Source organism: Molothrus aeneus, chromosome 17 (genome assembly GCF_037042795.1).
Source record: "Molothrus aeneus isolate 106 chromosome 17, BPBGC_Maene_1.0, whole genome shotgun sequence".
Taxonomy (NCBI): domain Eukaryota; kingdom Metazoa; phylum Chordata; class Aves; order Passeriformes; family Icteridae; genus Molothrus; species Molothrus aeneus.
In genome coordinates, this window is record NC_089662.1 from 2,599,842 (window position 1) to 2,721,737 (window position 121,896).

The following is a 121,896-nucleotide window of genomic DNA, read 5'->3' on the forward strand; positions in this document are numbered from 1 at the left end:
GGCACAATTCTTCCCAAGAATATTTCTGGGTTTCACATTCTCTGAACCTCAGAGAAAGAAAGCACAATTCTTATCATTTGCTGTGCCTGTGTTTGTGCCAAAGTAGAATGCAACATGGAGATTGTTCACCCACAGTGATGGGGTTTTGTTTCCTTGGCCTGTCAGGGCCAGGTGTGTGTGGGGACTGTTGGGTGACAGCCACGAGATTCAGTGCAGTGTGTGCAGGGTTGAGTGCTTGGCAGGTTCAGTTCTAAATGTATAGAATAATATAGTATAATAAAGTAATTAATTAGCCTTCTGCTATCCATGGAGTCAGGTGCATCATTCATTCCTCCTTCATCAGGGCCCTCACAGCATTGCAATAAGTGACCATTCCCAACAGAGACTTTCTGAATTTGTCATCTTTGTCAGAGCAGTGACAGAGTGGTGTCACCCAGTATTGTTCATTTTGTGTGCTGGGGGTGCTGTGCCTGTTAAATAAACAGGTTCTTTCCACTTCTCTCCAAGGAATCCTTCCCAAACCGGCTGTGGGCAGGGGCTGTGTGGGTTTGCTTTCTGGAGGGGCCCCTTTGGAGGCTTTCTCCCAAATTTGCCCTAAACTGGGACAGGACATCAGTGGGTGAGAGGTGTGGGAGAGCTGGCAGAGGAGGTGTCAGCCTGGGAGTGCCCTGGAGGGACAGGGATGGCATGAGATCACTCTGGAGCAGCAAGGCAAAAAGAGCTGGTCTCCTTGCAGTAATTGCAGCCAGGAAAGGCATGGAATAGTATTGGAATAAATTACACAGACTCCATTTTCTTCATGGTGGAAAAAACCCTTCTTTATTCACATAACTGGATTTTATCCAGTTTTACAGACCTTGTGTGTGACTCCAACTGGTCAGGAGCTTTCTTGCCAATTACTTTACTGGCCAGTACCAAGTTGTTATCCTGTATTGATTGGTCACTCAAACTCTCAGTGTGTACATGCAGGAAAAGTTGTTTGTGAGAGACAGTTTTCATTTTTCTATCTAACAGTGTAAAAACAGTTTCTACAGGTGCTGGTTGTTTTTCACCCAGGAATAGATTGTTCTGTTAATGAACTGCTCACACCAGCATTGCTTTCACATGGGAACTTGCAAAGGGCTACCTTGACAAGGCCAGGGACTGATTTTAGGAGAGCAGGCTTGATTTTCTGAAGCCTTTCTTTATAATTTTTCTACCTCACTGCAACAGAATAGTTTTCTTTTTTTTTCCAAAATGCTGAACTTCCCCATCCCTCAGCAGCATCTCCCCAGAGCCCCCTTGGCTCAAGAGCTGCTCATTTTAAACCATCCTTTCCTCCCTGTTAAGGGGAAAGTGCCAGGGCTCCCAAAGGAAAACTGAGCAGCAATACAACCTTTCAACAGGGCTGTTTTCTGTGTGAGGAAACCAAGCCAGCCACAGAGAAATTGTTCCCTGAGGATCAGGAATATCCTGAGTCCTTCTCTCCATGTTTCCAAGAATCAACCCCTGCTGCTGATCAGGCACAGCCTCCATCCATTCCCTGCTTTCTCATTCAAGAGCCAGCTTAAAAAAATTTATAACTCAGCTGTTGGGGCTAGAACAAAGGAGGAAGTGACAGGAATGTGTCACACTTGGGAATTCTGCTGGAAGATGCCACTTGCAGAGTCTTTTCTCCCAGTCCTTGCCTGGCCTGGCCCTCCCTGAGGACTCATCTAAAGGCAAGAACAAACATTCCACTCAACAATCCCAGGGGAGGAGAGGTTTCCACCACCTTCTCCTGCAACTTCCCCATTCTCTTTAGATGGAGGAAAAAGAATAAAAGGGGAAAAAAATGGATTTTAGAAAATCATAAGATGATGTAGCATTTTTGCTTAGGAGACAATTTTAGATTTGGGTTCTTTTGCACATCTGCTGCCTTTGTTTAATTGCAAATAACAAACTGGGGTTTCCTTTAGGAAGCCTGGAGGTGACACAAGTCCCAGCTGTGCCAAACATCCGTAAAATTTGGGTTTTACCGGAAGTTCCAGTGCCCAAACTGATGGGCAGTGAGACACACCCAGAGTCCTGTTAAGTCCTCACCCCTGCATGAGCCTTTTCATCACCCAGGAGTCCAGGATTTCACTTTAAATCATTCTCATGGTTTGGGATCAGCTGAGAGGCTGATGAACAGCCCAAAGCCAAACCTGCCCACGTTCTCCTTGCCCCAGCCCTGCTGCATCATGCTCAGAGCAATGATTTACTGAGGTGCAGCTGGCACAGGGCCCCAGCCGTGCTCTGAGCCCCAGCAGGGCCCAGGAAAACAAATCCTGGCAGAAAATTTATTTCCTTGCAGGCAGAAGAAGCTGGCCCAGAAGGTTCCAAGCAGGAGCTGCTCTGCAAGTCAGGAGCCACAGAGATATCCAGCCTGAGGGAATTAATGCAGGAGGGGGGCAGCTGTTCAGAGGAGGTTTGGAGAAGGTAAAACTAAGATAAAACAGAGATTTGCTGCTTCTTTCTACCAAACCTCCAGTGGCTGGTGTGTTTGCAAAGCCCTTGCTTTGGTTGAGTGGCACATGAGGATTTTCCCTCTCTCAAGAGGAGCACAGGGGAAAGAGCTGCCTGTGTGGAAAATCTTGACATTTCCTGCAAAGCAGTGGATTGCCTGGGTGTCATAATGAAAATGAAAGTTTAAAAAAAAATTTTAAAAAATTTATATTCTAATAATAACAACAATATTTTAGATCTTATTAATAGATAATAATAATAATAATAATAATAATAATAATAATAATAATAATAATAATAATAATAATAATAATAATAATAATAATGGCTCCCTGCTTCTGCAGCAATGGAAGCACAGGTGCCCAAAACCTGGCTGGCCACAAGCTTCCCTAGTGAACTTGGAGAACTGCTGAGGACTCTGAAAAGCGCCTCCACTCCAGACCCCTGCAGCCAAAAACATCTTTGAGAAAGCAAGACAATAAAATTCCCTCTGAAAAGATCAAAGGGCAAAACGTCACTTAAAAATGCTCAAAGTATTTTAGGGCATTTTTCTTTTAAATCTTTTTTCTCACTCAAAACCATTCACTGAGCCTCACCCTGGGCTGTTTCACAACTCAGAAACATGGTTTTAGGGCAAACACCCTGTGCATGGCAATGCTTCACCCAGCTCTTGTTTTATAGCCAACCAAGCATCAAATTTACAGATGCAGGAGACACAAATGTGCCAGGAGCTCTGAGCAAGAGCCCTGGGCTCTGCAGTCACTGCTGTGACTGGAATTAGTGCAGGTTTGCCAGAACAGGTTGGCAGATGCCAGCCCCCCCAATGGCAGCTCTGTGTCTGTCCATGCACAATCCCATTTCTGAATCTCCAGCCCCCAGTCTCACAGCTCTGGGAGGTTTTGTTATCACATCTTGTCTTGACACTGAAGATCTCCAGGAGATAAGGGCTCAGATGCTGCTGATATTGGACACCAGCACCATCTGCTCCCCGTCCTTATTCACTCTACATTAAAGACTAGAGAGCTCTCATGAAGGCAGAAGAAAGAAAAAATCATGGATATGTCATCTGGGATTCCTGCTGTTTGCTGGTAATTAAGTTTGTCACAATCTTGACAGAGCTGGGAACAATTGGGAGAATCAGAAAGAAAAGGCAGAGGGAGGGAAAATATAAAAGAGTCACTCTGGAGCTTTTTCCTTCTGATTCTGATGCCAAAGAAAATGATTAAAGGAAATAATGATATCTCATGGTGTTTGCTCTCCAGTTCCACTAGAGGTAGGAATTCAGCCTAACAATTTGTCAATTTTTTCTCAAGCTCAGGTAATGTCATTCCAATATTTACTGGGCTGCATACTGTTCCTGGGGTTTCTATCAACTCAAATCTAGGCCTTCCCTCTTTGTCACACCCTCTCTGTTGTTTTGTCCTAGTTTTAGCTCATCTTTTACTTTGGGAGAGCAAATAAAGCTGAGGCCAGCACAGCAGCAGTGTCCCAGTGCTGGGCTGAAGGGCACCTCGGCAGAAGGACCTGCCCATCCTCATCTTCCTGCAGGAAAAAGGGATCACTGGAGTTCATTCTCACCTCTTGCTGTGCTCACTGCAGATCAATGGGGTTGGGAAAAGCTCTTAGATGATCAGACAGTGTGCAAGGATGCAGGAGAAGCAGGAGGTGTTGGCAGAGCTTCTTTTGGATGGTGAACCCAAACCAAGGGGCTTTGCCCTGCAGCGTCCACAGAGTGCAAGAAGGGCACTGCTGCTGGGACTTCTCCTCTGGAGAGAAGGTTCCAGGCTGGAAAGACACATTTCCAGTAGAGGGTATAGGATTGTGGAGGTGTCTTGGTTTGGAAAGCCAGGTGTCTGCTAAGGAAGGCAGGAGCCTCTCCTGAAATGGAGAATGCAAACACCCCCCCACACACACCAAAATTGCTATAAATTTGAAATTAAGGGGCCCCCAGGCAAAAAATATGGGAGCAGGAAAAACAGTTCTTTATTAGGAAGAAAATAAAAGGATAAAATAAACAATGCAGTAAACTAGAACAACACTGCCAGAGTCAGAACCCAGCCTGACACCCTGTGGGTCAGGCTGTTGGCAGCAGTCCCATTGGAATTGTGGCTCAGCCCTCCTGCAGTGCCAGGGCTGGTTCTGCTGGAGCAGGGATCCTGGAGAAAGGTGCAGTCTCTTCCTCTGAAGATCCAGGGCAAGAGGCAGCTGCTGTTCCTCTGGGCAATCCAGTGCAGAAGCTGTGCTGGTGTTCCAGAAGCTCCAGATTCTATCCAGGTAGGAATGCTTGGCTCCTCCCTCTGGGCTCACATCTGCCAGTGGGATGCTGTAGTTCTTATCAGCCATGCAGGGACATTCCATAGCTGTTATCAGTAGGTGTCCCCCTGAGGGAGGAGTGGGTGTGGAAGAGATAAGGAAACTGCCCACTGACCAGAAGAGAACTGCCACACAGATGGTAATAGAACACAATTTGCTTGGCAATCCAGGACAGGAGGGGTCATTGCAAACAATCCCCCCAGACAGTTCTGGAGTTGGCCCCACCCCTGCTCTGTCACAGCCCAGCTCTGGGGCTGCTGCTGGCACCTCCCTGTCCATGGGACCACTGGTGGGCCTGGAAAGGCTGAGTTCATATTTGGATGAGATCTTAGATGTCTTTTCCAACCTAAAAATTTCTGTGATTCCTGCTTATTTTCCTTTAGTTTCCTGGACTGAATAATAATAATTTGCCCCTTAGTTAAAAATACAGACCCTGCCAAAATAACTGCAGGAAGTGGAAGTATTCTCTGGAGGAGAAATTCAGTTCATCTCACCTGTGTCCTCAGAGCAAAACTTTAGAGGCATTTCCTCTAAATTTAGAGGCATTTCCTGTGCATTCCCAACTTCATGAGCAGAGTTGAGGCAGGGTTTGAAAAATGTGGACAGCACAGGGCTGCTGCTGTGATGTGCATCTGGTGCTGCCCCACCTCCTCCCAAACTGCTACAGCTGCAGAGGGTTCTCAGAGTGGACTTTGCAGAGGGCCATGAAAACAGATTTATTTTGGAATATTTTCACTTGCCATTACAATTAATCACCAGAAGCCAAGGAAAAGAAGTGCACTTTATGAAAACATCAAGCAGGGAATGTGCCTGCAGGAACCTGACAAATGGGACAGCCACACAGAGAGATGGTTTAGAATAATCCATTTTCATGCCAGCTCCAGTAAAGAGAACAGGGAAAGACTGAGCAGCATCCTCCACTCTGACAACCTCCAGAGCATAATTGTGGCCCTCATCTGAAACCTTGCAGTGGCTCCTCAGAGCATTTTTGAAAGACAAGGCACTGCATTTTTCAAACTCTTGTCTCAAGTAGGAAACTCAAAAGAGTTCCCTCTGCTATGAAAAAATAAGTGTTCCTCTATAAAAGAAGTAAATCCACATTTTTCAAGCCCAGCCTCAGCTCTGGCCATGAAGTTGGGAATACACAGATAATGCCATCTAAAGTTTTGCTCTGAGGCACTGGTGAGATGGACTCAGTTTCTCCCCCTTTTCCTTGGGAATGCTTCCACTTCCTTCCACCACCTGTCAGGAAGCAACAGGCTCCTCTGGGATGTGTCTTTGTTGGGTCACCATCATGAGGATGTAAGAGAAGTGGGGAGTGGCCATTTCTAACTCAGCCTGGGTGAAGAGTCCCAACCTCCAAGTTCCCTGAAAGGATGATGAAGAGAAAAAGGAGGAAGAGAAGATCCTCTTCTACTGTCTTGGTTTGAACAGACAGGTATCTGCTAAGAAAGGCAGGAGCTTCCCCTGAAATCGAAAATGCAAACCCCCTCCCTCTGAATGATTGTAATTTTGAAATTAAGGGGCTCTCAGGAAAAGATATGGGGATAGGAATAACAGTTCTTTATTAGGGAAGAAAATAAAAAAAAAATCAACAATGCAGTAACACAAACCAACCCTGCCAGAGTGAGAGCAGGCCCTGTCCCCTGTGTGTCAGGGGGTGGCACAGCCCCATCCCATGGGGGCTCAGCCCTCCTGCAGTGCCAGCTGTGGCTCTGCTGGAGCAGGGATCCTGCACAAGGGGGGAGTTTTCCTCTGCAGCTCCAGGGCTGCTGGAGATGGGCCTGGGCTCCCTCTGGCCATGCAGGGCAGCAGAAGCTGCTCCTCTGGCAATGCACTGGGCAAAGGCTGCTGGGCTGTGCCAGGCTCACATTGGATCCAGGGAGGAATGCTTGGCTCCTCCCCTGGGCGCAGCATCTCCCCATGGGATGCTGGAATTGGATCAGCCCTGCAGGGACACTCAGTGGCCATGGACAGCAGAGATCTCCTGCAGGGAGGATTGGCTGTGGCAGAGATCAAGAAAAAACTGCCCCATCAACAGCAGAGAACTGCCCCAGCTCTGGCAGATCCAATACAGACAGACCTTAAAGCCCAGGACATCCAGAGATCCCCACCCTTGGCCCTGTGCAGTGTCAGGCACTCACAGCAGAGCAGATGGTTCAGTCCAACAGGAATTCCTTCAGACTTTCACTGCACACACAAAAAATGTCTTTTGTGTCTATCCAAACCAATCTCTTTTTTGCATCCTGGAGGCTGAGCTGTAAAGGCAAAACAAACAAATGCCCAAAGTGCAGCCCTGCCGTGGGAAATCAGCTCCTCAATGCCCTGAGGGCAGGTGTTTGGGGAAGGCTGGGGGGGTTCTGGAGTTTGCCTCCCTGTGGGACAGAGGGATGGAGCTCCCATGTCCAGGCAGTTCAGGGAGGATGATCCAGAGCCTCAGGACTCTTGTCCAGTCTCTGTGGGAGGCAGGGGAAGATCAGGCAGGTTTCCTCCAAGATCTCATTCCAGCCTTCCAGGAAGCAGAGAGTTTTACTTTCTCCTACTCCGCTTCCCCAAACCTGTGTGTTTCTTCATCTGTTCCACCCCTGAGTGCACTCACAGCCAGGCCCAAATAATCAGAGGTGTTTTGTGGCTGGTAATTCAAAAGCTATGAAAGCTCACAGACATATTCCATGGGATTGGGGTTGGTTGGAAATACAGAGCGAGTTTTGGAGGGTCTTTGCTGTCTTTGCTCTTCATCTGCCTCTGGTGACCAACCTGGACAGGTCTTCACACAGCAACACCCCCATGTGCCACAACAAGCCCCAGCCAGAGCTCCTGCTGGGGGAAGGAGAAGCTCCATAACCATGAAGTGGAGCACTCCTTTCATTCCTTCCATTGACCAGGAACTCCACAGGTCACTGTGAGGAAGTTCATTGCCAGATTTCACCAGGAGTAGTTCATAACCAGGAAAAGGCACCCCTGGGACCCCCAAAATGACTTGTGCCTCCTAATTAGTTCATTATCCAAGGCATGATGCCTTCTGAACCTGCTCCTAGCAGGAGGCTCCCATGGGAAATGCATTTTAAGTGGATGCACCAAAATCCTCTCCAGTATTCCTCAACAAGGAATCCCTCAGCTGGAACCTGCAGAGGGAGAGAGCTCGTTGCTCCAATAGCTGAAATTTAATTTGACCTTAATAATTAAGCTTCCAAATAACAGCTTTCACATGCCAGCTGAACCATTAAATTCCAGGAGTGGAAACAAGCCTTTTTGCACTGAGTGGAGTTTACTCATGTGGAAATTTCCTGGTGCTCTGCTGGACTTGTTATTGATGTGAATTTTGTGGCACTGATTAAAAATGTTTCTCTTCCCTTTCAAACTACAATAGAATGTGTGAGTTGTTTGGTTGGGTTGGGTATTTTCAATCCACTTGGCACAAAGAAATTCCTCATTGTTTGAGCTGTGCCTCAGTGACGATGCACAGAACCTTTTCCAGAGGTGCAGTTGGAACTGGAGTCACTTCACAGCAGCCTCAGCTGGAGTCTGTAAAATTCAACAGTGGTGCCTCCAGAACCCCTCTGAGAGTCTTCTCCAGGGCCTTGTCCTGAGCCTCCTCCTCCAGGATGCTCCAGCCAAGGAATGCAGTGGGACCACCATGGCTCCAGCACTCCCTGATAGACTCAACCACAGGAAATTAAACCAGAGGGTCTGAAATACCAGATTTGTTCTTGTTCCTTGCTCTACTCAAATGGCAGTGGTTGCCCAACACAGCCAAACACCCATCCCTGAGGTTGGCTCAGTTTGGCAGCTCTGGAAAAAACCATTTTGCCATCACATGTATAAGGCCAGCAGAGAGGCTTCCCTCAAGCAGCTCCTCCTGGATTCCAAGCACAGACCTCTTTTTAAATCTAAGTCATCTCAAAGGCACAAGCAAGACCTCTCTAGCTGCTCACACACCCAAATCTGGGTATCTTTACTCATCACAAAAGTGCACTAATGAAATTGTAATGTACACCTTAATTAATGTACATATTTTCTCAGTAAATTTTGCACAGCTCTAAGTGGCCAAATAAATAATGAATGTCGTGGAATAATTTATGGGAGCTCTGTTTCTTACTCTACATGTTTTAATTACCAGTATGGACGCATCTCAATGAATTATTGAAACTAAAAGAATAAATAATATTAAAATTAAACAGTACACGGGAAGCAAAGTTCAAATAGATATTTAATTCTAGTAATGCACTGCAGTGTAATCCTTGCCCAATAATTGGCAGGAGGAGAGGAAATGTTCCTCCTGGCCAGCTTGAGGTCCATTTCTTCTGGGTTTTTTTGTGCCTTTCAGTGTTGAAATTCATCAGCTAAAGCTACAGAGATGCTTTTCATCATTGGACCTTCAGAAGGAACTATGTTAATTACATTAATTATGTCATTTTTTCTTTGTGAGGGAGATGAGGCCCTGGCACAGGTTTCCTGTGGCTGTCCCGTCCCTGGAAGTGTCCAAGGCCAGGCTGGATGGGGCTTGGAGCACCTTGGGGTAGGGGAAGGTGTCCAGGCTCCTTTGTGAAGCCCCAACACCAACTTAGAGCATGATCAGCAGCTTTTCACACTCACACAATCCTTCAGCAGAGAATTCACACCACTCAGGGGTTAATTAGTGACGCTTTAAAATTCCCCTGTGGAGCTACAAATTGCCACTGTGGAGCTACAAATTGCCACTTATACACAGCCAGCCAAAGGCCAGGGATGTTCTGAGCCTCTAAATGCAGTTGTTGCACAATGTGAGCTGGTTTTGCAGCTGGGACCAGAGGCTGGGAACAAATGGGGAAATGGCCAGTAATTAATGATGCTGGTCATTAGCACATTTGATTGCTTGCTGCTTATGCACTGCAGAGTAATCTTGTGCAATTTACTATAAACTGTGGGTTCCTCAAAGGTGCTGCTGTGGCCTGTGGAAGAACTGCCCTGGGTGCTTTGCCCAGGGGATGTTTGCAAAATTTCAGCAGAAGCTGTGCCTGAAGGCCTCCCTCAGGTAAAAGTCAACAGTGGTGCCTCCAGAACCCCTCTGAGATGTTTGACACACACTGAGATGTTCCCTGAGTGGATGGGTGCAGCCAGTGCCTCAGCCCAGCAGGAATCCTCCAGCCAAAACTGCTGCTGGCACGGCCTTCATCCCCTCCCTCAGTGCACCTTGTGGGAACTCTTCATTCCAACCCATTCCTTTCCCTCCCCTAGCAACCCCATGGACTGGTTTGGTGTAGCATTCACATTCTCTGGAAAAATCCCTTCACCCAGGATTTTCTCCTGGGAAGCTGAGAAGCCTCAGAGAAAAGGAAAACAATTCTGATCTCATTTGCTTCTCCTGTGTTGTGCTCACATGGGGAATGTGTTTGGAGATTGTTCACCCACAGGTGATTGTTCCATTGCATTCTGCTGGGAGTTGTTTTCACTCTTTGGCCAATCAGGGCCAAGCTGTGTCAGGACTCTGGAGAGAGTCACCAGTTTTTCATTATTATCTTTTTAGCATTCAGTAAGTATCCTTTCTGTGATCTTTAGTATAGTATAGTATTCTTTAATATAATATAGTATCATAAAATAATAAATGAGCCTTCTGAGAACATGGAGTCAGATTCATCATTCCTGCCTTCATCAGGACATTCCCTGCAAATACAATTGGGGGGTTCACCCCAGCCCCTCTTGACTGCTCAGTCACTCCCCCAGCAGCAGGATCAGGGAGAGAACTGGGAGGGGGAAAGCTGGAAAACTCATGGGGTGATATAAAGACAGTTTGATAGGGGAAGCAAAAGCCATGCACACAAGGAAAGCAAAAAAGGAATTAATTCACTGCTTCTCATGGTTGAGCATGTGTTCAGCACCTCCAGAAGAGCAGGGTCCCATCTCACAGTGACTTGAAAAGACAAAAACCATCACTCCAAATGTCCTTCACTTACACTTTCATTTCCCCACTTGATATACTGAGCCCTAAGGTCTGGAACATCCCTGGGGTCACTTGTGGTCACCTGTCCTGTCTGTGTCACCTCCAGCCCCTCCCCAGCATGGCCATAGGGGGGGCAGGAAAGGCCTTGTGCAAGCCCTGCTCAGCAATAACAAAAATTCTGAATATATACAGAATTTATATATATATTTATATATATATAATTCTGTAAATATTTGTATTATCAACCCTGTTTTCAGCAAAATCCAAACCCAGCCCCAAACCACCCTCTGGGAAGGGAATTAACTCCAGCCCAGCCCAAAGCAGCACTCCGTGATACCCTGAATGACAGGTTAACCCCCAAGATCCACCCTAGGTGGGATGCTCATGGTGACATTGCCTTCCCCATGGCCCAGCCAGGAAATGTCCCACTGGACAGTGCAGCCAAGGCTCATTTCCCTGTGAGGAGCTCCAGTGCCACATCCCACAGCTCCCCTGCTCCACCAGGAGCTCCAGTGCCACCTCCCACAGCTCCTCTGATCCATGAGGAGCTCCAGTGCCCCATTCCACACCTTCTCCTGCTCCAAGCCAAGCAGCCAGGCTGAGCTTGGGCTGCCCCAGGTGCCCAGCTAGCACAGCTCAGCTCTGCAGAGCAGCTTTTCCTCTCAGGAGCTGATGAATGATTGAATCATTTTTTAAATTATTAGCACGTGTGGAAAACAGATCAATGAGCAGATCCTGGCTTGGAAATGCCAAGTCCAGGTCCCTGCTCTGCACTTGGGGCTGTATGCATGGGCATCAGGAGCTGCTTGCCCAGGAGGAGCTGGGGCACCAAGCCCAGTCTCCAGTGAGGGACAGAATTCCCTGCTGGGAAGGGTGAAAGTTTGACAAGAGTCTCACAGATATGTGTGCTTGGCAGAAAGATTTTTGAATGTAAAGTCTGATGAAGGAATAGGAATGAAAGCAAGTTTTGATATAGAAGAAAATAATTGCTGAGCCAGTCTCACTGGATAACCAAGGAGGCAAAGGGTGTGTTAGTTAGAAGGGGTTTTTATGGCTTAGAGCAAAGGATAAACCCACCCCAAACAAGAAGATGTTTTCACCAAGCACAAAGAGAGCACAGGCAAACAAGGCAGCAAAGTTGGAGGTAGAAAAAAGGTCTCAGAATTTTCCACTGCAAGAAAACTGAAAAACAACTTCTAGCTTAAACTGTAATGCACTGACTTTTAGTGATTGGAGAACAGTAACATGAATATGGTAATTACAGTAGTTATGATAGGCTATAGATAATAGTTAAGGTATAGATTGGTTCTACTGTGTTAAGATGCTCAGCAAAGAAAAGTCTATAATGCACTGTAACCAAAACCAAAGGGTCTCCAGGCCTGCCTGCAGCTGGAGCTGACAGCTGTGGGCACAGCTCTGTGACCCACAACCCTGGGCTGCTGGAACACCTTGGATGGAATAAACTGCATTTTGGAGAGCCCCCTGGAGTCCCACATCTCTCATTCAGGCTCTTACAATTCCCTCTGCCTGCTCACAGAGCACAGGATAGGAGGCCCAACAGACAAACACCAGGGGATGAGACACTGGAAGTGACATTCTTAAATGGTGTCACTTCCAATTAGTCTTTGTGCCTGCAGAATGAGAAGAACTATTTTTAAGTTATGTTGGAGATTTGTTTTCAAGCTTTTTCAAGGTATATCAAGCATTTTCCTTTCAGAGATGTCACAGCTTGTGCTTTTGATCCTTTTTATGACTTGCCTTTGCTTTTTTGCCTTCTTTTTTCCTCCTGTCATATCCCAAACATTCACCAATTTTCCCCACAAAGACAGTATCTATCCACTTGTGATTTTTTTATAAAAGGGTTTTCTGTGGAAATTCTCAGTAAACAATTAATTCTTTGGCCAGTTCTACAAATGAAAAATACTTGATCGAAGAGCAGAAATACATGGACATCTCCAACAGAGACACACAAAATATCCTTAAGACAAATACGTTTTCAAACAAAGATAAAATAAAATTGCAGTTTGCAAATACACTGAGGGTAAAATTCACCCACAGAATGGGTTGGACTGGGAGTGACCTTAAAGCTCATTTTATTCCAACCCCCTGCCATGGCAGGGACACCTTCCACTGTCCCAGGGTGCTCCCAGCCCTGTCCAGCCTGGCCTTGGGCACTGCCAGGGATCCAGGGGCAGCCCCAGCTGCTCTGGGCACCCTGTGCCAGGGCCTGCCCACCCTCCCAGGGAACAACTTCTTGTCTATTTCTAACCTAAATTTCCCCTCTTTTAGTTTGATCCCATTCCCCCTTGTCCTGTCACTGCAGTTCCTGAGGAAGTCACTCTCCTGCTTCCCTGCAGCCCCTTCACTCACTGGGAAGGTGCTGAGAAATCTCCTCACAACCTTCTCTTCTCTTCTCTCCCAGCCTGTCCCCATAGGGAAAGTGCTCCAGTCTCTTTGCCAACATCTCCACCTGGTTCCTCACAGGACACAACCCATGGCATTGCTCAAGCTCAGCTCATGGACAAGATCCCAGCAGCCCTGACCAGGACAATCCAGACACTGCAATTTAGACCCAAAATGCTCAGGATGGTGAGGCTGAACATGAGCCAGCCCAGCCCTCATCTCAGTCAATATCCATCATTTCATCCTGGGATGGAGTCTCCACTGCTGACATGTGTCACATTCATATTTTCTGAAAAATCCCTTCACCCAGGGTTTTTCTCCTGGAAAGCTGAGAAGCCTCAGAGAAAAGGAAAACAATTCTGATCTCATTTGCTTCTCCTGTGTTGTGCTCACATGTGCAATGTGTTTGGAGATTGTTCACCCACAGGTGATTGTTCCATTGCATTCTGCTGGGAGTTGTTTTCACTCTTTGGCCAATCAAGGCCAAGCTGTGTCAGGACTCTGGAGAGAGTCACCAGTTTTCATTATTATCTTTTTAGCCTTCTGTAAGTATCCTTTCTGTATTCTTTAGAATAGTTTAGTATATTATTCTTTAATATAATATAGTATAATAAAGTAATAAATGAGCCTTCTGAGAACATGGAATCAGATTCATCATTCCTGCCTTTGTTGGGGCATCCCTGCAAACACAATAGCTGACGTCCCCTTTTTCACGTGTCCACCTGCAAGACTGAGTGAATCTTCCCTCCTTTGAGGTTTCCTTTGCTTTCCCAGAGGGGAAGATGGAAAACCAAAGCCCTGGAGAACAGAAAGGTGGGAAATCATCCCCTTTTCATCACCTGGAAGCAACACAAAATTCTGCTGCTCAACAACATCTGGGGCTCTTTGCTAAAAAAGAGAAGCAGAACTCAGGGACTGTTCAGCTCCAGACCAAAAATAAAGTCCAAGAAGCAAGCAGAGTCCTTGCCAGGTTGTCCCCTGCCCCTGGCCAGCCAGGTGACTGTCTCTGAATACTGAACTAGAGCATCTCACAGGAACTTGGCCTCAGAAATGATAAATCAAGCAGGTATTTTCAAGTTCCACCTTATCACAGTCTCTCCTCCAGCACTTCCATGGGAAGGAATAATTATTTTGTGCTCACTGCATGTATAATGAATTTGCAGGCATACTTGTTTGATCTATAGCCTTGAAAATAAAAATCCCATTAGTCTAACAAGCTCACCAATTATTTCTTGGGATCACTGAGCCTATTCCAGCAGAGAAAGTTGCATAAAATTGAAAGCGAACAGGGAACAGTGCAATATGTTGTTTTACAGGGTAAAACATTCTAAAATAGTGTTTCACATCATGTTTGGGGGCAAAGGAAAGAGAATTGGAAAGAACAGCGAGCTTTGGTCTGCCTTAGCTGGGTGGATATACCTGGGCAGGGAAGAAACACATTTAAATTTGCCTGAATTTAGATATTAACTACTCATGTGTCTCTGTCCAAGCTAGCTTTATGTTAAAAAAGAAAACAAAGGCTTTTTCAGGACACACATTCTCATTCTGAAATCTGGGTGGTGAATGGCACTCCAGAAAAGTTTGTTTCTCTCTCTCAGCTCCAAAGAAAGCCTGAATAACTCACTCAGACACTCTGCCTGCACTGGAGATGCACAAAGTTGGGTGGTGCAGATTCCCCCTCCCCACCCAATCTCCCTCAGTCCCCAGGGGCTTCTGGGGGTACCCAGAGCCACCCAGCCCAGCTCTCTCCAGACACCAACCTCCAAATTAGTCCTGCTGCCCTCTGGGGTGACCACCCCTCTCTACTGCCTTGGCCAAAATAAAAAATAATTCCAATTGCTCTCAGGAGCTCCTGAGCTTCAGTTGGATGCTGGTGGCAAGCTGAACCCAGCACACAAAGGGGTTCATTCACTGCAGGCAGCAAGGGGCCAAATCCAAGGCAAAGATTGCCAAGGAAATCTGCAGCTTGGAACAAGCTGGGGGTGGGCATGGACAGGACACAGCTTCTGTGGCAAAGCATCAGTAAAAAATGTGTGTAGGAGCAAGATTTGGATCTAATCCTGATTTAAACCCCCAACAAGTGATTTATTGCTGGGGGTGTAAATCATGATTACATCCAAATCTTGCTCCTACACACATTTGGTAACTCCTGGATCTACACATTGAGGAAGGCACCAGGAAAGAGGCTGGATGTGGTTGTTCCTCTGTTGAGGTGGCTCTAGGGCTTTCATCAGTGCTTTCCCTGCCACTCTGAGTGTTGGAAGGAGGAGAACATCCCAGAATTCAAAGCACAGCTTCAGTCTTGTTTGCCCTTCAGGGATGTTGGGAGATGTTTTTTCTGTGGCTCTGGAGGGGCAGAGGAGTCTTGCAGCAGCAGCAACAGCAGGCAGTGATTAGAGAAACACCTAAAATAGACACATGTAACTCTGGCATTCCTGACTTCCAGCACTCCCCTCTGCACCCAGAAAGGTGGAAATGACTGCTCAAATAGCCATGAAAATTACAAATTAGACGGGCCATGAAAACAGAACTGTACTGTCCTGATGGATGGGTCAGCAGCAAAAATGGACCTTCATGGACAGAAAGTGACTTAATCTATCAGGATAATTGCAGTCCTGAAGAGTGTGGAAATTGAGCATGAAGAGTTTTGAGGGTTCCATGGCACCAAATCAAGACCAGGGTTGTCACCAGATGCCAGCCCAGCCCTGAGAAGAGCCAGGGCCAGAGGCTGCAGGATCTTGTCTGGGCTCACCCAAACTGCTGCCTTCTGCTGTTACCCCCAGCACATCCCCTCTTCCTGTGCCTTGGAGTATCCACCCGCGTTCCTGCCTGTCCTGGATTGCCAAGCAAATTGTGTTCTCTTTGCCATCTGTGTGGCAGTTCTCTTCTGGTCAGTGGGCAGTTTTCCTTATCTCTTCCACACCCGCTCCTCCCTCAGGGGGACACCTGCTGATAACAGCCATTGAATGTCCCTGCATGGCTGATAAGAACTACAGCATCCCATTGGCAGATGGGAGCCCAGAGGGAGGAGCCAAGCATTCCTACCTGGATAGAATCTGGAGCTTCTGGAACACCAGCACAGCTTCTGCACTGGATTGCCCAGAGGAACAGCAGCTGCCTCTTGCCCTGGATCTTCAGAGGCAGAGACTGCACCTTTCTCCAGGATCCCTGCTCCAGCAGAACCAGCCCTGGCACTGCAGGGGGGCTGAGCCACAATTCCAATGGGACTGCTGCCAGCAGCCTGACCCACAGGGTGTCAGGCTGGGTTCTGACTCTGGCAGTGTTGGTTTAGTTCACTGCATTGTTTATTTTATCCTTTTATTTTCTTCCCTAGTAAAGAACTGTTATTCCTGCTCCATATCTTTGCCTGAGAGCCCCTTAATTTAAAATTTATAGCAATTCAGAAGTGGGGGGGGTTTACATTTTCCATTTCAGGAGAGGTTCCTGCCTTCCTTAGCAGACACCTGGCTTTCCAAACCAAGACACTGTCCCTCACCCTGTGCCTCCCTACAGCTCACAGCTGCTTGTGGCATCCCATGAAGCATCTCCAATGGACTTCTGCAGCTGCTCTTCTGTTCTTTGCAGCCTCAGGGGATCCAGGGGCAGCCAGAGCTTCTATGGGCACCCTGTGTCAGGGCCTCACCTCCCTCACAGGCAGGAATTCCCAATTCCCAATATCCCATCCATCCCTGCCCTCTGGCAGTGGAAGCCATTCCCTGTGTCCTGTCCCTCCATCCCTTGTCCCCAGTCCCTTTCCAGCTCTCCTGGAGCCCCTTTAGGCCCTGGAAGGGGCTCTGAGCTCTCCCTGAAGCCTTCTCTTAATTTCTGCTGGCCCAAGCAGTTACTCAGCTCACAGAAACTCCCAGAGCTCCTGCTTAGTCTCCAAGAAATGCAGCCTTTCATCTTTCTTTCCTCTTCAAATGGCTGTTTATCTTTGGCTCTCTATTAGGCTGTCTTCCATCATCCAGCTTTATCCCTGCCTGTGAGTCCAGTTGGGAATCTCCACATTTCCTCTTCCCACCCAAGACCAGAAAACCCCACCAGAACCAGAGAGCCCAGCCCAGGCCCCCTGAGCTCTGCAGCAGACTTGGTTTAACTGCCAAGGTGAGGCTGCTGAATTCTGACTCAGTTCCAGATATATTATCCCAAATTCAAAAGGTTTCTTTAATAAAACATGAAGATCCAGAATGCCATCTGTGTAATATCATTGGGCTAATTAAGTTGATATTAAATACAATTTGTTTTACCCAACTCTTACATTTTTAATTTTAAGTGAGTTACAGAATATTCTGGGTGAAACAAGTGTTACCAAAGCTGTTACTGGAATCTCCAGCAGCTGAGCTGGAAACACCTGGGCTGCACAAGAGGGGGGGTCTCAGCAGAAAACTCCTGGAGCTCCTGTTAGCAAAAGAAAAAGGATGAAACATCCCTGGTAAAAGTGACCCTGCCCCATGGGGCTCTGTGTGGGAAGAGCCCTTTGCAGCCAAAAGAAAATGATGTTTTTCCAGGAGCAGCCCCGGGGTCTGCCTGAGGCAAAGCTGCCTCTCAGCATCCCCATGAGCCTGTCCAGCCTCTGCTACTTTCTTGGGTGCAACAAAAAAGGTCCAAAAATCTTATCATGCACTCCAGAGACAGAGCAAGCAGCCCCTGGGCAGGTCACCCCAGCAGCTCTGCCCTGTGCCTTGTGAGGCTCCACGAGAAACACCAGCATGGGCTGCCCAGCCACCCTCGGCTCCATGGGGAAAGGTGCCACCCCTCCCCATGCCCCCAGATCCATCCTGACCAGGGGGAATTCCCGGCCAGGAAGGCACCAAGGGATGGGTGGGAGCTGCAGTGCTGCCCTGAGGTGTCCCCAGCCTCTGCACGACTGTCTGAGGTTGGAAATGGGGCTGTGTGTTCTGTCCCCATGTGTCAGAGCTGGGGCAGTTCTCTGCTGTTCTTGGGGCAGTTTTTTCTTGATCTCTGCCACAGCCAATCCTCCCTGCAGGAGATCTCTGCTGTCCATGGCCACTGAGTGTCCCTGCAGGGCTGATCCAATTCCAGCATCCCATGGGGAGATGCTGCGCCCAGGGCAGGAGCCAAGCATTCCTCCCTGGATCCAATGTGAGCCTGGCACAGCACAGCAGCCTTTGCCCAGTGCATTCCCACAGGAGCAGCTTCTGCTGCCCTGCATGGCCAGAGGGAGCCCAGGCCCATCTCCAGCAGCCCTGGAGCTGCAGAGGAAAACTCCCCCCTTGTGCAGGATCCCTGCTCCAGCAGAGCCACAGCTGGCACTGCAGGAGGGCTGAGCCCCCATGGGATGGGGCTGTGCCACCCCCTGACACACAGGGGACAGGGCCTGCTCTCACTCTGGCTGTGGGGGGTTTTTTTGTACTGTTGCATTTTTATTTTTAATTTTCCTATTAAAGAATTGTTATTCCTGCTCCCATATCTTTGCCTCAGAGCCCCTTAATTTCAAAATTATAATAATTCAGAAGGAGGGGGTTTACATTTTCCATTTCAGGGGAGGCTCCTGCCTTCCTTAGCAGACACCTGTCTGTTCAAACCAAGACAACCCAGCTGGACACAAGCCCAGGTGGGCAAGGAGAACAATCCCAGGTTGTACCCAAAACAGAGTGGCCAGTGTGACTAGGACAGTGATTGTCCCTGTGCTGGCACTGCTGGGGCACCTTGAGAGCTGTGCCCAGTTCTGGATCCCTCATGAGAAAGGCATTGAGGGGCTGGAGTGTCCAGAGATGGGAGCAGAGCTGGGGAAGGGTCTGGAGCTGCAGGAGGGGCTGAGGGAGCTGGGAAGGGGCTCAGCCTGGAGCAAAGGAGGCTCAGGGGGGACCTTGTGGCTCTGCAGAGCTCCTGATAGGAGGGGACAGCCAGGTGAGAGTTGGGCTCTGCTCCAGGGACAGGGACAGGAGGAGAGGGAACAGCCTCAGGCTGGGCCAGGGCAGGCTCAGGTTGGGCATCAGGAGGAATTTCTTCATGCAAAGGCTGGTTTAGCACTGGGAAGGGCTAGAAAAGGCCTCCAAGACCATCAAGTCCAATCCTTCCCCAGCACCATGAAGCTGGCAGAGAATAAAAGTGGGTCCAAAAGCAGGAATTTAATACAGAACAAAAATGCAACAATGGTTGTCTCCAGTGGGATGTCTGGGATTCCAGGATGGGCTTTCAGGTTTGATATCTGGGAGGATTTCTTCCTGGCAAGGGTGGTCAGGCACTGGCAGGGGCTCCCCAGGGAGATTTGGAGTCCCCGTCCCTGGAGATGTCCAAGGAAGGCCTGGATGTGGCACTCAGTGCTGGAGACAAGGTGGATCAGGCCCAGGTTGGACCCAGTGACCTTGGAGTTCTTTTCCAACCCAAATGATCCTGGGATCCTGTGAGGGGGTGCTCACATCAGATACCCCAAACAAACCCAGTGCTGGCTTCATCTGTGCTTTCCCTCCCTCCAACACACCTCTGCTCCCTGTGGCCTCTGGGAAGAGCAGGGAAGTGGCTAAATCAGCAAATCCCAGCTGTTAAATGGAGCTGGGGCACCAGAGAGGCAGCACAAAGAGAATCCCAAGTGCAGCCACTCCCAGCCAGGCCTGCCATGACTGCAGCTGGTGAGATGGGCACTGCTGGACACACAGCAGCCAGTGGGACACTCCTCACCCCTCCATCCTACACACAACTCCAAGTTCTTGGTGTCAAAGTGCTTCATTTGCCATGGATGGAGGGGGGAAAAAGCAGGAGAAAAGAAAAAAGTAAAAGTCAACCTGAGGAAGTCCAAGCAAGAGTGGAGCTCCCTGACTGAGGCTCAGGACACCCTTGTCCCCCATGATTCCTCCCAAAACCTGCTGAGCTTTGAAAAGGACACTGAAATAGACCTAATTTTGTTCAAAATTCTCTCACATCTTCTCCAGCACCAAGTTTTAATGGATCAGCCATCAGGATGCCCACCAGGCTGAGTGAGAGCTCCTGCATTCCCTGGCACCCTGAATTCCAAGGCCAAAGCCAAAGAAAACAAGCAGAGCAAACCCTGCTCTTTCCCCTTCCCACTCTCACCAGCTGGGCAAGGCAAACCATTCCTGCTGAAATCCAATTCTGAATTGGAAAGGGCTCAAAGATTGATGTGTCCCCTGGCTGAGAAAGCTGGCAAAAGGGGAAAATATTATTAAAAATAAAATACATCAATCATTCCACAAATTATACTCCAATACATCCTTCAGGCAGGAAGGTCCCCTGCTTGGTGCTATATTCTCTTTCTTTGGGATTCTCTTTTTTTAGGGAACACATGGATTGCAGCAGCTGAGTGGATCATTTAAGTGGATCCTGCACATAACAGACACAAAAACTGTGTGGGGCATGGTGTTGGAACCCAGGAGATTTCTCTGATTGCCCTGGAGGACTCGAGACCCTGGCAGGGGGCTCAGAGACCTTGGCACAGAGTCAAAGACACCCATGCCTTCGATTTTAACCCATGGAAACAATTCCCAACTTTGTGTGAAGATGTACAAGCCACAAGAGTTTGAATAGAATGATAGTGAATTTGTCACAGGGTGAAAATGTAGAATTTGGGGGTTTTAGAATGGGGGTTCAAGAAGCAAGATGGAGGAATCTGGGCATGTCCTGTCCTTCTTCTTCTTCTTCTTCTTGTCCTCCATCTTCTGCTGTGATGGTGGCACTTTTGGATTGGTTTAGAGTAGAGACAAACTGTCTAACATAGGTGATGGGTATTGGAAAATTATTGTAAATAAAGCACACGTAGTTCTTAGTATAAAAAGCCAACACCACCCCAAGGGCAGGGACTGTGCCACAACCCAACCTGCTGGACAGATCTCAGCAGGTCAGAGAAAGAATGTGATAGATAAGAGAGAATAAACAACCTTGAAAAGCAGAGCTGAGGAATCTTGACTTCTTCTTCAGTCACGGGGCTGGGAAAAAAAGACTCTTTAATACCTCAGGAGCCATTTCAGCAATACAAACCCGAGAGCATGGCTGTGTGGTGTTCTGGGAAGGGTGGGAGCCATAGGATCATCCCAGAGCATCTCTGTGCTCCTCTCTGCAGCACAACACACTGAGAAGAGCAGCATGGGCTGGGAAGCGCTGGGAGGAACCCCTGAGCCATCTCCCTCTCCTCCCTCCCTGCAGAGGATGGGCTTCCCTTCATCCCCTCAGTCCCAGGGCTTTTCCCCCATTGGCATTCCTGCTCCTGAGCTGCATCCCAGTGCTTGTGTTTGTTTTTGATGTTGGGAATGAAAAATCAAAGCTTTCCTGGTGTTTCAGGGCTGGCTGCAAACCCCTCACAGGGATCAGCCAGGTCTGTCACAGCACCCTCGAGTTAAGGATACAAACAAGAGCTGTTATCATCTTGCTTTTCACAGCCAGGTAACTTTTCCAGCTCTTCATTCTTTATTTAAGGGGGAAACTTCTTGTATTTTGTGTCTGCCTGAACTGTTTGAGAAGGAAAATGGTTCAAAGAACATATTGTCTTTTGTGGGGTATTTTTTTGGGAATTGAAAGATGCTTTCCCCAGTGGTTTAAAAAGAAAATAGCCATAGATGCATGTCACAGTCATATTTTCTGGAAAAATCCCTTTGCCCAGGATTTTTCTCCTGGAAAGCTGAGAAGCCTCAGAGAAAAGGAAAACAATTCTGATCTCATTTGCTTCTCCTGTGTTGTGCTCACATGGGGAATGTGTTTGGAGATTGTTTACCCACAGGTGATTGTTCCATTGCATTCTGCTGGGAGTTGTTTTCACTCTTTGGCCAATCAGGGCCAGGCTGTGTCAGGACTCTGGAAAGAGTCACCAGTTTTCATTATTATGTTTTAGCCTTCTGTCTGTATCTTTTCTGTATTCTTTAGTATAGTTTAGTATAGCATTCTTTAATATAATATAGTATTATAAAATAATAAATTAGCCTTCTAAGAACATGGAGTCAGATTCATCATTCCTTCCTTCATCTGGGAACCCTGCAAGTACAATAGATGCATTTTTCAGAACTGGAATAACACACACACACAAAAAACCCAAACCAAACCAAACCAAACCAAAAACAAACAAACAAACAAAAAAAAAACCCAAAACAAAACCAACCAAACAAAAAAAACCCACAAAAGCTTGAAATTGGTTACATTTCAAGCAAAACACTTGAAAATCAGATTAATAAATCAGGTTACTTCAGGAGCAGGAGCAGGTGATCTCTGTCCCTTCAGTCAGCTTCTGTGTGATGGTTTTCTTTGTTTCTTTGTGTAGAGGAGCCAAACTAATTCCTTTCCCCTCCATTCCTCCTTTGGCACCGGTGGAAAATCTTCGCCCAGCCCTGCTGCTGGAGTGTTCTGCAGGAGGCTGCTGGGGCTTTGTCAGGGGCACAAGCAGCCTGAGGAAGGTGAAAATTGGGAGCCTGGGAAAGGAAGGAAGGTCTGCAGCCTCAGGCTGTGTGCTGTGTAAAATACTGCAAAAACTGCCATAAAAACTGGTCATTCCCCTCCTCCCCACCATTAAACACAGCAGATTTCTTTCAGGAATGAGGGCTCTGCCCTCAGCTCAGCCCCTGGGGACTCTCATCACCCATGGAGCCACTGGGAGCATGCAGAAGCCACTGGGACTCCATGGGATGAGGTTTGTGTGGATACAGACCCCAATATCAATCAGAGCTCCCTTCTTGGGCTCCATAAAGCAGATTTAGCTCCTAACCCATCTCTAAAATGTCTGCTCCTCATAGCCAGATGAATAATGAACAAATATAAATCACAAGGAATTTATCTGATGATGGCAAGGAGAGAAAGGGATGAATAATTTATTTGATGGATATTATTCATCCATCCATGGAGCCAGCCAAGTAATGAAAACATTTATTCACAAATCACTCTGTTGACAATTGAAAACTTTGTACAAGAAGTAATTCATATGTATGATTTGACTCCCTAAAACCCAAAATAGAGAGCTGACCTTGCAGAGGAGCAAGAAGTGCCAGAGCTGGGCTTATCTTAAAGCCACCTCATGCTTTCCATCTCTGGGACTATGGAAAACAGATTTCCAGCTCTGAACTATGGAAAACCTGACTTTCACCCACAGTCACCACCAAAAATCATTAAAACATGGCATGTGACTCCCATGAAGGCAGAGATGCTCTTCCCACCAACCCAGCCCCATTCCAGTGCTCTCTCCATAAATAAACCACTAGAAAGGCCTAAAAATAACATTTTTTTTCTTCCAGAGGACATTCAGCTGCTTTCCAAGCCTTGTGCAGTTTATTCCATTATCAGAACTCCTTCCTCTATCCCATCTTGGAGCTTCCAGACTGTTTAAATGACCCAAATGTGTCCATGTTCCCTCTAAATAACACCAACAGCAGTCAAGCAAAGTTAGAGCTGCCACAGATGAAAACATGCTATTTATGGCCCCCTGAATCCCAGTCACTATGTTATGGCCCCAGCTCCTCTGAAAAGGATCACAAATCTACACAAAGTCCCCAAGTGCAGCTCTGTGCCTTTGGGTCCTCCAAACTATTTAAAATCACATGAAGATGGACTGCTCCCTATTGACCATCCAACCAGAGAGGCACAGAAACACACATTATTCCAACATGACTATGGAATAAATTGCCATCTGCTTCCAAGAAGGAGAAGAGGAAGCATTCCTACAGTTCTGGAACTGGTGAGCCAGAAAACTTGTCATGGTTCAATTAATCTCACAAAAGGAATCAAAATCACTGCTGCCTCTCTGAAATAGATGCAAATCTCCATTCCCCTCTGGTGAGGGAAGCAGGGCTGGCACTCCTGTCTGAGCAGGTTGCTGATGAGATTTTCGTGCTTGTGGGAAAGCTCAGTGGCACAGCCCTGGGCATATGGCATTTGTAAGGTACTGTCTCCTCCCAGGGAGATCCTTAGTGCAGGAGATGTGGGAAGGAGAAGGAACAGAGAAGTTCAGGCAGGCTGAGCACGTGGCTGCGGGCTCTTGGCAACAAATACCCTGGAGAGGACCTAAGTTTGGGGGGAGAAAGGTGGGAGGGGTTAGAGGAGCCTGGGATGACTCAGGACACAGGGCTGGGCTTCACATCCAATTCCCAGCATAAGCTCAACAAAGGCAGATGTGTTCCCAGGTAAGAAACTGCTCTTGGAACCTCAGACTGGATTGGAAGGGACCTTAAAGGTCAACCCCTGCCATGGGCAGGGACACCTTCCACTGTCCCAGGCTGCTCCAAGCCCCATCCAGCCTGGCCTTGGACACTGCCAGGGATCCAGGGGCAGCCACAGCTGCTCTGTGCCAGGGCCTCCCCACCCAGAGTAAAACATTTCTTCCCAATATCCAATCTAAGCTTGTCCTCCTTCAGTTTAAAACCATTCCCCTTGTCTGTCACTGTCTGCCCCTATGAAAAGCCCCTCTTCCTGTTTTTTATAACCCACTTCAGGCATGGGAAGGGGCTCTGAGGACTCCCCAGAACCTTCTCTCCTCCAGGCTGAACCTCCCCAGCTCTCCAGGTCTGCCTCGACAGATCAGAGGTGCTCCAGCCCTGCCCATCCCCATCTCCACCTGCAGCAGGACAGGATCTGAGCAGCAGGACCTCAGCCAAACTCCAGCTTTTGGACAGGATTAAAGAACCCCTCTGGCTCTTCCTTCCCAGCACCCAAAGGGAGATCATCCAGAGGGACCATCCCCAGCCCTGCCCAGAGCCAGTCCAGGGGTGACCAGCCCTCACCCCATGGAGCTGCTCCCTCTCCCCCATCCTCAGGAAGGCCATAGTTCCCATGGTTCCATGAAAGTTTCCAGAGGCAAACAAAACCAGCCACAAAATTAGCAAAGTTTCACCTAAAAAATAACCCAGAGCTGGGCTTGGAGCCTTCCCTGGAAGCAGAGCTTTAGCTGAGACACAATTCCCTGCTCCCCACAGGAATAGCTGATCTCTTAGAGAGCAAAACCTGCTTTGTACTGTCCTACTCTCCTACTGAGGGGCCATAGTGAATACCAGACACTCCTTAAACCTGAGAGAAGCCCCATTCCAACAGCAGCCTCTGCACAGCCCCACACCTTCCCTTAATATACAATGCTTCCATTTCTTGAGCCCCTCAGTAGCACTGTACTCAGAAGAGCTACAAAAATATTCACAGTCAATGTTTTGGAGTGTTAACAGAGGCTTTAATACCATTTATAAGTTGACTTTTTAGTAAAACCACTCCTGCCTGGAGAGCAGGATCTCATTGAGAGCCCAAGAACTTCAGAAAGATTGCAAAGTTCCACCCCAACCATTCACCTGCTGCACTTCCATTCATTTCCCCCTAATTACCAAACCCAGCACTTCCATTAGCTCCAATCAAACCTCCATAGGTGTCTACTAAGCCAGATTGAAGGGAAATTTGCACCACAAGAACCTGCCAGCAAGTTTTATTTAAAGAAGCAGAGAAACCTCCAGCCTCAAGTAAATTCCTCCAGATTCAGCCAGCAGCAGGTGAGCTGAGGGCAAGATCTACCAGCCCTTCTCTGTCCTGATTCCCAGGAGGATGGGATGCTCTGCCTTTGGGCTGACCAAAGGGATGGAAGAGGGAAGGAGAAGCATCCAGAGGGGGCAACGGGGCTGGAGAGGGGCTGGGAACACAAACCCTGTGAGTGAGGAAGCCCTGAGGGAGCTGGGGGTGCTCAGCCTGGAGAAAAGGAGACTCAGGGCTGCCCTCATCACTCTCACAGCTCCTGAAAGGTGCCTGTGCTCAGCTGGCCCTGGGCTCTTTCTCCAGCAGCACTGACACAACCAGAGCACACAGCCTCGAGCTGCACCAAGGGAAATACAGGCTGGAGATTGGGAAAAAGTTTTTCATGGAAAGAGCGAGAAAGTTCTGGAATGGCTGCCCAGGGAGGTGGTGGAGTCCCCATCCCTGGGTGTGTTTAACAAAGCCTGGATGTGGCACTGGGTCCTGTGCCACATTCACATTCTCTGAAATAATCCCTTCACCCAGGATTCGTCTCCTGGGAAGCTGAGAAGCCTCAGAGAAAAGGAAAACAATTCTGATCTCATTTGCTTCTCCTGTGTTGTGCTCACATGTGGAATGTGTTTGGAGATTGTTCACCCACAGGTGATTGTTCCATTGCATTCTGCTGGGAGTTGTTTTCACTCTTTGGCCAATCAGGGCCAAGCTGTGTCAGGACTCTGGAGAGAGTCACCAGTTTTCATTATTATCTTTTTAGCATTCAGTAAGTATCCTTGCTGTATTCTTTAGTATAGTACAGTATTCTTTAATATAATATAGTATCATAAAATAATAAATGAGCCTTTTGATAAGATGGAGTCAGATGCATCATCTCTCCCCTCGCCAGGGTTGCCTGCATTTACAATAGGGTGCCATGATTTAGTTGAGGGGTGGGGCTGGGTTGGACTCAGTGATCTTGAAGGTCTCTTCCAACCCAGTGGTTCTGTGAATTCTGTGAATTGTTGAGACTTTTTTTGGTTTTGCAGGCAGCCAAACCAGCCTGGAGGCACCAAACAACATCAGCTAAAGGCATCCTGGGGGCTTTGCAGGGATGGGCAGGGTGGTCACTGATGGCCTGGTGCAGGTCACCTCCAGCAGCTCCCTGTGCCCAGGCATCTTGCAGAGCTGGGCAGGAGCAGGAGCAGGGTACCAAGGAGAGCCAGCTGTCCTGGAGCTCCATCTAGTGCAAGGCACCCTGGGTTTATTCCTGTCTCCACATTTGGGGAAGCTCTGGCTCCTGGAGTCAGGATTTCCAGAGACTTGTGCTTCAGAGTCCTCCCATCAGGACATGAGTCCTTTTTCAGCTGTTGCTGCTGCAGGTGACACCATAAAAGCACAGTTCAGGTGCATTTACAGCCAGGAGGTAGCAAACAGAGATTCTCTGTTTTTTTCAAGCCTCTGGCTAGTTTTTGACTTGGAAGTACTTGGGGGTGCAAAAGGTGTTGCTCACAAGCACTGCAACCTCTGAAAGATCAGAGCAGCACCGGGGCTGGGTGGCTGAAACACAGCTCTGGTTTTTGAAGGATTCACACTTTTCATGTCTTACACCTGCTCCATTGTCTCTGAAAGCCTCCACCACAGCAGAAGTGCTCAGAGCTCCAGAAAAAGGTGATTTCCCCTGAAATTCTTGCTGGAAGCTGTCAGCAAACAGGGAACTGCACCATGAGCATGAGCTCCTGGTTTTGTTTTAAACACCAGGATCAAAAGTGGGGGGGGAAAAAAAATAAAGAAACCTTTTTGGAAAAAGGGCAATGTTAATTTTCAAAAGAATAAAGGAAAAAGTGGGATGAGACCCTTCTCACTGCTTTTTCCCCAGATGCACTCAGCTGGACACAGAGACCAAGGATCTCTCTCCCCAGTGCTCTGTGCAAATCCTTTTCCTAAAGCCCCTCTCCATCCATGCCCACCACAACAGCCCCAAATCGCAGAGTTTTCCCCTCCTCCTGCACAGTTGCTCCTCAGGGAAGCCAAGACTTTGTGCACATCATTATATTTTTAGCCACCCCCGATATTCACAGAGTTTCAACTCCTGAGAGGGAGGGGAGATTTAAACAAAGGGAGATGTGTAAATACCTGAATAAAGACATGAATGATTAACAGAAATAACTGTTAATAACTGTTAATTGTTTCCATGCCACTTGCCAAGAGGCATTAAAGAGGCTACAAGGGATTTCCAGCCATTAGCTATTATTTCCACACCTCCAGGTGGGGAGGCAGTGGTGTTAATGAAGGTCACAGAGTGATTTATACAAAATGCTACAACACTTTTGCTCACTTTTTTATTAAATATCTCTGCAGTGCTATTCCCTGGGAACTCCTGCTTTACACACCTCACAACTGCTCAGCTTTCCATGGAATCATGGGATCATTAAGGTTGGAAAAGACCTCAAAGATCAAGTCTGATTTTTAACCAAATACCACCATTCCCACTAAAGTGTTTTGCCAAGTGCCACAAATACTTGGTTTTTGAACACTTCCAGGGAAGGTGACAACAAAATCTGTGGCCAAAATGTGGGGTTTTGCAGCAAACAGTGGGATATCCCCCAATGCACAACTTCTGCTGGAGAAGTATCAGGGAAACTCCATGCTGTCAGGCTTGGGAGTTTGAAAACTCTCAAAAACAAGAAAGAAATCAAAGCACAAATGTGTTCATTCCTTGGAATATAAAATACCTCTGTTTCCCCATGCTGGCTCCAGGGCTGGGGAGTGCCCTGCAGGGGTGGGCTCCAGCCAGACACAGCCCCCCATCCCAGGGGGATGCTCCATTTTCTGTGAGCCCATCAGCTGCTGGTTTCATTTGGCCTTGAGCTCCATATGTCTCACAAAACCCTCTTAAAACAACTTCCAGAAATGCTTTTATTCTGAGGATGTTCTGTCTTGAATGCATCTGATGCATCCCCCCTCTAAATGACCCTTTTACAGCACAGCCTGAGCAGCCAAAGGGAAGCAGAGTTGTTTTCTCCCTGCTATCACAATCAAGTTGTTTGGTATAAAATGTGGCTGAGAAGTGAATCCATAATGTTCCTGGCCATGTAAGGAAACTGCTATTACCAGGAGGAAAATGCAGGTAGTATAACTCTGTGGGTTTTCCTCCACTGGAACTGTAATTAATGTGGATGCTGTGCACTAAGTGCAGGGAGAAATACAGACTTCACAGCAGTGAAAATGCATCTCATTAACACAGAAACTACTGTATCGTCCAAATGCATTATGTTCAGCAAGGAAAAGCTGTGTAATTGAATTCCCACCAAAGCACACTTCATCTGCATCAAACAGCACCGTGCTCATCCTGCAGCTCCTTCGGGCTGCTGCTGGAAATGAGGATTAATTAGGATACCTGCTCCTTACTCAGGGAGCAGGCACACACGCTGTGGTCAGGCTTGGGGCTGCAGTGACAGGCTCTGCTCAAACCCCAGGCAGGCAGAGCAGGGTCACTCCAAAGATTTGGATCTTCTTGCACTCAGGATGCACCAAAAAATCAACATTCTTTTGTCTGTGCAGAAAATTATGGTAAAAACCCCAACAATTCACAGGAAGGCACCTCTGCTGCATAAATACTTCAGTAATAATTTATAAGTGATTTATGGGATTGGTTTTGAATTATTCTAGGCTGGATTGGCTCGAGTGGCAGGGATGTGTATAAATCATTCTGTGCACAGCACCTCCCAATCCCAACATGCAGCTAATGAATCCTCTGGAGCTGAACACGCTCCTCCTTCAGGAAGAACCTACTGATCTGCAGCATTTTAATGAGTAAATTATTGTTAATTTAAATAAATACATTAATAACTCCCAAATACAGCAGAGGGGAGAGTTTGGGAAGGGGTAGGAGGCATCCAGACAGAAACAGCAGAGAGGGTTTGGAGATTTGGAGTAGGAAATTTGTGCTTTTCTCTCTCTTTCAGTGAGATCCAAGCAGGACTAATCCATCTCTTTGCTACAGAACCTCCCATCCATGTGCCCTGGCACTGGGGTGTGTAAGGGCAGCAGGAGCTTGTTAAATGAATTTTAGCTCATCATCATCATGATGTATTCTCCCTTTTCCTCCCCTGTCCCATGTTCACCAGAGCCCCAGCATGCAGCTCTCCAGCATCTCACCAGCACAACTTCCAGGCTGAGAAAGCCCTGCAAAGCCAAACCCCAGAGTTCTTCTGGGCAGAGGCATCTTGGGGCAAAGCAGCACACAGGGAGGAGGTCACCCCATGTCGTGTTGGGGTCCTGCTGTGATTTTCCTCCACGTTCACCCCAGACCTTGACTCCCACAGTCCCCCACAGTGAGAGGGGCTCAGCCCCCTCAGCATCCCCTTTGGGTGTCATTTTCGGCTGGAGGGGAGGCAGTGGGAGCAATCCATCACCCTCAACCTTTGGAAAACCAGCTGGGATATCATCCTAAGCTGCCACTTGGGTGAATTTTACTCACTGGAGGTGCCAGGTGTGAAAAACGCCAATCACTTGTTTTAAAATTTTAAAGGTTTAATAGTAATAAAATGGTTATAAAGTAGTAATACAAATTAGAGCAATAAGGATTTGGACAATCAGAGTTAGGACAATAAAGGACAATAAAAGCAAAGAATTACGAACATTTGGATGCTTTCCTGTTGAAAGCATGGCTCACTAACAAAGGATTAACCCTTAAAAGCAACAGCCTGTGGCATATTCATATATCTCATACATGATTCAAAAACTCTTTTCAAACAAAGGGTGTTCTCTGGTTATTGTCAATTTCTCCCGTTAATCCTGTTGGTGCCTCAAAGGTGAGAAGGAGGTGGAAAAAAGTTTGTCTTTTCCAATAAGGGGGCAAGAATTCTCTTTTGGACTCCTAGTGTCTTCTTGTTGTTATATCTGTGTGAAGAATTTCTTGATTATCTCATCTCTTTCTTGAGCTAGTTAAAAAGTATCTTACATAGCATAGTTTCTATTTTAACATTATGTTATAACCTAAAACTATATTTAACACACTACTTAAGAGAATTAATACAGCATAACTTTCTAACATAATACGTATAATATTCATTTTAGTATTTGCAAAAAGCCAAATATAGTACATATAATACACATTTTTCACAACACCAGGGATGCTGAGCTCTGGCTCATTCTGGCTCCCTAAATATGTGGGACATGATGCCATCACTGCCAGGACTTCACTGTGCTCACCAGTGCCTCGGCTCCCATGCAGCCTGGCACACCCCATTACTTCCCATGCTTCAAATCCCATTATTCAGCTCTAATGAGGAAATAATTTTAATTAAGGAAATTAAAAATGTATTTGTGTTGGAATTTTAAGTAGGTGCTAATTTGAAGGCATGAAAAAGAGCCCTGGGGCCTGTTTGTGTCAGGAGCAGCAGGGGATGGGAATGGAGAGGGGAAGGGCCCTCTGCATCCCCTGGGGACAGCAGAGGGTCCCTGGGGAGCAGGGACAGGGCACAAAGGCAGCTGTGAGAAACAACTGCTCACTTTGAAAATTTAAAGAGGTTTATTAAACCTTAACAAAACTGCAACAAAGGACTACATAAGGAAAAAGCTGCAGCGCTGGGAACTGCCCCTCATGCATACCACCATGGCTGGTTCATCTTCAAGATGGATGCTCAGTCTTTTATACCCCTGGGGGTTGCATCAGCCAGCCCTGGCCCCTCCCAAGGTCTGCCAGCCAGCTCTTCCTTGCCATTTATCATTGGAGACTGCTTTCTTGTAACTGGATTGGAGATCAGGTGTTGCCATGCCACCCCCCTTAAGCACCAAGCTTGTCCATTCCCAACTGCCCCATGCAAGGGGCACATGTGCAGCCTTCTTTGTACCTGTCCTAGACAACCCCGCTGTGTGATGGTAACAATACAGGGGGGGAAAAGGGAACTATGGGGAGAGCAGAGGACATCTAAACTACAATAACATAACTATACATCATTAAAGCTTTTCTTAATATTCACACTATAGTTATCCCTGAATTGCCAGAGCCAATCATCTCATTATCCATCTGTAGCACAGCAAAAAGCAGAGCCAGCTAAGGAGGGCTCCTGCTGACTCCATTCCTGAGGGAGGCTGGAGCTGGAGCCAGTCAGGCTCAGCACAAAAGTAGTAGGCCTCGAGTTGCACCAGGGCAGCTTTAGGTTAGATGTTAGGGAAAATTCCATCATGGAAAGGGCTGTCAAACATTGGAACAGCTGCCCAGAGCAGTGGTGGAGGCTCCATCCCTGCAGGAATTTCAAACCCCTGTGCATGTGGCACTTGGGAACGTGGTTTAGTGGTGGGCCTGGCAGTGCTGGGAGAACAGCTGGTAGTCAATGATCAGAAAGGGCTTTTCCAACCTTAATGACTCTACAGATCTATGAAAAGAAGAAAAAAAAAAAAAGGTGTTGGAAAGTCCTTCAGAGAAGCTCTGAAGCCATGAGGCCAACAAGGAGGGATGAGAATATTCCCAAGGTGTCCCAGATCCCCATGGGCTGCAGAGGCCTCTCGTGTCCTCACCTGGAGGTGCCAGGTCCTGCTTCCATTCCCTCCTCCACTTGTTGCTGGTCTCCAAACTCCATCAGCACTGTCCCAGGCTTTCCACAGGTGCCACCAACCCACTGGGAGCTCAGCTGAGTGACAGTGCCACGGGGAGGTGGCTTTTGGCCAGAAGGAAGGAGATGCTTCTCATTTTGTGTCCTTGCAGCAGAGACAGCCCAGAGAAGGCTGCAATGCAAGGCTCAGCTTAATGCAGCTGGGAAAGAGTCCTATCAAAACCAGAAACTAATTAAAGTAATACCCAGCGTTATTAATGCTGCAGCTCTGCCATCACCCTTGTATTTATAATAATAGTGTTCCCACAGTAATAGCATTAATCATAATGGATTTACTAAGAAATTAAGGGGGAAGGGATATTATCTCCCTCGGGAGCAGCACTTGACAGCAGCCCTGCTTAGTGTGTGGATGTGGATTGCTTTAATTCCCAGTGTCTCACTCATTAATCTGCTTTTCCAAGGGCCCCTCACAAACATCCCTCTGGGAGTGCAAGCACAGGAGGAAGGCGGAAGGACAAGCAGAGCCAGGAGAGGGGGGCTCAGGCAGAGCAGCCCCAGGGAATCCTGGCAGAGGGTCAGCACAGCCACCAGGGTGTCCTCATGGGGTGAAAGGGCAAGCTCCTCTCCTGCCTTGGTGGGCAGTGTCCATGTCTCAGCATCATCTTTGTCCCCAGCCAATCTGCTATTCTCAGCTCCATGCTTAAAAGACTCTTCTGGCTTTACCTGGGGAGCAAGGAATATTCAGCACCTCTTCCCAACATTTATAATGAGCACTCGAAGGTTTTATTGAAACTTGTTTTCCCATAAGCCTTTCTCCTCATCAGGCTTCTTGCTGGGCACACAACAGCAGCTTGTCTGGGCCAGGGAATGCAGTGAGACATCCTCAAGGCTCAGGCCCACCACCCTCACCAGAACCCACCCATGATCAGCACATTGAGCCTCCACCAGCAGCTCCTGTCTGATAAAAATGAAAGCTTGATGTATCTCCTAAATGTCAGATGATCTGAATAAAACTAAATCCTGGAGTCCAAAGTGATCCAATGATTTTTACCAGGAGTTCAGCTTTCCTTGATTAGTTTCTGGCTGTATGTAAAGACAGACATTTTATCACAACTTGCATTAAATCCCTCTGATGCCTTTGCCTGGGAGAGTGGAAATGGCCTGGAAGTTGTTCACCTGCCAGCAGGAAAACAAGCTGGAGGAAAAATGCTCCCAAACCTGGGAAAGCCCTGGAGCCCTCGGGGCTGGTGTCCCCAACACAGGCATCTGGCTGTCCCCAGCATGGCCTCCAAGGAACCACAGCAGTTCCACAGCTGAGTACCTGGCTTTATTGTGCCTGTCCTTTGCATCACACAAAGGGCCTGAGGACATTGGGGTTCATTTTATCACCCCAAGTTTTTGATACACAAATAAACACATTTCCCCCTTTTATTTGCCCATTTAATTTTTTTTTCATTCTTTTTTCTACTTAAGGAGAGGGCTGGACCGAGATTCATGAGTGCCCAGGGACACCCCCATGCCCTCCCCCAGCCAGGGAGGCCACAGTGAGGCCTCCCCAGGGCCTTCTCTCCTCCTGGCTCAGCAACCCCAACTCTCTCAGCCTTTCCTCAGAGCAGAGGGGCTCCAGCCTCTGCAGCATCTCTGGGGCCTCCTCTGCACTCCCTCCAACAGCTCCAGGTGCTTCCCATGCTCAGGACCCAGAGCTGGGGCAGGGCTGAGCCCCGGAGGGGCTGCAGCTTCATGGGCACCAGAGGGGAATTTTGTGTTATCCGTAGAGAGGAACGAAATGTGCTTGGATGCTGAGGGATAAAATGAAAGGGATGAATGTGCTGGGCAGTTCCTTGTGGAGGCTGAAGGGATCTGGCAGGGGCAGATCCTGGGGCTCCCCTTGTCACAGCCCCCAGCCCAAAGTGGCTGCAAGGATCAGCAGGGCCGGGCCATGGGTCCATGCCTGGCTCAGCTCAGAGCTCCCTGTGCCATGGGTCCATGCCTGGCTCAGCTCAGAGCTCCCTGTGCCATGGGCCCATGCCCAGCTCAGAGCTCCCTGTGCCATGGGCCCATGCCCAGCTCAGAGCTCCCTGTGCTGTGGGTCCATGCCCAGCTCAGAGCTCCCTGTGCCATGGGCCCATGCCCAGCTCAGAGCTCCCTGTGCTGTGGGTCCATGCCCAGCTCAGAGCTCCCTGTGCCATGGGTCCATGCCCGGCTCAGAGCTCCCTGTGCTGTGGGTCCATGCCCGGCTCAGAGCTCCCTGTGCCATGGGTCCATGCCCAGTTCAGAGCTCCCTGTGCCATGGGTCCATGCCCGGCTCAGAGCTCCTTGTGCTGTGGGTCCATGCCCAGTTCAGAGCTCCCTGTGCCATGGGTCCATGCCCAGCCCAGCTCAGAGCTCCCTGTGCCATGGGTCCATGCCCAGCCCAGCTCAGAGCTCCCTGTGCTGTGGGTCCATGCCCGGCTCAGAGCTCCCTGTGCCATGGGTCCATGCCCAGCTCAGAGCTCCCTGTGCCATGGGTCCATGCCCAGCTCAGAGCTCCCTGTGCCATGGGCCCATGCCCAGCTCAGAGCTCCCTGTGCCGTGGGTCCATGCCCAGCTCAGAGGTCCCTGTGCCATGGGTCCATGCCCAGTTCAGAGCTCCCTGTGCCATGGGTCCATGCCTGGCTCAGCTCAGAGCTCCCTGTGCTGTGGGTCCATGCCCAGCTCAGAGCTCTCTGTGCTGTGGGTTCACAGCTCAGAGCTCCCTGTGCTCCCACAAGCACAGGCCCCAAAGCAAACCCTGCCCATGGGGACACAGCAGCCATGCCATGCTGGCTCCCTGGGGTGCCCACACAGCCCAGATTGTCCCCAGGGCTTCCTGGAGCCTGAGCCCAAGCCAGAGACCCCGGGACTGAGACTCCCTTCTGGCTTCAGCCCCTCGGGGGGAGCAGGGAGTGCCCACAGCCCAGCACAGCCTCGGTGGCACTGGGGACATCGAGGGAGGAGCCATGGCTGAGGCTCTGCAGGACCACGCAGGCTCAGCCCCGCTCTCTCATGGGCTCCCATGGCCCACAGCCCACTGGGGTTTGACCAGCAACTGCAGGGACAGAGGGACCTCTGTCAGTGGGACCAGTGGGACCCCCTGTGCACAGGGACCCCCAGCCCCAGGTGTCTGTGCCAGCACCCCCAGGGACCTCCAGCCCCAGGAACCCAGAGAAAACAGAAACCACAACTCTGCAAACGCTGCTTGTGCCCAAAGCAAATGCAAAGAGAGCTGTGGCAAACAAGGACAATGTATTTACAGAAGAGCAGCAACAACAACAAACTACAGAATGTATTTACATTATAAGAATCTTTATAACAACAACAATCTATGAAGTGTATTTACAGTAAAAGGATCTATGTAGCAAAGAAACGTATTTACAGAAGAACCTAACTACAGCTTATAGAACATATATACAGAAGGGACTGTGTCCAGCATCTCTGTCAGTTCTGGAAGAGAAGGAAGCAGCACAGGACCATTCCAGCCCAGCCCTGAGGGCTGTTCCCTGTGCCCCCAGGCTGGCACACGCTGGCACAGTGGGACTCTGCTGCCAGCACTGAGCCCAGCTGTGCTGGGAGCCGGGCCCCAGGCTCTGGGACGGGGCTGGTGTGGCCCAGAGCAAGCACAGGGCAGGCTGGGGTGGTGTTTGTGCCACCACAATCCAGAGCCCCCTGGGCACCGTGTCACTGTGCCACCCAGCCCAGCCCCAGCCTGGCAGCAGGGGACCCACCCTGCCTGTGGGCAGGGCATGGCCAGCACCTGCCTGTGCTGCTGTGGGGCTCCATCTTCATCCCAGCATCATGGGCTCCTCCTCATCTTCCTCATCAACCTCTATGTCCTCCATTTCTTCCTCCATATCAAGCTCCAGCTCCTCAACAACTCTTCAACATCCACCTCCATCAGGGGCAGGGCATGGCCAGCACCTGCCTGTGCTGCTGTGGGGCTCCGTCTTCATCCCAGCATCATGGGCTTCTCCTCATCTTCCTCATCAACCTCCATGTCCTCCATCTCTTCCTCCATATCAACCTCCATCATCTCCTCCAGCTCCTCTACCTCATCAACCTCCATCTCCTCTGCAGTGTCTTCTACATCTACTTCCATACTCTCTTCACTATCCATATCCACTTGCATGTCCTCTTGGGTGTCTCTCCCAGGCTATATCAGGAAGGTGCCTCAGAGGGAGTCTCTGTTCCACACCAGGGACACTTTGCTCCAGCCTGCCCAGGCAGTCAGGGGGCACCCCCTTCCCTGGAATGGCACTGTATCTTCACTGGGTCAGGAGTGCACATTTTTCATCAGCAATGTGCAGGAAATGAGCTTTGGAAGAGGCAGAGATTGAGACTTTTTTGGGATGGGAAGTGGTTCCATTTTGGAAAAGGGAAGCCGAGCAAACTTGCTGCCAGACCGTGGTGTCCCCTGTGCGCAGCTCGTGGGGAGTGTCCAGGCTCTGCAGCAGGCAGGGAGTGGTGCTGGGAGCACAGCAGCAGGCCAGGCAAAGAGGGAGGTCAGCCCAATCTCTTGGCTTTTCACTTTGTTGCCTACTCAAGGGTAGAGTCAAAAGACTTGATGTTTTCTGGGGTGGTAAGAGGCCCTGTCTTGGTGTGGACAGAGCAGCCTTTCCCAGGGACTTGTCTCTGAGCTGTGTCACACCATTCCAGTGTCCCTTTGCTGGTGTCCTGCCTGTCCTCCATACCCACCCTGGACTGCTCCCCACTCTCCCAAAGCTTCTCAGCAGCTCCTGGCTGGAAATGCCAGCAGCTGTCAAAGCCTCTACTCTGCAGGGCTGATTCCCTGGGGACTTCGTCGCTTAGACGAGACCACGAGGAGCAGAGCAGAGTCAATGAGGGTCCTGCTTACTCTCTCTCTCACGGTGGGGCACAGGGTATTTGTAAAGTCTTACTAAGGAAGCTGCAAACCCTGAGGAAGCTGCGGGCCGAGTGCGCGGCGGGGTGGGAGCGGAGCAGCGGGAGCAGCAGGGTTTGGTGCGGGACCGGCCCGGCTGTGGATCCGCAGGACAGCGGGCAGGACGGGCCGGGCCAGGGGCCGGGGAGCGGAGCAGCCAAGGCAGGAGAGCGCCGGGTGCGGGGCCCGGGCTCTGCTCCCTGCAGCGAGGGCTGAGGGGGCTGCAGCGAGGGCAGCGGCAGCGGAGCGGGCGGGCAGGGCCGGCAGGGCTGCCCCGGAGCCTCCAGCGGGGCCGGCCGAGCCCTCGGGGATCCCCCAGAGCCTCCAGCGGGGCCGGCCGAGCCCTCGGGGATCCCCCGGAGCCTCCAGCGGGGCCGGCCGAGCCCTCGGGGATCCCCCGGAGCCTCCAGCGGGGCCGGCCGAGCCCCCAGGCCTGCCCCCGGAGCCTCCAGCGGGGTCGGGCCGAGCAGAGCCCCCTGGACTGCCCCAGAGCCTCCAGCGGGGCCGGCCGAAACCCCCGTGATGCCCCCGGTGCTGCCGGCCCCCTGCTCCGGGCAGGGGCTGCCGGGGAGCTCCTGCCTGCCCCGGGGTGCTCGGGGAGCGCCTGGGGGAAGCTGCCCGGGAAGGGGCCGAGTTCGGGCACTGCTGGGCCCGGGCTCGTTGCGGAGCGGCCTCGGCTGCTGTGGCAGCCCGCAGCCCTGCCCTACCCATCGCAGCCACCGGGGCTCGGTGCCAGCACCCAGCGCTCCCACAGCGACCCTGCAGCCCCCGCGGGCACCGGCACCGCGGGGCACGGAGCCCCCGGCCCTGCCCAGCACGGCCAGCGCTGGGCCCCCCACAGAAGTCCTAGGGCCACTCCACAGTGAGAGACAGAGATCGCAGAATGATCGAACCCTTGAATGGTTTGGCTTGGATGAGACCCTAAAGATAATCCCATTCCATGCTGAGCAAGCTAGGTTGCTCGGGGCCCCATCCAGCTTTCATCATGTTGAATTCTCCCAGGGATGGGGCACCCACAGTTTGTGCCAATGTCTCACCAGCCACACTGGAAAAAATCATCTTCCTCCCGTCAGTTTTCAGCCATTCCCCCTTCTCCTCTCTCCACAGGCACTGCTGAACACTCTGTCCCCATCTTTCCTTTGGGCCTTTGCTCAGCTGCTGTGAGGCCTCCCAGGCTCCCTGACCTTGCTTTTGCTGGTGCTCCTTTCTCAGAAGCCACCTTCCTGTGAGAGTCTTTATGGCTTTTCTCTCCCTGCTGTCCCAGGCTAAAATCACCCTTTCATCTGCACAGCAGCTCCTCTCCATGCTTCCATAACCATGTACTAACACAGCCCATCTCCACCAGGCTGCTGGGGGGTTAAAAACAGAACTGCCTCCATAAATAAATGCCAAAGCAAGCCCTTAGTATGGTTCTGTCGTGGTGTTTTGGACATTGCTAGAAGAGAACATCACCTGTGGGTGAAGCTGGGATGGTTTGTGGGGTGTGGGAGCAGTGGGTGTCACAGAGGGGGACACCCCAACGCATGGGAGCAGGTCACAGGTGCATTGAAGGGAGCTTTTAAAGGAATTTAAGGTGAAGGCTTAAGTGAGACCTTAAATTGAGAATGACCATCTGGAGATGAAGCCCCAGCTGCAGGGTCAGTGAATGTGTGCCCATGCTGGGAAGCCATGCTGGTTGTGGATCAGGGGTGGGAGCAGTGGGACCTTCACCCTGCCTAAGCCAAAACCTTTGGCTGCAGTTCAAGGCAACAGATTTGAGGCAGTTCATGCCCACAGTGTCACCAAACCCCAGAGCCCCAGCAGGGACAGCCCCAGCCCCTCACTGGCCACAGAAGGGGTGGGAACCCTGTCAGCACTTGTCCAGGAGAAGCTGCAGCGCTCCCTCAGTCTCTATCCCAACGCTCCCATGGCTCTCCCTGAGCTGGAATTGCTGTTTGGTGGATTGATAAAACAAAAGCACCCCGAATTTTCCAAGCAATAAGGTGAGTCCTGCTGAGGAGCTGAGTTAGGACCTCCTGACCTTGCTGAGGGATGGTTTGGCAGGGAAGAATAACATCAGGTGAGGGGTGAAGAGGTGGGTGAGGGAAGATTTGTCACATTCTCTGATAGCAAATGTGTCCTGGAGGGTTTTGCAGCTGGACCAGGACACTGGAGTGAGTCCCTGGGCACAGGGGGTGCCCCCACAGCCGCCCAGCACTGACAGCCCTGTTCTGGGCACACATATGGGAAGAGCATCCCTGGTCCCCAAAAGCCCTCTCAGCAAACCACATGCACACACAGCCCCTCTGCCCTTGTCTTTATTTTCCAGTTTAACTCTGCTCGTGTCCCTTGGCTCCTGGCCAGGGGATGTGGAGGGCAACAAGCTCCCTGCAAACAAAAGGAAGTTCTCCAGGACTGTGCTTGTGGGATTAGATCAGATTTGTCAATATTTGCTCGGGACTGAGGTGGAACTGAACTGAACGAGGCTGAAGAATTATGTCAGGTATTGGATTGGGAAGTGCTGTGACAGCCCATGGAGGTGCCTACTGAGGCATCACCAGCTGTTCAACTAAAAATGCTCTTTTTTTTTTCCTTTTTCTCCCTCTTCTTTATATTTGAACTTTAATTTTGTATTTTAACTTACATGCCAGGCAGAGCTGCTCCCTGTTGCATGCACTAAATAAGGGTGTTTTGCATTTTATCTCTGTGTCATTGCTGGTCAGGTGGAGCTGATACCAAACCATCCCTGGCATGAGAGGACAAGAGCCAGGAGAGGCCATGCCTGACTCCAGAGGCTCTGGCACTGGGAATCACAGAATCCCTTAGGTTGGAAAAGAGCCCCAAGATCATCGAGTCCAGCCATGAACTCGGCCTTGCCAAACCCAGCACTAAGCAGAAAGGCCCAGCCTCGATCTGTGTGAGCTCCCCACACTCAGCATCATCCCCAGCCTGCTTTGGGACACCCCATCCCACTGCCGGTGTCACCTCCAGGGACAGGGCTACGCTGTCCCCTCCTGCCGGGGCTGAGGCACCTGGGGACCCCCGCGTCTGTCACCTTCTCCTCCCGCACTGGAGCTGGTTCAGCGCCCTGAGCTGCGCAGGGAGGGAAACCCGTCCCGGCATTGCCCTCTGCTGGCAAATCTCTCTCGGATGAGCTTTTCCTCCGCTGTGCTCTCCAAAATATGCTGGGGAGCAGCTGCGCTGGCTCTGGATGTGCATCTGGGCACCCGCAGCGTCCCCAAATCCCGGCTGGTGGCACCAGCGGCCTCAGCCGGAGGGATTGGGCAAGGAGGACCTTCCCTGGGGCTTGGAGCAGGGTCAGGAAAGCAGCTCAGTGACCAGAAACAGGGACTGGAGCCCTTCAGGGCTGGACCTTCCCCCGGGGAAAAGGGAGCCCGAAATTAAAGTGGGGGGAAATGTTTTTATTAAAGGTGGCAGCCAGTGACCCCGTCACAGCAGGGAAATATTTAATGTAAAGACGTTTCATGGTGCTCAGGAGAGAGACACATAGAGTGGTTTGTGGGGAGATGGTTTTCCAGAGAAGTGGGGTGCTGGGTGATGGACACTGTTATTTTGGGTGTGGGTGACCTTGTCAGGGTGGCCTCAGCAGGGTCACCTGTACCCCATCACCTTTGTCCCCCCGGGTGAAGGTCGGGGGATGGCAGAGCCCCCCGGGCCAGGCCCTGCATTCAGGACAAGTGGCTGGTGCCCAGGAGCTGGGGTTAGTGACCCCCGAATGTCAGGGGGAGAGCCAGGAAGGGTCAGGAGCCCCTGCTGTGCCACGTCTGTCTGTCTGTCTGTCTGTCTGTCCAGCTTTGCCTCCAAGTGTTCGAGTGGGAAATTGCAGGGACCGGCTCCGGCGTTGCTCGGAGGGGGTTTGTGTGTCACTGCAGCGGCTGGGGAGGGGATGCTGGGCAGGAATCCTTCCTGTGAGGGTGCTGAGGCCCTGGCACAGGTGCCCAGAGCAGCTGGGGCTGCCCCTGCATCCCTGGCAGTGCCCAAGGCCAGGCTGGACAGGGCTGGGAGCAGCCTGGGACAGTGGGAGGTGTCCCTGCCATGGCAGGGGGGGGGATGAGATGGGATTTAAGGTCCCTTCCCAAAGAAATCCGAGGATTCTGCAGGAACAGCAGAGATGATGGGCCAGGGAAGGGCAGCAGGACAAGCCTTTAGGCTGTGTCTCTGCTGGACAGCCCAGCCTAACCCCCACTGGTGCCTGGGACATTTGGGATCCTGAAGCCAGGGTATTGTCAAGCCAGCACCCTAGAAAGCCCCAGAAGCCTCAGTTCTACCTCATCCCAAAGCCATCTCCTCCCTAATGCCCACAGGGGAGTCCCAGGAGCTGCAGAGCTTTTGGAAAACTTCACTGTGGATGGGGAAGATCTGCCCAAGCCCTGCACATCATGTTCCTGTTCTGCTGAGCAAACCCCTCTGGAACCTCCTCCCATCACACACAGAGGAGGATGGGCCAGAGCAGGGGAACAGTTCAGCAGAGGGCAGGAGAAGCCCAAGGACAGCAGGAGAAGCCCAAGGATGGCAGGAGAACCCCAAGGATGGCAGAACCCCAAGGATGGCAGGAGAAGCCCAAGGACAGCAGGAGGACCCCAAGGACAGCAGGAGAACCCCAAGGACAGCAGGAGAAGCCCAAGGACAGCAGGAGAACTCCAAGGATGGCAGGAGAAGCCCAAGGACAGCAGGAGAACCCCAAGGACAGCAGGAGAACTCCAAGGATGGCAGGAGAAGCCCAAGGACAGCAGGAGAAGCCCAAGGACAGCAGGAGGGTGACATGAGCCAGCCCCAGGTGGATCCACCCCTCCTTCACTCCCAAGAGACAGCCAGCTCTGGCCACAGCTCTGAGGTGACCCAGAGGAGGTCACCAGGTTCCCACAGCAAAAACAAGGAAAAAGAAACCTCTGATAATGCCCTAAAATGTGGCCTCAAAATCCTGCCAGCTGAACAGACTGGGAGATGTCCAGCTGAGCTGAAGCCCTGGAGCCAGGGGAGGGAGAGCAGGAAGAGGAGGGAGGGAAGGAGGGAGGAAGGGATCGGGCTGGGCCACTGAGAGCCACAAGATTTGGAAAGCATCACTTTGATTTAATGGGCCTTGATGTTTGAAAATTAAGTTGAGAGCTCTTTTCTTTGCCACAGGGCTGAGCAGCCAGCAGGATTTAGAAGGGCAAGAGCTTTCCAGATGAGCCGTGCAATGTTGTCATAAGGACCAAAATAATGATAAAAATAATGAGCAGGGGAGGGAGGGAGGGAGGGAGGGAGAACTGGGCTCATACAATTGTTAACCTGAGGGTCCTCTCAGCAGCACCCTAATAAAGGGATTAACCTGTTCTATCAATTAGTGGTGTTACACCTCTCCAGTGGGAATGAACTCATCCTTACAGACTAATTCCATAAACACACTGCACTCAGGGCCTTCAGTGAGCCCAGTGCTTTTAATGAAAGGAAAGAGATGTAAACACAAATGAGATTTAAACACACATCTCTCTGCAAAGGGATTAGAGAGAGTGGCCATAATAACCCTAAAGGCTGGGATGCAATGGGGGCACCCCAGAGTGGGGAGTGCATCCCAGGGGAGCTGTGGAGGGATGGAACCCCCTGGAGAACCCACAGCCAGGGCAGCCAAGGGGGTCCCCAGCCCTCTCTGCTGTTTGGGTGCCCTAAGCTGTCAAACCCTCAGCTGGCAGCAGCAGCCTGGAGTGACAGAGGTGTCCCCAGCACCCCAGGATGTGGCCCTGGGGCTGTGCCTGGGGGTGGAGGAGCTGCAGCATCACCTGAGTGCCCTGGGGGCTTTTGGGGTGGGGTTTAGCAGAGGGGGCAGGTCTGAGGTGGGGAGAGCAGCAGGAAAGAAGCACAAGCAGCTCAGCCCAGGCTGTGAGCTCCAGGCCACCAGCTCTGTCCCTCCAGAGCAAGCACAGGACACCTGCAGGACTCCAGAGCCTGAGGGTGCAGTTAGGGCTGGGAGAACTGGGAGCAGATGGAAGCAGGCAGTAACTTGGGTGGGGCAGAGCCAGGGAGCTGGGATGTGCTGCTGTGAGAGCTGCAGCAGTGGGACAAGGTCAGCTGGCCCCAGAGCAGGAGCAGGACCCGAGGGTGAGATGTCACAGGAAGGGGGAATGTGACACAGGGGAAGGCACCTGATTTATGGCACTGGCAGCCACGAGCTCTCACAGGAAATGCCATGGCCTTTGTGTTGTTCCAGGGGACACTGCCCTGCAGGCAGAGCACACAGGGATCTGTCTGATTGACGGCAGTGTATGGAGGTGTGCTTTCCCTCAAATGCTTCAAGTACCAAATTGGAGAATGACAGATTTTAGTGAGGACATTCCCCCTGACGTGCTCCTGCACCCACCTGCTCCCATGTGAGACCAAAGGCTCTCCAGAGAGCTCTCAGCTCCTCAGAACCCCCTACTAACCCATTACTAATCCATTACTAACCCACACACACATTAACAACTCACCAGTGAAGCAACTGAGCAGCAATTTGCCTCCCAGTGGCTGATGGAGCCCTCATTCCCTGCCTCTTTAACACTGCACTGAAGTTCAATGTCTGTGCCTTAGAACAGCCCCAAAGAGCAGGAGAGGCCCACAGGAGAGCCATTTATCCACCTGGGAAGGGAAAGATCCAGCTGGATCCAGTCTGACAGGGCAGCACTGGGCAGAGCCATGGATTCCCATTATTCCTGGAGGGAACAGTGTCCCAGCTGCTGCAGCCCCAGGGGTGATGTCTGCTCAGGTTTATTTACCCTCAGGTTTATTTATCCTGGTTTATCCACCTCACCTTGGCCTCTCTGGTCCAGCTTTTCCAAGTGTTGAGTGTTCACCCTGTTCCAAAGGTACGAAGATTCTTGGTTGCAGTGGACTCTGAGCCTTGAGCAGCCATCAAGGAGGGATCTCCTTCCTGTTCCCCAGACCCAACTGTGCAGCACAAATACAAAACCCTTCCCTGTCCCTCCCAGGGCTGTGCTGCCCTTGGATCCCATACAAATGCCATGTCCTGGCTTCTCCAGCTGCACAACAGCCACTCTCTCTGTACTGAAAGCATTCCAAGGGAAAAGCAGGGATGATGAAACCCTTCAGCCCAGTCTGTATTTTCACAGAATCCCAGAATGGTCTGGGTTGGAGGGGACCCTAAAGCCCATCCAGTGCCACCCCTGCCATGGCAGGGACACCTCCCACGGTCCCAGGCTGCTCCAAGCCCTGTCCAACCTGGCCTTGGGCACTGCCAGGGATCCAGGGCAGCCCCAACTTTTCACTCTGCTTTAAATGAATCATTCTCACACACACATACAGCAGTGACAACCCCTTCCACCTTCCCTAGAGAAAAAAACAAGAATTTTCTCTAAACTGAAAACCCCTGGTGTGTTCACAGGGGTTCTTGGATGAGGGAAGACAACAATGTTGACTCCATGATCAGAAGGCTTGATTTATTATTTCATTATATATATATATATTACATTATAACTATACTAAAAAGAAAAAGAAGGACAGGTTTTCTCAGAAGCTTGCTAAGCTAAGAATAGAAAAGAATGATAACAAAGGCAGCTCTCCTGGGGCCAAGATAGCTCGGTCCTTGATTGGCCATTAATTATACACATCCAAGATGGGCCAATCAAAGATCCACCTGTTGCATTCCACAGCAGCAGATAACATTGGTTACATTCTGTCTCTGAGGCCTCTCAGCTTCTCAGGAGGAAAAATCCTAAGGAAAGGATTTTTAGTGAAAAGATGTGTGATACCCCTGGATCCCAGATTTCTGCTTGCCTCCTTTAACACCTCCACAAGAAAGCACTGGCACGGCTGCACTTGAGTTGCTGGGGCCAAGTGAATTGAGCAGAGTTTCCCAGCAGGAACTGGAGTGGCTTTGCCAGGAAAAGGGACTGAGTGGCACCCACAGAAAGTGCTGGCAGGCACAGCTGCTCCCTCCTGCACTGCCCCAAGGTGCTCTGGACAGGGAAGTTCTTCCCTCAGAACCTCTGAGCAAGGCAGAAAATGGTCCCTGTGAACATTCAGCTGTTCACTAAGGCAGGGATAAGGAACTCAGGGATACCCAAAGCAGAAAGGTGCTCAGTCCTCAGACATACTGTGGAACTGAAGGAATAAGAACCACCCCAGCAGTGATGAAAAGGATGAAGAAAGAAGAGGCTGTAGGGGCTGAGGTTGTCATCCCTCAGAGTAACCAGGAAGCCCAACACACACTCTGTATCTCCCCTGTGCTTGGGTAAGCTGAGTGAACAGCTAAGCTAAAAAATGAAATGTTAGAGGGACAGCTTAGTGCCTTATAGTTAACCAGTCCCTGAACAAGTACTAAAAAAATTACTTAAGAATTAAAATATATAAGAAAGCTTTTACAAAAAGTAACTAAACAAAACCATAGAGTTGAATCAAGTACCATATTAACACTTGTTAACTTTACTTTTGCAATACAGATAAACCTATAAATCAATCAAAAAGGAATGTTTAAGTTACTTTAACCAAGTCATCAAACTCAGACACCCTATGTTTGACCAATTCAAAGCCAGACCAAACTCTTTAGGACCTGCTTAGTCTGTGTACCAGAGCCAACCAAGGAGTGGCCAATACCCAATGGTAACAATTATTAGGATAAAGCTGCCAATGAGAGAAATCCCATCACCAATGCCAGGGGCATCACTGGCCCCTGTCTCTGGCTGCCAGGGCTGCCTCTGCCATCCCCAGCACTGCACAGCATGAATGGTGCTGATGGGGCTGGGCTTTCCCCTCCCAGCTCCACCTGAATGCTCCTCTTGGGACATTTCACTGCATTTGAGATGCTCCCTGGAATTCCCAGAATAAAACAGAGCTGCTTTAACAACATCTCTTAGCACAGTGCACAGTACAGGTGATTTCCATGATGAAAAACAAAGCCAAGGGCCCAAGCTCTGTCCCTAAAACTCTTGCTTTGAACTTAATTCTAACACCCTAATTCTTAACACCCTAATTCAGCTGATTTCTCCTTGGAGTGGGGATTTTCACACAGAACAGAATCCCAGCATCACTGAGGTTGGAAAAGATCTCCAAAATCACTGAGCCCAACATGTGACTGATCCCCACCTTGTCACCAGCCCAGAGCACTTGTTCACATCCAGCTGTTCCTTGAGTCTCTCCAGGGATGGGGACTCCACCACTTTCCTGGGCAGCCCCTTCCAGAGCCTGACAACCCCTTCCATGAAGAAATAAATTCCTCCTGATGTCCAACCTGAGCCTCCCTTGGCACAGCTTGAGGTTCTCACCTCTTGTTCCCTGGGAGCAGAGCCCAGCCATAGCTCAGCAGGCTTTAGAGTGGATGTCCCTCCTGCAGAAAGAGGCCAAACTCCACCTAAAGCACAGCCAGATCACCTAAACAGGACACAGAATTGACCACAGCAGCCACAGGTGAAAATTAATCGAGATATTTAATACAGTGCAATCCATAGTAGTTTCTTAATTAAAATAATTGTGTGCATGTATCTGAATGGGTTATCAATTATCACAAAAAAGCAATAAACATTGTAGTGCTGTGTAGAAAAATGTACAACAGAACTTGAAACCTTCCCTACTTCCAAGAGGGTGTGGATCAACTGCAGATCATTCTCAGCAATTAAAATGGGCACAGTGACTACGTCGTTGCAGTGACAGACACAGGGCTGGCACACAGCAGTCAAGGGATATAAATAGACCTGGCAAAGAACTAAAAACCTAAAGCATTCTTGCACCTAAAACACAATAAAGAAGCCAATGGGGGCTTACGACTTTTCCTGGTTTTTAAATGCCTTACAAGACTCCTAGACACACTTAAACTGACTTAAAATTACAGAGTGTTTTGCAGCTTATTTCAATTCAATATATGGCCCAAATTGAAGATGAAGATCCAGCAGTGGCAGGAGCACAGTCCCAAAGCTGAGTGTTTGATTTTGCAAATACCTTTTCTACAGAAATTCAACCGTATCGACAGCAGGCAATTCCCCTGCTCCCCCTTCTCTCCTCTGGGCAGACTTTTTTCCATGCTATGCAGAAAACAGCAATGCAGTTCCCACTGCTCTGGGTTAAATGAAAGATAAAAGACATTTTGCTTATGCTTTCTCCTCAACAAAACACATTTGCACCCAGAATAGGTAACCAAAGTCTTTTTTCCAGCCAGGGGCTGCTGTGGTTACATGGTTCCTGCCCAAGCTTCCAGCTCTTTCATGTCATCATCCTCTTCTTCCTCTTTCTTCTTGGCTGCAAAAGCACAAAAGAGAACAAGTGAGTGGGAATCCTGACAGAGCCCTCTGTGCCAGTGACAAACCAGTAAATGAAGCACCTAAGGCAAGCTGTGGACAAAAAATACATAAAATCTTTTTGTACTGAAGTAAAAAGTGCTTTGCTGAAAGAGTCAGCATGGGCTAAACTTCCTGAGTGGAAAAAAACAACAGCTCCCACAGGAAGAAGGCAGTGGGCATGAAAGTTCAAGTGTAATATTTTCCCAACATTTCCAAGCCTCTTTCAGAGGGATGCAGCTTCTTACAGAAATTCATCTGATGTCTCCAGTATGAATCCAAATGAAAGTCCTTGTTCCATCACTGAATACTGTGAATGCAAGAAATGAGGTGTTTGGGTCAGGTACAGAATGTGGAGGGGCTGGAGAGCCCTGGGAACATCCCACTCCCCTCTCCTGTGCTCCCTGGATGTGGATGGGAGGGAGCAGCCTGGACACTGCCCTCTCCTCCTTCCTGGTTGTTCCAGGGCAGAAAATGCTGCTCTTTGTTAGAACCTGACAAATTCACTTTCCATTAACACAGCAAAAAAGGTGTGAACCCACAAATAGCTGCAATAATTCTGGAAAATGTAAAAAAAAAAAAAAAACCCAAAAAGTGAAACAATTCCTGGTCCAAGTGGTGTGTGTCATTCCAAAAGAAATGTTTACATCAGGAAAACTGAGCCAGCTCCAAGCTCCAGACCCCTCATCTGTACCAGGCTGGAATTTGGTTTTCTATATGAAGCTCCTCTAGGCTCCATTAAACAAAACCAGCTTCTGCCTGAATTTCTCCTGACACCACCAAGAACAAAATTCCTCACTCAGGCTGATCTGATTAAAGCCAAAGTCCAGACTGCCCCTGAGAAGTGGAAAAGCAGGAAAGCTCGTGGTAATCTCCCCTTCAATGGATAAAAAGAAGGTAACAGAGTCAGCTCTTCCTCAAAAGACACATTATTATTCCCAAAAAGACAATTACACATGAACCTGAACCATTAGGGGCAGTATTCCCTTTGGAGGTCTGACCATGGTAATCACAAGCAAACTTTTAATCCCAGTGTTAAGTCAGTTTTAAGTGAAAAAAAAAATTAGGTTCAAAAAATAAACACAAAATCCCCACCCAACATCATCCCAGAATCCCAATTTTTTTTCAAGTGCCAGCCTTGGAGGCAGCTTTATTGAAGCAAAAAGTGCCACTTAAATATATTAATGGAATTCATGGAATTCTCATTTCCATCCAAAAGCAGCTTAGCATAAATCCTGTGAAACACTGAGCTTTATGCTTGCAGTTTTTACTACCAAACTTGTACACAATTTGTATTATTTTAGGGACTTTCCCTAAGTTTTAAGGTGTGTAGCTCCTTAAATAGATCCACAATTGCAACACCTCTTACTTGTGTGCAGCCACAAAATGCAAAGAGTAGATTTGGGTCCAGACATTGTGTTTTAAGACTATTTAGAGAACAAACCTCATTAAACCAGCCAGGCAATAAAAAGGCAATGCACTGGTTCATTTAATCTATTTCTCCTGAATTTGATAAAGTCTCAGATTTCAGATACTCTGCTAGAACTCCCTCCCCTCTCATCAACTCTGGTCAGCAGTTCTGCCTGGTAAAACACAACCAGGAACACACAAAATCAGTGGTGGCAGAATAAGGAACACACAAAATCAGTGGTGTCAGAATAAGGAACACACAAAGTCAGTGGTGTCAGAATAAGGAACACACAGAGTCAATGGTGTCAGAATAAAACCAGAGGAACACACAAAGTCAGTGGTGCCAGAATAAGACCAGAGGAACACCAGGAGCACAAAAGCAGAACACCAGTGGCACAAAGCAGAACCTGCTCAGGCAGTGCTGCTGCTTCCCACACCCATCCAAGCAGGATAATTACAGATACACTGACCAACTGGCATTATTTGCATCCACTGCTTTTTTGGAGTTTTTTTCCTGTTCCAAGTAAGGACATGGAACAGAGCTGCAAAGTCTGTAAGTTATTCATCACAGTCAGGCAGATTCAGCAAAATGGGCTTGTAAAAGCTTCATATCCCATTAGTGCTGCCAGAGGTGTCCCAGCTCAGCTGAATTCCATGGGGAATGTTCATGCAAGAGGCACCAGTTCAGATTTAAGAGCAGCTTTGAACCCTCTGTGTAAATACACTTCTTGTTCATCCTCCAGGGAAAATCCTCACATCACCTAAAATTCCCTGGGTATGTGTGCTCTAGGACTGGGATGACCCTGACTTTGGGGCTGCCTGGTTTGGGTACTGCAGAGGAGCCCCCAGCCTTACCAAAGAGGGGACCCCAAAGAAAGATCCCCCAAAGGCCAGAAAAGCAGGGATCAAATTAAAACCCAAAGGAAACATGGATCCATGGGGAAATGTGAACCTGCCTGGGACTGGATGACCCTGGAGGTCTTTTCCAACTGCAATGATTTTATGAGTTAATTCACACTGCCCTCCCTTTTACCACCTCAGGGTGTCTTGTCAAGATTTTTTCCTTGCTGGCCCAGCAGTACCTGGAAAAAGGCTCCTTCTCCCACACCTCCACTGCACCCTGAGCATCATCCAGAGTACCTGGAAAAGCTGGAGCAGAAAACAGCTGCTCCTGTGACAGAGAGTGATTTTTGTGCTGCTTCTGAAAGGCAGGTGCCCCTCACAGAGAAATGGCAATCACTGGGTGTGATTTGGGATTCAGAAAGCAATTCCAAGCAAAATGTCTGTGCTGCCTGCAGCCAGATCTCCCAAATGCAAGGAGCAGGCAGATGAATAAGCACACTTTTAATGATGCAGGATGTTGCAGTAAAGGTTGATCCATACCTGGCTTGGAGGGTATTGATATTGAGGGCACATTTGGTAGTGGTACTGTCTCCGGACCACTGATTTCCAGCAAGTTTTTGTCTAGTTCTTCTTGTTCTAGTTCCTCTAGCTCTGCCATGAGTTCATCCTAGGATTTCAAGGAGAAAAAAGAAGGAACTTTAAGTTATATTTATGAGCAATCAGATATAGCTGATCATATTATTAAAGAAAATAGCACAAATGCACAGGGTCAGAGCAAAGTGAGGAGATGAGGAGTCTGATTCTGATGGGATTCCTGCACTTCATCTCTTGGAGGGAAAGCAGAGAAGGGAAGGAGAAATCCAAGTCCAAATATTCCCAGGTCAGGTCATCCAGACCATTCTGAGCATAAAGTCCAGGTTACAGCCAGAAACAACTGCAAGAGAGATTTCAGAGCCCAGTCCTGCAGCCAGGCACACACAACGTGCAGATTTCCAGAGAAAGATCCTGGGGACACAAAATTCCTGCAGGCATTTCAAAGCTTTCACAAGAAGATGTGGTGCTCAGGGTTGGTGATGGGGCTGGCAGTGCTGGGCCAGTAGTTGGACTCCCTGATCTTCCCAACCCAGAGGATTCCATCACTCACTGGTACAAAGAGAAGCAAATTAAAAGCCATACCTCATCAAATTCCTCCCCAAATCCTACTGGCTTGGAGATGGCTGTAGAGATCTCATCTGCCAGCTCTTGCTGTTCTGCAATATCCTGCATTAATTCATCTACTTTATCAATGTCCCTGGAAAAGAAAGGAAAGAATTCAGTATCAGCAGGCACCTTCCCAATCAACACTGCATTTCCTGCCTTCTGTAGAAATGCCCCACCACGGTGACATTTCCAAGGCCCTTTCCCAAAATACACTTTGCATGCAAGTCTGGATTTTATCCCCCTGGTTTCAACACAATTAGAGATGCATTTTTAACTCTTCCTGCAAGCTTAGCTCCCAGCAGTTATACAGACACCAGGGAGAGCTGCTGTTCTGCACCACTGATATTAATAATAATTTGCTCTCTTCCCTGATTCAGCATTATTACATCCACAATATTTGCTTGTGGAGCAAGCACACCATTCCCATAATGCACTTTTAACTTTAATTATTGCTACATGCACCCACTCCACTGAAGGAAAACAAGTTTTAAGACCCCCCCCTTGAGGCTTAAAATTCTTGCTGTTACATGATGGATCTGTAACTGCTGCAGGCTCCCATTTTCTTTAGACCACACTGGTGCTACCCAGCTTTTGGATAAATATAGAAAATAAAACAGTAGTAAACTGAGGAAGCATCATATTTGTGTGTTTTGTTCAATTTTAGTTTTAAGTGAGAGCCTTTCACAAGGTATTGCTGCTCCAGCTCCACCTTTGGTTTGGAACAGCAGATCTGACAAATGCCAAACGACAGATCCCATGGGAAGATGCAGGAGGGAGTGACTTACATGTTGTCATGAGCAGCTTTCATGGCCTTAGCAGCAAACCCCATGTTCTTGAGCACTTCAGTGTTGGTGTTGGCATTCTCCAGGGCTTCCCTCTGGAATTCAATTGTTGATAACGTGCCATCTATCTGTGCCAGCTGCTTCTCATACCTCTTCTTGCGCTTCAGGGCCTGCAGGGCAGCTGCACAGCAAAGGACAGGGTGGCACTGGTGAGCTGTGTGACCACTCACACTTTGCACCAAGTGCCACTCGGCACAGGGAGATATTTAGCATGTTCTGCTGTTTGCTGCCTACAGAGATCACCTGTGCTGCCCAACCCTTGATTTGCCATCCTTCAGGGGTGGCTGCTGCCCTGTGCCTGTCACCTGTCCCTACAGGATGCCAGCCCAGACTCACTCCTGACACACCACAGTAAGGTTAGGGCTGAGTCTTTTGTCCTTGGGTGTGTGTGGCAGCCATCTTGACATCTTCAGTGTCATGCTTTTGATAAGCTACAAGAAAGTAAAATTTGGTGGGTGATTGGTTGATGATTCATCATCATGGTTTGTATTTTTGTTTGGTTTTTTTGGGGGGGTTAGTTCTGGGGTTAATTCAATGTTTGTTTGGGGGTGGTTGCTACAGCAAACAGAAAGCTTCAATATCCAGGCTCATCCACCAAAACCAGCCTTGTTCACCCTCACCCCATCACAGGAAGGCAGCACTGCTGGTGCAGCTCCTGCCAGGTGAGATCTTTGTGCTGCTGCAGATCCCCCCCTCCTGCTGAACCCCTGTTCAAATCCAAGCAGAAATGTCCCCTCAGCTTTGCACTTACATGTGAAATACACATCCTACAATGTTGGTATTTCTGCATGTTCTGTGTTACTCCTCCTAGAAGGTGTTTACCCAACAGCCTGAGCTGGGAGAAGCCTCACTGAAGGTGGTTTGAGCAATTTGCTGTTGTGGGCTGTGCAGGAGGAGCCCCCCCAGCACAGCTCCCACCCCTGGCACCAGTGTGGGAGGACTGCTCCAATTCCAACCTGCTCCACCCACCCAGGGAGCAGCCAGCAGGTGCCAACAGCCCACAGGCAGCTCTTCCCAAGGCACCTGGGCAGAAACCATGGCCATGGCCATTCCTGAGACAGACAGGTGTGAAAAACACGTTCACACTCTTGGAAAAATTTAAGAAGTTTAACAAAGAACTTTAAAAAAGTTTAAAGAAGTTTAATAGGAGATAAAGATTATAAAGCAAAGATTATTAGAGTCAGGTGTGTCTTGCACTCAGCTAAGAGCACATTTGCTATTTTGGAAGCACTCTTTATATCCTATTTGTACTGCATTAGTTTGTTACAGATTTATAAACAATTATGCATAGTAAACTTTCTTCAAATTAGTTTACATATTCCAAGAAGTGTTTAGTATGGTCCTTTTTCAGATTTGTTTCTTTGGAGCATGTGTATTCTTTGGCTGTGGTTTTAGTGGTTTTAGTCTATTCTTATTATAACTTTTATTTTGGGCTTTGGTCCATATTGTCTTTAGATAGTGAGTGTTGATACTTGGTATATCTGTAGTAGGTGTCTTCTTCATATGTTTATTGGATGTTATCTTATCTAAGTAGGTATTTTGACATAAGCATACTTTTATCAGCTATTTCACTACTATGTCTAAGCTTAGTTATCAACATCAATAAAAATGATATCTTTATAGCAAAGTTACTTTAACACCACACATATAAAATCCATTTTAATATTTGTGAAAATCCAATATTCTAATATGTATGTATAACCCAGGGAACACCAACTACCTTTACACAGAGCTGTACAAGATGAGCTCAATGCCACAGCCCTGGCAGTGCCCAAGGCCAGGCTGGGCAGGGCTCAGAGCAACAAACACCTGGTGGCACAGGGACTTTGGCACAAGCACAGCCTCCCTGCATGGCACTACCCTGCCCTCCCTGCATGGCACTGCCCTGCTCCCCTGCATGGCACTGCCCTGCCCTCCCTGCATGGCACTGCCCTGCCCTCCCTGCATGGCACTGCCCTGTCCCCCCTGCATGGCACTGCCCTGTCCCCCCTGCATGGCACTGCCCTGCCCTCTCCAGGACAGCCCTGTCCTCCCTGCATGGCACTGCCCTGTCCCCCCTGCATGGCACTGCCCTGCTCTCCCTGCATGGCACTGCCCTGTCCCCCTGCATGGCACTGCCCTGTCCCTCCCTGCATGGCACTGCCCTGTCCTCCCTGCATGGCACTGCCCTGCCCTCCCTGCATGGCACTGCCCTGCTCTCCCTGCATGGCACTGCCCTGCTCTCCCTGCATGGCACTGCCCTGCCCTCCCTGCATGGCACTGCCCTGCCCTCCCTGCATGGCACTGCCCTGCTCTCCCTGCATGGCACTGCCCTGCTCTCCCTGCATGGCACTGCCCTGCTCTCCCTGCATGGCACTGCCCTGTCCCCCTGCATGGCACTGCCCTGTCCCTCCCTGCATGGCACTGCCCTGCCCTCCCTGCATGGCACTGCCCTGTCCCCCTGCATGGCACTGCCCTGTCCCCCTGCATGGCACTGCCCTGTCCCTCCCTGCATGGCACTGCCCTGCTCTCCCTGCATGGCACTGCCCTGCTCTCCCTGCATGGCACTGCCCTGTCCCCCCTGCATGGCACTGCCCTGCCCTCCCTGCATGGCACTGCCCTGCTCTCCCTGCATGGCACTGCCCTGTCCCCCCTGCATGGCACTGCCCTGTCCCCCCTGCATGGCACTGCCCTGCTCTCCCTGCATGGCACTGCCCTGTCCCCCCTGCATGGCACTGCCCTGTCCCCCCTGCATGGCACTGCCCTGTCCCCCCTGCATGGCACTGCCCTGCTCTCCCTGCATGGCACTGCCCTGCTCTCCCTGCATGGCACTGCCCTGCTCTCCCTGCATGGCACTGCCCTGCCCTCCCTGCATGGCACTGCCCTGCCCTCTCCAGGACAGCCCTGCTCATACAATACCCTGACCCTTACCTGGGCCCCAACTGCTGCTCCAGCAGCCTCAGCCACACACAATCTTCATTTCTTCAGTGCTCTGATCTCTCAGAGTCTCACAGCAGAAACCACTTCATGTCACACACGACTGGCTCTGCTAAAAACCAGGCTTGGCCCTCCCAAATCTCAGTCACACACACCAGGAATGGTGGCAAATAAAAGCTTTAAATCTTTGCATCTCTGAGAGAGATGCTTTCCTGCTTTCAGAGCAGGAAACAAGGAGTAGGAAATCCTGACATGTAAGAGCTTCCCTTATCTCCCCTTGCAGAGGGCTGCTAACTCAGGGATGTGATGAATAATTTTATAAAGTGGCTGCTGATGGAGCCCACAGGCACCCCAGGTGAGATGCTGACAGTCCTGCAAGGTAAAGTCCCAAACAGAGCTCCAGCTCTGTAACTGGTTATGAATATGCTGTATTTGGTTCATTTCAAATTAACTAATGTGTTAGAGAACAAAAAAAGCACTTTTTTATGGGAAGGCCCAGCTAAGGATGCCAAGCACACAAAGCAGGATTGTTGCTGTCGAGGCAGTCACGACACAAAGCAGAGACTACAAGCAGTCTTAGTTGGCAACTTTTTATTATTGAATATGGTTGACTTTTATACACTTTCTAATTGTTTATGCTTCTTCTATCTTTACTATTAGCTACAATAAGTCAACATAATACTGTTACTGAGAAGTTATAGTTAACTTCAACTAACTTTCTAAAAATGCTTTATCTAGCTGCAAAATTCTCTTATCTTTCTTCTCTCAGTCTCTTTAGTTACAGCCTTAGAAAGAGCTCCTTATCAGCTTCTTCTTACTTGTCAACTTCTTCTCGCTCCTTTAGCTAACAAGCCTGCTGTTAGCCCTTTCCACACAGCATTATTTAGGAGAAGCCAGTACACACAGCTCAACTGCTGCAAGAGAAGCCAAGGACCCAAACCAAACCACTCACAAACAGTGAGTGCAACACAATCAGTGCCTCTGCACTGCCTCTCTCTCCAGTGGCCAGTGAATCTGCCCAGTTTTGAGCCAGTCCAACATTTATGGGTGTGACAGGACTGAGAACAGGGGGTTTGCAAAGGCCAATGCTTGATCTGCAGAATGAGGCACAACACAAACATCCCAAACGTTCCAGCTTTGGGCCAGATCATCAAGTGATGAGCAACACATTGCTGGGATATTTAGGCTGCTTCATTCTGCACTAATGGTTTCATTAAGGATATAGGAAGTTTTCTTACTCAGAAAGATTAAAAACTGTTAATAGTTGTGTTTATATAGTGACAGATGCTGGGGAAATGCCCCACAACAAGGGGATGTGAAATTTTGTGCCTCCTGGAGAATTACCAGCAAACCCAGAGATTTTAAAGCATTATATAACATTATACAAAGCCAAGTGCCACAATTTCTGTACAGCTCTCCACTCCAGCTTCCTCTGAGAACAACTGGAGTTTGTCTGCATTTATGCAGTGTTTAAAAGCAGCTGCTCAGACACCAACACTGCAGCATCACTGTGAGTGATCACAGGATCTTATCAGGATCACAAGTTCTTATCAGGATTGTTGGGAAACCCTGTCCCTCCCATTCCCACCCACACCTCTTGTGCACCAGAACTGCCCTAAACTGCACATGGATTTGTGGTATTTTCTGTTTGCCACCCCTTCAGACCAAGGAAAATTCTTATTTTCTCCTCCCTAAGGTCAAAGATCAGGAACCTACTGAAATCTTATTAATTGCCAGAGGTAACATGTTTCTGTCAAGTTTTTATTAAAGTCAAAGCTATAAAAACTAGATCAGAAATAACTAAAAGTCTTGGAACCCTGGTTGCTGAGAATTTCAGACTTTCTGTGCTGACAGGCACTGACCTTCAAGAGAACACTGCATTTGACCTGAAACCATAGAGAAAATTTCCAAAATTAAATAATAGAACTAAGATTATGAGTGGGTAGCTTGAATAGAAATGTGTAATATCACATAGTCGAAAAATTAAAAGTTTCAAGTTTTAGAATATAGTAATATATATAAAACAAGACAGAAGTTTTAGGGCAGAGCCTAGTCCTTCTTTACCTTCTTCTTCACCTTTTTCTGCATAAATTTGAGAAATATTATATAATTAAACTTTAAAAAATCCACATTGCAAGCCACAAATAATTAGTTATTAAGTTAAAAGTAAAATTATTTTAAGTGCCATTTCTTAAATAAAGTTTATCCTTAAAAGACCTTCTAGAGAGAGACATACCTCTCCATTTTGAACTTAAAATTAAGCACTACAAAACTCACTATTTATAAGACTATAATATAAATAAGAACTAAGAAATATCCAAGTCCAAACAAAAAATACATTTAATCCCAACCTTAACCAAAAAAAACCAACCAAACAAGCCATTAAATAAGCACCAGAGACAGTGGGGTACAAATGTCCTGTAGCATTTTTAAGTTATTAGAATTAAGCACTACAAAACTCACTATTTATAAGACTATAATATAAATAAGAACTAAGAAATATCTAAGTCCAAACAAAAAATACATTTAATCCCAACCTTAACCAAAAAAAAAAAAACCAAACAAGTGGGGTACAAATGTCCTGTAGCATTTTTAACTTATTCGAATTAAGCACTACAAAACTCACTATTTCAAAAAATACATTTAATCCCAACCTTAACAAAAAAACAACCAAACAAGCCATTAAATAAGCACCAGAGACAGTGGGGTACAAATGGCCTAGCCCGGCGCCCATGCAAGAGTTGGGTGTGTCTGAATTGGGGGTGGGACAGGGCCTCCCTGTGCCCTCCTCCCAGGCTGCTATCACATCCCACAGCCACGGCAGAGGCTCTGCTCAGCACCCACACCCCAAACGATGCCTTTACTGCTGCCAAGGCAGTAATTAGAGGCAGAAATGCAGTTTACAGCCAGCTTGAATTGCTGTGGAGCTGCTTCAGCAGGACCTGTAACCATACAGGAGGTTAAGAACATTCATCCCTGGCCAGCCAGAGTGCACTGATGCCCCAGAACGTGGTGTACAGATCACCCAGCAGAGCGTTCTAGAAACAGCTGATCCCAGCTGTCCAGCAGTGGGACACACTCCTTATCTGCACCCAAAAGCCATGCAGGGTTTCCAGGGCCAGCCTCTCCCAGCAGCTCCTGCACAGGGCCTGAGATGCAGAGTCCAGCTGGGCTGAACTCCCCTGGAATATCCTGGGACATAAAAACCAGCACCATGGAGCACACAAAACCTTACTCTGCTAACACCCAACAATGCTGCTTTGACAAAACACAGGAGTAAAAGGTTTGTTCATCACTATAAAGCAGACTGTAATGATAATTTTATACTCTGGGTTCCCTAAAAAGCTCTTCTGCCACAGCTCAATGGCTGAACTCACTCTGGAAAATCCCCGACATAAAAATCAGGACCATGGAGCACACAAAACCTTACTCTGCTAACACCCAACAATGCTGCTTTGACAAAACAAAGGAGTAAAAGGTTTGTTCATCAGTAGAAAGCAAGCTGCAATGATAATTTTATACCTTGAGTTCCCCAAAAAGCTCTTCTGCCACAGCTCAGTGGCTGAACTCACTCTGGAAAATCCCCCTGACATAAAAATCAGGACCATGAGGACCATGGAGTACACAAAACCTTACTCTGCTACCACCCAACAACACTTGCTTTTACAAAATACAGGAGTAAAAGGTTTGTTCATCACTATAAAGCAAGCTGCAATGATAATTTCATACCTTGGGTTCCCCAAAAAGCTCTTCTGCCACAGCTCAAAGGCTGAACTCACTCTGGAATATCCCCCTGACATAAAAACCAGCTGCTGTAGGAGGGGATTTAACAGCCCTCAATGCCAGCAAAAACATCTGATCATTCCATGGGCAGTTTTCACAAGACCAGAACAAGAACCTGCCAATAAAAAGGTTTTCCACACCTTCTCCTTACCAGGCACACTGGTGGTTTAACTTGTAAGTCCAATGTGCAGCATGAATCACAAGCACTTAAAAGATCCTCTAAAAAAGCCAATCAGCAGATAACAAACTGTACTTTATCTGAATTGTAATAAACCTTTCAGAGAATACATATGACTGAGGGAAATGCAGTTAGATATATTTGTATATAATTATTATTATAATTGAATTAAAGGTAATGTATTTCATACTACCTGGGTGACTTCTGCCATCCATGAGTAGGCTCCAAATGCCCTTTCCCATGTGACATTTTGATATATTAATTGTCTTTATTATCAGCTGTGACAGGCATGTTGGAAGCAATTTTTATTCACAAAGATTAAAATGATTGCCCCACAGAGCCCTGAGCAGTTAAAATGGGATATCAAGAGTTTCTTATCTCTTTTTCATTGGCAAAAGAATGTAAAATTTCTCTGTGTTAATGAGCATCAGAGTGTGATCTCTGCAGGTCCTTTTTACAGAGAAATTCTCACATAGAAAACACCACATCCAAGAGAGGAATAAAACTGCAGCTGAGTCCAGTCAGATCTGAGCTGGCTGCTTCAATTTCTTCAATGTAAAACCTGCCTAAAACTACATTCAAAGAACATTTTTCAAGCTTTTTAACACTTAAAAACCTATTCCTTCCTCTGCTTTTTGGTTTGGGGTTTTTTGGAAGATGGTTTGTCCTTGATTGTTGGCTGGTTGAGTTTTTTTATTTCCAGTCTTTGATTGAACTCTAAAATACTATTTTAATTATCTAGTTATTTGAATTTCTGTGATAAATACTATTTTAATTGTCTGTTTATTTGAATTTCTGTGATAAATACTATTTTAATTGTCTGTTTATTTGAATTTCTGTGATAAATACTATTTTAATTGTCTATTTATTTGAATTTCTGTGGTAAATACTGTTTTGTCTATTTATTTGAATTTCTGTGGCAAATACTATTTTAATTGTCTATTTGAATTTCTGTGGCAAATACTATTTTAATTGTCTATTTTTTTTAATTTCTATGGCAAATACTATTTTAATTGTCTATTTTTTTTAATTTCTGTGGCAAATACTATTTTAATTGTCTATTTTTTTAATTTCTGTGGCAAATACTATTTTAATTGTCTATTTATTTGAATTTCTGTAGTAAACACTATTATAATTGTCTATTTATTTGAATTTCTGTGGTAAATACTGTTTTGTCTATTTATTTGAATTTCTGTGGCAAATACTGTTTTAATTGTCTATTTTTTAAATTTCTGTGGCAAATACTATTTTAATTGTCTATTTATTTGAATTTCTGTAGTAAATACTATTATAATTGTCTATTTATTTGAATTTCTGTGGCAAATGCTATTTTAATTGTCTATTTTTTTAATTTCTGTGGCAAATACTATTTTAATTGTCTATTTATTTGAATTTCTGTAGTAAATACTATTTTAATTATCTATTTATTTGAATTTCTGTGGTAAATACTATTTTAATTGTCTATTTATTTGAATTTCTGTAGTAAATACTATTTTAATTGTCTATTTATTTGAATTTCTGTAGTATCCCCCCCTGCTAGAAATTCCAGCAGAAGTTCTGCACCTCCTGTTTGACCATGGTGATTGCCAAGACTCCAGGGTTTCACTGGGATGTCACCATGGCAGGTGACACCAGTGAGCAGCAGAACTCTGTCACTGTTTCCAGTCACTCCTCCTGACTGAAGAACAGCCAGGAATGCAAAGAGCAGAGTCACTCAGCCACTCTCCTCCTCTGTCAGCAGATCAGTCAGAAAAACAGGACTGCTCACCCAGATAATTTCATTTTGTCCTCCAGAAATGCTATCTGTAAGAATTTGATGTATTTTGAATTATTTTAACCCGTGTATAGGCAAATTATTAATATTAAATGAACTGTTCTAAGTCTGATGATTTTCTTTGCAATATTTATAGCAGTTTGTTAGTCAAATGAGGCAAATATTCACTGTGATAAACAGCTTGCAGGATAATAAAAATAGAATTTTACAACATGGGAATGCATTCAGAGAGGGAAAACTGACTATGAATGTCAGTGGTTTTGTTAAAAATCAACAGCCCTCCTGCAAATAAATATTCCTTACACACTGGCAGGACAGGCAGTGTTCCTGGGATATTTATGTACACAGCAAAGCTGTGGAATTAATGCTTTTAAATATCATTAGTGGAAAAGAGAAGATCAGCAGATAAAAACCTGCAAGATCAAGGCTTTCTTACATAATTGGAACTTCAAGTTTTGCTGGCAAAAACACATTTCAGCTTGAGAGGAGCAAAGAGCACTGGGAATAGAACTGAGGAAAAGCACTGAATTCAAGGATACACCTGAAACAAGTTTCACTGAATTCAAAAATACACCTCACCAAGTTTCACTGAATTCAAGAAAACACCTGGCCAAGTTTCACTGAATTTAAGAATACACCTGGCCAAGTTTCACTGAATTCAAGAATACACCTGACCAAGGTTCACTGAATTTAGTAATATAACTGACCAAGTTTCATTGAATTTAAGAATACACCTGGCCAACTTTCACTGAATTCAAAAATACACCTGAAACAAGTTTCACTGAATTCAAGAATACACCTCACCAAGTTTCACTGAATTTAAGAATACACCTGACCAATTTTCATTGAATTCAAGAATATAACTGACCAAGTTTCACTGAATTCAAAAATACACCTGAAACAAGTTTCACTGAATTCAAGAATACACCTGAAACAAGTTTCACTGAATTTAAGAATACACCTGGCCAACTTTCACTGAATTCAAGAATACACCCAACCAAGGTGAAGTGTTGATGATGCCACAGGATTTGTCCCCACACAGTGCAGGTGTTTCCTTCCTCTGTAAAACCCTCCCAAAACTCACAGTGACACCTAAAATAGGGGTGTAAATGTTTGTCTAAAATAGAGAGAGAGGCTTCTCCTCCAGGGGTAGACACTACAATTAATAGCTCTGATTATTCCAACTGAGGGGAAAAACAACTTCATCTCACAGCTAATTCTTGCATTCTCTCTGGCAGAAATGGCAGCAGCCGAGATGCCAGGGCACAGGGACAGCAGCAATTTGAATATGGCATGAGAGAGCTCCAGAGCAGCCTCAGGAAATGATGTGCACCAAATGTCAGCCACACCAAAATCATAAAGAGTGCAGGAGCTGCAGAGGAACTGCCCAAACTGGGGTGCCTTGGCCCCTCAAGCTGCAAGCCCAGGCACTAAATAGGATTGAGATAATCAACTTAATAGTGGAAGAGCATTTTGCACATTACTCTGTGCATCCATCTGGAATTGGCTCTGCAGAAAGCAGCAGCTTTATTTTTGCTGCTTCTGAAAATCCCATTCCATCTTCCTGGCACTCGCCTGGGCAGCAAATTTCATCAGGAACAACATCCTGGCTGTCCTTGGAATGGGATAAACACGGAATTGCCTGCAGTGAGGAGCTTTATCCTGGGCAGCAGCTGCTCATCTCTCACTGCTGAGGTCCAGCAAACTGCCTACAGATCTCAAAAAAACCCTAAAAAGAGAATTTAGAGCCATTGACAAGTTATCCCCCAATAACAGATAACTGTGTCTGTGAGCAGATAAAGACTGGTGACTACAGACTGATCAAACTCTGATTTTTGCCTCTGAATAAGAACCTTTGTGCAGATGGCTCCAGGAGCTGTTACACCAGGACTGCCCATGTTGGCTCCATACAGAGGCATCCAGGCCATAGCAAGGATGGCTCATCCCAGGTGAGTCTCAGAACACAAAATGTCAGAGCTCCAAACAGCCAGGTGTGATTTTAAAATTAAAAAAAAAAAAAAAAAAAAAAAAAGGTGTGATTTTAAGCTCCAAAAAACCTGGTGTGATTTTAAGGTCCAAACAGCCAGGTGTGATTTTAATGTCTAAACAGCCAGGTGTGATTTTAAAATCCAAAAACCTGGTGTGATTTTAAGCTCCAAAAACCTGGAATGATTTTAAGGTCCAAGCAGCCAGGTGTGATTTTAAGCTCCAAACAGGCAGGTGTGATTTTAAGCTCCAAAAACCTGGTGTGATTTTAAGCTCCAAGCAGCCAGGTGTGACTTTAAGCACTGTGGTGTCCAAGTGGGTGGGACACAGAGGTACCAAAGGATGGTTAGAAATGAATATTTATGATGCTGTGCACAGCAGCAGCTCCTGTCCTGTGAGCTCACCTCCTGAGAGCTCTGCTGTCTCAGGGATGTGTTCAGCTCTAAAGCCATGATCCACATTTGTCCCTGATGCCAGAGCCTGTCTCAGCAGTCTCCTGTGCTTTTCTTTTGGGAAATGTGCACTTTTAGCAGAGAATCATGGGCAGAGTTAAGGCTTGGTCCTTCCCTTATCTTTCTCTGCCTGTTTATTAAATTTCTAATAAAGTTTCCAAACCCTGCCCTCAAAGGAAGGCAACTATTCCCAGCTCAGAGATTGGGACTGATTAAACTACTTCAATAAAGCACCCAAACCAAGCAGAGAATACAAAGTTTTTGCCTTTTAAAATACAAGATTACAACTTCCTCTTGAGCAAAGCAGTGCCAGAACATTTAGTCTAGTGTGCAAGAGATGAAACAAAATAAACACTCCTGCTCTAAAAATCTATAAATGTACAGAAGAAAAAGCCCAAAGAGATAAAGAACAAAGCATTTGTAGAGCAGCAATCAGGGCTGTGATACAGCAACACCCAAACACAAGAGGAAGCAGCACCTTCACACCCCCCTGGCTCTGGCACAGCATCAGCTCAGCCCCTGCACTGCTGATGTTCCACACCCAGGGGTTCCTGCAGCCTTGCAAGTGTGAAAGCAACACTCCTCTGGTCAATAATCCTCTGTAAAATAATCTCCAGGCAAGTCTGGGACAGTTTTGTAAAAAAAAAAAAAAAAAAAAAAAAAAAAAAAAAAAAAAAAAAAGGGAAAAAATGTAATTAAAAAAAAGGCATTAAAAAAAAGTCAGAAAAAAAAGTCATCAGGAAAAAAAGTCATCAGAAAAAAAAGAAAAAAAGTCATCAAAAAAAGTCATTAAAAAAGTCATCAAGAAAAAAAGTCATCCAAAAAAAAGTCATAAAAAAAAGTCATCACAAAAGAAGTCATCAAAAAAAAAAGTCAGTTTTGTCCAAAAAAAAAAAAAAGGAAAAAAATGTAATAAAAAAATGGTCATCAAAAAAAAAAAGTAATGGTCATCAAAAAAAGTAATAAAAAAGGAATCAAAAAAAAGTAATAAAAAAAGGAATCAAAAAAAGGTCATCAAAAAATAATTAAAAAGGCCATCAAAAAAGTCCGTTTTGTCAAAAAAATTTTTTTAAAAAGGGAAAAATGTCGCAAAAAATCATTTAAAAAAGTCATAAAAAAGGCCATCCAAAAAAAATGTTTTGTCAAAAAAAAAAGGAAAAAAATGTAATTTAAAAGGGTCATCAAAAAAAAAAGTAATAAAAAAATGGTCATCAAAAAAGTAATAAAAAAGGCCATCAAAAAAGTCAGTTTTGTCAAAAAACTTTTTTAAAAAAGGGAAAAAATGTCATCAAAAAAGGGTCATTAAAAAGGTAATAAAAAAGACTCATCAAAAAAAATCATTTAAAAAAAGTCATAAAAAAGCGATCCAAAAAAAGTTTTGTCAAAAAAAAAGGGAAAAAATGTAATTAAAAAAAGGTCATAAAAAAAAGTCATCAAAAAAAAAAAAACAGTTTTGTCAAAAAAAAAAAAGGGAAAAATATGTAATAAAAAAATGATCATCAAAAAAAAAAGGAAGAAAAAATGGTCATCAAAAAAAGTAATAAAAAAGGAATTTAAAAAAAGGTCATCAAAAAAGTAATAAAAAAAGGAATCAAAAAAAGTAATAAAAAAGGTCATCAAAAAAGTCACTTTTGTCCAAAAAATTTTTAAAAAAAGGGAAAAAATGTAATCAAAAAAGGGTCATAAAAAAAGGTAATAAAGACTCATCTAAAAATCATTTTAAAAAAGTCATAAAAAAGGCGATCCAAAAAAAAAGGAAAAAAAATGTAATTAAAAAAAGGGTCATCAAAAAAAAAAGTAATAAAAAAATGGTCATTGAAAACAAAAAGTCATCACAAAAAAGTCATTAAAAAGTCACTAAAAAAAGGCCATCAAAAAAAGTCAGTTATGTCCAAAAAAAAGAAAAAAAAAGTAATAAATAGACATTTAAAAGATAATCAAAAAAAGGTCAGTTTTGTCCAAAAAAAAAGGAAAAAAAAGTAATAAATGGACATTAAAAAAAATGAAAAAAAGTCAATTTTGTCCAAAAAAAAGGAAAAAAAAAAGTCATCTACAGTGAGCCTTGAAGTTCAAATCAGAAAAGCAGGAATGAGAAATCCCAGTTGCAGAGGCAGCTTTGTTCTGGAGGGACTCTCAGAAGCTGCTTGAGCCAAAACCCCCCAGGCCTGAAGCTTCAAACCATTCCCTGAAATGGGATCCAGGCTCTGGAAGCAAAGCCTGCCCTGCATTTCCCAATTCCAGTTCTCACTCCTCAGGTCCTGCAGGTCTTGGATGATGGCAGGGGATTGCAAAATTGAGGGATTTCCAAATGAAATTCTGTATTTTCTAAGGCTGCCTGAGTAAATTATTCTCTCTTACTCTTTCCAACTTTGCCAGTCAAAAAGCTGCACCTTCTTTGGTACACACATAAAATTCTGGTGTGAAATGAGGTAATTATTCAGTATTCAACCAAAGTTTGAACTTTTAGGATGAGAAATGTGTGTTCCTTAAGGTGTCCCTGAGATTCTCACAGCCTGCAAATACTCTTTATGGGTTTTCTCTTTTATTTTGTAGTTGCTGAAGGTACCTTGTTAAAAAGAATTCCAGTGAAAACTCAGAATCCCTGCCAGAAATGCATCAGGTTCAGCTCTTAAGTATCTCAAAATGCTGGTTTTTCACAGGAAAAGAAAACAAAAACCAAACAACCCAGTTCTCTAAGCTGACCAGTGTTTTTGTAATTAATTCACAAACTGAGAAGATCCTACCCTGAAGTGGCACATTTAAGACCTTTTCTTGCTGGGGAATTCAAAGAGTGGCTGCCTAGGAATCCATCAGGCATTTTCCAGCCTTGGACCATTATTATTAGAGCCTTGCCAAGTCTAAAAATTTCATTGATGCTGTCATAATATTTAGCATTTCTCTTAACAGCCTGACTTCCTCAGATGAGATATTTTGGAATGTGAAAAAGCTCTTTTTTTGTGAATGCTGAGATTCCAACACTGACTGGGGAGGGGGAAGCTGAGAACACAAACCTTTAGAAAGCCAAAAGTTATAAAGCACATAAGACAACCCATATTTATTTTTAAAAAATTTGTACTTCTTAACTCAACCTCCAAACACTCCAGAGGCAAAACACAGCAGTGCTTTGTTGAATTGCAGTTTGGAATGGCAATGCCCTGCTCTGAGGCTGGCATCAGCTCCAGAGGCAGGCTCAGCACTAAACTCAGCTCCTGCTGATGGGGCTGCCAGGGATGCAGTCCCAAAAAAGCCTTTCTGCCTCTCACTGTCCCCCAGGACAGGGCAGGGGCAGAGCCCACCATGGAGAGCCCCAAGGCACTTTCAGGAGGTAAAATCATCACCTTCCCTGGAGATGCAGTTCCCAGGGAGCCCACAATGAAGTTTGCTTTCTATTCATTTGTTTTATTTTATAACCAACCAAAATCACCTCCAAATGTTTTAATACCACTGATTCCTGTCATTCTGCCATTTCTCTTTTCAGTTCCACAACATCTGAGCAACCTCTGTACACAGAATGCCTAAATCTGGATGAAATCCTGCCAGGCCATGAGGAGCACACACAGTGTGGATGTTTGGTGGCACTTTCACCCCACCACTGCACATCCCAGGAAATGACACTGATCACATCCCAGAGATGTCATACTGGTTATTTGGACACCTCCAAACTTCAGGGGGTTTTCTGTTTGAGCTGTAGATGCAAATTACTACTAACATGCTTAATAGTTAGAAAGTTAGAATTTATCAAAGAGCAGTTCAAAAAATTCAAAACATACAGTGCCTTTTATAAGTGTTTTGAGGGGCTAATTTCCTTCTTTTGTTTTCCAACAATGAAATAAGACAATTTATACAGTGAAATAAGAAGCTTAGAATAAGCCAGAATAAGTAACATGTGTGAAAATAAATTATTATTAATGTCTAAAGTATTGTACTATCTCCAAATTCACTGCCACCAGTCAAGAGCTGAAGACAACAGCTGCCCACAGAATTATCCTGTAACTGTGCTAGCTCCTAGAAACTGCTAATTAACAAAGCTTCATCTCAACACTGAACCAGGGGAAGGCACAGCAGAGTTTTTCCAACTGGGCTTCCACCTGGAAGGACATCATGGACACAACTGTTGCTGCCTTGGCCACAGCCTGGCACTGAGCTCTTCTGGATGTCACCACTGCTGGGCCACTGTGGCCACCCCAGTGCCCTTGGGAGTGGCCACAAGGAAGGTTCCATGGGACCACAGTGGTTTGGGTTAAAGGGGACTTGAAAGATCACCCAGTGCCACCCCTGCCATGGCAGGGACACCTCCCACTGTCCCAGGCTGCTCCAAGCCCTGTCCAGCCTGGCCTTGGGCACTGCCAGGGATCCAGGGGCAGCCCCAGCTGCTCTGGGCACCTGTGCCAGGGCCTGCCCACCCTCAGAGTGAGGAATTCCTTCCCAATGTCCCACTCTGGCAGTGGGAAACCATTCCTGGTTATCCTGTCCCTCCATCCCTTGTCCTCAGTCCCTCTCCAGCTCTCCTGGAGCCCCTTTAGGCCCTGGAAGGGGCTCTGGGCTCTCCTCACCTGTCCAGGTGAGCACCCCCAGCTCCAGCCCTTCCTTCAGGATCTGGATCCCTGCTCCAGACTCTGGGGGATGACTGAGAGCAGATCCAAGCTCCTGATCAGCAGCTCTGCTGCAGCCTTGGGCTGTCTCAGGGAGAGGCAAAACCCTGACAACATTGATGCCTGGCCTGTTCTGGATTCTCCAACTGCATCCTGTTTGTTTCACACACTTTGTGCCAGGAGTTCCAGTTTGTTGAACACCTGGCTGCAAACATGATGGGAAGTCAAGGATGAGATTGCTCCAGCTTTTAGCTTGGCAAAAATCATCCATTTTTAAGCAGTGACAAGATTTTACTTAAAACCCCACTCACATCCACACTTTGCTGGCTGAAAAATTCAGGCCACAACCTGCTACCCAAAGTCTCTGGGACAAACATCACATACCCAAAAACCAAAAATGGCAATGTAATTTTGGGTTTTTGGAAGCAATAAGGGATTGACAGAGAGACCTGAATGATACAAAGTCCAACACATCCCAGTCGAGATAAACTCTCCACAACTCAGCACAAGTCTAAGTAAAAGAGGGTTAAACCAAATTGATGATTTGCATCATCTGCAAATTATAGGTTTTGAATTAGCCTAGGAGCAGGATTCAGTAATTAGGCCTGGAGTTTAATGAGATACTAGAATCCAACATCTAATACATTTGGAGAGAAAAAGTAATAAAGTCAGTAGCTGCAATCATGCCAAGTTTCCCTCCTGACAGGGTAGAGGAACAGAGGAAGGATGTATTGCATCAAATACAGTTACCAAATCATTTCAGAATCACAGGGTTTGGGGTTTTTTTATGGTACTTTTAAAAACAGTTTTTAGAAAGGTGTTTGTGAATCCCACCACTGCTCCCAAACTGTTTTAGACTTGAGAGTCTTGTCTCCAAAAACCCCTGCTAAACATAGGTAGGGTAAAATGCAAAGAAGATCTAATTAAAAAGAGCAATTATCACTTTTCCCAAGGCAGGTGGTGAATGCCTATCTCATTAACCTCGGGGGAAGATGAAGGACTCAGGCCTGCACTGCCATCAATACTCCTGCACTGAAGCCCTGGGTTATGGAGAAGCACCTGGAACTCAAACATCAATTTCCCATTAAACTGTGACTTAAAACACAGAGAGGGCAGGCTGAGGTGGGCTGGAAGTGCTGCAGGACTCCCTACACAGCACCTGATGCTTCAAGGAAACAAAACCAGGGTCCCATTTGATTCTGAGAGGAGAATCACTTCTGCTGGCAAGCAGGAGCTTTAAGGCACACTCCCAAACCTGTCAGAGGCCTCCCACGCACTCCCAGGGTTTCACCCTCTGAATCCCTGCCTGTACCCAGAGCTGAGGAAGGGGATTCACTGCCAGCTTTGAAGCACCCAGCCCTGCACAGAACCATCCTGGCCCTCCTCAGTGCTGCCACGAGCTCAATAACAAACCCTGTGTCCCTCAGATGTTATCACAGGTACTGTGATAACAGAGCTGCCCTCTGAACCGGGACTGCTGCCAGGAGAGGCACAACTGCCCTCCCTCCTCCTTCCCATCAAATTCCTGCTTCCCTCTCCCAGCCAGCTCCAGCATTTGTGTGGTTAAGTGTGGAAAACAACTTTTCTCTCTTTTTTTTTTTTTTTTTTTTGTAAGAGTTGGGTTTTGTCTGGCTCAGCAAGTTAATCCAAGTCATGGCCTGCCCACACAAACAGCAAGAGCAGCACAGAGGAACAGGCAGGGCCACTCCTGGAGCAGCCTCACTCAGCCAGTGCCAGCTCTGACACCAGGACCCTCCAGCTGCAGGGCAATCACATCAACACACTGATGGGACAGCTTGAAACAGGTAAAGGGATGCAAGCAGTTGATTTCCATTACAAACCATCACCTGAGGCAGCACTGAGAGCCCCAGGTGGGCCCAAAGTCAGGAGTTCAGCCAAGCCCAAGCTCCTGGTTTGTTTGGTTTTGGTGCTGGGTGGAGAACAGGAGTGTTCTCTCTCCAGGAAAAGCCTGAATTATCCAGCAGGAATCTAGCAGTGGGTTTGCATCTATTTTGTGTACTTAGTGCTGGGGAAAAACCCAACACTATATTTATGTACAGTGAAAAGAACAACTGACATCAGGAAAGAAAAACTGCTCACTAACAGAAACCTGAGCAGAGGGAAAATCCATGGAATGTCACTCTCCTGCTAAAGCCTGAATATATTTTGACACAAAATCGGCTTTTCACCCATTCTACTGTTTGTAGCCCTACTGCTAACTAACAGACAGGTAAGATCAGTGGCAGGCAGGCAGAAAAATGCATCCACTCAGCCCAGATCTGCACCTGAGCGAGCTGCTTTTAACACTGGCACTCTAAAGCAGCCCTGAGCCTCTCTCCCTCCTGTAATCTTCACACGGAGACATGGCTCGAGCTTCGGGCTCCAGGAGAAACAGACTGTGGAATTGTTATACCCGAGGTAGGCAGAGCTCAAGGCATTAACCCTTTGGTGTCTGTGTGCCTGTGCTATTCCTCGGTGTCCTAGGGTGATGTTATGTTGTTTCCATCCCCATTTGTGTGTTCTGTTCATGCTGGATATCATGTTCTGTGCCTTCAAGACTGGCTCTCAAGAGCGAGAGTTTTGGTTTGGTTTCTTATCAGCCACTCCCCCATGGCTGGTGGGACACACAGACAGGGCAGTACACGGTGCTGCTTTTGTTTTTTGCTTGGCTTTTTGCTTTGCTCCTGCTTTGGCTCCTGCTCATTAGTTAGTTTAGCTGAGCAGCCCGAATTTCCCTGGGCTGTTTTTCCTTTCCCTTTTTTGGAACCACTCAAACCTGCTCCAGACTGGGACCTGGCAAACACTGAGAGTTTGCACCTTGTGGCTGCAGCAGCTGCCCCAGCACAGGAGGGACTGAGAACAGAGAGATCACCCCCAGAGAGACTTTCTGAATTTGTCATCTTTGTCAGAGCAGTGACAGAGTGGTGTCACCCAGTATTGTTCATTTTGTGTGCTGGGGGTGCTGTGCCTGTTAAATAAACAGGTTCTTTCCACTTCTCTCCGAGGAATCCTTCCCAAACCAGTTGGGGGCAGGGGCTGTGTGGGTTTGCTTTCTGGAGGGGCCCCTTTGGAGGTTTTCTCCCAAATTTGCCCTAAACTGGGACACTGGCAGCTCAGTTTTGCATGATCAGCCACAGGAACAGAAACACCAGAGCAGCAGAGATTAGGATCAGCTTCAACTCCCCTGAAACTGAACCCAGAACCGTTGGAGTAGATGGAGCAGCTTAGTTTGTATCACGAGGTTGGAGCGCTGAGAAAACATCCCAGATGAAACAAACAACGGCACGGACAAACTGGAGCGGAATAAAAGGAGGCAGCAGCAGCACGGGGTTCCCAGGGCATCAGGCTCACAACTGCACTCTGCTTTTGTTAGAGCAAAGTTGATTTTCAGGGCAGATGTAAAACGAGTGAGATCCTGGCTGAGCAGTGTTCAAATTAGTCAGCATTGCTGCTGCTGTGAGGAATTCATTGAGTAAATCACTACTCGTGAGGTAGAGCTGGAGTGTGGGAGGGTTTCTCAGAGGGGTGGGGACAACCAGAACGCTGTTTTCAAAAGCTTGAACGTTTCCATGAGAACACAAAGCACAAGCACAGCCCAAGTTCCTCCCAGAAGAGGGAAGAGTAACTTGCCTGTTTTCAAACAACCCTTCCAATGATGATTAATCTTGAGAGTTTTTCATCCCACGGACAAAACACGGCAAGCACATTCAAGCCATCACTGCTGCTCTCCCCAGCACACTCAGAACTTTTCATACAAGATTAAAGCCTCCCATGCCAAGAAACAACACAGACTGAGGAAATTTATACTGCAAAGTTCCTTATTATAACCTCAGAATGTCCTGAGTTGTTTGGTTACACAGCCTGGATACCCTAAATACAGATTACAAAAAATACCCACGGGAAACAATTTCATAAATTAACAAAACCCTGCATGTGCTTGGGGCGGGCACAGGAAGCAGAAGCCTCTAAATTTCTTAGATTAAGCTTTCCTTAGACTCCAGAAGTGCTGCAGGAATGAGTGAATGAGCCTTTGGAAAGCGGCTCGCTTGGCACCTGAACAATCACCCAGTGTGCTGGGGAGCTGAGAATGTTTTCTTTTGTTTCCTCAAGTGTTTCAGACACCCGCCTTTCCTCTGGGACAACAAAAAAACGCCATTCCAGGTTTTCCCAAGGTGATTTAAGCTTCCAGGTAAACTCCCTGCCCCATTCTTTCACCTTCTTTTGGCTGTCCCACAGCAGCTTCCAGGGCCACCAGGCAGGAGTGCCCAGCTGAGATCACAAATGTGCAGCATCCACAGGAGATCCTCCAGGAACAGCAGGGATTCCACAGTGAAGTGATCAAATCTTGGAAACTAAGCCTAAGGATTCTCCAAATTTAATTTTTTAAAAGTTGATCCAACACTTCAAATAATCTCTAGCTAATTATCTTTCGTTCAATTTTACTTGAAAGCATTTTAACTATATCAAAGTATTTATATTAAAATGACAGACTTTCACATATAAAACCGATATATTTTTATATTCAGGTAAAATATGGATTTAAATGACTTTGCATCAAAATCGCATAGATAATGGATTATAAACCAAGCTAAGGTCAGAGAAAATCCAGTATCTGGATATCAAAAATGCAATTTGTAGAACTCAGAAAAACTGAGTGTGTCCTGAGGGGAATTCAGTTCCCAGCAAGGCACAGACAATCAGCTGCCTTAACTCCCAGCCCAGTAAGAACAGTTGGCCTCTCAGTTCCAGAAATGGAAAAAGAGTGGTTTCCTTTTCCAGCAGAAACCCATCCCTGCCCTTCTCCTATTCACAGCTCTTTAATTACTCCTCAGGCTCCTGTGCTGCTGCAAGCCCTCAATTAGTGTGAGCCAGAACCCCGCCGTGAATGGGCAGGTTTTCCTCCTTCCTCCACCTCCAAGGAAATTTAATCCCTCCCTGGCCAGGTTCTGAAGGGCAGCAGACAGAGAGATGCCTTTACAGGAGAGAGACAAAGCTCAACAGAAAGTTTAGCAGTTCAAAGGCCAGTGTGACCCAGAAGATGAAGAAACTGCAGGGACACGTTTTAGTTCTCATTCTGAGCTCACTGCCACAAAAACCACAGCCCAGGCTCACTTCTTAGAATTGCTGCAATGTATTTGATTTAGAACTGAGTTGGTTAAGCCTGAAGTCAGGCTCTGCTGAGGTCTCTGATAATCCCTGAGCCTCATGAGCCAGCTCCATCCACGTCACCCACACACAAGGAAGTTCTGGAGTCTGCAAGGAGCTAAAAGTGCTGACGGAAGGAGTGACATGAAACTCCTGAGGGTAATTACTGCCAATGAACCCTTGCCAGACCTGTGTTTGCAGCTCCCTGTGCCACAGGCAGAGCCAATCCTGCTCCTGCACAGAGAAGGCAACAACATCCACACAGAAATCAGGATGTGCTTTCCTGGAAACTTTTACTGACCAAGCTAAAACAAGGAAGAAGTTTGCTTTCAGAGCACTGGAATATGTAACGTGACAACTGCCTTATCTCCAGACTCATCAAGCACTGCCTGGAAAACACAGCCAGACCTGTCTGGGGAAGTCAAATTCCACCTGGGAAATAGCAATTCCATTAATTAACTTAAGAGTGTGTGTGGAAGAGCCTCTTGGAGGGAGCTGAGCAGTGGGAATAAATGCCAGAACAAACACTGCTTCCAAAAGAATGAATATTTGTGAGAACACAAAACAAAGCACAAGCATAACCCAAGTTATTCCCAGAAGAGGAAATATTAACTATTAAATCTATGTTTATTTTCATCAGCTCTTACCTAAAGTTCTGAGCGTGTTGGGGAGAGCAGGAGCTGCAGCCTGAACGTGTGTGCTGGTTGTTGTCTGTGGGATATTAACTTACCTATTTTATAGAAACCCTTTTAATGCTGGCTAATTTTCTCCCTGGAAATTCTTCATCCCAACAACAAAAAACAACCAACACAAACATTCAGGCTGTAACTCCTGCCCTCCCTAGCACGCTCAGAACTTTTGGTAAGACTTTCACTTTTGATGAAAATAAACATAGATAGTAAAGACTCTTGTGGGTTGGAATTAAAACCACCGGCAGGGCAAATCAAGAGCTGATGGCGGGGTGCTGCCCGGCTTTTCCCTTTCCTTTTCAGGGATATTTCCCTGAGCTCTCCCCACGGTGAGGGGCAGGAATACCACGGAGGAGCCGGACACTATCGCGACATGGGAGTCACGAGAGAGTGACGGGACCGCCACACGGGGCAGCCGCAGGGAAGGGAAGGGAAGGGAAGGGAAGGGGACGTGTCCTCCCCTCACAGTGAGGAAACCCGGCTGGGGCGGGAACCGCGCCGGGAGGGCGGTACGGCCGCGGAGAGGTGGGATAATGCCAGTAAGTACAAAATAAAGGTACTACGGTATAAAAATAAAGGCTCCGGGTGTACAATACAGCAGCACAGCCGCGTCTGCGCTGGCCAAGGCCCTCCCGACCTGTTGCCCGGGTTCGGCGCGGCCCGGCCCGGCCCCCCCCGCTCACCGCGCTTGTTTTTGGTGCCGTGCTTGCGGGCGGCCGCCAGCTCCTGCTCGATCTTCTTTTCCAGGAACTCCTGCTTCTTGCTCAGCATCTCCTCCGTGTCGCGGAGCCGCTGGATCGCCTCCTGCGGGGACGGGCCCTTCCCGCCGCCCTTCCCGCCGGCGCCCGTCCCGAACAGCTTCCCCAGGAGCCCCGACATGGCTGCGCGGGGCCGGGCCGAGGCCGTGCAGCTGCGGTGCCCGCTCCCCTCGCTCCGCTCCCCGCACACACCGACCCGAGGCCCGACGCCGCCGCCGCTGCCGCCGCCCGACTCCGCCCGCTCGCCTCGCCCCGCCGCCCCCGCACCGCCTACAACTCCCGGCGTGCCTTGCGCCGCAGCGCCGCGCGCGCCGGCGGGCTCCGCGCGCGGGGGCTGCTGGGAGATTGAGGCGCGGCCGCAGCGAGACGCGGGGCACGCCGGGAAGGCGGTGCCTCCGGAGCAGAACCCGGCAGTGGCGCTGGGGCGTGTTCCGTTACGTGAGTAGTGACGTCACGGGAGGCGTGACGTCACGCTCGGGGCCGGGCCGGAGCGGGGGCGGCTGCGGCCCCGGCCCGGCCCGGCCCAAAGAGCGGCTCCGGCGGGCAGGGGACACAAGAGGGCACGGCCCAGGGAGCCGCGGGTGAGGCGCCACAGAGTCACCGGAGTTGGAAAAGCCGGGCAAGGTCACTGAGGGGTTAACCTGGGCCTGATCCACACCGTGTCCCCAGCCCGGTGCCACTCCAGGCCTTCCTTGGACACCTCCAGGGGCGGGACTCCGAACCTCCCTAGGCAGCCCCTGGCAATGCCTGATGTTAAAAATGAGCTATCAACTATTTTACAACAGTTTCTAACCTATTTTTAACACCTGACAACTTTTTCCATCAATAAATTCTTCATAATATCCAGCCTGACCCTTCCCTGGTCCAGCCTGAGGCCGTTCCCTCTCCTCCTGTCCCTGTTCCCTGGGAACACAGCCCGACTGTCCCCTGGCTGTCCCCTCCTGGCAGGAGTTGTGCAGAGCCACAAGGTGCCCCCTGATCCTCCTTTGCTCAGGCTGAGCCCCTTTCCCAGCTGCTCCTGGTGCTCCATTCCCTTCCCTGGACATGCCTGAAGTGCCCAAGAAGTGCCCAGGGGAGCCTGGCCAGGAGCAGAGCCCCATGTCAGTGCCAATCCTCCTCCAGCACCCATCCCCACGGCCAGGGTGACTCCCCTCTAGGTACCCCTCAAGCCTGCTCCAGTGCTGAGATATTTATTCTTTCAAACCTCATTTTCTGGTGTGCCAACTATACAGAGGCAAGTGTTTAAATGCACAATTACCAGCAGGGATGTTTAGTGGGTGGTGACTCACTGTAAGCTCACTTCCTGGACACTTGAGGCACATGCTCTGAGCTGTGGGGGCAGCATGGACATCAGTCCATGATGTAATCCATAATTTCACAGGACATTGGACATCATTCCGTGATGGAATTCATAATTTCATAGTACCTACAGACAAAATCCCATAAGGAAATCCAGTCTTGAGTCCCTCAGCCTGCTGACAACTGGATACTTTCCACTTTTCTTTCTTTGTGCTTGGCCTCAATCATCTGTAAAATGATGATCCCCCCCCATCTCCAGTCACAGCAGGGTTGTGACAACAGATCACTGATAACAGACTTAGGCAATAATAATGTTTGTCACTGGAAATCACCCAAGAAAATTAATCACTGCTTGGGAGCAGGGCTGGAGTATCACACACCACATGAAAAACAGGAAAAATGACCCAAACAAATGCTGGTTGGGTAAGAGAGCTTTTTTGTGCCCTGAATAAGAGGGAAAAGCAGTGCTCTGGGAAACACAAAGAATGTCCCACGTAGCAGGTGCCAGTTGAGCAACAGAGCCCTGTAAGGGCTCCTGCCCTGTTCCACCTCCCTGACACTGCAGGTGGGTGGGAAAGGCAAATCACACAAAAAATCACTGAGGCTGATGGAAACACTGCCAGGGCAGGAAAGCTCCAGCTGACAGCACAGGAGGCTGAGGAGAACAGGGGAGGGATGGCTTTTACATGCCTTGCTTCCTCCCACACAAGTGTCACTGCTGTCACCTTTGCTCTGATCCACTTCTCCCCAGGCATGGCTCTGGTGCTGGGGTTCTCCTGGGAACTTCCAGAAAATGCCAAGATGCTTCTAGAGCTGGGTTTGTAAAGAAAACAGCAGTGCCTAGGTGTGGAAACCTAGGGCACCACTGGGAATATTTCTGTGTCTGCTCTGGGGTGCCCTGACCCCCAGGGGTGCACTGACTTTGACCCTCATCCATGGAGAAAGTTTCCCAGACTTCAAGATAGACTGGAATCCACAAAAGTGTGAAATAGATTGTAGAGAGCAGTGTAGGTGTGTCACTTGGTGAGAAATTGAGGGTTTGGGGTTTTTAGTATGTTGTGGATGGAAGCAAGATGGAGGGCACAGGGTGTCATCCTGGGCTTCTTCTTCATGCTTCTTCTTCCTTCTTCTCCATGGGTTTGGGTGGCATTTTGTAATTGGGCAGAAAAGTCTGCATTGGGGGCTCTTGGGGATCAGTTATTGGGTTAAAAGGGAAAATAATCCAGGTGTCAGCTCTTAATTGGATAGTTTAGTCTTAAAAGACCTTGGAACAAGAGATTGTTGGCCATTTTGTGCCTTCTAATGAAAAGCTGCTGAACTCACAGCAGTGAGACTGTTTTACTGATAAGAAATAATAAACACCTGAGTCCCAACATGAATTACTGCCTCAAGTGCCTTCAATCCAGACCCAGAGAAACCCACAACTGGGACCCCCACACCCAGGACACAGGGAGAAAACCAGTGCCCTGAGCACCTCTGATCCACCTAGCCAGTGGGCAGGGCTGTGCCAGGAAAACAGAAACAGAGGGAATTTGGGCAGAAATCTTCCCTGCAGCAAATGGAAGAGCCTGTAGACATCTGAGTTTGCAGGAGCTGAGGCAGCTGGACAAGAGCAGGGCAGGGAGGACAATCACTCCAAGGTTTACTCCAAGAGGACAATCATTTTGTCCAGGATAAAACTTGTTGTGGTTCAACACCACCCCATGTGCAAACACCTATCAAACACCCAGGGTGGCATCTCTGAGCCCTGGTGTGCCACAGGTGTCCCACAGTCATGTCAGGGGAAGTCCCCAGCCTTGTACTCCTCAGCAGCCACACTCAGCTGGGTGGCTCTGCTCCCATCCCCAGTGTGGCCAGCTGGGTTCCAGCATCCCACTGAGCTGGGGGAAAGCAGCATTTGGGAAGGGCAGGCCAGGTCTCCAGACAGATCCTTCCCCTGAAGCCAGTGCACCCTGTGGCAGTGCAAAAGCAGAGGCACTTTCCAACACTTCCATTGCCCTGCCAATGGAATTTTCAGTTTCTGGGTTTGCTGCTCCCATGCTGGCTTTGGGACTCCTGCTTAGGAAATCACAGAAGCCAAGAGGACAACAAATGTCCCAGTGACACCAGCCCAGACAGGGCTTCTGAGCTGGAGGAGCTGCACCCACACATCAGCACCCCAAAATAGACCTGAGTGCACAGGACACATAATGACACCGACAGCGTGGGACAGAGGGCAGGGAAATAGGACAAGTAAATTTAGACAACTGTTTCCTGATCCTGTTCCCCTCCTGGGAGAGCAGGGTAAAACAAACACTGTGGGTAAATAAACTGCCCTTCAAAGCAGACAGGAGCTTTCACAGAAGCACAGGCACACCTAAGGAGGAAGGACCACCTGGATGTCCCCAGCCCAGTCAGCTCATGCCAAGCATATCCACCCAGGGCAGGACAACTTGTGCAAATTGGTAATGAGGTCTCAGGACCTCTCTGCAGCCTCCTTCCTTATACTGAGTCAGATGATGGAATCAAGGAGTGGTTTGGGTTGGAAGGGACCCCAAAAATCATCTCATTTCATCCCCTGCCATGGCAGGGACACCTTCCACTGTCCCAGGCTGCTCCCAGCCCTGTCCAGCCTGGCCTTGGGCACTGCCAGGGATCCAGGGGCAGCCCCAGCTGCTCTGGGCATCTGTGCCAGGGCCTCAGCACCTTGACAGGGAAGAATTTCTTCCTAATACCACATTTTAATCTTCCATCAGCTTGAGGCCATTCCCCCTTGTCCTGTCACTCCAGGCCCTTGTGAAAAGTCCCTCTCCAGCCTTCTTGTAATCCCCTTTAAGTACTGGAAGTTGCCATGTTTCAACACATCCCTGTCACCTCTCTTCCCATCCCTGTGCACCCCTGCAGCCTGGCTCCACCTTCTCCACCCCCTTCTATGAGGCAGGGGCAAGACTTCTCCTTAGGCTCATGTAAATCCTCAATAACCCTTTCTCCCAGCCTCCCCTGGAAGCCCTGAGCTCCAATTCCTCCCACCCACCAACAAGAGGAGCACAAACAGCATCAAAAAAGTGAAATGAGCAGAAAGTAACTCAGGAAGTGAGGGAGCAAAGTGATCTGATGGCAGACCCATGCAGACTGCCAGTGTGTGACAGTGTCCCAGGAGTGACAGTGTAAGCCATCATTACACAGAGCAGACAGGGAGCACAGTGTACACTCCTCTGCAAGCTGCTGGTTTCAAGATTTTAAAAATTAAATGAGACAAGAACACCTTGAGGTCAAAAATGGGTTGGATCAGACCAGTCAGACCAGTAATGCTGGGCTGACTGCTGCAGTGGCCAGAACAGCCACAGAGTCCCAGACACAGCCAGGATTTCCATAGCCAGGACTGCCTGAACCCTGCCAGGATTTCCAGACCCAGGACTGATTGAACCCTGCCAGGATCTCCATAGCCAGGACTGACTGAACCCTGCCAGGATTTCCATAGCCAGGACTGCCTGAACCCTGCCAGGATTTCCATAGCTAGAACTGACTGAACCCTGCCAGGATTTCCAGACCCAGGACTCACTGAATTCTGGATAACCAGGCTGGGAATGCAGCACTTTGCAGCCACAGACACCTCAGCAGCTCATCACACAAACTCACCTGGCAAAGCTCAGCTTGGCTTGCCCTCCCCTTGGAGCAGGGAGAAAGTGTGGGAGAGCAGAGCATGGGGACACAAATCCCAGCAGGCAGCAGGGATGAGCAGGTCTGGGTGCAGATCCTTCCCCTAAAGCTAGTGCATCCTGTGGCAGTGCGAAAGCAGAGGCTGAGGGCAGCACTGGAGCAGGCAGCAGCACCCCTGCCCCTGTGGCTCCAGACTCACCCCTGCACAATGGGAATTTTCAGTTTCTGGCTTTGGGACTCCTGCTTAGGAAATCAGAGAAGCCAAGAGGACAACAAATGTCCCAGTGACACCAGACTTCCTTGCTGCTGAACCACACCAGCTCCCACTGAAACTGCTGACAAGCACTGAGCTGAGGGAACGTAGAGGCTGGGAAGCAGCTGCCAGAGCTTCTCTGCAGCACCTGGCCCAGAGCTGACACTGGAACATTGGCTCCTGGAGGCATCACAGGTCCAGGTCACCTCACCCAGCCCTTAGTGAACAGAGGGGTCACATTGAACTGTTCCCAGGGATTGACTCATTGATGTTAAAGGCACTCAGAAATCCCTGGATCTGGGGAAAAAACCATGAGCAAACACTGTGGAGAGAACAGTACCCAGGTTCCCACCCACACACACACACAGGTTCCCACACACTGACTCCACAGGTGAGGTCCAGGGTGTTTATAACTTGTAGTACAGACACGGTGATCTTTCTACTGAGACAGACAGAGAGAAGATACCAGACAGAAGTCTATTGGGATATTTCTGAACAGTGTTCCCAAAGGATCTCAGGATGAACTTGCTTCCACTAGGAAGGATGTTTGCTCTCAGAAGGGCCACCCAAATACTGGGCAATACAGTTTTTAGGCCAGAAAAACCACAGATGGGACAGGCTGTGATTTGCAAAGCCACCTGATTTCAGCAGCTCTGTTTGTTGCAAGTCTGCATGGTCCTTCTTCTTCCCTGATTCAGGGATCTTTGTCTTTCTTGCCCTAAGCTGACCCGTGGTACAGAGGGACAAGAAATAAGGGAGCCACCCTCTCCAGTGCCTTGTAGGCATCAGTGGCCTCCAAGCAGTCCTCTGCCCAAGGATGGGAAGAACCAGTGGAGATGGAAGCCATTCCCTCCCATATCCATCTACCTCCCCAGAAGAGCTTTGGTCTTTTCCACAGGGATAAACTTGAGCACCAAGTGGGACAGTGCCAGCAGCAGCCCCCAGCCACACAGTGGCTCTGGGCATTGTCACTCAGAGGTCTGGATGTACACAGGCACAGCCAGCATGGTGCAGGGCCCATCCGAGGCTGTCTGCAGCTCTGCCAGGGCCAGGTTGGAGCCCATGCTGTTGGGCTGCCCTGGAACTAGCTCAGGGTCCGCAGCTCCTGACCCACCAACCACGATGGACAGGACAGCGTCTGACTCCTGGAAGGGCTCCTTGGCGGGGCCCCCCTCGGGGGAGCTGTCCCCGGCAGCGCCGTCCTTGAGCTCGGGCAGCCCCAGCGGCAGCCCCGCCTTGCGGCCCCGCGCCGCCCGCTTCTTCTGGGCCTTCCTGAGCTGCAGCTCCTTGTCCTTGGGCGAGCCCAGGCGGCACTTGTGCTCCCTCATGTACTTGTGGCGGGTGAAGCCCTTGCTGCACGTGGGACAGCGGTATTTGTAGTTGCCGGTGTGCGAGCGCTGGTGCTCCACCATGTGGGCGCGGCGGCTGAAGGACTTGTTACAGTACTGGCACTTGTGGATCTTCATCCCTGCACACAGAGGGAGTCGAGTTACAGCCAGCCATGCCCCAGGGAGAGCAGGACAGCTCTGGGTGCCACACAGGCTGTGCCACACACAGTAAATAAAGCTCGGTGGCTACAGCTTCAATGTCTGTGTTTAACCATAACCACTCGTGACTTTGTAAAGTCAAAACATGTCCTGGGCTGGGAGGGACCCCCAGGATCACCCATGGCAGCCCCAGCCCTGCCCAGACACCCCAACAGCCCCAGCCTGGGCATCCCTGGCAGCTCCTGGAGCTCTGGCAGCCTCGGGGCCGTGCCCATTCCCTGGGGAGCCTGGGCAGTGCCAGCACCCTCTGGGGAAGAGCCTTTCCCTGGTATCCAACCTAAACCCCTCTGCCATAGCTCCAGCCATTCCCTGGGTCCTGTCGCTGTCACAGAGGGCAGTGCCTGTCCCTTCATTGTCCCTCAGGAGGAAGCTGCAGTCTGCAAATAAATATTCTTGCCTCAAGTAAGAGCATTAAAATATCACCAGAAAAACATGTCAAGTTAATTGTGATGAAAATGCAAAACAATCTTGAAGTACTGTTTTTTCCAAGTGTATTTAGTAAATAAATATTCACTTTTTTCCCCCTCCAAAATATGGGAATGTACAGTCTGAAAGAACCCATGACTGCACTATCAGCCCATCCCATCTGATCCCACTCTGCAGGGCTTTGGGCACAAGGAAAGATGCCCAGTTTTACCCCAAGAGATCAAAGTCTGATTGTTCCCTTGGGGCCTAGGAATAATTATTTGTCTTTATAAGAATTGGGAGCATCATTTTTAGAACACAAGAAGGGAATCAAATCCCGTGAGATTTTCTTTTGCATGTGAGAAGGGACTGGGGAGGAGTGGACAGAGCACTCTGAATGTTCACTTGATAGCAAGCAGACCAAATAATGCAGCTCAGCTCCTGACTCTCATCTGCAGGTCCTGCCTACAGATTAGATTGTCTTAGAAACCAGCCCAAAGTTTAGACATAATCCTGAATAGACACTCACTTAAACAGGCCTGCAGCAAAACAAAGAGAAAAAATCTAAAGCTAGTAAATGATTCCTATTTCTCAGACTTAGTCCTTCTGTCACATGCTCCTACAGCACCACAGGGAATCCCAGTGACTGCATTCCCATCACTCACCTGAATGGGACAGAATGTGAGCCTTCAGCTTGTCAGGCCTGTTGAATTCTTTATTGCAGCCCGTGTGGCTTCTGCAACAACAACAAATGCTGGTGAGGTGTGGGAACCAGCTGAGGAGCAATGTACAGACAGACCCCAGATCATAAGGACATCCATGACCCCTCTCCTCAGCAGCACCTAGATATTCCTCTTGGTGCAGCCTCAGCAGGAGTTCCACTATCTCAGCCTTTCTGGGGAGGAGCAAGGACTAAACAGGCTGCCACAGGGACATGTGGCTTTTCCTAAACTACACATGGTCTGTGTCTCACTATGAATGCTCTAAAATGCAGCAGGTTCAAGATCCCAGGTGGAGATAGAAGCATTTTGGAAGGAGGCATGAGGTTGGTTGGAGCAGGGAGAAGCCAGTCAGCCTTGGCTCTCTCAGAAAGTCCATGGATTTGGGACTGCACCTGCCAAAACTCGGCTCCTCTGGCTTGGACATTAGGTCCTAGGTTGTCACATGCTCTTGGATGTGACAAAATCATGTCACATGATTTTGTGACAGTGAGTGAGAGCTCATCATCCACGGAATCTCTGTGGTCAAGTAATGCTCCTTCTCTCTCTAGTGCCCCCCCCCCCAAGCCTCCCATGAAGGTAGCAGTTATTTTACAGAGCTGATAAAGCAATAAAATGTGGCCCTACAGGAAGTCAGTGACAAAGAATTGAGACTCTTGGGTTCCCAGTTAACAGCACACAACATTCCAACCTCCCCAGGCAGCCTGGGAGGTGCCACAGTGTCCCCTAGGACACCTGCAGGACACATTCCCCCCTCCCAACCCCAGTCAGACACGCTACATACGAGAAGGGACATTTGTATTTCTTGAAGGGCTCGTGGATGAGCATGTGGCGCTTGAGCTTGTCCTTGCGATTGAACGCTGCCTCACACACCGAGCACTTGAAGGGCTTCTCACCTGGGGAGGAACAGAGCACGCCTCAGGGACACTGCAGCCACACAGGCTGCTCTGGCCAGGGACAGGCCAGCTGTGCCACACTAGAAACTTCCCTGCCGTATGGATAAATCACACAGAATTTGGTTGGAAAAGACCTTTGGGATAGAGTCCAACTTATAATCTATAACACCACCTTGTCAACTAGACCATGGCACTGAGTGCCACATCCAGGCTTTTCTCAAACACCTCCAGGGATGGTGACTCCACCACTTCCCTGAGTAGCCCATTCCAGTGCTCCATCACCCTTTCTGTGAAATTCTTCCTATGTCCAGCCTAAACTTCCAGCCTAAACTTCCCCTGGTCAAGCTGGCACAGCTTTATGCTGTGTCCTCCTGTCCCGTTGCTGGTTGCCTGGGAGAAGAGACCAACCCCTACCTGGCTATACCCTCCTGTCAGGGAGGTGTAGACAGTGATAAGGTCTCCCCTGAGCCTCCTTTTCTCCAGGCCAAACAACCCAAACTCCCTTGGCTGCTTCTCAATAAAATAACAAATGGATGGGCACAATCTGTGCTGCACACTGCTCCTGCTCTCCAGGGCCAGACTCCTTAGCTCTGCCAGCACAGCAAGTGGGAAAGCCCCCTGTGTCCCCCATTTCTAACGAGTGCAGTGCTGAACCAAACCCACTGATCTGAAACCACATTACAACAAACAACTCTGTCACTCCTGCTGCCAGGGCACAGGGCAGCCAGGGCTGTGGCACAGAGTGAGGAGCCCTGGCAGCAGGGCAGGCGTACCCGAGTGGATGTGGGCGTGCAGCTTGAGGTAGTGCTCCCGCCGGAAGAACTTCTTACAGATCTGGCACTTGAACTTGCTGCCCCCGCCGTGTGTGGGGATGTGGCGGCGCAGGTACCGCTCACAGGGGAACACCTGGAACACACACACACACACAGAGATCAGGGGACAGCTGGAACACACACACACAGAGCTCAGGGGACAGCTGGAACACACACACACAGAGCTCAGGGAACACCTGGAACACACACACACAGAGATCAGGGAACACCTGGAACACACACACACACACAGAGATCAGGGGACAGCTGGAACACACACACACAGAGATCAGGGGACAGCTGGAACACACACACACACACACACACAGAGATCAGGGGACAGCTGGAACACACACACACAGATCAGGGGACAGCTGGAACACACACACACACACAGATCAGGGGACAGCTGGAACACACACACACAGAGATCAGGGGACACCTGGAACACACACACACACACACACACACAGAGATCAGGGGACACCTGGAACACACACACACACACACACACACACACACACACAGAGATCAGGGGACACCTGGAACACACACACACAGAGATCAGGGAACACCTGGAACATACAAACACAGAGATCAGGGAACACCTGGAACACACACACACAGAGATCAGGGGACACCTGGAACACACACACACAGAGATCAGGGAACACCTGGAACATACACACACAGAGATCAGGGAACACCTGGAACACACACACACAGAGATCAGGGGACACCTGGAACACACACACACACACACAGAGAGATCAAGGGACAGCTGGAACACACACACACAGAGATCAGGGAACACCTGGAACACACACACACAGAGATCAGGGAACACCTGGAACATACAAACACAGAGATCAGGGAACACCTGGAACACACACACACAGAGATCAGGGAACACCTGGAACACACACACACACACACACAGAGAGATCAAGGGACAGCTGGAACACACACACACAGAGATCAGGGAACACCTGGAACACACACACACAGAGATCAGGGAACACCTGGAACATACAAACACAGAGATCAGGGAACACCTGGAACACACACACACACCTGCAACACAAACACAGAGCTCAGGGAACACCTGGAACACACACACCCAGAGCTCAGGGGGAACACCTGCAACACACACCTGCAACACACAAACATACAGCTCAGAGCCAGCACCACACACAGGACACCACAGAGCTGGCACAGGGGGTGTAGCCAGGATAAAACACGTAAAAATCATGGAATGGTTTGGGTTGGAAGGGATCTTAAAGATCAACCAGTCCTGCTGCTGTAAGCAGGGACACCTTCCACTATCCCAGGCTGCTCCAAGCCCTGGCCAGCCTGGCCTTGGACACTGCCAGGGCTGGGGCAGCCACAGCTGCTCTGGGCAGCCTGAGCAAGAAGCTCAGTCATTGCTTTCCCAGGAAGGATGCACTGTGAAAACCTTCAGGACTGTATAATGAAAGTAGAGAGAGGGCTTTAAAAATAAGCCAACAAAAATTCAAAACAGAAAAAGCGCCAAAAATTTCTTAAGAAACCCAGAAGCTGAAAGCTTGCTGTCAATTATGTAACACTGTGCTGAGCACCAGCATCTCAGAGGGATGCCCAGTCTGCCACCAAGCCAGCAGCAGGATGGGCTGGGCAAGGATCCCCAGCAATTCCTACCTTCCCCACAGAGTTAACTTCACTTTCTGCTTCATCATCATCTGTTATCCAAGCTCCTACTCATGGAGCTGAGGGTTCCTGTCCCCCTCAGAGCCCTTGCCAGGTGTCCAGGCCTGGCTCAGCAAGCCATGCTGACCATCCATGGTCAGCACTCACCTTCTGGCAGTGAGGGCAGGGGAAGTTGTGCGTTGCTGTCTGCAGATGGTGCTCCAGGGCTTCTGGGGTGGAGTATTTATTGACACACTTCACACACCTGCATGTGGAGAGAAAGGACAGAGCCTGTGAGCAAGGCTACTGCAGCAAACCCCACACCACAGGCACACCTGCCCAGCCCAGCCACCTTCCAGGGTGATCTTTGACAGGACTGATACAGAAAATAACCACTCAGGTGCTCTAAAACCTCAGCAACCCACATGCCAGTTCACACTCACACTTAGCAGCCTTCAGAGAGGGAGATGCTGGAAAAGTGGGTGGAGAAGCCTTTAAATGCTAGTGCACTTGCCACAGGCTGCCATGGGAGCAGCCAGACTTGAGCACATATTCCACACTGCTTCCTTAAGGAGACAAGCCTTAGGTAAGGACTTCACTTTCCTTCAAACACCTCCTTCCATCTTCACTGCTTGAAGACATCAGCCCCCAGAGAAGGAGCTGAGAGTGGGGACACAGCATGGCAGGGTCACACATGCTGGCAGTGCTTCTGCCAGAGGGCTCTGCCAAAGCTGGCTGACAGCAGGCACTGGGACAGGCACCACCAGCAGTGAGGACAGGAGCACTCACACCCTGCTCCTGCTGTGAAACCCCTTCTCCCTAGGACAGACTAAAACCTCCTCAAGCTCAAGCAGGGCTCTGATCTCAGGGATCTCCACACAGAGATCAGGGAACACCTGGAACACACAAAGCAGTAGAACAAAGCTCTGTAGTGCAAGGATAACTAGAAACCATGGTCTAGGCAAGAATTAGCAGATATTTATTCCATGAAACTCCCAAGTGACTCCATTGTCTCCTGGGCTTCCTACTCCCCCTGAACATTTCCATGGGCATTCCAAAAGCTATGTGGAGCTCTTTGTGGAACTCCTCACACCTTCCCTCCACAGGAGTAGAAAAGCTTTCCAAGGAACAGACCCTTTTGCAGCAAAGGGATAGGAAACTTTTTTCTGGGCACGGCTTCTAAAACTGTTCCAGAGTGCCAGGCAAGCTGTATTCTATCACCATCTGTATGGCAGTTCTCTTCTGGTCAGTGGGCAGTTTCCTTATCTCTTCCACACCCACTCCTCCCTCAGGGGGACACCTGCTGATAACAGCTATGGAATGTCCCTGCATGGCTGATAAGAACTACAGCATCCCATTGGCAGATGTGAGCCCAGAGGGAGGAGCCAAGCATTCCTACCTGGATAGAATCTGGAGCTTCTGGAACACCAGCACAGCTTCTGCACTGGATTGCCCAGAGGAACAGCAGCTGCCTCTTGCCCTGGATCTTCAGAGGCAGAGACTGCACCTTTCTCCAGGATCCCTGCTCCAGCAGAACCAGCCCTGACACTGCAGGAGGGCTGAGCCACAATTCCAATGGGACTGCTGCCAACAGCCTGACCCACAGGGTGTCAGGCTGGGTTCTGACTCTGGCAGTGTTGTTTTGGTTTATTGCATTGTTTATTTTATCTTTTTATTTTCTTCCTTATTAAAGAACTGTTATTTCCTGCTCCTATATTTTTTGCCTGAGAGCCCCTTAATTTAAAATTTATAGCAATTCAGAGGGGTGGGGAGGGTTTACATTTTCCATTTCAGGGGAGGCTCCTGCCTTCCTTAGCAGACACCTGGCTTTCCAAACCAAGACAACAACCCACAATCCCTTTGCTGCAGGTGAAGAATCAAGGAAAGGCTGGGAAGGGCTTCCCTGGCTCTCTGACCCAGCCCAGGGCAGGTTGAGCTGCGTGTATTTGTCCTGGTTTAGGGTCCTGGTTCCCTGGGAACTTCACTGCCTCAGCCAGCAAAAACTAACTAAATGCAAAGGAAAGCTCTCTCTCACTGTCCACAGAAAACACTGTCCAGGAGAAGGATTGTGGAGGAGTGAGTGCAGCTTCTGAAAACAAACTGTGCACTACTTCTCTCCCCCCTCCTTGGCTCTCAGAACCAGTCTTAAAGGTGCAAAACTTATTTCTGGGCTAAACAGATGAATGGGGATACAATTCAGCGTCATAAAGTCACCCCAGGACACCATCTCACTCTTGACTGGTGATAAGAGGAGTTGCAGTGACAGGATCTTCCCATATAACCAATTCCAGCTTTTCACTCTCATTCAAAGAGACTCCCTGTAGCCATGATATTTTCTGAAAAATCCCTTTGCCAGGATTTTTCTCCTGAGAAGCTGAGAAGCCTCAGAGGAAAAGAAAACCAATAATTATCTGCTGCTGTGGAATGCAACAGGTGCATCTGTGATTGGTCTCATGTGATTGTTTCTAATTAATGGCCAATCACAGTCCAGATGTCTCAGACTCTCTGGTCAGTCACAAGATTTTATTATCATTCCATTCACTTCTTTCCTTGCTAGCCTTCTGATGAAATCCTTTCTTCTACTCTTTTAGTATGGTTTTAATATAATATATATCATAAAATAATAAATCAGCCTTCTGAAACATAGAGTCAAGATTCTCATCTCTTCCCTGGTCCTGGGACCCCTGTGAACACCAGCACAACTCCCTGCATTCAAAGTGCTTGGCCTTTGCAGTCTGATGGAGGGAACCCCCCCATGTGCCACCTGGGTGTCCAAAACCACCACAGCCACTGGACACAGGGCCCCCTGTCCCCTCTAAGGTCCCACCAAGCATGCTCTGCACCCACTCACTCCTACAAGCCTTGTGAGCAGCGATTGTACTGTACTTGTACACGGCCATGTCCTTCTTGGGGCTGTGCTGGGGCAGCAGGCTGTGTGAGTACTGGTGCACACCCAGCTCGTACAGCGAGGGGAAGTCCTTGCTGCACAGGTGGCAGCGGTAACTCAGCTCCTCCTGGTGGCTCTTGATGTGCTCAAGGAAGGACTCCAGCTTCTGGAAGGTCTGGGCACAGGTCTTCACCACACATTTGTACACCTGGGGGAAGGGAGAGCAACTGGAAAGGCTCACCATGGAAACAGGCAGGGAAAGCCCTCTGCCAACAGGCAGGGAAAGCCCTCTGCCAACAGGCAGAACTGCCTTCCTTTCTGGGAAGAAGCACACACTGTCAGGGCACACCCCTGAGAAAGCAAGGTGGGACATAAGGGTGTTGATGTGAGGGCCTGAAACCACTTGAATGGGTGGGACCACAACACCCCAAAGTGATTGTCCCAGGACCCAAGAGCTGCCACTTACACTGAAAATTTTGGACTTTACAGAATCACAAAGGTTGGAAAAGACCTCCAAGGTCAGCGAGTCCAATCTTTGACAGAACACCACCTTGTTAACTAAACTACAGCACCAAGTGCAGTCAGTTACTGAACACTTCCAGGGAGAATGACTGCACCAGTTCCCTGGACAGCCCAGTCCAATGCCTGACAACCCTCTCACTAAAGCAATTCCTCCTGATGTCCAACCTGAACCTCCCCTGGCACAGCTTGAGGCTGTTTCCTCTTGTCCTGTCCCTTGTGGGAACTGAGCCTGACTCCCCTCAAGAGTTGTGGAGAATGAGAAGATCCCCTCTGAGCCTCCTTTTCTACAGGCTGAGCCTCCCCAGCTCCCCCAGCCCCTCTCCTCTGCCTTACTCTCTAGAACCCTTCCCCAGCTCCACTGCCCTTCTGTGGGCAGGCTCCAGCACCTCCATGTCTTTCTGGAAGTGAAGGGCCCAGAACTGGACACACTTCACTTCTTTGCTTCCCCTCTAGCCACCCAAACCTGCTTGGCTGAATTTCTCACTCAGTTTTCAAAGGAGTTTCCAAAGCCACTCAGCTACAACCCTGAGAGCTGAGCTGCATGTGAAGAACTGGCAGCTCTGCAGACCAAAAGGCTCAGGTCAGACCCTGATAATGGGTGCATTATATGGAGCCAATCCCAATATTGCCACCCAGCCAGGCACCCTCAGTCCCTACCTGCTCATTCTTGTGCTGTGTCATGTGTGACTTGAGCTGGAAGTAGGTGTTGAACTTGCTGGGGCAGAACTGGCACTGGTAGGAGCTGTCAATGAGGACAACCTGCTTGGCCTCCAGCTTGGCTGCCTCGCTCTCCTCCAAGGGGCTCAGCTCCTGGGCCGGGGGCACCGCGTTCCTGGGGGGCAAACCTGGAGAGGGAGAGTCCCAGCCTGCCATGAGACAGCTCTGCAAGCTGCTCTGCAAGCCCTGTGCTGCCAGCACACACCAGGCCAGGCCCTCCTCCCTTTCAAAGACAGCCTTTTCAGATCACATGAATCTCACTAACAGGGTTGTTTAAAATTGGTTGACAGATTATTAAGGGCTCTGACCACTCCATCTTCCCCTCCCTAGCCCATTCTCTTTTTCCAGGGATATAACTGTGCTCTGTGGAGCAGTCAGAACAGGCCTCCGGTCACAGACATGTTTTATGAAAAATCGTTTCCTTAGGATTTTTTCTCCTGAGAAGCCAAGAGGCCTCAAAAACAAAATGTAAACAATGATTATCTGCTGCTGTGGAATGCAACAGGTAGATCTGTAATTAGTCTCATGTAGTTGTTTCTAATTAGTGGCCAATCACAGTCCAGCTGTCTCAGACTGTCTCAGTCAATCACAAACCTTTGTTATCATTCCTTTTCTATTCTTAGCTATCCTTCTGATGAAATCCTTTCTTCTATTCTTTTAGTATAGTTTTAATATAATATATATCATAAAATAATAAATCAAACCTTCTAAAACATAGAGTTAACATTCTTGTCTCTTCCCTCATCCTAAAACCCCTGTGAACACCACCACAGCCTCCACCAGTGAACCAGAACCAGATCTACTCCCACCACTGGCAGGAGACAGGAGGTAAGATCCAGCCAGTCCATGATGCACACAAACAGAGCTCCAGTTGTTCCTTATCCTAGACATGACATTGCCACTGCATCCCCTCCCCTACCAGGTCTGAGGCCACCAGCAGAAGGGGCATCCAGACACCAGCAAGGAGCTCTCCTCTGCCTCAAGTATTTACAGGAGGGCAGATCCAGCCTGGCACAACCTGCACAGTGCAAAGCCAGAGCACTGGGCTATCCTAAACCAGCAGCTGTGTGACCCCTGGGCCAGAGCTGCCAGGTGTGGCTTGTGCACTGCCAAAGCTGTACTGCCAGGGAGTGAGAAGGGGAAGACACCTGGCCCTGTTTGTGCACATACTGGGACAGAGTTTGGAGCCACTGTCCCCACCAGCACCTGCACCCACCACAGGGGTATGAAATGATGCAGCTTCCAGCTGGAGCTCAGGAAATGCCACTCTTAGTGTGAGATGCTAAACACTACCAAGGAATGCAGACAGCACACACAGCTCCCCTCCCTCCCTGTGTGGAGGTGCAGAGACCTGCAGCCTCCTCACACCAGTGCTGTGCCCCACGCACACCATGCCCAGGCACCACACCTGTGTTCTCCTCGTCCTCAGGCTGGCTGGGGTTCAGGGCCATGACCTGCACAGTGATGGAGTTGCGGGAGATGGTGCAGCCCAGGCCTGGAGGCCACACCTTATGGGTCTGCATGTGCTTCTTCACGTTGGACTTCTGGGCAAAGGCACGGCCACACACAATGCACTGGAAGGGCTTCTCACCTGTGTGACTGAAGGACAAGGCAGCAGGTCAGCAGTGGTGGAGGCAGGAGACAGCCCCGCCTGTGGGGGACAAGGACAGTGCTGGGCTGATCACACCTGGACACACCAAACAAGGCTTTGAGACCTGATTCACCAGAGGAGGTGCATTGGGAGAGGCCTGGGGAAATGAGGCTGGTGCACAGACAAAACACCTGTGGTCTGGGAATGACAGGGGATCAAAGGAAGAAGCAGGAGAGGAAAACAGCTCTGCAGCAACATCAGGGTCCCTGCACAGACCTTGGGGACCTCATCATTTTCTCAAGGTTACAAGCCTTTCCTTCCCTGTCACCCTTCTCTCTCCGGCACACATCTTTTCTAGTTTGAAGCCCCCAGATCTGCATGAATGTGCTCTCCTTTGTCCATAGCAAAAAGGACTTTCTACTCTGCCCTTCTGCTTCAAGAAAAAGTAAGAGTCCAGGCTAGGAAGAGGTGCAAAAACCACCACTTGTTCCTTCCCATCTGTTCTGAGTCCAGCTGACTCCACTGGGGGAAAGAACTCTGCAGATTTCAGCTTCCTCCTGCTAGGGAAAAGCTCTGTGATTAGAGCTCCCTGTATAGACACTGAGCTTGCCTTACACTTTGCTAACAGCAGCAAACAGGAAGGCTGCAGCTTGCTAGGGAGGGAGAGGAAAGGGAAGGGCAGAGGCAAGCAGTGGGAATGCTGCTACTCCAGTGATCAGGTGGCAAGAGGTTTGGCTGTCAAGGTCTCATCAGCAAGGAAAATAAGCCTCCAGTCCCAGCACATAATCAGCATGAAGATTACATCCACAATACAGCCTTCACTCCAGTCTCCTGGGGTGAGAAGAATGAAGAATCCCTCCCATTGCAGCACAGATTCTGGGACATAACAAACTGGGCTGCACAGACTCCCTCAGCAGAGCTGTGCCCTGCCCCAGCCCAGTGACTCTGCTGTGTGCAGGGCAGGGCACTGTTACCTCCTGATGTGCTGCTGCAGATCAAAGTTCTTGGTAAAGGCCTTGTCACAGTATGTGCATTTCAGCTTGGGGGACTTGGGTTTGCCTGAAAGGAAGAGCACACACAAGAATGAGATCACGTGGCACAGCCCTGTCCCCACAGCTCACAGGGCCCTCACCTCAAGACATGACTGCTCAAGACCAATAAAGAGCTTATAGGAAGATAAGATCTGCCTGGCCAGACTGGGAAGTGGTTACAGGCACAAACATTCATTAACACAGCCTGAGACAAATCTACACATCCTGAGCAGTGCAGTCTGCTGGGGAGGGCATCCCCTCAGGCAACAACCACTGCCTTACAGGGACCTACAAAGCACCAGCCTTAAAGGTGCTCTGGGCATTGGGAAAAGACACAGCACGAGTGAGAGGAAGGGCCTCAGCTCTGTCTCTGCTATGAACCCCCCAGGTCATCCACCAATTTCATGCAAGGCCTTGTGTTCCCCTTCCAGAGCTGCACAGCCAATGCCACCCCTCAGGGAGCCCATGGCTCAGCAGCCCAGCTGGGACAAGCCCAGTGACCCTCAGGGCAGGGTTGGAAGGGACTCACCTTCCTGCAGCCCACTCAGGACAAGCCCAGTGACCCTCAGGGCAGGGCTGGAAGGGACTCAGGGACTCACCTTCCTGCAGCCCACTCTCGTTCTTGCAGCGGCGAGTTTTGGCAGCAGCAGGGGAATCAAAGGCAACCACAGAGCCTCCTCCTGCACTGCTCAGGGGGGTGGGAGCACTGGTGCTCTTGGCCTTGAACCCCTGCTTCCCAGGGCTGTACACAGGGGGAGAGGGGTACACTGGGCTTTCCACACACTGGCTTGGTACCTGTGAGAGGGCAGTTCATCAGTGGAACAGGTTTGCTACAGAGAATTATACCATGCCCTAACTTCCATCTCCACCCACACCAGGCTGCACTTGGGTTGACTTTTCTTCTGCCAAAGTGGATCAAGTTTCTGGTTCCCCAGGCTACCAGTGTCTCTCTAACCAAAACTGACACCCTGCACAGTGTGGAACTCTCCTGCTGAACATCAAAAGCATCCAGAAGTTATTACAGCAGGAACAGGGCAGCAAAGAAACACTCTGAGGGAGCTGTCTTGTGCCCCATGTGTGCCTCATGCCTGGAAGAGTCTCTCATCCCTCTGGAGCAGGTTACCAGAAGGGTCACTGCTGACCCTGTGGGTTCACACCAGTCCTGAAGCAGGGATCTCCAGGTCCTGCTGTCTGTCCTGGCAGGACTGCAGAAGGGAAGGAAGGCACAAGGAAACTCCAGGTGCCAAAGCACAGCTGAGACAGCTGTTTATGTCAGCATCAAAATTAGGAAAGAACACTTAAGAGACAGAGTGATCAGTCTGGGGTGATAGTTTAAAGGCATTTCTGCTACCCATCCTGATAAATTAACACAGACCACTATTTATCCAACATCCCCATCCATTCCTGTCCACTGGCACTTCCAGATCAGATTCCAGTTACACAGGTAAGGATGCCACACCCAGCAGCTCCTGTTGTGAAGGGCAGTGCAAATGTAGAGACTGCAAACAGCTGATCCACCAGTAAATCCACACCCTGCCTGTGCCAATCTTTAGCAAAAGCCACCTTGACAAGCTCATTGAGATTTAGACTGGATTCTTCTCTCCACCTAAGCTGAAGTGTGCAGTGTGATGCTCTGTGCTTCTACAGAAGGTGAGGCCCTCACCTCTACTCCCTCTCACTCCCAACATATGCAGGTATCCCTTGGCCAGAAACAAATGTCCAGGTCTCCTAAGCCTGTCCTCTGTCTCTCTTAGCTGTTTCTCCTGTTCTCAGAATCCTCATCATCTTACTGATCTCCTTCTGTTTGCTGCCTTCTCCCAGAGAAAATAATTGTTGTCAAATAACCCAGCCCATCTTCCCACACTGTAATTCCACACTCCTCAAGGCCAGATTGGATGAGGCTTGGATCAAGTTGATCCAGTGGGAGGTGTCCATCCCAAAGGCAGGGGATGAGTTTTAAGGTCCCTTCAACCCAAGCCATTGTGTGATTCTCTGAGGACACATCCTTAGGAGCAGCCCTGGCCTTACCTCCATGGGCGGGTACGGCTGCATGCCCAGGCTCTGGATCTCCACGGTGCTGGATGCTGCCATGGGAGCAGGGCCACTGTACACCTCCACCACGCCGCTGCCGCCGCCGGGCTGCCCGGGAGCCGCCAGGCTGGGCGGGGGCGGCGGGGGCTGCGGCGGGGGCGGCGGCGGGGGCGGCGGCGGCGGAGGGGGCTGGGACAGGTAGCCAGCCCCGGCGTGCATACTCAGGCTGCTCTGCAAGCACAGAGACACGGCGCGTTGGAAATGCAGCAGCCAGGAGCTGCACACATTCCCCATCCCAATCTGCCTGCGGGAACAGCAGGGATGTCTCAGCACACCACAGCACATCCCCCTGGCAGGTTGGACCACACTGTGCTGTGTGGAGGCCTGGAATGACCTGCAGGTACACACTGCCTCCTCCAAACCCAGCCCTCAAGTGCCACTGCTTTTATTGATTTATTTTTAAAGGTTTTAATCATTCTGGTTACAAGGAATATTTTTAGAGCATGGAGAGTGTGTACAGCCCAGGCAGTCTGGGGAGAGCCCAAAGAAAGCTCCCAGGAGGAGAGGAATCCATGGAGTAAGCTGACAAGGACCCTGGAAGCCAATCATGATATGAGGGCTCAAAAAAGCTGGGGAGACCACATTACAAAGATCTGAGCATCCAGCAACAAACGGGTTTGTGAGCAACACCAAGCTGTGTGCTGCAGTCCAAACACTGGAGGGAAGGAATGGGCATCCAGAGGGATCTGGACAGGCTTGAGAGGTGTGTCTGTGTGAACCTCAGGGACTTCAACCAGACCAAATGCAAAGTGCTGCACCTGGATCAGGGCGATCCCAAGCACAGATGGGCAGTGAATGGATTGAGGGCAGCCCTGAGGGGAAAGACTTGGGAGTGTTGGTGCATGAGAAGCCAAAAATGACCCAGCTGTGGGCACTGGCAGCCCTGAAAGCCAACCATGTCCTGGGAGGCATCCTCAGCAGTGTGGGCAGTGTCCCTGGAAGTGGTCAAGGCCAGGCTGGACAGGGCTTGGAGCAACCTGGGACAGTGGAAGGTGCCACTCCCATGGCCAAGGGGCTGGAACTGGGAGAGCTTTACCAGTGACTCCCTGGATGCACACGTGGCCCTTACCTGCACTGGGGGCTGCACTGCTGGCATGGGCTGGTCCAAGGAGGTGAAAGCAGACATGGCTGACATCAGCACCTCATCACTGACCAAGATGTTCCCCTGCACCAGGGTCTGAATCAAAGGTGATGGGGGAACTGTGATGTACGTAGAGATTTGCTGAAAGAAAAGAAAGATACACTGTTAACCAGCAACAGGACAAAACAATACCCAAAAAACAATGACACTGCTTTTTCCTGAGCCTCAGGGTCTCTGCTTTCACTGCCTCTGGTCAGCAGTGAGCCACAGTAATTATCTGCAGCTTCCTGCTGAGTCCGTGGGAGTTTTTAGATCCACAAATGTTCTTCAGAAAGGAGGAAAAAAATATCACAGTGGCTCAGAAAGTGGCCACTGGCTGCAAGTCAAATCAGGGGTTATTAAACAAGATCTGCAGGACAAACTGGTCATGGACAAGTTCAGGCCTCTCCTGAGTGCTTGCCCCAGCAAGGGAAGGTGGAAAACTCAGGGAGGCTGCTCTGGCTCAGGCAGTGAATGTCAGGCTCATCTCTCCAGACTGGACTCAGGTTATAGGAGGGGAGGGAGGCTGTTGAATTTCTTGGCAGTAAATAACCTGTGTTTACAGCCCTGTGAAGAAGCACCATCCACTGGGACTACATTAATTTGCAAAAAAGCAGCTGGTTTGAAAGCACTTTGGAAGCCACAACTGCAGGCACATTACATGTCATGCACCAGGGACTCCCACTGGAGGATTCTCTAGGGAATGAGAATTACTCCAGAGGGGATATTCCCCCAGCACTCATCACACTACATTATGTGGCTTATTGCAAGAGTGAGAGAGAAGGGATGCAGGAACAAAGCTGCTCCACTTCTGCCCATGAGCCAGAGCACAGCCCAGGGGACAGCAAGAGCACTGTGAGAGTGCACCCAGGCTTGTGGCCAGGCTCTGACACTGGGGCTGCTCAGTAAAGCCAAGGTCTGGCTGCAGCACAGACACAACATGAAACCCCTTGTGTCCTGTCCTGAAAAAAGGCTGTCAGACTCTTCTGCTGTGTCACCTCATTGCAGAGGGCCCCACTTTAACCACGAGGTGAAAAGCCAACAAAGGGACAACAGCTGAGCCTCCTAGAAAAGAGCTCAGTCATGAGACACCAGTGGATCTAAACCCATCACCCCCATGCCCCCCAGCCCCAAATCCCAGCAGCAGAAGCTGTGCCTGAGCACGGTACCTGGCGGGCAGCACTGGGAGCCTGCTGCACCGAGGTGATGGACGGGGTGTACACACTGTTGGTGGCCAGAGACACTGAGGAGAGCGATGGGGCACTGCCCTGGCACTGCTCTCTCTTGTGGGTCATGAAGGCAGGCAGGGAGTTGAACTGCTTCTTACACTTCCCACACAGGAACACGTCTTCATCATCTGCAGTGAGGAAGAGCAGAGCTTCAGGCCTTCTCCTGCATTCCCCAGTGCTCCACCCAGCACTCACCTTTGGATCTCAGCACCTTGAGAACATCCTTGTCAGGAGAGAGCAGCTGCAAGGGCCAAGCTGTCCCTCCTCCCCTCCCTAAAGCCAGGTGATGTGACTGAGCCCATCTTAGCCCTGCTCCCACACACAAACCCCACTGTCTACCTGGGACACACTAATCCCACTGTCTGTCTTCTCATCCCAAATACAGGAACAACCAACCTTGCTCCCATAGCACCCTCTGCTTTTAGTCAAAGCAGTTCCTTCCAAAACATCAGCATTATGCTGGCTGAGGCAGATTTTATTACCCAGACTGCACAAAGCACAAGAAGTACCTTGGATAAGGGCACAGAGTCACTGTCAGCTTGTGTCCTAACACCCCTCCACAACACTGCTGGGTTTTGGCACCTATGCCTGACATTAGAAGCAGAAAGAAGACAACCCAGTTACATGTCCCAGCTGAAATCTGCTGCGTTAGCAAACCACACACCATTTGCACTCCATCCAGGCAGACTCACAAGGCTGTTCCCTGCCTAAGTCACAGCCTGAAGTTGATCTTTTTTGGGGACACAGACTGTAACTCCTTGGGGGATAACTCCCCATCCACCCAACACATTCTAGGCCAGCACTGTGAGGGTCCACATGCACATAAATGACCAGTTTCCATAGCCATTACCACAGAGATGCTCCAGGACTGGAGCACTTGAGCATCTCTAGAGGAGGAGTGGATATTAAATAAAAAACATGAACAGTAACAGGCACTAGATGTGGGGACAGTGGCTTCTCCCTCCCTTTGTGTCTTTATTGGAAGCTCATGGTCAAGTCTGTTGCCATGACTCTCTCCAAAAACATCACTGCTCGATTGGGCACTTGTCCCTTCCTCCTGCTCCGTCTGGTCCTGCTGAGGGCTCCCAACACTCACAGCAGTACCCTACACACCCAGCTGCTGTGCAGCCCTCCTGCCCTGGCCTCTGTCCCAGTGCCAGCAGGACTCACCCATGGGCTGGATGGCGGCAGAGGAGTTGACATTGGCAGCAGACGGGTCCGTGACACCTCCTTGCCCGTCCAGTAAGGACTGCACAGCCAGCACTGTCTGGTTATCCATCCCTGAAAGGAGACACAAGCATGGGTGGTGAACTGAACACAGCCACACTGGGCTGTTTGGGCACTGGGACACCCTGCAGCTGCTGCTCCCTCCTCCCTGAGCCACTGTCACCCTGTCACCCTCTACCCCACAGCACCAACTCCCACACAACAGCCACACCTCCACCTGTCTGCAGGAGTCCTTTGGTGCAAAAAGAGAAGGGAAGAAGGGCAGGGAAAGCCAACAGGGGGTTTGGTTTCAGGCACTTGCTGCAGAAAGGAAGGATGTTTATAACCCTGGGTATGAGAAGAGCTGAGAAGGTCACAGGGCAGAAGCCTGTGTGGAACTGCCTGGGGATGCAGCACAGACACCAAGCTCAGGGCACACAAAATCCTTGTGCTCTCCTCCTGCTCTCCCAGCAGCAGTGTCACAAATGCCTCCCTGCTCCCAAGGGCAGCACTCCCAGATCTGATCAGACACAGGGCACACACACCCAGCCTGATTTGTTGTTAGAGTCAGCTTACTTGCTTTGGCACAAACATTTTTCACTACAGCTAAAATGTTTTCAAATATTCCAGATAAATACAGAAGATTGGGACTGCTCATCTAGGGAGACAACCTGGCCAGCAGCATGGGATTGTGGATTAAGCATGACACACTCTATTTAGAAATTGGATGTAAAGACACAAAGGACAACCTGATTTTGGGAGAAAAAGAGCAAAAAGGGGTGATTTTTACCACTCCTTCCTATCACTCTTTTATGACACAGAACTCACAAAGGAAGCAAATGGAACAGCAAGGTTGTATGTTAGATCTTGTGGATTAAGGGAGAGAACGAAGCTAGGGGGTTCTTAGGTGATTTTTCACTTCCAGATCTTTGCAAAACAAAAGTGCAAAGCTCTGAACTCAGAATTATGTGCCACAGGAAAGGAAAATCAATGGGTTTGATCACTCCTAAGCAGTGAGGTGAGGACTGTGCTGAGATGAGGGGAGGTTGCTCAGCAGACAGCAGCAGGAAAGACAGTGAAACACCACAGCAGACCACAGCATAAGGGATCAGCACAGCAGGAGCATCCACCACCCCAAGTTCCTCTCCCAAAATTTCTCCTGAACAACTGGAATGTTACCTTCGTGGTGGGGAGTACCCATATAAACTACAGCCTTTTAAAGATACCCTAAACACTCATTTCTCCTGTATGTCACATTAAGATTCTGTGAACACCTTTTTCATCCTTTCACTGAGGAGATGCTGCAAGCCCTGCCTGTGTCCCTGAGAGAGAGCAGAGCACCATCCTCCAAGGGCACAAGCAGCTGCTGGGAGGCAGCAGGTCCCAGTACATCACACACTCCCATCAAATTCCCACCATGCCTATGGGAAGCCTTTCACACAGATCAGAGGCACAGCAAAGCTGCAGGTCCAGTTGAGCAAGCCCTGGCTTGCAGGGAGAGCTGGAGGCAGCCCTGCAGCTCAGCCCCGCTGGCAGAACAGTGCTGGGAGGATTCCTCTCTCCAGCCAAAGCCCTGCTCTAAAATTCACCTCCCCTGCACCAAGAACCTCTGGGCAACTGCAAAGGGAGCACTGCAGCCTTAAAGCACACAGTGGCATGGAGCAGCATTTCTGCAGCAAAAATAAGCTAGGGGGGAAAATAAGGATCAAAAATTCAGGTGAAGTATAGTATGGGGATAATTGCTACTGCACAAACAGTGCCACTCTTGGTATGCCTGGCACTGGGTTTCCTTCTGGCACAGTCAGATCCTCCAAGGAAAAAAGCCAAACAATTGCCTTGATGGCACAAAGAGGAAGAAGCTTCAGGAGAAGCCAAGATCTGAACACAATGATGCAGCAACACTGTCAGTGTTGCACTCAGCCTCTTGATGGAGAGAAATGGCCCAGGACAAAAGAAATATTTCTTTGGCAATTCAGAGCCCCTGCACTTCACCCAGTAACTGCACAGCACCTCACTTCCCAGGGGGAAACCCCTGAGGACATGGCTAGCAAGGCATGGAGCCAAGCTGGCAGTTACTTGGTTACCTGGATGCCAGTCACAGCCATGCACAGACTCCAGGAGAAAGCTCTGCATCGATCCTGCCCTGCCTACAGGCAGCACCAGCCTGCAAGATGCTCTTCAGCCATGGAACTGAAAAATCCCAGCTCCTCTCTCCTGGCAGCAGCAGGAGCTGAGGTGCCCAGAGCCTGACAAAACCAAAGTGATTTGGGGAAGCCAAGATAAAAGCACAGGACTACTGACTGATCTGCCCTTTTTGTCTTCCCTTTCAAATTTCTCTCAGCTGGAGACGAAGCAGGAGTGTCCATGTCACCCAGGTGCTAATTTATCCCTGTGATAAAGCCTTTTTTTCTGACAGGAGCACCAGGTGCTTTAGTGACAGGTAAAAATGCACCTGTGCCCTACAGCACTCTGAGACCAGGCTGCTCTAAGAATGCCAAGTCACCATCGACTTGTAATCCAATCAACAAGACAAAACAAACAAGCTCAGGCACTAAAAGCTGCCAATTGCTGTGGGCTTAAAAAACCCCCACTCTTTCTCAATTTGCTAAAAAGCTTTGCTGTCCTGAATGCTGCAGGGAAACTAACACAATGAGGAGCCGATTGCAGAGAGGAAATAGGGACCTGATTCTACACGAGGGTGCTGGCAAATGCACCAAGTAACCTAACAAAATAAGAAAAAAAATATTTATTGTCTGCTCCTCTCTCTGCTGGTGTGGTCACAGGTGATACTCAAAGGCACAGGTAACAATCCCCATGTCACACCTTCCAGGCAGTGGTGGCATGTAAAGGAAAATACTCCTGTAATCCAATTTAGGAAATCAATACCTATGAAATAGTTTCTCTCCAAAGAAAGTAGCCCCTAGCCCAATGTCAGACTGCCACAGCTTGGCACCTCATCCTCGGATGGCACCTGGCTGTAACAGTGTCCCAGCACTAAAGTGAGATGGATCTGAGCACAACCTGTTCACCCACACAACAGGCACTGCCCGGGCTGTGCCAAGAGCACACCCCTCAAAACACACATGCAGGGCAAGCACCCACCCAGGCACTATCCCAGGGGCTGGCACGGAGCATGGCACAGCAGAGGGACTGGCAGAGTGAGCCCTGGGGCATGGGGAGGATGGGGGACCCCAGCATGCGGGGACACGGGAGGTGCAGGGGCGGTGACAGTGCCCTGGGCACTGCTGGTGCTGCTTCCTGGGCACAGAGACAGGGGTGATGGGAATGCCCTGCCTGGTGGGCACAGGAGCAGGGAGGGGGTGAGAGGGCCTGGACCAGCAGGGGCAGGATGGGGATGGAATATCCAGGAGCAGCACGCACAGGATGGGGCTGGAATATCCAGGAGCAGCACGGGCAGGATGGGGATGGAGTGTCCAGGAGCAGCAGGGGCAGGCTGGGGATGGAGTGTCCAGGAGCAGCACGCACGGGATGGGGCTGGAATATCCAGGAGCAGCAGAGGCAGGATGGGGATGGAGTGGCCAGGAGCAGCAGGCACAGGGGCAGGGTGGGGATGAGGCGCCCCAGAGCAGCAGGCACAGGACAAGGAAGGCATAGAATGCCTTGTGCCGTCGGGCACTGGCACAGGGTAGGGATGCGGTGCACCGCGGCGCACAGGCAGGAGGTGGCACAGGGCCGGGGGACCGGAGGTGACAGCGGCGCCGCACGGAGCCGCGGACGGCGTGGCGAGCCCCGGGCTGCGGCGGGGGCTGCCGGCGGGGGCTGCAGCAGTGCCTGCGGTGCGGGCAGCGGAGCAGCAGCGCGGGAGACAGCGCGGGGCTCCCGGGAGCGCCACACGCCGCGCCGGGCCGGGCCTCACGGGGCAGCCCTGCGGCGGCCCCGCGACCCGCGCGGCCGCGGCGCTGGACAGGGGGAGGTCGGAGGAGCGGGGGTCGCGCATCCCGGCTGTGGCCGCGGCCCGGGAGGTCCCGGCGCGGCCCCGGTCTGGCCCCGTTACCTTCCAGCGCCTCGAAGATCGCCTGCGCCATCTTGGAGCGGCGGCGGCAGCGGCGCCGCCAGGGGGCGCCCGCCGCCCGCTACGGGCCCACAGCGCGGGAGAGGTGGGGGAGGCCCCGGGGGGCGGGGGGTCGTGTTCAACTCGGGGCGCGGCGGACCGGCACTGCGACAGCCCGCGCAGACCGGGCAGGGACCGCCCGGTGGCCGCCCCTGCCCTGTTGGGGCTCCCGGCGTGGCCGCGGCGGCCACGACCCCCGGCCCATGACCGGGCTGTGCCGGGCCGGGCTCACAGCGGCGCCCGCCGCCCTCACGGAGCGGGTGGGCGGGACGCCTCGCTTGGTGCCCATTGGCTGCAGGACAGACTATCCGCACCAATGAGAGAGTGAGGTGGTGCCGCTTATTGGCCGAGAGCCATGATTGACAGCAGTGCCGGCCTATGGAAGCGGCGGGCGGGGCGGCGCCCCCGGAAGCGGCGTGCGGCGGGGCGCTGTGGCCGGCGGGGCCATGGCGGGCGGCGGGGATTCGCTTCGCGCTCTGCTCCGCGCCGCCAACGCGCTCCTGCAGCAGCGCCGCTACCACGCCGCTCTCGCCGTCATCAAGGGCTTCCGAAACGGCGCCGTGTGAGTGCTGGGCCCGGGCCGCGGGGTCTCCATCCCTCCCGGGGTGCTGTGAGGGGGAGGCGGTTCCGCTCCCCTCAGCCGCAGTTGGGGTAGCCTGGGCTGGGTTTAGGGTCCCCTTGGGGCCTGGCTCGCTGAGGTGCGTGTGCTCTTCTCCTTCTGCTCGGCTCCCCCCGCTTTGCTGTGCTGCTGCTGCTGGGCTGGCTTAAAAGTAATAGATACTTGGCTAAATACCCTTTTTTTGTCTGTTAGTAGACTAGAAGTACAAGAATTTCGTAGTGTAAAACGAACCCTGAGAAATATTTGTCCACCTTTACAGTTATGGAGCCAAAATCCGTGCCCCACACGCCCTGGTGATGACTTTCCTGTTCAAGAGTGGAAGGTACAAACGCTAATTCTGTGGTTTTGTGTTGCTGCTTAGAATGTTTTCATCACAGCTGTTCGTTTTCGATGTTTGGAGGGGGTTTAAAAAGCAGAAAAATGTGTGAACCGTGGTTGAGCCTTGTCCTGATAGTGAAGCACACACAAATATATATAATTGAGGGATTGAATCACTCATGCAGTGGTTGATGAGGACAGAGGGAGAATTAACAGATGCCAATAGCAATGTTCTGTCCTGTGTTGAAATAAGGGAATCCAGGCTATAGCAGTGCACGTTATGCCTTTCTCTGAGTGCCAGAGGTTTGTATTTAGCAATAAAAAAGTTTTAAAAGGGCTGTTTGAGTAGTGAGAAAATGAAACACAGTCCACAGTGTGGGCAGGGCTGTGCTCTGATGAGGGAAGCCAGAGCTCCTTCCTAAGACATTCCTGGGGTGCCCAAACCATCAGTGTAGGTGGGGAGTGCAGTGCCTAGGCTGTGGGTGCAGGATCTTGTCTTTTCTCTCCTGTGATTGTCTCTTTCCCTCAGTTTCAGGGAGAAGCTGAAGTCCATTGCCCAGGCCACGTACGCTCACTCCCGGAACCTGGCTTATTTTGTGTTCACCTACAAAGGGCTCCTGGCAGCCCAGTCCCGGCTGCAGGGGAAAAAAATCCCATTCCATTCCTTCCTTGCAGCCTGCATTGGGGGCTGGCTGGTGTTTGGTGACAACAATCCCATCAACAGCCAGGTAAAGGCACTTGCTGAAAGTTTCTCTGGCCAGGAAAAACAACAGGTGTGCCAGGAACTGGTTGGGGGCACCTATTTCTGGTGGTTCTGACCAGAAACAGGAGCTCTTTTTTCTTTTTCTCTGCACAAATTGCAGTTTTGACTGCTCTGCACTCAAGTCCCAGCTGTGGCTGTGTGTCTCCAGTTGCAGTGCTGGAAACCCAGGTTTGCCTCCAGAGCTGCACTGGGTTTGTAGGAAGGCAGTCAAATCCAGAGCTGTGGGGTTATCTCCCCTGTCACCTGAGCTGTGCTCACTACCTGTGTGTTCCTGTCTGGCCATCACAGGGTTAAACTCCTCACCTGAAGTGTTGTGAGTGTAGAACTTGATCAGTTAGAGCTGGACTGAACTAAACTGGTTAAAGTGACCACTAAACTGGTTAATCTGACAGATAAATTGACAACTAAACTGGTTAAACTGGAAACTAAACTGACCACTAAACTGGTTAATCTGACAGATAAACTGCTCAAACTGACCACTAAACTGGGTAAACTGGCAACTAAACTGACAGCTAAACTGACAACTAAAATGACAGCTAAACTGGTTAAACTGACAGCTAAACTGATTAATCTGACAGCTAAACTCACCACTAAACTGGTTAAACTCACCACTAAACTGGTTAAACTGATGAGAGCTGCTCAGGAGGTGTTTGATTTAAAGCTGGTTGTTAACACACAGTCACAAACCAGGGAGTGAAACAGCTGCAGATTAATCCCAAGTGCTTGATTTAAGCCAGGCCTGGTGTTAGGCTGTGTCCAGCCTCCTGAGCTCCCATCTGCTTGGCAGGACTGTTCTATCAGCACTGTCTGAGGTGGAATGAGCTGGGCAGAGACAGAAGTTGTGCAAGTGCCCAGCAGTGCTGCATGCAATGCAGCCTGTGATTGCCAAGTCAGAGCAGCAGGCCTTGCAGGAGACACAGAGTTTTGGCAGAGTGCTGATAGGGGCAATGACAGCCTGTTTGCTTTGAAGTGGGGGAGTTGTTCCTGTCCCTCCTGGCTGGATTGTCACTTGTGAAGCCCTGGAGGTGGCTGTGCTCAGTTCTCACCCTGCTCCCTGGGTTTCTCTGTCGCCAGCCAGGGTCTCTGTACAAATCACCAACAGGACAGGACTGCTGGAACGTGCCTTGAGCTTTTTTATTTTCCAGCATCACTCTCATTCCATGGTTATGACAATGGGAAGATGCCACCAGCTCACATCCCAGGCAGCAGACCCAGAACTTAATGTTACAACTCACTTTATAAGGTTTTTTGACCAATCACACAAAGCAAAAGCACATTGACAGTAGTTCTATCCAAGCACTATAAGCACAGGTACCTTTGGTTAAACAATGCTTGCTTATTTCAAATACAATACCTGCTTGTAAGCCTTAAAGCACAGTGCACAGAGCTCCATTATTAAGCTTCAAACTCCCTAATATCTCTCTAGATAAACTTTTCTGCACCTTAGGGAGTTATTCTAGACAAGTGTTAATACACAGACCATTGTTCTATTTGTCCTTGCTTTTCTACTTTTTAAATAATTTTTCTGCTGACCAATCTCATGGCTGCTGCTTAGCTCTACTCACAGTTCTGCTGTCTCTGAGGCCTTTTGCAGCTTTCCCCAAACCCTCTGATTTTGTGGATCCCCACATTTCTCCTCTACAGATCATCATGTACCTGCTGTCCCGCATCCTGTTCGGGCTGTCCCGGCTGGCTGTGGAGAAGGGCTACATCCCCCAGCCCAGGCAGGATCCCTTCCCTCTGCTGGCTGCCCTGGTCTGGGGGACAGTCCTGTGGCTCTTTGAATACCACAGGCACACTCTGCAGCCCTCCCTGCAGTCCTCCATGACCTACCTGTACGAGGACAGTGAGGTGTGGCACGACGTGTCTGACTTCCTCATCTACAACAAAAGGACAGACAGCAAGTAGGTGCTTCACTCTAAACCACCTTGGAATGGGATGGGACCTCCCAGCAGCTGGGGGAAAAGGTTATTCTGTTGCTTTTGACCTGTGATTTTTTAAAATTGCCATCTATCAAGCAGAGTTGGCTCTTGTCTGCAGGACAGAATGTTCTGATAAGGTTTTTGGCTCCTTTTAGAGCAAGCTCAGCCTCCACAGAAACTTGTTGCAGTCTGTTTTTTATTTTCCCTACAAGTGTGGCATTGGGGTTTGTTCTTTAAAAGCTAAATATATTTATAAAATGACAGCCTGACACTCAGTGGAGAGTATGAAACCATGTTCTAGGGCTCATCTGAATGTTCACAAGTGGTTTTTTCTGTGCTGTTGTGCTCACTGTAGTGTGATTGAGGGTGAAGGGAGTGGGGGGACCTGCTGAGCTCTGGGAGCAGGGCCATCATTTCTTCATTGCTGTGGATGGCTGAGAATCCTGTTTAAACTATTATAAGGACAGTTAGGTGCTCCTTGAGAGAGTTCCTCTGCAATTTTCCCTGAGGGAGACAATAAAATGTGTGAGACTAGAACTGTTAGGATTGTCTTGGACCAGCCTGGTAAATCAGGCTTGGAAAGACTATTTTTGCTTGGTTTCTTCCCTGCACTTGGGCTGAATCTGTGCCTCTGTAAAGTGCACTAATGAATACCCTGAAATTATTTTAAACTCATTTGTAAAGCTTTTAAAAGCTGCTTGAACTAAATACCAAAAACAGTTACACAACTTGGGCTCCTCTATGACCAGGCCTCAGATCTCATGCTGGGGATTTTGTGTGTCACAGGGAGCAACATTTCCCAAGCACTTTTATTTATTTTATTTTGGTGGAGCATGAGAAGGGTTTCTCTGAGGTCCAGAGTCTGCTGTCCACAGCAGTGGAAAGTGTTGGCTGTAACCAGATTTGAATCTGATTTTGTACCTGTAGTTTGTGCAGGGTTCATGGATTAATTTAATTGATTAATTTATTCATTATCTTCCTCTCAGAAACACTCTGCTGAGCCCCAGGACAGGGCAGCACACCCTGGGTTATGGCAGAAGATTGACTAGATAGCTGAGAAAGCACAAAAACTGATTTAATTAATCAATTAATAAATTCAAACTCCTCACAGTGCAAGGCACTCACCTGCCATATAACACTACACAGTTCACTCAATGATGTGCATTGAAACAATTCCTGGTTTGATGTGATGATATTTCCAAGAGAATCATTCAATTCCCTGCTCCCTTTTGGCTCAGCTGGGACTGTTTGGTTCACTTTCCCTGTCTCCACCTGCTTTTCCCTGACCTGCCCATGGCATTTCATAATCCTGCTGATGCTCTCTTCATCATCCTTGGAACCCTTTACCCTCCAGGCTCTGGCAATTTCTCCTATTCAATGCTACAGCTGAAATGGTACATTTCACTTCAGGGAGCTTCTGATTTTAAAAAAATTCTCAATTTCTTCTTAAGTCATTTTTCCTTGTCCTCCTAACCTCCTTTATTACTCCTGCATATATTCAGAGTCCTCTTTACTCTTTTATTTTCCCACTTTTCTTTGTCCATGCAAATCCATGATGTACATGGTGCCCAAAAACCAAGATACTTCTTTGTCATAATAACTTTCTGTGATCCCTTCAACTTCTAATTTCATTGCTAACTTCTAATTAACTGCTGTTACAGTCTGGACTGAATAATTGAGTTGGAATCCATCAGACCCCATGAAAGCTGTAAAATTAGGAATTTGGTTTGTTTCTTTTAGCTAAATATTTTTCTCTATATACAGCTGAAATGGTACATTTAACTTCAGGGAGCTTCTAATTAAAAAAAAAATTCTCAATTTCTTCTTAAGTCATTTTTCCTTGTCCTCCTAAACTCCTTTATTACTGTTGCACATATTCAGAGTGCTGCTTTTCTTTATTTTTCCCCTTTTATTTTTTTGCTTTTCTTTATTTTTCCCCTTTTTTTTTTTTGCTTTTCTTTATTTTTCCCCTTTTTTTTTTGCTTTTCTTTATTTTTCCCCTTTTATTTGTCCATGATGTACATGGTGCCCAAAAGCCAAGATACTTCTTTGTCATAATAACTTTCTATGATCCCTTCAACTTCTAATTTCATTGCTAACTTCTAATTAACTGCTGTTACAGTCTGGACTGAATAATTGAATTGAAATCCATCAGACCCCATGAAAGCTGTAAAATTAGGAATTTTGTTTCTTTTGGTTAAATATTTTTCTCTGTATAGAGAAACATAAAGATTCACTACAGAAAAACTGCTGGAGATACAGGTGAGGTCTGATTACTTTATAAACATCTTTCCACCACTCTTGGCTGTTTGAAGCATCTCAGTTTTTCTGTCAGAAACCTCAGTATTGTTCCAACTAAGAGCATTGATATTCTGCTAAAATTGCTGAATTCCTGCAAGCTTTGATGGGATTTCAGAGAGCTGACAGCTGTGCCTTGGGAATTGCTCCCTAAAACTATTAAACTCACAAATCCTTGACCATGTATAATTATTGCAGCAAAAAAAGCTGTGGGCTGGGTGTCTCTGAGAAGGTTTTGATCTGTTAAATTTGTAGCTTGTGGTTCCCTTAGAGGTGGAATAACCTTCCTCTGCTGGGCATTGGACCACTGTGGCTGCTGGTGGAAGGACCAGTGGCCTTTCCTGACCTTTTCACTGCTCTCTGTCCTCAGGAAAATAAATCCCAGCCAAAAACCAGTGTATGGAATCATGCAATCAGTGACCATGACTTCTCCTTGGTTCAAAACTCCCTTTTTCTCTTGGGAATCTCTGTCTTTGTAAGAAAGCCATGGCTGAGCCTGCAGCCATGTGCAGTGGAGCTGCAGGATGCAGCTGCCATCCCTGGATCCCAGCTCTGACCTTTTCACACTGCTCTGTGTCCTCTAGAAAGTAAATCCCAGCCAGAAACCAATGTCTCAGTCAGCCTGGCAGCAGTACCATGACTTCTCCTTGGTTCAAAACTCCCTTTTTCTCTTGGCAATCTCTCCTTTTCTGAGGAAGCCATGGCTGAGCCTGCAGCCATGTGCAGTGGAGCTGCAGGGGGCAGCTGCCATCCCTGGAAGGCCAGTTCCTGACTGCTCTGTGTCCTCTCTAGAAAATAAATCCCAGCCAAAAACCAATGTCTCAGTCAGCCTGGCAGCAGTACCATGACTTCTCATTGGTTCAAAACTCCCTTTTTTCTATTAGAAATCTCTTCCTTTCTAAGGAAGCCATGCCTGAGCCATGTGCAGTGGAGCTGCCATCCCTGGATCTCAGCTCTGACTTTTTCACACTTCTCTGTGTCCTCTAGAAAATAAATTCCAGCCAGAAACCAATGTCTCAATCAGCCTGGCAGCAATGACCATGACTTCTTGGTTCAAAACTCCCTTTTTCTCTTGGCAATCTCTCCTTTCTAAGGAAGCCATGGCTGAGCCTGCAGTGGAGCTGCCATCCCAGCTCCTGACCTTTTCACACTGCTCTGTGTCCTCTCCAGAAAATAAATCCCAGCCAAAAACCAAAGTCTCAATCAGCCTGGCAGCAGGGACCATGACTTTTCCTTGGTTCAAAACTCCCTTTTTTCTCTTGGCAATCTCTTCCTTTCTAAGGAAGCCATGGCTGAGCCTGCAGCCATGTGCAGTGGAGTTGCCATCCCTGGATCCCAGCTCTGACCTTTTCACACTGCTCTCTGTCCTCTCCAGAAAATAAATCCCAGCCAAAAACCAATGTTTGCAGTCAGCCTGGCAGCAGGGACCATGACTTCTCCTTGGTTCAAAATGCCCTTCTTCTCTTGGCAGTCTCTTCCTTTCTAAGGAAGCCATGCCTGAGCCATGTGCAGTGGAGTTGCCATCCCTGGATCCCAGCTCTGACCTTTTCACACTGCTGTGTCCTCTCTAGAAAATAAAACCCACCCAAACACCAGTGTCTGCAGTCAGCCTGGCAGCAGTGACCATGACTTCTCCTTGGTTCAAAACTCCCTTTTTCTCTTGGGAATCTCTGAGGAAGCCATGGCTGAGCTGCAGGGGGCAGCTGCCATCCCTGGATCCCAGCTCTGACCTTTTCACACTGCTCTGTGTCCTCTGCAGAAAACAAATCCCAGCCAAAAACCAATGTCTCAGTCAGCCTGGCAGCAGTGACCATGACTTCTCCTTGGTTCAAAACTCCCTTTTTCTCTTGGGTATCTCTAAGGAAGCCCTGGCTGAGCTGCAGGGGGCAGCTGCCATCCCTGGATCCCAGCTCCTGCCGGGATCCCAGCCCCTGGGGCTCTGCTGCCCGTTGGTTTTCCTGCTGGGCTGGGCCAGGACGTTAAGCTGCAAGTCCCTGCTTTCCCCAGGGAAGTAACTGGGACAGCTCCTTAATGACATCAGCCCCCCTGGCTGTTCCTGGGAGCAGATAGCTGGGGATGAGCCCCTTCTGCTGCCAAGGTGTTGGAACAATGCAGGAGTGTCGTGGGGAAGTGAACTAGAAGTAATTTGTCTGAGTCAGACTTTTGGGATATGTAAGTGACACTCCCTGCCCTCCCCCAGGGCATTGTTTGGGGAATGGAGTGCCCTGTTTGGGTTCCTTTTTATTAGCATTAAAAGCAAAAGAAATAAAGAGACAGTTGGGAAGCCACCTGCATATGGCCTAGTGCTTAAGGATCACAAAGAAGGGTCATTTTCTTCCCCCAGCCCTGACTGGTTTTGAATTTTAAGATGAGCATGGGGTTGTTTGTCTACAACAACTTTATTTTCCCCCTTGTTATTTTCCCCTTGACACCTGACTGATGCTGAGTGTCTCTAAAGAGGAGCAGAGTGTCTCTATCTTTGCTCAGTTTGTCAAAAGCAAGGAACCCTGCATAAAACTGAAGTGTTTAAAATGATGCTTCTCCCTCAGATTTTAAGCCTCTCTTAGAGGCAGTTTTAAAGGTTAATGAATCGAACTGATCAAAAGTTTTCAGCAATCCTGAGCTTATCAAGCAGATTGACTATCCTGGGCTATTAATCATTTATTTTATGAAGGAACAAAGCAGGCTCAAGGTTATTTACTGCTGCTGCCTGCTGCCCTGGCATACCCACTGTGCTTCCCTTGCCTTTGGAGGACAGCTTGTGTGCTGGGCTGGAGAACCCTTTCCGGGACAATTGCATTATTTAACAAAGGTGAAAATGAGACAGCTGCCTGACATTTGGGTTAGGGAAGCTTTTCTGGGCTGTGTTTGATGCTGGCAGTGAAGGAGAGGGTGTTTGAACCTGTGTCTGGCCATTCAGTGCTGCAGAGGAGGGTTTGAGGAGGCTGCTGGGAGCTGTGACCCTGTGTCTGTAGTGGGACAGTGCATTTGTCCTGGCCACCATCCCTGTGTCTGTGCAATACCCAGAGAACTGGCCCTGCTCAGGGCATTTCTCAGAGAATTGTGGGATGGTTCAGGTTGGATGGGACCTTAAAAACCATCCCACCCCTGCCATGGGCAGGGACACCTTCCTCTACCCCAGGTTGCTCCAAACCCCATCCGGCCTGGCCTTGGGCACTGCCAGGGATGGAGCAGCCACAGCTGCTCTGGGCACCCTGTGCCAGGGTGGGGAGGGTGTAGAGCAGCTTTGATATTGGTGCTGTGAGACTTTGCTGCCCTGCTGGAGTAGCTCAGGCTCTGCTTTACACCCAGCTGGGTGTGTGTGGAAGGGCAGAGATGATCCCTGGCTGCTGGAAGGAGCCCTCTGTGCAGAGTGAGCTCTGCAGCTGGCTGGGAGCTGCCATGGAGCCACCAGAACCCTGTGCAGATCCCTCACCAGGAGGAGCTGCTGGGGAGCTCCAACTCATTTTCCCTGCATCAGCACAAAGGTGACCTTTGGTTAATACCCCAAGCTGGGTGCTGCTCCCTGTTTGTCAGGCTGTGTTTGTCTCCCTGGCTCATGGCAGCCTGAAGCTGGATGTGTTTTCTGATGCTGTTTTTGAAACCCAACAGATAAGGGAGGAGGGAAAATAAGGCATCATGTCTGTCTGCCACTGTTAATATTTTTGGGGTGTTAATCTTGAGTTTTCAACCTGTGTGTTCCTACCAGATTGGTGGAGGAGGTAACTTTTTTCTTTACTTAGAAGAATTTTCATGTCTCTGCTGGTGAGGAGGAGAAAAAACAAACTAAAAGCTCTATAATACAGGTATTATTACCTCTGCTTTTGAGATATATTTTGTATTCATAATTACTGTGTAATCCAGGCCTTGATTTTCTGACAGCATAGAATAAAATAAAGAACATAAACTCAGGTAACTTATGTGACACTGATCAGAATGCTTGTAGAAATATCTTGGGCTTTGGGTTTAAAACAATAAAAAGAGAGGGCAGGGGGTTATTGATGTGGCTCTATCCACTATGAATCACATTCTTGTGGCCATTATTTCTGTTGAATCACTCTTTGAATATTACAATACTGTGCTTTGTCTACAAATAAAAATCCTAATTTTTTGTCTTTTTTTTACTGTCCTCATTTTTAAGCTAAAATCTGTGAAGCAATGCTTGATTATTGCATGTCTGTAGTCCTGGATGTAGAGAAGCCATGCACAAGGTGCAGTTTTGGCATGGTTTGGGCTCTGGTGTTACCAGCTTGGAAACAACAGGCAGTGCTGCTTTGACCCCAGCATCAGATTTAATTCCTGCAGGGGTAAGGGTACCAGCTGCAGAAACAAACTGGGATGGCTGACACCCCTTTTTGGTTTTTTAATATGAAAAACAGAGAAAATAAGTAGATCTATGGATGATTTTTCTGCCTTTTCCAAGCTAAAAGTTCAGAGGGAATGTGCTGTAGATGTCACTCACTGCTGTGGTGGTGGGGATGAAGCAGTTGCTGAGTGTCTGTAAGACCAAACCTGCAGCTTTGTAGCTGTTGGAATGCTGGAGTGTCCAGCCTGGGCCATGAGAAGCCAAATCAACACCTCCAAACTGATGCCAGTGCTACTTTCAAGTGTTTTTTTTCCTCCTCACAGAGTGTCACACTCTGTCTGAGCCCTTGTTCTGCTCCAGGTGAAGCTCTGGGTGACCTGTAGGTTTTATTCTGACAAAAGCAAAAGTGTTCCAGCGCTTCTGGGTTCTCAGTGCCAGTGACCATGTGGTGGGAAGTGAACCTGGACTGGCTGCAGACACTCAGGAGAGGTAGAAGCCAGAGCCTGGCATATTCCCAAATCACTCCTGGATAAAAGCCCCAGGCTCCCAGAAACACTTCAGCCTCTCTGTTCTTCCATGGGGTTTGAGTGAAGGAAATGCAAGAGCCTTGTGGAATGGAGTGGCTCGCAGTGTTTGTGGTGTTTTGGCTCAGAGGATGAGACGAGGCTGCTCTGGCTGGGTGTGGAGCAGAGCAGGAGGGGAACAGGCTCTGTGCCCATGGCTTCCCTGAGAGACCCTGCCTGATGTGAGCTTTAAAAGCAGATGCCACCACAGGAGAGGAGGAGATGGCACTGCTGAGTCTGGTGTGCCCAGCATCCAGAAGAGGAGCTGACCTGGTGTCCTGTGGAAAGAACTGTGTTATCTTCTGTAAAGATGCAAGGGAACAGGCACTGCCTGGCTTTTGGGACTGGGATCTGAGAGGAGACACCTAAGCCAGGGCTGCTCCCTTCTGCCACAAGCCAGCTTTAGACATTGTTTATGCTTCCAGAAAATTGCTTTGGTTTGCACAGAGCAACAGTGATGGCTCAGGGGGCAGAGCTGAGGGACTGCAGGGTCAGGGCAGCACAACTGGGGGGCTCTGGGCTTTCCTCAGCTGCCTGGTGCCACCACAGGCAGATTGTGCCACACTGCCAATTCACCCTCTTGTGAGCAAACCAGTGACCTGGGAACAGGGACATTGGCTGGAGACCCCAGGGAAGTCCTACTGTCCTTCCATGTGCCAGCTCAGCACACTCTGTCAGGACCCAGCACATTCCTCTGGCTGCCCTGCAGGACTTGAGACCCTGGCAGGGGGCTCAGAGACCTTGGCACGAGTCAAAGACACCCATGCCTTTGATTTTAACCCATGGAAACAATTCCCAACTTTGTGTGAGGATTTACAAGCCAAAAGAGTTTGAATAGAATGACAGTGAATTTGTCACAGGGTGAAAAAGTAGAATTTTGGGGTTTTAGAATGGGGGTTCAAGAGGCAAGATGGAGGAATCTGGGCATGTCCTGTTCTTCTTCTTCTTCTTGTCCTCCATCTTCTGCTGTGATGGTGGCACTTTTGGATTGGTTTAGAGTAGAGACAAACTGTCTAACATAGGTGAAAGGTATTGGAAAATTATTGTAAATAAAGCACAGGTAGTTCTTAGTATAAAAAGCCAACACCACCCCAAGGGCAGGGACTGTGCCACAACCTGACCTGCTGGACAGATCTCAGCAGGTCAGAGAAAGAATGTGATAGATAAGAAAAGATAAACAACTTTGAAAAGCAGAACCGACGAATCTCAGCTTCTTCTTCAGTCATGGGGCTGGGAAAAAAGAGACTTTCTGATACCTTGGGGTCATCTCAACCACAGAAACCCAAGAACACTCCATTGTGGGAGCTGCTGGAGGCAGGAGTGTGACGGCAGGGACAGTAACTGTGCTCCTGGGACACCCCATGGGAGCTGCTGGAGGCAGGACAGACTGCCAGGGCAGGGACAGTGACTGAGCCCAGGGCTGTTTCCATCCTGCCAGCTCTCCTCCCCCTGCCCCTGCTGCCAGGTGATTTTCCAGCACAGGTACCAGCTGTGCTCCAGCTGCAGCCTTTCCCCAGCACACACCCCTTGCTCCGAGTCCATCCCACAGTGCCAAACCCACCCAAACTCCCACGGGCTGAATTCTGCTGGGGCACAGAGTGTCTGAGCAGCCTCCTGATGCTCTCCAGGCCGAGCAGGGCTGTGCAGACAGGGCTTTATCTGGGAGCAGCACCTGCCGCACTGCTAATCTTGGGAGCACGTCTGCACTCCTTAGCGGGGCTGCAGTTGTGCAGGAGACAGAATTCATCTGCTTCCCCTCATCCACATGCAAGGAAAGGCCCTGCCCGCCCTTCTCCCACCAGCGTTTGCCTTTCATTTGTCTCCACTGCCAGCCCTTTTCGCGCTGAAAGCCGCGGAGAGGCTCCTGCAGAGGGGGCAGAGCCTGCTCCCCCCGAACAGCTCCTGCATGAATTAGGGGGGGTGAAGGCGGCCTTTGTGAGCCGAGAGGGAGCAGCTGGTGCGGCAGCTGTGTCCCAAACCCTGCCTCATCCCAGGAAACGCCGGGCTGGGGCTCCCCAGGGATGGGGAGAGCACCGCCAGCCATGCGCTCCCGCCCGGCTGCTGGGCTTGCCTCTTCCCCCTTCCCCAGATGGAAGAAGCATTAACTGTGTGCAAACATCTGGTCTAACTGTTGCTTATGCTTCCTAGTAATGATGATATTGCAGTGGAAGGGCTCTGGAGAGTGGGGCCTGGAATATTAGAAGGGCCAAGTGTTAATTAACTGTATTAATTTCCTTTAAGCAAGGCAGCGTTTCTATTTGCTCTCTGCTGATGAAGAAATGAGGCACAGCGAGTTGATTTGATTGGTCACGGACATGCACCACGTTCCTGCTGTATTTAAGGATGGAGAGATCCAGGGAAATCACAGCCCTGCTCAGTGCTGGCCATCCCCATGGGAATTGCAACCGCTGCCAAAATATCCAGCATAAAATCCTTTAAAGCCAGAAACCTGTTAGGCCAGCACAGGGGCACTGCATGTCAGGATCTGCTCTGCAGCAGAGGAGTTAACTCATCCCTGCAAATGCCTCCTGCATCCCACGCACTGCTGGGAAAAACAACCCTTCTTTCTCCTGCACAGCCCTTCTCCTGCACAGCCCTTCCTTCTCCTGCATCCCAGGCAGGTCAGGCTTGGCACTGCTGGGAAAAACAGCCTTTCTTTCTCCTGTCCAGCCCTTCTCCTGCACAGCCCTTCTTTCTCCTGCCCAGCCCTTCTCCTGCACAGCCCTTCTTTCTCCTGCCCAGCCCTTCCTTCTCCTGCATCCCAGGCAGGTCAGGCTTGGCAGCAGGGCTGGGGCAGGAGCCAGCGCTGGCTCCCAGCCCTGCCTGGCAGCACAGCGGGCTGGGGGCCACTGTGCTCCACCATGGGGACACGTGGGACAGCTCCTGGGGGGCACAGAGGGGTGAAACCCTGGGTTGGGTGCCTTGTTCGGAGCCCACTGCACACTTTCCTCATGAGCTTCCCCTGCAAAAGGCCTAATCTTGAAATGCTTTTTAAAAGTTATTATTAGCAGGATGTACTTTTTTCCTTTTTAATTTTGCTTCCTCATGCAGCAGGAGGTTATCAGTGTCCTGCAGGCAGGAGATAGTGGCGCTGGGAGCCGCCTGTCCCGTGTCTCGTGGGTGGACTCTCATCTCTCTCAGCATATGGGGCCACTCCCTGCTCCGGCTGCCGTCCCTGTGTCCCTGCCTCTCCCCTGCCACACGGTGCCACGGCCGGAGATAGCGCCTGGCACGGTCAAGTGCAGGTTGTGCTGCCGGCAGAGCTTTTCCTCTGCCCTCTGAGGGGTTATCAGGCAGTCCTGAAGGAGCTGCCGAGATCCGCAGCTGTTTGATGTTTGGAAACACAGAATGCCGTGAATCAGCGGCCGAACGGATGGAGCAGATTGCAGCATCCCGGTGCTCCCCTGGAGCAGCGTGAGCCTGAAACCTCCAGACTTGCCCGACAGCCTCACCCATGGTCTCGGAGCTGCTTTGAACAAGGGCAACCCTGAGCTGAGCCCTGCATCGCTCCAGCACTTTTAGACTAAAATCCTGCAGGCGCCTGGCCCTGCAAGACAGGAGAGCTCCCGCCCCAGCACGGCTGAGCACCAGTGATGTCCCCAAAGCAGGGCAGGCTGGGCTGGCTGTCACCCCCGGGCAAGGGGAACACACGGGGACAGCCTGGGACACCCTGCACAGCCCAAAGCCACCCTCCTCACCAGCAGTGACACCCGTGCATGGGAGGAGCGTGGCTCACACCGTGCAGGGCACGGAGCGAGCTGAACTTTGCTCGTGGGTGCGTGGCCCGTCCTCCCGGGCAGCCAGGGCGGGGAGCGGCCGCCGCCGGAGCCCATCAGCCCGGCGGGGCTGAGCCCGGGCCGGGACCGGCTCCGCCTGAGCCTGGAACTCCCCACGGGGGAAAACCGGGAGCTGGGGCCGGGGCGGAGCGAGGAATCCGCGGCGGCATACAGGAGGGGACACCCCCGTGGGAGGCACAAAGAGGGACACGGGAGGGGACACCCTCGGGGGGGACACAAACAGGGACACAGGAGGGGACACACATATGGGGGACACAAAGAGGGACACGGGAGGGGACACCCCCGGAGGGACACAAAGAGGGACAGGGGAGGGGACACCCCTATAGGGGACACGGGGGACACAAACAGGGACTTGGGAACACCTCAATGGGCGACGCAAAGAGGGACACAGGAGGGGACACCCCCGGGGGGAACCCGGGAGACACAAACAGGGACAGGGGAGGGGACACACACAGCGCGCGCCGCACCCACGCGCCGCCCCCGCCGCGTCCCCGAGCCGCGCTCCCATTGGCTGCCGCCCCGGCGCGGCGCCGCTGATTGGTCGCCTGTCAGCGCGGCCCCCGCCCGCCAATGGCCGCGCGGCACCGCCCGCCCCCCCGCTCGCTCCAGCCAATGGCAGCGCGCCCTCGCCTCCCCGCCGCGGCGGACGCAGCCAATGGGCGGGCGGCGGGGCGGCTCGCGCCGCTTTTCGCGGCAAAAAGGATTTGGCGCGCAAAGGCGCGCGGGGCCGGCGCGCCGAACAATCCGGCGGCGGGCGCAGCGGAGCCGGAACCGGAGCCGGAGCGCAGCGGCCCCGCGCCCGCCATGGGCCGCGCCCCTGTCCGCGCCCTGCCCGCTGCGCCGCCCGCCGCACCGGCGGCACCGGCTGCCATGTGAGCCATGGCGGCGGCGGGCGGCGCGGCGGGGCTGGCGGCGCTGCTGGGCAGCGCCTCCCCGCACCTCCTGATCGTCTCCGCCGCCGCCGAGGAGCCCGCGGGCGGCGGCCACCCCGATACCGACCTCCTGCTCTTCGCCACGCCGCAGCCCGCCCGCCCCGGCGCCGCGCCCAGACGGCCCGCGCTGGGCCGCCCGCCGGTAACCCCCGCGAGCGGGATGGGGAGGGGGCGGGGGCCGGGGCCGGGCGGGGGCTCCGGGGACCGGCGGGCCCGGGCTGTGTTCCGGGCTGTGCAGTATTGAGCCTCGAACCGGCCGTGTACCGACCGGGCCGTATACCCGACGGGGTACATGGGGCCGTATAGCCGAGCCGGGCTGTACAATGGGCCCGGCTGGATACCGGGCCGTGCTTTGTAGCGAGCCGTGCCGTACCGAGCCGGGCTGTACAGCGAGCCGTGCTTATCCCGGACAGGGCTCCGGGTCGGGCCGGGCCGGGCCGTACTGCTCCGTGCTGTGCCCCGTGCCATATCCCGTGCCCCGCTCGGTGTCAGCCCGTGCCCGGTGCTCCCGGCTGTGCCAGGCTGTACGGCCGGGCCGTGCCACGCAGCACCTGCCGGGCCGGCCCTGCCCCGTCGCCGCTCCGGAAGCCGCAGGCCCGGGCGCCGGGCCGTGCTTTGCTCCCCACCCACGGCCCAGGCCGGCTTTGGGGCGCTCCCCGCAGCGTGGCAGGGCCCCCCCGGTGGGGACAGCCCCCCATCCCCGCCGGGGTGTGTGACACACCTGTCCCCCCCTTCCTGCTGGGATCTGGGGTGTCTGTACCCCATGGTGCTGGGGGGGTTCCTCACAGACGCCCTTCGGGAGCCTGGGGGGGCTGTCCCCGTGCTGACCCCGTCCCTTGCAGGTGAAGAGGAAGCTGAACTTGGAGACGGATCACCAGTACATAGCGGAGAGTTTGCCAGTGAGCCGGGGCAAGGCCAGGAACCCTGCTAAAGGTATCAGCTCCACTCCCCCTGGCCCCCTTGCCAGCCCAGCTCAGAGCAGAGCTCCAGCAGCCCCACTCTGCTCTCCCAGGCTCATCCCTGGCAGGTTCTTCCAGGCCCTTTGTGTCGGTGTGGATGTCCCTGGGGCTGTCCACTCTCCACACTCGCTGCTGTGCCCTGCGCTGGTGGCATGGTTGTCCTGCCCTTCTGCTGGGTGTCACACTGGCTCTGTCCCTCCCTGTGGGATGGAGCTGAAGGTGCCAGCATGGTGTCAGTGCAGTGTCCCAGGAGGACCTGCTGCTATCTCCCCCCTCGGTGTCTCAGTCACAACTGCGGTCACAACAGAGCACAGGTGTCACAGCCTGTGCCAGGTGCTCCAACATCCTTCCTGCAGGGGATTTGGGCAGCTCACCCCATTGCCCTGACAAAACAGATTGGGTTTGGGGTGCCAGTCCTGGTCACTGGTCCATAAGCCACCTGCAAGCAGGTGGCAGGAGTTTTGTGACCTTTCAGCTCTGGCTTTCCCTTGTGGCTGAATGACACTTGTCCTCCACGTCTGGCAGGGGCAAAGTCTCCTGGAGAGAAGTCCCGGTATGAAACCTCCCTGAACCTCACCACCAAGCGCTTCCTGGAGCTGCTGAGCCAGTCCCCAGATGGTGTGGTGGACCTCAACTGGGCGGCCGAGGTGCTGAAGGTGCAGAAGAGGCGCATCTACGACATCACCAACGTCCTGGAGGGCATACAGCTCATCACCAAGAAATCCAAGAACCACATCCAGTGGCTGTATGTCCCTGGCCTCATGGGGTGTGCCTGGGGTGGGGGAGCTGTCTGGGTGGAGGAGGGTCTTACTTGGGTGGAGAATTTCAGGGTGGGGTCACCAGAGCTTGTGCTGCAGGGGAGGGCTGTGCTCAGTGGCACAAGGCTCCTGTGAGTCCCCCTGGGACCCCCAAGTCATCCAGGGCATTGGGTGGGGGGCTGCATCCAGCCTTGGGGAGGGCTCTGCTGCTAAAATCCCTGCAGGGCTGCTTTCCTGGCTGTGGGCTGGGGCACAGGAAGCTGTGGGGGCTGGCTGCTGATGGACACGGTGCTCCCCAGGGGCAGCCAGGCCACCGTGGGAGCGCCAGGCCGGCACCGGCTGCTGGAGAAGGAGCTGCGGGAGCTGCAGGCGGCCGAGCGGCAGCTGGATGACCTCATCCAGATGTGCACGGTGCAGCTACGCCTGCTCACAGAGGACCCCGCCAACCAGCAATATCCTTTGGTTGAGGGGCGGGGCTGGCTGGGTGGTGGCTGTGGTTGAGCCCTGGAGGCACAGGCAGGGCGGTTCTCAGCCCACATCCCCGTGTCCCTTCCTTGACCCGCCCCACCGCAGCCTATGTCACCTGCCAGGACCTCCGCAGCATCGTGGACCCCGCGGAGCAAATGGTGATGGTGATCAAAGCCCCCCCAGAGACCCAGCTGCAGGTGTCAGACCCTGCAGAGGTGAGTTGGGGTCACGCTCTGCTCCTCCTGTGCCCTCCCTGAGCAGCCCAGTGTTCTCTGCTGTCAGAGTGTCGGGGGGTGATGGTCAGGACAGACGGACACGAGAGATCTCTGCAGCCAGGGCTGGAACTTGGGGGTTATTGCAAAGGGCCTGGGGGCAGGGCCCTGCTGGGAGCTGCCAGACACAGCTCAGAGCAGGACTGAGAGAAGAGAGGGGGAGAGAGGATGAGACGGTAAGAGAGTAAAAGGGTAAGGGAGTAAAAAAGGTAAGAGAGTAAAAAGGGTAAGAGAGCAAGGTTCCTGTTACAATACCATAAATCTTCTTCTGTGTTGAATATTCTCATTCTCACTAACCAATCTAGTACAAGATACAAATCCTACAGCATTTACATACAGCCTATAAGAATCATTACATTACCATACTGTGTTACATTTTAAACCCTAAGAACTCCTCTTTGGGCCCCTTCTGCCAAGCCAGTGGGGTCTGCTCTGAGCCTTGGGCCTGTCTGCAAGCAGAGGGTGTTGTTCCATCAAAAGGGGATCACCTTCAGCTGGCCACACCATTGTTTTCCAGTTGTTAGTAACTGAGGGATCTCAAAGCTGCTTTCATTTCAATCTTGCTTATAGTTTCTATATTCTCAAAATCTTTTGCCAGGCAATCATATTGATAAAGCTTTCCTGTTTCATCTTCCCCAACACTCTGCGTGTCCCTGTGCCACCTTGTGTCACTCCTGTCCCCTCCCCAGGCGTTCCAGGTCTCTGTGAGAAGCACTCAGGGCCCCATTGATGTGTTCCTGTGCCCCGAGGACAGCTCGGGGGTCTGCAGCCCTGTCAAGAGCCCCTTCAAAGCCCCTGCTGAGGACTCTCCTCCCAGCCATTCACAGCCCAGAGCCCCCCTGCTCCTGCATCCTGCCCAGGATGTGAACATGCCTCTGCTGCCTGGAGAGCAAGGTGGGGCTGGGGACACGAGGGAGCAGGGAACACGAGCTGGGGACATGAGGAAGGGGGCTGGGGACATGAGAGAGCTGGGGACACGAGGGAGGGGGCTGGGGACACAAGGAGGCTCTGGACACAAGGGGGCTGGGGGACACGAGAGACTTGGGGACACAAGGGAGCTGGGGACACAAAGAGGCTGGGGACAGGAGGGAGGAGCTGGGGACACGAGGGAGGAGCTGGTGGGATGTCACGGTGGCTCTCAGCCCCTCGGAAGTGGCCCAAGCAAGGAGCTGGCATGCTGCTAAGGCACCCCAACAAGGCAGGGAGGTGGGAAGGCAGGATCTCCCTAGCCAAAAAAGCTTTTTGGGGGGTTTCTTTGGAGAGTATTATGGGATTTACAGCTGTTGCCATGCCCACAGAAGCACTGCTGCCAGGGCCGAGCACGCTGCCCAGCAAGGGCCCAGAGGAGGAGGAGGAGGAGGAGGAGGAGGAGGAGGTGAGCCTGTCTCCCCTGGCCTCCATGGACATGCTGCTGGAGCAGAGCAGGGAGGACCTGGCGGGTTTCCTGCCCGATGAGTTCATCAACCTGTCGCCACCCCAGGCACAGGACTATCACTTTGGGCTGGAGGAGGGCGAGGGCATCAGCGAGCTCTTCGACTGCAACTTTGGGGACTTCACCCCCTTGGACTTCTGAGGCTGAGCCCACCTGGGTGTTTGGGGCAGTGCCAGGGGAGGGGCAGCCCTGGCAGGGCAGGGCAGGGCAGCCCCTCTGGCTCCAGTGCTCCCTGTTCTCCCCCATCCCTTTTTGCAATATTTTCTCGTTATCCCTCCAGCCCGGTGGCATCCCCAGCTCCAGCCCCACCAGGAGGATGCCAGGGTGGGGTTCCCAACTTGGGGGACCCCCCCATAGGGCCCTGATCAGGGGCACTGCCCAGGGCAGAGCCACTGTCCCCCAGGAGCCCGTTCCAGAGCTTTAAGCAGTCCTGTGTATAGATTAATGATTTGATTAATTTATTATTGTCCCCTGGGGACAGCGTTTCATTTCCATGGGGGTTTGGGGGGCTGTACAGCAGAGTGGGGGTGCTGAGAGTTTTTGTTGTGCTGGGAGGGGGTGGTGGAGGTGTGGGGGTGCTGGCTTAGGGCTGTCCCCCTGCCTGGGGGCTGCCCACAGCCTGGCTGAGCGTGGGGTATTTATTTATTATTTATGGCAAGTGGAGCTCTCCCAGGACATGGAGGGGGCAGGAGGGAGCAGGAGGACGGTGCTGGTGGGACATGGAGGGTGTGACCAGGGTCTCACCAGCACATCCTGGCTTTGCTTGTGTCCAGAAGGGGCTGGCAAGGCCACGGCTGTGGCAGGTGGCAGTGGGGACGGGGCTGGGGGGCTGGTGGCCCTGGGACCGTGTGCTTGTCCCCTCAGGGGACACAGAGGTGGCCAGGGGGAGCGTCTCTGCAGGTGAGCACCCAACGCTGTCTCCAGGCTTTCCTTCCCCTCCCTGTGCAGCCCTTTGGCTCTGGCTCCCCAAGCCCAGGCCACTGGGGCTGGGAGAGGAGGGGAGGGGGATCCTGGGGTCCCCCTGGGCCGAGCT

At 50.0% G+C, this 121,896-nt stretch overlaps 3 protein-coding genes across 3 annotated transcripts; 1 reads left to right on the forward strand and 2 right to left on the reverse strand.

The window, feature by feature from the left end:
* Nucleotides 1-46,325: 46,325 nt before the first annotated feature.
* CHMP4B (charged multivesicular body protein 4B) lies at nucleotides 46,326-73,988 on the reverse strand. Its single transcript, XM_066561613.1, has 5 exons — nucleotides 73,681-73,988; nucleotides 51,426-51,603; nucleotides 50,617-50,731; nucleotides 49,981-50,107; nucleotides 46,326-47,149 (listed from the first exon to the last, which is right to left on the reverse strand). Exons 1-5 carry the CDS (start codon nucleotides 73,874-73,876, stop codon nucleotides 47,082-47,084), a joined length of 684 nt encoding a protein of 227 aa, XP_066417710.1. The 5' UTR covers nucleotides 73,877-73,988; the 3' UTR covers nucleotides 46,326-47,081.
* Nucleotides 73,989-79,338: 5,350 nt separating this feature from the next.
* ZNF341 (zinc finger protein 341) lies at nucleotides 79,339-101,490 on the reverse strand. The gene is made up of 15 exons (XM_066561470.1): nucleotides 101,400-101,490; nucleotides 97,349-97,459; nucleotides 96,119-96,306; nucleotides 94,899-95,051; nucleotides 93,767-94,000; nucleotides 92,338-92,533; nucleotides 91,682-91,766; nucleotides 90,525-90,715; nucleotides 89,057-89,244; nucleotides 87,877-88,085; nucleotides 85,159-85,255; nucleotides 83,287-83,419; nucleotides 82,402-82,513; nucleotides 81,564-81,634; nucleotides 79,339-80,414 (listed from the first exon to the last, which is right to left on the reverse strand). Exons 1-15 carry the CDS (start codon nucleotides 101,428-101,430, stop codon nucleotides 79,915-79,917), a joined length of 2,499 nt encoding a protein of 832 aa, XP_066417567.1. The 5' UTR covers nucleotides 101,431-101,490; the 3' UTR covers nucleotides 79,339-79,914.
* Nucleotides 101,491-101,902: 412 nt separating this feature from the next.
* Nucleotides 101,903-121,161, forward strand: LOC136563811 (transcription factor E2F1-like). The gene is made up of 9 exons (XM_066561432.1): nucleotides 101,903-102,018; nucleotides 102,335-102,397; nucleotides 102,923-103,121; nucleotides 117,817-117,907; nucleotides 118,459-118,678; nucleotides 118,991-119,143; nucleotides 119,260-119,374; nucleotides 120,121-120,325; nucleotides 120,730-121,161. The coding sequence occupies exons 1-9, from the start codon at nucleotides 101,903-101,905 to the stop codon at nucleotides 121,002-121,004; spliced, it is 1,437 nt and encodes a 478-aa protein (XP_066417529.1). The 3' UTR covers nucleotides 121,005-121,161.
* Nucleotides 121,162-121,896: the final 735 nt, after the last annotated feature.

What these genes read in the sequence shown, in the direction of transcription:
- CHMP4B (XM_066561613.1), bottom strand. Translation starts at nt 73,876, where the DNA reads ATGTCGGGGCTCCTGGGGAAGCTGTTCGGGACGGGCGCCGGCGGGAAG. An exon ending in AAAGCTGCTCATGACAACAT is followed by an intron (nt 50,732 to 51,425) that starts GTAAGTCACTCC and finishes TTTCTTTTCCAG; the next exon opens with GGACATTGATAAAGTAGATG. An exon ending in TTGGGGAGGAATTTGATGAG is followed by an intron (nt 50,108 to 50,616) that starts GTATGGCTTTTA and finishes TTGAAATCCTAG; the next exon opens with GATGAACTCATGGCAGAGCT.
- ZNF341 (XM_066561470.1), bottom strand. Translation starts at nt 101,430, where the DNA reads ATGGCGCAGGCGATCTTCGAGGCGCTGGAAG. An exon ending in CTCCCAGTGCTGCCCGCCAG is followed by an intron (nt 95,052 to 96,118) that starts GTACCGTGCTCA and finishes CTTTTCTTTCAG; the next exon opens with CAAATCTCTACGTACATCAC. An exon ending in TGAGGACGAGGAGAACACAG is followed by an intron (nt 89,245 to 90,524) that starts GTGTGGTGCCTG and finishes CTCCCTCTCCAG; the next exon opens with GTTTGCCCCCCAGGAACGCG.
- LOC136563811 (XM_066561432.1), top strand. Translation starts at nt 101,903, where the DNA reads ATGGCGGGCGGCGGGGATTCGCTTCGCGCTCTGCTCCGCGCCGCCAAC. An exon ending in ACAATCCCATCAACAGCCAG is followed by an intron (nt 103,122 to 117,816) that starts GTAAAGGCACTT and finishes CGTCCCTTGCAG; the next exon opens with GTGAAGAGGAAGCTGAACTT. An exon ending in AGGTGTCAGACCCTGCAGAG is followed by an intron (nt 119,375 to 120,120) that starts GTGAGTTGGGGT and finishes TCCCCTCCCCAG; the next exon opens with GCGTTCCAGGTCTCTGTGAG.